General features: G+C 34.8%; 9 protein-coding genes and 2 long non-coding RNA genes across 29 annotated transcripts; 7 read left to right on the top strand and 4 right to left on the bottom strand.

The window, feature by feature from the left end:
* The first annotated feature begins 24,132 nt into the window (after positions 1-24,132).
* Positions 24,133-26,973, top strand: LOC112288875 (putative gamma-glutamylcyclotransferase At3g02910). 3 transcript variants are annotated; one of them, XR_012218611.2, is made up of 4 exons: positions 24,947-25,544; positions 25,699-26,057; positions 26,467-26,517; positions 26,630-26,973. XR_012218611.2 is itself a non-coding variant. In XM_024533566.3 (3 exons), exons 1-2 carry the CDS (start codon positions 25,092-25,094, stop codon positions 26,017-26,019), a joined length of 774 nt encoding a protein of 257 aa, XP_024389334.1. In that variant the 5' UTR covers positions 24,239-25,091; the 3' UTR covers positions 26,020-26,057; positions 26,214-26,420. The 3 variants fall into 3 exon arrangements, 2 of the variants coding, with proteins under 2 accessions (XP_073393541.1, XP_024389334.1); XM_024533566.3 differs by lacking the exons at positions 26,467-26,517; positions 26,630-26,973 and adding an exon at positions 26,214-26,420 and having other exon boundaries at positions 24,239-25,544; XM_073537440.2 differs by lacking the exons at positions 26,467-26,517; positions 26,630-26,973 and having other exon boundaries at positions 24,133-25,544; positions 25,699-26,420.
* Positions 26,974-35,339: 8,366 nt separating this feature from the next.
* Positions 35,340-38,664, top strand: LOC112288596 (leucine-rich repeat protein 1). Of its 6 annotated transcripts, none has more exons than XM_024532926.3 (8): positions 35,340-35,372; positions 36,681-36,907; positions 37,064-37,135; positions 37,394-37,451; positions 37,580-37,665; positions 37,853-37,924; positions 38,138-38,209; positions 38,388-38,664. In XM_024532926.3, exons 2-8 carry the CDS (start codon positions 36,693-36,695, stop codon positions 38,458-38,460), a joined length of 648 nt encoding a protein of 215 aa, XP_024388694.1. In that variant the 5' UTR covers positions 35,340-35,372; positions 36,681-36,692; the 3' UTR covers positions 38,461-38,664. The 6 variants fall into 6 exon arrangements, with proteins under 6 accessions (XP_024388694.1, XP_073393370.1, XP_024388691.1 ...); XM_073537269.2 differs by having other exon boundaries at positions 36,606-36,907; XM_024532923.3 differs by lacking the exon at positions 35,340-35,372 and adding an exon at positions 35,518-35,558.
* A 316-nt stretch (positions 38,665-38,980) lies between these two features.
* On the bottom strand, positions 38,981-42,499 carry LOC112288595 (uncharacterized). Its single transcript, XM_024532922.3, has 7 exons — positions 41,887-42,499; positions 41,636-41,737; positions 41,161-41,272; positions 40,901-41,016; positions 40,467-40,664; positions 39,910-40,061; positions 38,981-39,675 (listed from the first exon to the last, which is right to left on the bottom strand). Exons 1-7 carry the CDS (start codon positions 42,138-42,140, stop codon positions 39,473-39,475), a joined length of 1,137 nt encoding a protein of 378 aa, XP_024388690.1. The 5' UTR covers positions 42,141-42,499; the 3' UTR covers positions 38,981-39,472.
* Positions 42,500-42,899: 400 nt separating this feature from the next.
* Positions 42,900-46,170, top strand: LOC112288986 (F-box only protein 6). 5 transcript variants are annotated; one of them, XM_024533812.3, is made up of 4 exons: positions 42,935-43,085; positions 43,299-43,345; positions 43,965-44,481; positions 44,609-46,170. In XM_024533812.3, the coding sequence occupies exons 3-4, from the start codon at positions 44,017-44,019 to the stop codon at positions 45,923-45,925; spliced, it is 1,782 nt and encodes a 593-aa protein (XP_024389580.1). In that variant the 5' UTR covers positions 42,935-43,085; positions 43,299-43,345; positions 43,965-44,016; the 3' UTR covers positions 45,926-46,170. The 5 variants fall into 5 exon arrangements, with proteins under 5 accessions (XP_024389575.1, XP_024389577.1, XP_024389579.1 ...); XM_024533810.3 differs by having other exon boundaries at positions 42,945-43,085; positions 43,909-44,481; XM_024533807.3 differs by lacking the exon at positions 43,299-43,345 and having other exon boundaries at positions 42,900-43,085; positions 43,909-44,481.
* Positions 46,171-51,777: 5,607 nt separating this feature from the next.
* Positions 51,778-54,902, top strand: LOC112288531 (caffeoylshikimate esterase). 6 transcript variants are annotated; one of them, XM_090254111.1, is made up of 8 exons: positions 51,778-52,492; positions 52,642-52,715; positions 52,990-53,031; positions 53,210-53,300; positions 53,443-53,622; positions 53,744-54,012; positions 54,115-54,213; positions 54,333-54,902. In XM_090254111.1, the coding sequence occupies exons 2-8, from the start codon at positions 52,689-52,691 to the stop codon at positions 54,669-54,671; spliced, it is 1,047 nt and encodes a 348-aa protein (XP_090110237.1). In that variant the 5' UTR covers positions 51,778-52,492; positions 52,642-52,688; the 3' UTR covers positions 54,672-54,902. The 6 variants fall into 6 exon arrangements, with proteins under 6 accessions (XP_090110237.1, XP_024388551.1, XP_090110236.1 ...); XM_024532783.3 differs by having other exon boundaries at positions 51,838-52,486; positions 53,741-54,012; XM_090254110.1 differs by having other exon boundaries at positions 51,838-52,486; positions 52,642-52,848.
* Positions 54,903-59,099: 4,197 nt separating this feature from the next.
* Positions 59,100-64,059, bottom strand: LOC112288530 (nematode resistance protein-like HSPRO2). Its single transcript, XM_024532781.3, has 6 exons — positions 63,180-64,059; positions 62,389-62,606; positions 61,504-62,174; positions 60,609-60,915; positions 59,917-60,500; positions 59,100-59,759 (listed from the first exon to the last, which is right to left on the bottom strand). The coding sequence occupies exons 3-6, from the start codon at positions 62,170-62,172 to the stop codon at positions 59,667-59,669; spliced, it is 1,653 nt and encodes a 550-aa protein (XP_024388549.1). The 5' UTR covers positions 62,173-62,174; positions 62,389-62,606; positions 63,180-64,059; the 3' UTR covers positions 59,100-59,666.
* A 5,134-nt stretch (positions 64,060-69,193) lies between these two features.
* Positions 69,194-72,300, top strand: LOC141045960 (uncharacterized). Its single transcript, XR_012218590.2, has 2 exons — positions 69,194-70,334; positions 70,778-72,300. It is a non-coding gene; the product is annotated as an uncharacterized LOC141045960 (long non-coding RNA).
* A 5,641-nt stretch (positions 72,301-77,941) lies between these two features.
* On the top strand, positions 77,942-79,379 carry LOC149988113 (uncharacterized). The gene is made up of 2 exons (XM_090253985.1): positions 77,942-78,853; positions 79,094-79,379. Exon 1 carries the CDS (start codon positions 78,191-78,193, stop codon positions 78,509-78,511), a length of 321 nt encoding a protein of 106 aa, XP_090110111.1. The 5' UTR covers positions 77,942-78,190; the 3' UTR covers positions 78,512-78,853; positions 79,094-79,379.
* Positions 79,380-91,516: 12,137 nt separating this feature from the next.
* Positions 91,517-93,992, bottom strand: LOC149988112 (uncharacterized). 3 transcript variants are annotated; one of them, XR_016505391.1, is made up of 2 exons: positions 92,354-93,992; positions 91,517-92,232 (listed from the first exon to the last, which is right to left on the bottom strand). It is a non-coding gene; the product is annotated as an uncharacterized LOC149988112 (long non-coding RNA). The 3 variants fall into 3 exon arrangements; XR_016505392.1 differs by having other exon boundaries at positions 91,517-92,222; XR_016505393.1 differs by having other exon boundaries at positions 92,417-93,992.
* Positions 93,993-101,062: 7,070 nt separating this feature from the next.
* Positions 101,063-103,334, top strand: LOC112288298 (myb-related protein Pp1). Its single transcript, XM_024532361.3, is given in 3 exon segments — positions 101,063-101,461; positions 101,690-102,854; positions 102,856-103,334. Coding segments are annotated over 3 exon segments (1,614 nt in total). The 5' UTR covers positions 101,063-101,192; the 3' UTR covers positions 103,036-103,334.
* Positions 103,335-106,190: 2,856 nt separating this feature from the next.
* LOC112288299 (uncharacterized) lies at positions 106,191-108,009 on the bottom strand. The gene is made up of 3 exons (XM_024532362.3): positions 107,742-108,009; positions 107,485-107,614; positions 106,191-107,371 (listed from the first exon to the last, which is right to left on the bottom strand). The coding sequence occupies exons 1-3, from the start codon at positions 107,881-107,883 to the stop codon at positions 106,384-106,386; spliced, it is 1,260 nt and encodes a 419-aa protein (XP_024388130.1). The 5' UTR covers positions 107,884-108,009; the 3' UTR covers positions 106,191-106,383.
* Between the last annotated feature and the right edge of the window lie 21,184 nt (positions 108,010-129,193).

The raw sequence follows: 129,193 nt of genomic DNA, 5'->3' as shown, positions 1-129,193 counted from the left end.
AATGTTGCCAATATATTGTTGTAAATAAGCTTGTCAAGATTGTACCTCTTCCTGGGTAAAGTAATGTCATCTTGCTATACTTGTAGAAAGACTCCTCAACCCTTATTACAATATAAAGGAGCTAATCTAGTAGTAAATCATCCATTATACACTACTCTAATTTTTACATGTGTTATTTAAGCTGATACAAAGACAAAAAGATTAAACTTACAAATGTAAGAATAACACTTAATTTATAAATACTATATCAATAACATCCTCTAAGATTTGATATTAAATTTAATTTGGGTTCATCATACTATAATTCAAGTACTCAATTCCAAATCTTATACTAAAAAAAATTTATCTGATTGATGAGAGATTATCTTGAATAATTACCTCATGAAAAGGCTAGTATGAAGTAGTCTAACAAAACTGGACTTGGTTCTATTGTTTGAGCCGTGGAGTCTCAACCAAATATCATTGTTGGCTGAGTCTTAAATAATTGAAGTTGTGCTTGTTAGAATAGAATGAACAGTGGATTTATGTCAAGGACATACATAAATATTCTAGTAAATACTTATATGATTACGTAAGAATAAGTAAAAATAAATAAAAGTAAGTTAATTTCATAAGACCTTTTAGAAAAGCTTCATAAAAGCTTCATAGACTTTGCTTGATTTTACATGTGTTTGTATTTGATTAGTAGATTAGAAACTTAATGAAGAAGTTAATTACATGTTAATAGCTTGTGGAATGAGCTAACTATGTAGCGTACATATAAAAAACTTGTCTTGCAAGTTAAGATATGTATCTTGCACAGTCAACACATTTTGGAGGTCCTATAAGACATTACCACATAGCTCCTAATTAAAAGTATATATAGAGGCAAGAGTGAAACCTTTTTTACTCTTGTCAATGCTTTTTTAGTTGTTACTCTTATTTCAAGACTTCTAGTCTTCTTATTTTTGGCAATAGCCATTTTAGTTTAATATTACATCACCTTTGAGTGTCTTTTTAGTTTTCTTCAATTTTTTGGTTTCCTAAAAATTATTATCAAATCTTTATCAAGAACTTTTCTTAAGTTGTGGCTCCTTTTATACATTTGACTTATAAAGACAAATTTGAGTGGAATAAAGAAGCCAAAGTATTGTTTGTTGCTTTGAAGAAGAAATTTATTCTTACACCAATTTTGTGTCCCATTGACTTTTTTAAGATATTCTTTATGGAAATAGATGCATCAGACTTTGTTTTGAGTGCAGTATTGTCATAAATGGAAACAGATGATAAATTCCATTTAATAGATTTCCATTCCAAGAAATTTTTAGCAACCAAGATTAACTATGAAATCCACAATAAAGAACTTTTTGCAATTACTGATTCATTTTAAGAATGACATCATTATCTAAAAAGTACTTAAATTCCAGTCACAGTATATACAGATCATAAGAATCTCAAGTATTTCATGTCGATACTTGTTTTGAATTGTTGTCAAGGCTGTTGTCAAGGACATGAATCTCGAAGAAAGGGAATCCACAATACATTCTTATATCACTGAAGAGAACTAGAAAGTCACTCAAAAGATGATGTAATATTAACTGGAATGGCTATTACCAAAAACAAGAAGACTAGAAAGTCTTGAAACAACACTAAGATTAGAAAGGCATTGACAAGAGTGAAGAAGGCTTCATTCTTTCTTCCATATATACTATCTAACTAAAAGCCATGTGGGGATGTCCTATAGGACCTCCAACATGTGTTGACTTTGCTAGCCACATGTCTTATCTTGCAAGGCAAGTTATCTATATACATGCCATGTAATTGGCTTATTCTACAAGCTACTACATGGAGGGAACTTGTTCCATAAGCTACCAATACATGGTTAGCTTTTTAGCCAAGTTTCTAACCTACGAACACATCTAAAGTCAAAACCGCATCTATGAAGCTTCTATGAAGCTACTTTAAAAGACTTTATGAAATTATTCTATTTTACCTACCTCTACTTAATCATATAAGTAACTATTGAGATAAATATATATGTCCATGACATTACCCCTCTTTCTAGGGACGAGTTCTATGAGGAGCGGTCTTCATATGTTGAGGAAGTCCAAGATGCTGCAAATTATATTTGTTACATACTCCAATCTTTGCTCTTTTCAAAGATGGTTGATAGGTCCTATCAACCATGTATAGTATCTCATACCAAGGTGAGAAGACCACCTTGTTATTTGGTCATTATTAAGGCCTTCATAACTTCTTTCAAATAAAATATTTCGAACACCTTTAGGAGTAGTTTCTACTTCTAATAAAATCACTAAACATCAAGATTTCCTTCCAAGGTCATGATACCAAATACGTTGTATCTTGCCATCTATTTGAGTAAGGACATATCATTTTTAAGGATCTTCATTTCGATTTCGTTGTCTTGAAAGTTGTGACAATCGCAATGTCTCGTTTAATAAATCTGCAAATGAAAGCTCTTGAGTTGAATCTGTTGGTTGTTGGTATTCCATCATATTACAAATACATAGAAGCTATAATGAAAGATAGAAGGTAGAATGTTATTTTTCTTTGATCTTGTTTCTTTTATAGCAAAGGTTTGCTATTCTTCATCTTAGTTTTGATGGATGTCATTGATAAAAGACTTCAACTTTCTTTGTTGCATTTATAAGATTCTTTGATGGCTCCCATGTGCATTCACTAATATCATATCCATGCCAATGAACAAGATATTCCAACCTATTTCGGTGCCACTTTAAGTCTAAGACTTCTTCCACCTGAAATTCTTGGTTATTATCTACTTCTATAGGAGGAGGTGGCATTTGTCTTCTTCCCAAGATATTCACTGTCTTATATGGCTCTAAAAGAGACATGTGAAATACAAGGTGGATCTTCATAGACTCCAGTAGATTTAATCGATAGGCAATAGAATTGATTTGTTCACAAATAGGAAAAGGTTCGAGCCTACGATAATCTAATTTATCGCAAGGATAAAGTAATCTTGATATTACGACAAAGTAACCATACCTTGTCGCCCTTATTATATTATGGTTGTTCCTTACGATAGGTATCTGCATTGGTCTTTTGTCGTTCTTGAGCTTCCTTTAATTGTATCTTCATTGTTGTATGTAGCTTTGATAAGTGATTTGCTAAATCTTCTGGCACAGGATTATCAACTTTTGAAAAGTCAAAAGTATCAAGACGTAGATGATGACCATAATTGACAAAGAAAGGTGTTTGTTGAGTGGAAGAATGTACCAAATTATTATATGCAAACTCTGCCAATGGTAAAAGGGTTGTCCAATCACCTTCATGATAGTTGATGGTACATCTCAAATACTACTTCAAAACTTGATTTATGGATAAATATTTGTCCATCAGTTATTTATGGATAAATATTTGTCCATCAGTTTGAGGATGAAAGCTGAAGAAAGCTTTATATCTACTTTTAGAATCTTGAATAGGATTCTTTAAAATCTTGATACAAATTGAGTCTCCCCTATCCAATATAATATCCTTTGGCAATCCATGATAGCGATAGATATTGTTAATGAAAAGCTTAGCTGTTTCTTCACATGTGATAGATTTTGTATATAGTACAAAATGTGCCATCTTGGTAAAATAATCTACTATCATGAATATAGAATCATAAGAACCTGAGATTAGAAGATCCGTGATGAAATCCATAGAAACAAAAGACCATGGTTGTTATAGAATAGATAACAGCTGAAGAAGTCTGTAAGGACAATGACAAGGAGTTTTTGATCTTAAGCAAATATTTTAAGATTGTACAAAATCTTTGACTGCCTTCTACATTTGTGGCTACCAAAAATCTCTGGATATTAGTTCTAAAGTTTTATTGTACCCAAAGTGTCATGCTGTTGGAAAGTCATGACGAGTTTGAAGAACACGTAATCAGACTTCACCTTCTGGAACATATAGGCGTCCTTCAAAATATAATAGATTATTCTTGAATTCAAACTTGGAAGTATCATGGGACTTAGAAGAAGTATCTTTGATATCTCGAACAAGAGGATCAGAGGGCATGCTTGATTGAATTTTCCTCACAAATATTGAATCAATAGTCAATATTGATTTTATAGCTCAAAGATGAAAATGATTAGGCTTCAAGATAATTCATCTTTGTTGATCAAAAGATCCATCTCCTTCTTTTGGTGGAAGATAAGAATGTCTAAAAAGAACGTTCAATAGACCTTATTGTTTTCTGAGTCGATAAGTGATCTTAAAATTGATTCTAGATAAAGACATGCTCCAACGAGCTTGACGACAATTCAAGACACGTATTGACATGAAATACTCGAGGTTCTTATGGTTTGTATATATGATAACTGGACTTGATGTGCCTTCTAGATAATGATACTATTCTTGAAATGAATCTATGATTGCAAGGAGCTCTTTATCATGGATCCCATAATTAATCTTGGCTATTAAAAATTTCCTTGAATAGAAAGCTATTGAATGGAGTTTGACATCTGTTCCCATTTGTGACAACATGGTACCTATAGCAAAATCTAACACGTCTGTTCCCAAGAAAAATATTTTTGAGAAGTCAATGCAATGTAAGATTGGTGTAGAAATAAACTCCTTCTTTAAAGCATCAAATGATGCTTGTACTTCTTTATACACTGAAGTTTGTCTTTACAAGTCAAAAGTGTAAGTAGAACTACAACTTGAGAAAAATTCTTGATGAAGATTTGATAGTAATTAGCAAAGCTCAAAAAGCATTGCACATCTTATATTGTTCTTTGAATCTTTCAATCTATAATAGTTTAAACCTTCTTGGGATCCATCATAAGGCCTTTCGTTGAAAATAATGTATTCTAAAAATTCCACTTGAGTAGTATAGAATATACACTTTTTCAACTTAGCATATAATCTTGCATGTCTAAATTTCTATAACACTTGACAAAAATGAAGTTCATGTTCTTCTGTGTTCTTAGAGTAGATTAGAATGTTGTCTAAATAACAAACAACAAAATCATCTAAAAATTCACAAAAAACATCATTCATAAGATGTTAAAAAGTGGCCGGTGCATTCGTGAGTCCAAAAGGCATGACATTATATTCAAAATATCCATACTTAGTTCGAAAAGCAGTCTTCTATTCATCTCCTTCTTTAATACGAACTAAGTTGTATCCTCTTCGTAGATCTATTTTGTTATAGATCTTTGCTTGATTGAGTTGGTCAAGAAGTCCTGAAATCAAAAACAAAGGACATCTATTTTTGATGGTGATCTTATTGAGCCTTCAATAATCTATACACATTCGTAGAGATCCGTCTTTCTTCTTCACAAATAAGATAGGAGCCTCGGTTGGAGATTTAGAATGGCGTATGAAGTTCTTTGCCAAATTCTCATCAATGTATTCCTTTAATGCAGCCAACTCATTCTGCGATAAGCTATAGATTGATCTGAATGGTCGTTGAGCTCTTTCTTGCAGATCAATTGAAAAATCATAAGGTCGATGCTCAAGAAGAATATTTGTATTTTTCTTTTCAAAAACATCTTGGAATTTTTGATATTGCTTAGAAATATCACTCAACGTTGTTTCACCATTAGAAATGGGTGTAGCATATATAGCAAAAGATGATCATCCTTTTGCATTATGCATGAAAGCTTTTGCACCTACTAGTAAAGGTTTAGACGTACTGGACTTACATACTTCTACTTTGCTAACATGATCTTGGATTATACTATCAGGAAAGTTAAAGTTACAAGAAATTCAATCTATTCGAGGGTTATATTTTTCTAGCCATGATAATCCTAAAATAATCGAATTAGAGGGAGATTTTATTATATTAAATACTACTACGCTATTATGATCTTTAATTGCTATATCTAAAGGAATTGTTTCATGGATAATATTTCCAAAAGACAACAAACGACCATCTATGACTTCTACATGTACGGATTTAACTTTCTTCACTAAAGGTATTTTTTGATTTTGATAAAATCTTCGCCTATAGAACATGATGAGGCTCCTAAATCTAACAAGGCAAAGACTTTGTGATTATTAGGTCCTAAATATACTTCTATTATAAAACAAGGTAAAGGGTCTGAGGAGAGGATAGGACCTTTACTAGGTACTGCATATGATTCCAGTCGCACAGTTCCTATTGTAGCTAGAAAAACTTGATTTCTGACACATCATCTTCTTTGATAATTGTGCTCCTCATTTTGTAATTGTGTTACTTCTTTGGACAATATTGAGCAGTGTGCTTATCTTTTCTATAATATAAATACAATCCCTCTTGGCGATGTCAAGTCTTTTCCTGCTTTGTGAGAGGTTTAAAATGTATAATATAAATTTGCATTGGTTCCGGCTTTGACGAATATGTTTCAGAAAACTTGGGAGTTGCCGCCATTACTTGACTTGTTTCTCTCCAACTAAATCTTTGTTCTTGATGCCTTTCAAATAAATAATTGTCGCATGTAATGGCTTGAGTAATAAATTATTTCAAAGATTCTATTTTTGGTATTGTTAATAATAAATCTTTGACGCTATCTTTCAGTCCATATCAAAATTGGTTGATAAGTGCTTTGTCATTTTAGTCCAGGTCACAAGCAAGATTTTGGAATTTGACAGCATATGTAATGGTTGATCATGATCTTTACTGTAAGGATAGAAGCTTGATCTCTACTACTTATTCTCAATCACTTTCTACAAATGTGGCCGTAAATACTTCTAGAAATGAATTCATATCATAAAAGAGTCGTGAATCTTTTTCCATTAAAGGTGCAAATCAAGAGAGAACACTTCCTCATAGTAGTGCGCCTATAAATCCGACTTGGGTAAATCCATCAGGATATTGGAAAGGGTGCAACCTTAGATAGAACTTGACTTGTTGCAAAAATCCTCCAAATTTTGATCTTGTTCCATCAAACTTCTCATGCATACTAATCCTTGTCCTTGTCATACTTGTAAAAGTAAAACTCTCTGGATTTGGTTGTGACGTTGATCTACTTGCTTCTTTCAAGTACACAACTTCTTGTCGCAGACTCTAAACTTCTTCCATAGGCGTAGGCATAGTGCTTCCATGATTCACATTGGAAATACGTGAGATTTATACTCTTAGAGTGTTGATAAGTTCATGAAGATCTGCTGTAGTTGTAAATCTATTCTCACTTCTATTAAGAGTAGCATCTATAATCTTTCCTTCTATAGACAACTCAAATGAATTCAAAAGTTAAATTAGAGGAGGGTAATCTGCAATCTCTAAAAACAAATTCTACAAAGAGGGATAATCCACTCTCTTTAAGAAAAAGATCAGTGTTAAAAAATAAAAAATTTTGTTTAAAGATAGATAGTTTGCAACCTTCAAAACACAATAGTTGAAGTGATGTAACCCACTCACTTCTAGAACAAGACACAAATAATATGTTAGCACTCTTGTCAAATTGTCAAGGACATGAATCTCGAAGAAAGAGAATCCTCAATATACTCTTCTATCATTGAAGAGAACTAAAAAGTCACTCAAAAGGTGATGTAATATTAACTAGAATGGCTATTGCCAAAAACAAGAAGACTAGAAAGTCTTGAAACAAAACTAAGACTAGAAAGATGTTGACAAGAGTGAAAAAGGCTTCACTCTTACCTCCATATATACTCATATATACTATCTAACTAAAAGCCATGCAGTAATGTCCTATAGGACCTCCAACATGTGTTTACTTTGCTAGCCACATGTCTTATCTTCTAAGGCAAGTTATCTATGTATGTGCCACGTAGTTGGCTTGTCCTACTAGCTATTACACGGAGGTAACTTGTCCCACAAGCTACGAATACATGGTTAGCTTTTCGGCCAAGTTTCTAATCTACGAACACATCTAAAGTCAAAACCGCATCTATGAAGCTTCTAGGAAGCCTCTCTAGAAGACTTTATGAAATTATTCTATTTTACCTACTTCTACTTAATCAAATAAGTAACTATTGAGGTAAATATATATGTCCGTGAGAATTGTTGGAGCATGTCATTATCAAGATTTGATTTCAAGATCACATATCAACTTCAAAAAAAACAAGGTTTATTAAATGCTCTATTTAGACACTCTTTTCTTGCACCAAAAGAATGAGATGTATCTTTTGATCAATAAAGAACAATCCTCTTGAAGCTAGAGCATTTTTATCTTTAAGTAATGAAATCAATACTGACTATTGATTTAACATTTGTCAAATAAATTCAATTAAGTATGTCCTATGATCCTCTTATTCATGATATAAAGAATCTTTCTTCTAAGTCTGATAATGTTTCAAAGTTTGAATTCAAGAACAACCTTCTCTACTTTGAAGGATGCTTATATGTTCAAGAAGGAAAAGTACATTTATATATTCTTCAAGTACATCATGACTTTCTAGTAGCGAGATATTTTGGATACAACAAGACTTTAAAGCGTATATTTAGAGATTTTTGATGGCCACAAATATGGAAGGCGATAAAAGACTTTGTCCAATCATGTGACATTTGTTCAAGATTAGAAACTCATTGTCATTGACCCTATAGACTTCTTCAACCATGGTCTTCTATTTCTATGGATTTAATTATAGATCTTCCAAGTTTAAGTTCATGTGACTCTATATTTGTAATTGTAGATTGCTTCACTAAAATAGCACATTTTGTACTATGTACAAAATTTATGTTAGGTGAAGAAACAACTAATTTTTTATTGATAATATCTATCGCTATCATGGATTGCCAAAGAATATTATATGAAATAAGCGGATTCAATTTGTATCAAGATTTTGAAGAAACCTATTTGAGATTCTAAAAGTGGATATAAGGCTTTCTTCAATTTTTTATCATCAAACTGATGGGCAAATAGAACAAGTGAATCAAATTGTAGAGCAGTATTTGAGGTGTACTATCAATTATCATCAAGATGATTAGACAACTCTTTTTCCATTGATAGAGTTTATATACAATAATTTGGTATATTCTTCTATTCAATAAATATCTTTTTTTATTAATTATGATTATCATCTACAACTTGATACTTTTGACTTTTCAAAAGTTAATAATCTCATGGCAAAAGATTTAACAAATTATTTGTTAGAGCTACATGAAATAATGAAGATACAATTAAAGGAAGCTCTTGAACAACAAAAAACCAACATGGATGCCTATTGCAAGAAGAAACCACAATTCAATATAAATAATAAGATATGGTTATTTTATGGCAATATCAAGACTACTAGTCTTTATGATAAGTTGGACTATTGGAGGCTGAGACTTTTTTCTATTTGTAAACAAATCAATCTTATTGCTTATCGATTATATCTACCGAAGTCCATGAAGATCCACCATGTATTTCATGTATTCTTTCTTGAGCCATATAAAATAGTGAATATCTTGGGAAGAAGACAAATGCCACTTTTTCCTTTAGAAGTGGATAATAATCAAGAGTTTGAGGTGGAAGAAGTCTTAGACTCAAGGCAGCATTGAAATAGGTTGGAATATCTTATTTATTGGCGCGGATTTCATACTAGTGAATGTACATGGAAGCCATCAAAGAATTTTGCAAATGTAGCAAAGAGAGTTGAAGCCTTTTATTAATGTCATCCATCAAAACTAAGATGCTTGACTTGCAAAACTTTGCTATAAAAGAAATAAGATCAAAGGAAGATAACATTCTATCTTTTGTCCTTTTTTATAGCTTTTCTATATTTGTGATACTAAGGAGATGGAGAACCAACAACCAACAGATTTACCTCAAGAGCTTTTATTTGTAAATTAACTTGAAAAGACATTGTGATTGTCACAACATTCAAAATGATGAAATCAAGATGAAGATCCTCAAAAACGACATGTCTTTCTTCAAATAGATGGTAAGATACAACGTGTTTGATATTATGACCTTTGAAGTGACTCCCAATGTTTGGTAATTTTATTACATGTAGGAACAACTCTTAATAGTGTTCCAAATGTTTTATTTGAAGGAAGTTATGAAGGCTTTAACAACAATCAAATAATAGGGTGGTCTTCTCGCTTTAGTATGGAATACTATTGATAGCTAAGAGGGCCTATCAACCATCTTTGAAGAGAACAAAGATTAGATTATGTAGAAAATATAATTCACCGCATCTTGGATTTCTTCAACATATAAAGACTACGCTTCATAGAACTCATTTCTAGAAAGGGAGATAATTTCAAAAACATACATAGGTATTCTAGTAAATACCTATATGATTAGATAGGAATAAGTAAAAGTAGATAAAAATAAGTTAATTTCATAAGATCTTTTAGAAAAGCTTTCTAAAAGCTTTACAGAAGTTGCTTGACTTTACATGTATTTATAGTTGATTGATAGATTAGAAACTTGGTTAACAAGTTAATTATATATTGGTAGCTTGTGGAACAAGTTAACAATGTGGCGCTGTCATAATATGTAAAGTCTTGCTTGAAAATGCTCCGAGCACCTAGCTGTGGAAGAAAGAATGGAAATTACAACAACAAAATCTTAATTCTAATAAAATACTAACAATGCTAAACAAGCTTTAATAAAATTCAAAGAAACCTCAAAGAAATTCCAAAGAAACAATAAGAAATCTTAAACAAATATTAGAATGATTACAAACATATCTCAAATACATCTCAATTCAATCTTAAGTTAAACCTAGTTGAAATCTTATTGGACTTCATTCAAACTTTAGGCCAAAAATTAACTAAATCTTAAATCCTAAACAAACTCAAATAAAATCCTAAATCCTAAATCAAATCCTGATCAAATTCTAATCAAATCTTAAATCCTAAACCAAATTTTAAACCCTAAATCAAAACCTAATCAAACCCTAATCCTAAATCAAATCCTAATTAAATCCTAAACTAAATCTTAACCAAATCCTAAATCCTAAATCAAATCCTAATCCTAAATCAAACCCTAATCAAATCCTAAAACCTAAATCAAATCCTAATCTTAAATCAAATCCTAATCAAATCCTAACTTTAAATCAATGTCACAGACATATTCATGTAAGCCAGCAAAAACATATATAAATAGGTAGAAGTAAGTAAAAGTAGATAAAAGAAAGATAATTCTATAGTATTTGATATGGAAGCTTCCTAGAAGCTTCATAGACATTACTTTGACTTTATAGGTATCTTTAATTGACTTTTTGGATTAGAAACGTGGTCAACAAGTTGGCCATGTGCCACACATGTTGTTAGCTTGAGACCAAGTTAACAATGTGGCCCACACGTAGAAAAACTTGCCTTGTAAGTCAAGGCATATGTCCTACAAAGTCAACACATATTAGAGGTCCTATAGAACGTCACCACATAGCCTCTAGTTAGATAGTATATATAGAGATAAGAGTGAAGCCTTATTCATTCTTATCAACTCTTTTCTTGTTTTTAGTCTAGTTTCAAGAGTCTTCATATTTTTTAGTCTTTGGCAATAGCCATTCCAATTTCTCTTTCAATATACATACTTGTTTATTTATATTTTGTTTCCTTTCTTTGAGTGAAGGCTCTCTTGTCTGAATTGCTTTTTCATCGAGTTCTTGTCCTTGACAGACTGATAAGAGTACACTTACAATATCAGAGTTTTGTCTTATCTTGATTAAGAGTGGATTATCCCTTTTTCTTGATAAGACACAAGCATATTAGAAGTTGCAAATTACCCTCTTCTAAACTGATATTGTCCTTAGTATTTTCTTTTTTCTCAAGTCCTCTCTTCTATTTGTCTTGAGTGATATTAGACAACTTCTCTTTTTTAAGTATTATCATGGTAGAACTTGCTGAAATGAAGAGTACAATGGCACAAATGGAAGAGCAATTGAAGGAGTTAATGCTTGCGATGCATAAACTCAATTTACTACCTTAAAGAGCAACAAGATTTGTAAGAAGTGAACATATAGAAATGATTGGAGCTGCTTCAACATTTGCACTAAATCATGTCCCTTCTCCTATGGTGGAACGCCCTTCCAGTGTTAGAGAATCAAGAATTACCCTATCCGAGAAGTTTGATGGCACCGGATCCAATTTTTGAGGATTTATAAATCAAGTGCAATTTGTGATTGAACTTCAATCCCAAAGCTATCCAACTCCAAGATCGCAAGTTAGATTCATTGATATGCTTCTTTCAGATTCAGTACTATCGTGGTTTTTATCTTTTCTTGAACAACGAGATCCAATATTGGATAATCTAGAGATTTTTCTGATGAAGTTTCGATCCATGTATGGAGAACATGATGCAATTCGTGTTGCAACTAATAAGATCCACTTTTACGACAACGCAATCGATCAATAACATTGTATGCTTCACAATTTTGACAACTTACAACTGATATCAAGTAGGATGATGCTGCACTTATTAGCCAATTTCTCTACGGATTACAATATGAGGTAAAAAAATTAATGCTCAACTTACCTGATCCTGAAATACTTAGTCAAGCAATTGACTTTGCTGTGAAGTACGACAATCACCTTTTTGAATTCCGATCTGAGAACCGTACAAGTGGACCTCAACGTAACTATAATTCAATAACAATACCAACATCTCTTCATTACATACATTCGAAAGTAGAGGATATGCAAATTGATGCAGTATGTTTCAAACCTCTTACTAAGCAAGAAAAGACTCGTCGTCGTCAAGAAGGATTATGTTTATATTGTAGAGAACCAAAACACACTACTCAATATTATCCAAAGAAACGACTCAACCACAAAATGAAGAGTATGGGTGTCAAAGAAGACAATATGTCAAAAAACGAGTTTGTCCAGCTACAATAGGGACCTTGCAGCTGAAACCTTACACAACATCTAATAAAGGTCATATTCTCTCCTCAGAACTCTTTCTTTGTTTTACATTAAATGTTATTTTAGGACCTAAATATTACAAAGCCTGTGCCTTGTTAGATTCAGGAGCCTCAGCGTGTTTCTTAGATGAAGAATTTACTAGAAGACATAGTATATCTTCAGTAAAGAAAACTAAACATGTTCATGTAGAAGTCATAGATGGTCGTCCATTGTCTTTTGGAGATATTACTCATGAAACCCTTCCTATAGAGGTAATAATCAATGATCATAACAGCTTTGTAGTATTTAATATCATTAGATCTCCCTTTAATCCATTCATTTTAGGTTTATCGTGATTAGAAAAATACAACCCTCAAATAGATTGGATTTTTCAAATTCTTACTTTCTCTAAAAGTGTAACTACCAATGTAGTTGATGAAGTAGAGAGTCATAAGTCTAGTTCAATTAAATCCGTGTTTATAGGTACAAAAGCTTTTTTGCATGCTGCTATGAAAGAATCACCATATTTTATTTATGCAACACCCATTTCTAATGATGCAAAGACTTCATGTGGCATTCCAAGCCAATATCAAGAATTTCAAGATGTATTTGAAAAAAAGAATGTAGATACACTCCCAAAACATCGATCCTTTGATTGCTCAATTGACCTTTAAGAAAGAGTACAACCGCCATTCGGACCAATCTACAGCTTCTCACAAAATGAGTTGACTAAACTCAAGGAGTATATTGAAGAAAATCTAGCCAAGAATTTCATACGCCATTCTAAACCTCCGACATGAGCTCCAATTCTATTTGTGAAGAAAAAAGATCCATTATTGTGCATGTGTGTTGATTATCGAGGACTCAACAAGATTACCATCAAGAACATGTATCCACTATCTTTAATATCTGGACTTCTTGATTAGTTGAATCAAGCTAAGATCTATACAAAAATAGATCTCCGATGAGCATACAATCTAGTACGCTTCAAAGAAGGAGATGAATGGAAGACTGCGTTTTAAACTAGGTATGGATATTTTGAATATAATGTCATGCCTTTTGGACTTACAAATGCACCAGTAGCTTTTCAACATCTAATGAATGATATTTTTTGAGAGTTTTTGGACGATTTTGTAGTCTGTTATCTAGACAACATCTTGATCTATTCTAAGAATTCAGAAGAACATGAACTTCATGTTCATCATGTGTTACAAAAATTAAGAGATGTGTGACTCTATACCAAAATAGAAAAGTGTGTATTCCATACTACTCAAGTCGATTTCTTAGGTTACATCATTTCAAATGATGGACTTATGATGGATCCTAAGAAAATTCAAACTATTATAGATTAGAAGATCCCAAAAACGATAAGAGATGTCCAATGCTTTTTGGGATTTGCCAACTACTATCGGATCTTCATCAAAGACTTCTCTCAAGTTGCAGCTCCACTTACACGTTTGACTTGTAAAGACAAACTCTAATGGAATCAAGAAGCGGAAGTTACTTTTGAATCTTTGAAGATAGGATTTGTTTCTGCACCAATCTTATATCGTGTTGATTTTTCCAAAGCGTTCTTTATGGAAACAGATGCATCAGACTTTGCTCTAGGTGTAATTTTGTCACAAATGGAAACAGATGATAAACTTCATCCAGTAGCCTTTTATATAAGAAAATTCTCAACAGCTAAAATCAATTATGAGATCCATGACAAAGAACTTCTTGTAATTGTGGATTTTTTTCAAGAATAGCATCATTATCTAGAAGGCGCTTCCAATCCAGTCACCGTATATATGGATCATAAGAACTTCAAGTATTTTATGTCAGCATGCATATTAAATCGTCGTCAAGCTCGTTGGAGTATGTCTTTATCAAGTTTCGAGTTCATCATCACTTATTAGCTAGGAAAACAACAAGGTTTGTCTGATACCTTGTCTAGATGTTCTTATCTTGCACCAAAAGAAGGAGATGCAGTTTTTGAGCAACAAAGAATGGTTCTCTTGAAGCCGAAGTAATTTCATCTTTGAGTAATAAAATCAATATTGACTGTTGATTTAATTTTTCTCAAGCAAGTTTAGTTAAGTATATCTTCCGACCTTCTTGTTCATGATATCAAGAATAATTCTTCTAGATCTCATGATCCCTCTAAGTTCGAGTTTAAGATCAACCTACTCTATTTTGAAGGATGCCTATTTATTCCAAAAGGACAAGCACATTTACGTGTTCTTCAAGCTCGTCACGACTTCTGAGCAGCATGACATTTTGGATACGATAAGACTTTGGAACTGATATCTAGGGATTTTTGGTGGCCTCAAATGTAAAAGGTAGTCAAAGATTTTGTACAATCATGTGATGTTTGCTCAAGATCAAAAACTCCTCGTCATCGATCTTTTGGACTTCTTCAGCCATTATCCATTCCAGAACAACCATGGTCTTGTGTTTCTATGGACTTCATCATGGATCTTCCAATCTCAAGTTCATATGACTCTATATTTGTGATAAAAGATCGTTTTATGAAGATGGCATATTTTGTACCATGTACAAAATCTATCACAGGTGAAGAAACAGCTAAGCTCTTTCTTGACAATATCTATCGCTATGATGGATTACCTAAGGATATTATATCAGATAGCGGAACTCAATTTGTATCAAGATTTTGGTGGACTCTTTTCAAGTTTCTAAAAGTACTTATAAAACTATCTTTAGTATTCCATCTTCAATTGATGGACAAACAGAGCATGTTAATCAAATTTTGGAGTAATATTTAAGATATATCATTAACTACCAACAAGATAATTGGACAATTCTTTTGTCATTGGCAGACTTTGCGTACAATAACATGGTACATTCTTCTACAAAACAAATATCTTTCTTTCTCAATTATGGTTATCATTCGTAACTTGATACTTTTGACTTTTCAAAAGTTGATAATCTTTCTACAAAAGATTTTGCAATTCATTTGTCAGAGCTACATGCAACGATGAAGGCACAATTAAAAGAAGCTCAAGAACAACAAAAGGTCAATGCGGATGTCTATCGCAAAGAACAACCACCATTCTACTTAGGTGATAAGGTATGCTACTTCATCGCAATATCAAGACCACTCGTCCTTGTGATAAATTAGACTGTCGAAGGTTTGGACCATTTTCTATTTCTGCACAAATCGATCCAGTTGCATATCATTTACATCTACCAGAGTCAATGAAAATCCATCCAGTATTCCACATGTCTCTTCTTGAACCATACAAGATAGTAGACATACCAAGAAGATGACAAGCTCTACCTCCTCCTATAGAAGTGGACAATAATGAAGAGTTTAAAGTAGAAGAAGTCTTAGATTCAAGGTGGCACCAAAATAAATTAGAATATCTTATCTATTGGCATGGATATGATATTAGTTAACGCACATGAAAGCCAGTTAAAAATCTTGCAAATGCAGCAAAGACGGTGGAGGCTTTTCATCGATAAAATCCATCAAAATCAAGATGAAAACTTTTTTTATAAAAGAAACAACATCTAAGCAAGTTAACATTCTACTTTTAATCCTTGTTTGTAGTTTCTTTGTAGTTGTGACGCTCAGGAGATGGAAAACCAACAACCAGCAGATTCGACTCAAGAGCCTTCATTTGTTGACCTATCGGACGAGACATTATGATTATCACAACCTTTAAGACGACACAATCGAGATGAAGATCTTCAAGAACGACATGTTCTTCCTCGAATAGATGGCGAGATACAATAAGTTTGGTATCACGACTTGGAAAGGGACTCCCGATATTTGGTGATTTTACAAGAGGTAGGAACAACTCCTGATGGTATTCCAAATGTTCTATTTGAAGGAAGTTATGAAGGCCTCAACAACGATAAAATAATTGGGTGGTCTTCCCGCCCTAGTATGGGACACTACCAATGGTTGAGAGGCCCTATGAATTATCTTCGAAGAGAACAAAGATCAGAATATGTGACAAATATAATTTGTCGCATCATAGATTTCTTCAACATATGATGACCGCTCCTCATAGAACTCGTCCCTAGAAAGAGGGGTAATGTCACGGATATACTCATGTAAGCCAATAATTACATATATAAATAGGTAGAAGTAAGTAAAAGTAGATAAAAAAAGATAATTCTATAGTATTTGATATAGAAGCTTCTTAAAAGCTTCATAGATATTGCTTTGACTTTATAGGTGTCTTTAATTGACTTTTTGGATTAGAAACGTGGTCAACAAGTTGGCCATGTGCCACACATATTGTTAGCTTGAGACCAAGTTAACAATGTGGCCCACACGTAGAAAAACTTGCCTTGTAAGTCAAAGCATGTGTCCTACAAAGTCAACACATATTGGAGGACCTATAGAACTTTGCCTCGTAGCCCCTAGTTAGATAGTATGTATAGAGACAAGAGTGAGGCCTTCTTCACTCTTGTCAACTCCTTTCTTGTTTCTAGTCTAGTTTCAAGAGTCTTCATATTTTTTAGACTTTTGCAATAGCCATTCCAGTTTCTCTTTCAATATACATACTTGTTTATTTATATTTTGTTATCTTTCTTTGAATGAAGGCTCACTTGTCTGAATTGCTTTTTCATCGAGTTCTTGTCCTTGACAATCAAATCCTAACCAAACCCTAATAATTTCTACAACAGATTTAAACCTCAAAAACTAATAAATGAACCATTGATCTTAGCTCAAATTTTGTACAATTCTTAAAAACTAAGTTGAAAACAAGTACAAAAAATTTGAAAATGATTGGAATTACCAAATAGACGATAACCTCAAAAACGTGCTTGGGTATTAGCCGGCCTCCTTCTCCAACCTTGATGACAATCTCCTAGAGCTAATATCTCTTCTTTTCATCATTTGATTGATCTCAAAATTCTCATACACATAGATAAATAAGTCTAATATCCTCTCACATAAATTTTACTTCAATCCAATTTGTAGATTGCAAGAAAACTTAAGAATCTTTATTAGACCTAAAATTCTACTTTTTGAGACCTTGACTCACTTAAACCTCAAGAATCCTCAATTCAACCATTAGATCAAGCTAATATTTACAATACATATTAAGCACAACTATGATCAATAACCCAAAAAATTTCACTTGTAGATTGAATACAAAAATCTTGAAAATTTCCTAGAAACATCAATCCTATTTTATTCCACAAAATCCAAGTCATCCAAAAACAATCTTAACTTTGTAAAGCTCTTACAAAGTCATAACAACTCCAAATCACTCAAATCCAATGCTCATAGAAACCTTATCCAATCTGCTATCAAATCCCACTCTTCGATTTGCAAAAGAACTCCGGAGTCATCGTCGAGACTCGGTTTTGTGCCTCAGGGTCTGATTTCGACCCTAATTCATAACTAGCCCTCTCTGGGTATCAATATCTAGTTTTTCTTAGTTAATTTTGCTAAAATTTACTCTTAAATTCCTTCTAAAGATGCCTATATTATTTATTTTTCTAATCTACTTTGTTTTGCTTTATTTATGGTCCTACAAAGTAAGTAGAAGTCACCTTTCTAAAAAGGCAGCATTGGTACCTTTTAGTTTTACTACCCTTTTCACTATTTACTATATTTCTAAGATAATTTGCTCTAATACTTTGAACTAATATCTCCTACATTATAATAATTTCCACACTCTTTCATCTATTAGTTATATTACATCATGACAATACACATATAAAAAACTTACCTTCCAAGTTAGGATACATGGCTTGCAAAGTCAACACGTTTTGGAGGTCTATAGGACATCACCACATAGCTCCTAGTTAAGAATATATATGGATGCAAGAGTAAAGCCTTCTTTACTCTTGTCAATGCCTTTCTAGTCCTTAGTCTTATTTTAAGACTTTCTAGTCTTTTTATCTTTGGCAATAGCCATTCTAGTTTAATATTACGTCAATTATGAATAATTTTTTAGTTCTTTTTAGTGACACAAGAGTATATTGAGGACTTTCTTTCTTCGAAATTCATGTCCTTGACAATTTTTTACCTTGCACATCATCTATTCTTATGGCTTCAAGTTCCTACAAAAATAAACAAATTAATGCTTAGAAAGTTGTAGTCATTATGTATATAGAATTTCTTCAAAAAGAAGGTAATTAGCAAGTAAAGTGAAATAGAATCACAATTAATAAACATGAGGTATAATGCCAAGCTTGTTTATTTATATTATCTTTAGAAAATCAATCAATCAATTAACAAATACATTAAACATAATCATAGTTGTATTGCAATAAGAGCTCTAAGAAGAGCAATCATGAGGTAATAACTTGCTTGAAGAAAGTAATTGGGACAAGAATGGGAGACAAAAAAAATAGAAGATAAGTGGTGGAAATGGAAACAAGAGAAGAAGGCTAGGAACAAGATAAACTAGAATGGAAGATGGAAGTGGAGGGTGTAATGATGGTTTTGATAGGTGGATTGATTTAATAAAAGTATAAGTCAATTTAATATTTTCCTATATATATTAAATTCATGATATAAGCATAAATATTAAATAATATATTTTTAAAATATCTATTTATATTTTTAAATAGAATTTAATAGTAATTTAGATTTGATTATTTATATAATTTATTTTAATTTTAAAGTAGATATTTTTATTATTTTTTAAAATTAAAAATTAAAAAATATATAAATGTGAATATTTATATTTCTTATTGAATAAATAAAAGATGTGTTTATTTTTATAATAAAACTTTAGTGGGTAAAAATTTTAAATAACTTTAAAAGCTAATCTTTTAAGTCACATATTATAGTATTTTATAATTAATCCTATCAAAAAAGAAGATTAATGCTAAATTTCTATTACAATGATTATTATTATTGTTATTATTATTATATATCTATACATATATAGATCCTATTATATTATTGTACTTTAATATACTTATAATCTTTTCAATATAAAGATTTAACTTATCTTTTAACAACTTTTGATACTTATATTTATAAAAAGAATATAATTCTCAGATAGAGGGTTTTTTTATTTCATATATGATATTTTTATAGTTGGCTTTCGTATTCACAATAGGTAGTATCTATTTATTTGAATTTGAATTAAACATGTAGTTAATTATTCTATTCACAATAAAATTAATTTTAAAGTCTTTAGTATATGATTTTTTGATTTAAAAATTATTTATTTTTATTATTTTATTATTATTTTGTGAATATAATTGATACATTATTATTATTTATTTAAGCTAATCTTTGTATAAAAAATTAAATTTCAAAAAATATATTTCTTTTTCTTTTTTGTTGTATATTTTGTTTCATTAACAACTTTAGTAATAATATATAAATAGTAATCCAAAAACCTTGTGGAACAAAGTAATTCAAAACATAATATGACTTTTTTCTTAATTACCTTTATCTTTTTCTAGAACACTAGTATTTTATGGCAATAGTTTTAAATATCTTTTCCATGTACAAAATAAGATACAGGACAACATCCACACAACATAACAAGAAAAGTTTTATATCCAAAACAAATAAAATAATCATAATATAGAAAAGAAATCAAGTAAAATAATCATAATAACTAAATAAATAAAAACCCTTGTTGTGACCAACTTTTTAGTTTTTTTCTTCTCATAATACTGAAACTCTAAATGGCGTTGAGGATGGAAAATCCTAATGGGCAGTTCCTGCCTGGATATGAGTTTCGATATGAGTGGCTTCTTCTGTAAGGATCCCCTTCTCTCCCACCCACTCTGAATCTGTACTAATTGCGCCAATTGATGCACCTTTGACTTCGTTAGGGTTAGTATCTTGAGTGTATTAGGCAGAGGTTATTGATACTGTATTGTTGGAATTCCACACTTCGACTCTGTATCCCACCCAAGTTGAAGAAATGCACCAGGATAGCCAGAATCGGCATCAGAGACTGGATTACATGATGCCCTATGTCAAGGATTGAAGCTCCGAGGTTGATGAGCTCCTCCTTCTGTGTCTCTCAGCATCCCAACTCCCCATCACCTTTCGATGCATTCGAAGGTGTATCAGTTTGTGCTTGGATTGCTTCTTTTTGTAAATGTTGGTGATGTTCCTGTTCATATTGTGCATAAGTCCACAATTACCAACCTTTGTTCGGTGTTGACGCCCTGTATGTGTTGCATAGTTTCCTGCATTCGACCCCTAACCATCAGTGGAAGTCGGATTGTAAGCTAATTGCTGGAAGTGCAAAATTTACTCATGCTTTTCTTGCGGTGGAGCAAATTCATTTTCATTGTGGGACGATCCGTTTGGTGACAGACTCCTGTGCATGTGTTGCATGTCTTTCCGTTAAATCCCTTCTTTTTAATCTTCCACTTTTCTTTGTTTTCTTTGTTTTCTTTTTTCTTTTTCTTTTTTTGTTCCGCCTTTGCTGATTACCGAAAGTGAGTTTAGGTTTTGTTGCCGCCGTGTCTTGTTTCTCTGATCACTTTAACAGCCGCTCTATCTCTCCACCGCATCTCTGCTGTATTTTTTTTCTTTTTCTTTTTGTTGGTCACGTACATTTCGTTCTTTGTATTTGCAACAGTGTCACGAGAATCCAGCTTCTTGGGTATTATCTAGAGCACAAGATGTATGGTTGGGCTGTCGATGAAGTACACAATTGAATTTATCTTTCAAGAATGTAACAAAATCAAAGAACAAAAACAAAGATTAAACTTGTGACTCTTGAATACTGACATGGCTCAACCTACTAAACGAAGAAAGCACAACTTGCGCATTCTACAGTGCTTACTTGCCTCAAGTTCAACAGATAATGAAGAGTCTGCTTTCAGACTGGAGCCCACACTCGCGACACACGACATCCTCAAGCGGTGAGGGAAAGGTAGGAGCTGCGACGTTGCAAGATGCCCAGATGCCACAATGGCAGTTCGACAAACTTGGCGGGTCTCATGAAAACTAGTTTAGTCTCACCAAATTGTGAAGGAACATTACTGATTAAAGCAGCTGAATGAAGTAATGAATGAAGCTACTATACATTAAAAAAAAAAAAAAAAAAAAAAATCTACACACATTGGACTGAAGGTATCTTTCGTAATTTGGAACTTGAAAGCCCTTACAGATTAGTAACCACTGCAGCGTTGGAATTTGATCACGCGAACCCTTCTACCGCGAGAAGGGTCACGCACCTGCATGGCCTTGCCAAATCTAGTGAAATCCCCTGAGTGAACCAAAGGAGAGCAAGACTTCTCGTGAGACGGATTGAAGAACCGAAATATTAATATACATCATGTCGGTGTAGGCTCCACAGACGGATGCATCAGTGACCAGAGATTGACGACAAAAAACTTGAAAGGCGGTGATTGTATACACACTTGGCCAAGGTCTTTGATCGCGAAGGATTGGCCTGTAATTTGCAGAGAATCACACTGTGCTAGACGGCTTCTCAATGAAGCAACAAATAGGCAACAGTCAACTTTCCCCCTCCAAAGAAACTCACAACTGCCAGAATTGACTACTCTTTCCGCCCACACCATGGCCAGCAGCTCAAATCAACCATAATCAGTCGGGCCACTGGCCAAACCTCATGTGTGTGGCGAGCCGATGGGGCAAACGAGGTGGGTCCTGAAATTGCAGGTGCCATAGTTGCGACGCTGGGATCGATGACCTCCATTGGGATCGCCGAAGTCACCCCCCAAGGAATGGGAGCGCCTGACAACGCAGACGCCAATCCTCGAGATCTGTCGTTTCCCTCGAATCCCCCATCTATATCCCCAATGCACACCATCCAACAAACGAATCCAACCGCACGGGAGGGATCCGCGATTGTTTGGACCCACGGATCCAACGTTGCCTGTAGGATGTGGGGCCGCGGGCAGATAGACGTCATTGACTGGGAAAAGAATAACCACCCTCTCTAGAAGGTTCGCTGTAGCAAATCAACGCTCATGCCGTAACACAGTTGCAAGGAAACTCGTTGGGTGCGAAAGTAGCCAAACTACACTTTAACCCAAATTAACCCAATCTTCGAAGCGAAGCACAACCTTCCAGCCGCAGAGATCGTTGCGGCAGCTGAACGGTGGAGCGAAACGTACCAATCGAAAACCAGCTGGCTTCCTTCTTCTACTGAGTCAACCCCCACTAACCCATCCCAAGCAAACGACCGCATGAAAACGAATAGCAGCGTCGCATCGCAACTTAAATTGCAGGTTGTACCACTCCAATGCATGCGGAAAGGCTGATTCATTTCGCAGCGGCCATTGCAATCTCGACCAGTTACGCGAAAGCACGAAACGGGTACTTCTGAGAGCTCGATCAGGATTAGGGTTTGTGTTTTCTGTGCTTTAATCAGATTTTTGAATGGATTAATGAATATTATGGATGATGGTGGAGATGGTAGATGGATGAAAGGAGCGGAATTAGGGCTCCGTCATGGCGTGTGGTGTTAAATCAGTTTTAGAGGTATTGGAGGGACGGCCACAGGTCTCCCTTCTGCTGCGGCTGCGGCGTGGCGTGCAACGTATGGCCAAGCTACGTTTTAATTTAATTTAATTTACTTGGGTATTGCTTGCTTGGACCCATTTGAATCTTCCAGCACGTTTTTGGGTGAGGAGCGGAGATGGTCCCCACTTTGGGCTTTTGTGGCAAATTGCTGCAGGGTGAAGCCAACATGTGGATTTGGATTGTGAGAATATGTGCTTTTGTTTGTTCGTTTGTCTGCTTTGTTTGTTTTGTTGTGGAAATGATATAAATTGTGTGGAATGACTTTTTGTGATGCTCTAGAGTTCTGTCTCTTCAGAACTGGGATGTTGCATCCTGGGATATTTAGAAAACCTGTTACCATCGCTCGTGTCATATAGAAATTTTGAATGGTTTTCTTTTTTTCTTTTTTTTCTTGCATGTGTTTGTGCATATGAGCATTTCGCATGCCTTTTTTTATTTATTTTTAATTTTTTTGTGAAGTTGAATTGAGAACGATGTAATATAGTGCCACTCAAACCTCAAACCGAGCCTGTGAGGGTAAGATGTCTAGAAGTTATGGTGCTATAATATGCTTTTTATAGCTGTTTAATTTGTCAAACTCGAACTGGCTTCTTTGCCACATTTAATTTTTTTTGAATATTTTCAATATATATATATATATATACTTAATTTGTCTTTGTACATACATGCATATATGCACACTCATGGTGTTAAAGATTACAAAGAACCAATCATTCCAACCTCATGAAACGAACCGCAATTGTGCACCAAAGAGTGTGAGACTCATACAAACCTCCACTGAAGACCCACCCACAAAATAACCAAAATCCATAAAAAAAAAAAAAAACACGGTTTTATTTCCAATGGAACACGGGAACGGGCGTTCCGAAAGTGGGTTCTCGGAAGAATCTCACCAAGTTCACGAAGTTACCCATATCCACGGGTCCCCCGCTTGGGCAAAGAAATAAGGGGCCAGGTCGGAGGTCCACCCAGGCAGCCCATAAAGGAAAACCCAGCCCGGCCCAGCCCGTCCCTTCTTCACGTCTTCTGCTCTTCTTCACTACTTTGCAGCCTTCACTTCGCGTACTTCTCGTCCATTGCGCGCGGCTGATTCTTGACCCCCACACGCGCCTCAGATTTGCACACACATGCTCTGGAATCCTCACAGTGCGTCTCCGCTCGGTGAACTCTCTGTGGGTTGCTGCATTGTCGTTTCCGGTGCAGGATTTGGTGCGGAACTTGGGGTGGGTGAGACGGTGGTTGCGAGGTGGCTGGTTTTTTTTTCTCGTATATCTTCTCGGGTCAGCAACGTTGCGGCCGTGAGTGAGTGAGTGGCAAGCTAGCCGGTGCATGAGTGGAGTGTGCTCCCGTAGCGCAGCGTGGTTGCTTTTTTAATGGAGTCTTGTTGAGGAGGCCTGCTTCTGCGGAGTTTTCGTGTTAGTGCTCGCCCTGGTTGGTGTTTGATTTCTGGGTGCCGCCGCAATCTGTCTTGGGAATTTCGTCTCGCGGGTATGGTTCTACGAGGAGCCTTCACGCAGTAGTTTAGTGGGTTTTGTGGTTTTGTGAGAGTTTCATCTTTGAAGTGGTTCGCGTGCAATGTAGGTGCGGGCATCGTTCTATGAACTTGCTTTTTTTCTGAGAGTTAGCATCGTCAGGTAGCTTGCGGTAGTAATCTACTCATCCTCTTTTTTCTTTCGTGTCACGTTCTATTGTCCGTCACGCAGCTCTTCGACCTCTGATTCAATGATCGTGGTGCACCATCGTGGTTTGTGCTCAAGATTTTCATTATCAGTTTTTTGTGAATGAACAAAAAATTTGATCGGTGGATATAGATTTTCTAGTCGGAGTTACCAGGGAAGGTGATATCTGTAGGAAGTAGTGCTCGGACACATTGTTGGCGTTGTGAAATAAAAAAAAATAAAGGCTATAGTCATGGTGGTCGTAGGTCCTCGCCCAATTGTTGCCTCCTCTGCTCTTCCTTCCAAAACCAAGCCCCTGCAGCAGCAATCGCAGGAGAAACATCAGCATTCCGATAGTTGTGTTGCTCACGAGTATAGCGTTGACATGCGGAAATTTAGAACTTCGAATGCAGTTGACCGCTGCTTAGCGACGGAGTTGAAGGAAGTGAAAGAGTGTGTTGGAGTGAATACTAATTCGACATCGTTGAAATGCCCTCCCATGACCTACGCTTTCGTCTATGGGACCTTGAAGAAGGGCTTTTCGAACTACTGGCTCATGGAGGATGTGTGTTCCAAAGGCCATGCCCGGTTCTTGGGCTTTGCCAGAACGAAAGAAATGTTTCCCATGGTTTGTGGACCCTATCAAGTGCCGTTCTTGATCGACATTCCGTCCTTGGGCCATCATGTCCGAGGGGAGCTTTACGAGGTTCGTTTTACAAGCCTGAAACATTTATTCCCTCCAATCGAGACCTATCTCTTTCTCAATGTTTCTCAATCCTGTGGGAGTCTGAAAGCTGATTTACTTTCTTACCTGAATGTAGAGTTTTGCTCCCATTCTGACATGTGCAGCGGGTTTTCAGGTTGATCGAATTGCAATTGAGCGCCTCGACGAGCTAGAAGGAGTCTCCAAGGGGAACTATGTCCGGCGTCCAATTGTGCTGTCGGCTCTTCAACTGCAATCTTCTGTTGAGCAGGAATCCCTATCTTCGGAGATAATTGCACAGGCGTATTTTGCAGCCCCGTCGTACGCTTCAAAGATTGCGAAGGCACCTCATATTGAGGCCTTCACTGAGAAGGAATACGCCACCTACGTGCGTAGGAAGGATAGACCCCAGAATCGCACGTTTTTGCAGCACATCGAGCACTGGATCAAGACACAGGAGATGGCCAGAAAAAATTGAAGCTTCCTCTAAAATTTTGATGTCGTGGTCTGCATCAGGTTAATCTCTGATGTTCAATGGCTAGTGTTTGGAGGAGCTTTCTTCTTCCTCTTTTCTTGTTTTTCCCTACAATTCTTACCAATCGTTTGGATAGAATAGTGGTCAGACGTTTTGCATTCTCCTTTCTCAATTGAGTATCCTTGCAACTATTACAGTAGTCATCGGTATCATCCTACTCAAAGAGGATGAAGGGGAAGAGAGATCACATGATGGGAACTCACAGGCGGGTTCACAGCAAACATGTGAAGCTTCGAAGCAGGCAAGAGCAAGTGTAAATTAATATACTGGTAGGCAATTTGGAGAACGATCCATTGGTGCAGTAACTACCGGAAACCGTAAGAAATGACAAAGAGCTTCTGAAATCTCTGTATAGTCATGGCTTGACTGAGTCAATGTTCCTGGTTTCAGATTCTACATTTGGTGTGTTCCGTGTGTAACTGCTTCATGAGCTTGGTGGTTGTAAGCTACTCAACCCCCTGACTTTCTACTGTTGCTGATAAATTTTTGAGATTGCATTACTTTGAGTCTGTTAGTAAATAACCACCATTCTGTAATTCAATCTTCTGGTCAGGTTTTCGTGCCTCACAACCTCAGATTATGCATCATTTACAGGAGCAGCATGACACTCTGGTGAGTAGGAAGAAATAGCTTTGATAAATTGTTGTACCTTTCATTTGTAGCCATCCAATTTCATAAGAATTGTACACCATGTCATGCCCTACAAGGTCATGTTCAAGGTCCACGGCTCTGCAGAACTGCCCCTGTAATGCTCTATCTTGTACCTTACAAGGGGTACAGTTCTACAGAATTGGTCCTGATGGAGCTGGACTATTCATTTATCAAAAAAAGGTGGACTGTACCATGTGATGTTTCCCCACAGCGTGCTAAATCCATTTTGATTTTTTGTGTTGAATATGTTATTCTCGTAATGTGTGCTATGTGTCTGTTTGATCTGCATTCTTAGTCAATGTTGTGAAATCCAAGTGGGTGTGCTGTCAAGGTGGTTGGAGAAGGAAGGAGGGCTTTATCTTTAAGAAACCTCAGCATTATACCCAAATTATCGTTAATATTAATAATTTCATTAGAATATGATGGGTGTTACTCTTAGCATTTTGTGTGTACTTGTGATCTTGGTTTGTTTTTTCCTTGTTAGTTTGTTTTACATCAATTCTAAGGTGATAGGTTGGTCATGTTTGGCTTCATCAGTTTCGCATGTCAACTCTGTTTTGCTTCGATGCCTCACAAACATCTAGTATCACCTGTGGAAGTTTCATTTTGTTTTGGAGGTATTTTTGTTTGATTGCTTTGTAAGATTTAATTTAACTTTGTTTTGCTCTGCTGCCTCATGAAATTCATTGTTGACTTTATTTTGTTTCACTTTGCTGTGTTGACAAGATAATGGAACAGTGATTTGAGTCTGATCAGCTTCTTGAAAATCCAAACTTGATCAATCATAGTTAGCCTTGTTAATTTAACCTTCACCTTGACCTAGGACTCCATTTTATTGCTAATATAATGGAACTTTGTTCCATCTTTGTGGTCCTTGGTACATTTCCTAACTCCAAGAGTGCTTTGTGATTCTTGAATCAACCTCAATTTACTATCATTCAACTTCTTGACTTGATCTTGACTGGCACTTGGGAATTGAAATTGCAATGTATCCAATGTTGCAACTTGTGGTATTATAATGTGGTTACTTGCATGTGTTTATTTCTAAGTATGTAATCATATGAAAAACCTTCAAATGTATTATTAAGTAATACCATTCTTTAAATATATGTAGTTCAAAAAACAAATACCAAAATTTTATTACAAAAAACATTTTTGTTTAATGTTGTTTATAAATGATTTTTGATTATTTAAATAAATAAATATTTATATATTTATATAACCAAAATTTGCAAAATTTATGGTTTTTATAAATTACAATAAATAACATTTGTGTTTTGGTATTATGTGTATTTGCATATGTATATTATGTAATAATTACAAAAAATATCCCTATATTCTTCTATTATTTCAAAAATATCACTATTGTTAAGATGAATATGGGAACAAATATTTTCATTTGTTATTGTTCCAAGTTTAACTCTCACACTCCTTGATCTCTCCTACACCATCTTTCCTACATCATGGTTTCCCACTTAGTCTCTCAACTTCAAATAGGCTCTTTACAAGTTAAGTGGTTATGCCCACGTCAGTCACACTGACTACACTTACACATGTTCACACTCACTCACACTTGTCTTTATATAACACACTTTTCTTGTAGAAAATTTTAGTAATAACGTTTTCGTATGGCATGATTTGCAATCTGGGAATACACTAGGTATCTAGCTGTAGAGAGTGTAGCTTAAACCTTTATATGAATCTTGTCTTAGCTTCCAAAACTCTTTTATTTTGCATAAAACTCAAAATATAACAAAATCCCTTTAAAACATATTTTTCTTGCAAAATGTTTTCTTTTTTTAAACTTTAGAAATTCATAATTCTTGATCTAACCGTTCAATTTGTCTAAAATTTATAGGATAGGTAGAATTCACCCTTAAGTTTTATCACAAAAAAACCCAACTATAAATTAATTTCCGAACTTTTGAAATCTAAGAAACCCTAGTAGACGCTCTAAACCCTAATTTACAAGCACCTGAACACTATTTTCTTAATATCTCAAGAATCCAATACTCAAATGTCATAAAACTTATGTAAAAAGTTTACTAACATGAATTTACACATTTCCTCAAATTCTAAGCCAATACCTTGTCAAATTGCTCAAGATATAGTTCAAGACACAACCATTAGTAAATTGGGTCACTTACTACTCTTAGATTGCATGTGCTGACTTCAAAATCCAATAACTCCTTTATTCCAACTTAGAATCTAGCAAGCAATATATGAAAAGTATAGCTGCAAAAGTGCTCTCTCCAATCGCGGATGCCGATCCTCAATTGTTGTATGTACGTGTGCGTTATGCCAAAAAGAATGACAATAGCTCCCAATTCAACACCTTAACTTTGAGTGCTTGTATCTCCTTTATATAAACTCCAAACCATACAAAATTTGCACCAAAACCATAGCCAAAAACCTAAACTTGCTAACCTTAGCCTTCAAAAGTCGAATGGCCCTGAAAAACTAACCTTAATCTCTAATATGGCCTCAGGCAGCCTCCTCAAAGCCTGTTGGTCATGATTTTTGACCAATAGGAATGGAGATTTTCATCATTCATCTCCATTCATCTATATTGGTGCCCTAATTACTCTCTTTGCTACCAAAACCCTTCTTCAATCCTTCTTCTTATAAGATTTACACAATTTATGCTCTAAACACCAAATAAAAGAACCAAAATAAGTTTTTAAATGTCACCAATGTCTAACAAAGGTGACTCTAAATATTTAGAAGTTACTATCAACGAAAACAAATCTTAAAAGCCACTATCAAAAGGAAATTAAAGTTTTACAAATTCTATAGTAATCTTTTTAAACAACCTCTCCTCAAGGTAATAATCAAATTATATTCTACAACCAACTAAAATCTATTAACATGGCTCTCACCATGTTACTTAATAAATTATATATTAAGTACATAATTACATTATTTTCATATAATAGCAGAACCACAACATGACAACGTCATCTCTAATCTCTCTATAGACTTGAAGCTTATCATATTGACCACTAATTAGACTAACTTAACAAATTTAGAGGTAGGCAATCAAAGTGTTACACGTGTGAATCAATATGGTCACTACTCATTAATGTAGATATATTTGATATTTTCAAAATATATTAGTATTTTTGATATTGTAAAAGAATATTGGAATATTTTAAATATTTCTTCAAATAATAAATTATGTCTCTTATGATCATGTAATAGTTAATTATATATTTACTTATTTATTTATGTGTAGAATATATAATAGTATAAAATACAAAGGTTTAGAAATTATATTATTAGACTCAATTCTAGATAATACTAGTGATTTTGAAGATGCTACACATAGAGATAAGAATTTTATTAAAGGTCAAAAAGTTGAAAAAATATATATTAACAAAATAATCAAAAGATAATTTATTTTAAAAATTAACATTTAATATATTATAAAAAAATAATTATATTTCTAAGAATAGTTATTAAAGTTAAAAGATTGAATAATTCTTCATAATATGATTTTTTGTAACAATTAAAAAAAATCTTGAATAAACCAAAAATTACTAAAATTTATAAATATTATCTAAAATATTAATTTTAATATGAGTTTTGAATTAAAGGTGGATAATGTAAATACTTATATTAATGCAAAAGACATAAAATTATTCTTTAAGCTATACAAGAATAAAACTATTACTATAAAATAATATGCTATATATATATATATATTTAAGTTTACTCCAAAATAAATTATATAATTTTATAATTATTATTTATGAAAAATAATTTTGAAATTATTTTTTTTAAAAATTATATATTGATTTTATAATTATAATATCTAATTTTAATCAAGATGACATGTATGGATTAAATTGTCATTGATGTATAATATTATAGATATGTTTTTAAATATCAACTTTCCTTGTTTATAATTGTCCTTGCCATAGTTTCTTAATAATGTTTAAAGAGCATCCATTCTATTACTTTGGCAAGATGTAATATATTTAAAGCAAGTATTATTTATTCATGGATTAGATAGTTGGATGGAGTCTATTCAAGGAATACCCAACTTTAAAAAAATCAAGAAATAGGTGGCTAGATAGACTCTATCTAACTTTAAAAAAAATTATTACACCTCAAATCCTATCATATCAATAATGCTTGATATAGTTATTAGACCAAACTTTTAAAAGACCATAAGCAATTAAAGTAAGGGCCACAACTAAATTGTGCAAAAATGAATTATTGTTAGTTATCAACATAGATAAGATAGGAAGTAATTCAATCAGATAATTTTTGTACTATTTTTTTGTTAAATATAAATAAAAATATTTATCTATTTATTATTTACAAGTTTTCTATTTAGAACACTAACTAAAGTGCTATATTTTTAAGGCTATTAAAATAAATTTTAAAATTTCTATGTAATTATAATATAATTTCTAGATTAAAATATCTCAAGAAAAAAAATGTTATATTCTTTTAATTTAGTTTACAAAGTTAGCGATAAAGTACTAAATTTATATAAATATTGTATAATAAATAGTTAATAAATTTTATATTCTGATTAATGTAAATTAATATTTTAATAAAATATTAAATTTAAATCTCTCAACTATCTTATTTAATTTAATAAAAAATTACATATATATTTATACACACAAAAATAATATATGTATTATTATGATTTATTTATTCTAAGTATTGTGTTTTATTAGCATCTTAAAAATCTTTTTTTGTAACTTATAAGTTATAATAATAAATTTTAAAATATAGTAATTAAAGTTTTATATTCTAAAACATGCATATTTGATATTTACCATTGAGTTATTTACTTTCATTAATTTTTAAATTATCAAATTTTGAATTTGAATATAAAAAATATAGATATTAGATAATTTGTGTTTTGAAGAATGAAAATTGATAATGCTACACCCCTAATTGGTACTGCTACGCCCCATGTGACCTCTACACAACTTAAATTAACTGATAAAACATGTTTATACCCTTAGAGTGCATTTGAAAACTCAATATTTATACTAGTAATCACTTCAAAAAAGAATAATTTTAGATATAAGAATTATGTGTTTTTAGCAGCCAAAGTTAAATATTAAAAAACAAAACAAAATATTCATATATATATATATATATATATATATATAGAAACAAATTGATTTTTTTTTTTTTTTAATATTCACTCTCTTATTCTCAACCACCATCCTTTCTTGAAGCAAAGAAATGAAAAATTGAGCAAAATAAAGAGGTATATTATTAGCTAGTTATGTACACAAAGATTACATAAGATGTAGCTAAATCAATTGGATATATAATGTTAATTATTCTCTAAAGAATCATTGCACTATTTTAAACCATTTTTTTGTTTTTATTGAAATTTTAGTCGATGTTTTAGAAATGATATGATCCAAATATTATTTTGTTGTACTATTATGTACATTTCTTAATATAAATATAAACTTATTTAAATTAAAAATATATATGTTCTACAAATATATTACTATGAAAATTTATTTTAACTGTTCTATCTCTCTCTCTCTCTCTCTCTATATATATATATATATATATACATACATATTGAGAATGTATATTTAAGAATAAATATATAAATTTAAAAATTTATAATAGAGAAATATTTTTCCAATTTATAAATAAATTATTTAAATTCTCCATTAATTATCTTATATATTTGTTTTATTATTTTATAACTCTAAAACACCATGAATTAAGAAAATTGTAAGTTACAAAATTATTAGTATTGTATTATAAAGTTGAATATTTTAAGATTTTTTATGTGATTATATTTTTTATTTTTAAAAATATAATAAATTTCTAAAAAATAAAAATAAAATATTTTTAAAATTTTATTATATAATTATATTTATATTATAAGAAATTAGTAAAATTAATTTTTTAAAAATATATTCCTAATAATATATATATATAATTTTTTTCTTAAACCTTATTGTTTATTGTAATTAATAAAGTAAAATTTGAAATATTTATACATTAATCTTCAACATAATTACTTAAATCATAACATAAAATATAAAAATAAATCTTAATTTGATAAAAATTATGATTTTTAATAATTTGTGATTATATATATATATATATATATATATATATATATATATATTAGTTAAATTATTTATAGAATAAACCTAAGTAGGTTTAAAATATGCCTTTTATATTTTCTATTAATATCTGATTATTTAGAATATATTATTTAGTTTAAAAAATATCTAAAAATTATACAATGAAGAAACAAAATATGTCGGTGATCTAATATTAATTAATATATTTTTGTTTTGATAAATGTTTTTAAGAATTAATATAACTAGCATACTTAAATAAAATCTAAGTAAATGTATCTTCAATAACAGTAATTTTTTTATAAATAGAAATTTGGATTTAACTTTTTACTGTTAACAAGTTTTTAACATATAATAATTTATTTTTTAAAATCCCTAAATTGTACTCGAATTAGATAAGATATATATATATATATATATATATATAGAGAGAGAGAGAGAGAGAGAGAGAGAGAGATAAGCATATTTTGCAACCAACCATATTGAAATTTTTTATTGTTTCCAATTACTTTGTTAAAAGTATTAAAAAAAAGAATATATTAAACATCTTTTAATCTAAATTTGTTATAAGCTCATAAATAATAATAGTGTTTTGTAGCAGTCTAGTCATATAATTCTAAATACCATTTGATTATTCACTATTTGAATTCTAGACTTTACATTTCTTGGGTTCAACTAAGAGTACTAAAACTTGAATTAATTTTAATCTTATTCTAATTTTATTATAAAAGTACTTTAGTTTTATATGCAATTTTTTTTTATTGATATCATTAATTTTTTAAATATTTTATAGATTTATTAATTTATTAGAATCAATTATGATTTATGTTGCTAACAAAAAAAATCATACTAATCCTTAATCTTCAAATCTTAATATTATTTAATCTTAAAATAATATAATTATTAAATAATACTTAAAAATAAAAAGATGCAAAAGGAAGTAGGTTATTTATTAATTTGTAATAAAACCAAAGTCAATCCTTATTCACAAAACAACACATAAATTAATGATTTTGTTTTATTAACATTTTAGAAAATTGTTGAATAAGAGCAATTGTAATATATAGGCCATTAATTCTAATATAGGATGTTATCTTACTTATACTCTATCAAGTAAAATAGGATACATATTTGTACTAATAAAAATAGGGAAATGATAAAGCCATCAAAAGTTTTAATAAATTGATCCACATGCCCCGTGCCCAGTCATTCCCCTATTCCTTTGTTTCCAACCATTGCCCCTGTTCTCAAAATTTCCAAGCTCCCACCCTTGTCCTTAGCAATGATTGGGAATGGAGAATAGCTGGGATTAGGGATGGGGGCTTCAAGGGTGTAATGATGCTTAAGATAGAGTGGATCACTTTAGTAAAAATTTATGTTACTTTATCATTTTCTTAAAGATATATAAGGATATTATTAGACTTTAATAAATTTAAGTCTTGTACATTAAAATAAAATAGAATAAAATTTATTTTCTCTTTTGATGAAGGTGTGCATATGCTACTTGAAGCACAATTAATATATGACAAGTAAGACAATATCCTCCACAAGAAGGGCCAACAATGTGTGTGCATCCAATTTACAAATCTTTTATTCTTAAGATATAGAATAAATACATTATAACTTTTTGTCGTAACTTTTTGTGGTAAATTTTTGTTGTCCTTGTTACCAACGAATACATTATATGTATATATATATATATATATATATATATATCTTTTCTTTTATATCTTCCAATAATTATAAAAAAAATTCAAAAAAACTTAGGTTAAACAATATATTATCAAATATAAACCTCATGTTATGTAAAGCTCCGCCTCCTTGCTTGTCCTTCAATCTTTCTTCAAGCTGTTATTTTAATTTGACATTGGATGATTTATCATTAAAATTTACACCAATTTTTATTTTAACAATTCATAGTACATATTCACTTGATTTGTCATTTACAAAAAAAAATGCATAGTCATTGCACAAATCCACAAGGCCAAAGGGGACATACAAGAGGTGGACCCACACTTGACAATATGTCACTCTACTCCAAGTGTATAATCCCCTCCTTTCATTCAAAATCTTCGACATCTTTCCTCCCAATCACTTCATTTGCTACCCCATATTTCATTTCATTCGTCATCAGCAGATGAATGAAACACAATCCATCCAAAACTCCTTCCGTCCGTCGGACGACGCCGAAGCCGCTGCGAATAGACGCCGAAGGCCGCGAGAGGCCATTCAAAGCGGCGGAGGAAGCATTCAACGGCGACACATGCCGTTCTGACAACGAGGCATGGAGCGTCTCTGACTCCTGACAATTCCGCCACAAGCTTCAAGAGATCGCCCGCGATTCTCCCTGTCAATCGCTCTCTCTTTCAGTTGCCTTTTTGTCTAATTCGGGCAGCCTGCAGGTGGGATCGCAATTCCATGACACTGGGTTAGGTGGGGGCCATGCAATTCCGAGGCCCTCTGATTGTGGTGGTGGTGCTGTACATTTGAGCGCGAGCCTTGACTGGGAATGACGCAAAATTTGATGGCGATTATTGCCACCTTAATGGCGAGATCAAGGTCGTGGTTAAGTCTTTCACACTCCTCTTCCTCCTCCTCCTGCTACGCTACGCCGTACCTTACCCCAGCGCTGTAGGTGTACTGTGCTCACGCTTGTGTGTTAGAAAAACCAGAGTCTCGCATTCACTGCAGAGTTCGGAAACCTCGCCGGACTGCTTTTGCTGCTCGCCGATGGCTAATGTGGTTGTAAGCTTCGATACCCATGTCTCTCGTTCCTGTACAGCTATGTTGGTGCTGTAGCTCCCGGAGCCAACCCTGTGCTTCTGTGTTTGTGCCTGGGAGTCAGCCTTCTCTGGCCCCTTGTTGGTGTTTCTGAGCGGTGAGAAGCTTGTTGATGTTCTGATCGATCTTGGACAATGTCCCTTGAGTATCTGTGATTTGGGTATGGCGTTTGAAGCGGTGTTTTTGTGGTCGTTGTTTTGGGGTTTCTTGGAGAGTTTTCGGTAGTGGGTAGAAGTTGTTTCTGAAATTGTTGCCGTTCTTATTCTGTGATGCTCATTGTCTCATCGCATTGCTGCTGATGTCTTCGAACCTGCAAAAATACACTCAATTTCGTTCAGATTTGAGGGTAGGCTCTCTCCGCGACCTTGGATCCGGAAAGCCACACCCGGCTTCATCTAGGTCGTGGGCTTGGGTCTACGGGTTGGTTGCCCTCTTTAGAACCCTCCCGGTTCCTCTAAATCCTGAAAGCTTTCTTTTCAAATACTTTGAATTAATGTGATTTTCTCTGGGCACCATTGGGAGCAGTAAAGAAGTGTTCGACCCGAAGCCTCTCTTTCTGTTGGTTTACTGCCTTAAAGCTTGGGTGGTCTCGCTCTCAGACACTAGTGTGTAATGCCCTTGTCACAGTCGTAGTAAAGTTCCAAGGTTTCTGAATATTTGTTTGAGGAACCTCATTTTGAGATGTCTGAGTATATGACCATCTGTATGTTGGCCATACGTTCTTGGTGCTTGTTAGCATGTATGCACACGCTTCTCACAGTCGGCTTTCTACCTTGTGTACATAGTTAGAGGAGTGATGTAGTTTGGATGAATCACTGGGATCTGGTCGAATGGCAACAAATGGCTCTAGGGTCACATACGACGGATGGCTGTTGCTCATGTCTTTCACCTGCCATCCCAGTAATGTGAAGAGTAATATAAATAGCAGAAGGAACAGAAAAAGATCTGAATCCAAACATTATGCAAGTTTGATCAACTTCTTGTGAACTGCTTGTTTGACTGATCCTACAGATTTAAAGCATTGGATACTTGATTTTTCGGGGTGCTCCTGCTGAGGATCACTAACAGCTCATTCGAATGTCTTAGGCTGCACGAAGGATGGAGAAATCAAAGGAAGGATCGGTTTTATTTGCACTGTTGGTAGCTGCGCTTCTACCGACAGCACTTTCAAACTCGGAAGGTGATTCGCTGTACGCATTGCGCCGGAGCTTGACTGATCCGTCGAATGTATTACAAAGCTGGGATCCCACCTTGGTCAATCCTTGTACCTGGTTCCATGTTACATGTGACAGCCAGAATCGAGTCATCCGAGTGTAATTACCCCACATTCAACTGTCGTTGATATGTCTTCAAGAAAGCAACCACTTCGTTGCGTTTGCAGTATTGAATAATGTTTAGAATTTTATGATTTCATAAATCAAATTTAATCGTATTGTTTTGACTTTGTTGGTCTTTATTTGCTTGTACAGGGATCTTGGAAATGCTCGCCTGTCTGGGTCGTTGGTTCCTGAACTTGGAGACCTCCAGCACCTGCAGTACCTGTAAGAGTTTAAACATTGTTGCATAATTTACTTGTAAGATTGGTTATTTTCGACTTATTCCACACTCCCGCAAATTGAAAGTCCGTTCGAGCATGAGTGAGTTTCATGCTCAAATTTGGCATAGACTTGGACTCCATCTGAAGAGAGCTCGTCGCAACTCTTTTTCCCCTTAGCCAATCGGAATGTCAGAAGAGATAACAGTAATGGGAAAACCAGTGGTAGGTGCTGATACTTCCTGAAATCTCATGCCGTGGTCAGGGAATTGTACAAGAACAACCTCACTGGTCACATTCCTTCGGAATTTGGAAAGTTGAAGGTGAGTGCTATTTTGACTTTCAGGATCATTTTTTCAATTAATTCTCGATCTTTACTTCAGTCAACGTTAATAATAATAATGTGAAAAGAGCGACTGACCATTTTGGATGGATTCTTGATATTTTGAAGTCACTTGTGAGCTTAGACTTGTACCACAACAATTTCACTGGCTCCATCCCTCGATCTCTCGGAAAGATCTCTAATCTGGCATTTCTGTGAGTTGATTACTCTCATCTTTAGTGTAGGAAGTCGTGGTTTGTGAATCTTTTTGAGAGGGTGAGCTCGATAACAAGTACTAATTGATTGAAAAGATGGATTACTTTTGTTGCTGAATATTGAAATCCTGGTGCTAGTATATCTCCATAAGTTCCTAACTAGATGTTAAATTTTCTCTGGCTACAGACGTCTAAACAGCAACCATCTGACAGGACGTATTCCACGTGAATTGACGTCAATTACTACACTCAAAGCTGTGTAAGCCTATCGGACGATCCTGTAGTCAGCGCTAAGGTCAAGGTCTAAGGTTTCTAGTTTAGCCAGCCTAAAATAGCGCTAGAAAGCTTCGTTGCTTAAGTGAGAGCTTTGGCATGATAATGGACATGTTTGTTGCACAGAATATTTTCTCGTGGTGCTTTGTAAAATGAAGATTTGAGCTGATCGACTCTTTGTGTGGAATACGGGTTACAGTGATATGTCAAACAATGACTTATGCGGCACCATTCCAGTTACGGGCTCTTTCAGTCACCTTCAAGCCAAAAGGTGAGTTCTCAATTTAAACAAAAGTTAATCTCCGCTTGGCTCTTGAAACCCTATTCGGTGCCACTTCCCTTGAATCTGTGAAAATTCATGTACGTTCTCTCGAAATAGTTTAGTTTAGAGGTGTATCAAGTCAGTTCTTTCTGACTGAAGAAATGCTTTCGAATGGTTGTGGATGCAGCTTTGAAAACAATCCTCGTCTCAATGGACCTGAACTTGAAGGCTTCGTTCCTTACGAAATGTCTTGTCACTGAAAACCTCGTTTCAATTGTCTACGATGTGAGGGAGCTTTTTGGTTCAGTTGATGGATCGCTTTTCTTAAAGGGTGGATCGCTTTAGTGAGGAAAGAGTACTATTTTTAGCTTGATAACAAGACTGCAGTAGCCAACCTAGAGCAGTCCCAATATTGCATCTGGAGCACTTGGAAGAAACAAAGAAAATTCTGATCCTTCGCAAAATATCCAGTCTCAATGCTTGATTAAGACAACTTGAATGAGTAATAAGTAGGACGTCTACTACTTTGAGTTAAATTTCAATGAACTGTTACAGATAAGTGTAAAAGTGTTTATGTCAATTGTAAGTTTCATACATGCGAAAAGTGTTTTACCTCAACACATAAGTTCATTTGTCTTAAAATTGTCCCAATTCTGAGTCCAAATTTTCAAAACTAACATCAGAACTTGACTAATCCCTAATATCCCGCATTAACAGTTTGAACTTGATAAGAAGTCTTTGACTGTATATGTCACAAGACTAATGCAGGTTTCAACTATATTGTGTTCATCATGTATCATGTTATGGTCAAGTTGGAAGGGGAAAAGCACAGAGTGCCACAATGAGATATGTCTATACTTGGCATACATCGCCAATGGGCCAAAGGTAAAGCTAGGGCTAGACAAATTCTGTCACACCATGTTAACCACGCCACTTCTGTCATACTAAGTAAGATTGTTGAGAGGAGGCTGTAAACCCCGTCCACAAAACCATCTTCACAAACCACACTCTATCTTGTCTTCACACTCCCATCTAGAAACGATCATCCTACGGCACCTCAGATACAGTATCCACTGTTTGGTGCATCGGTATTTACAACGCCGTGAGATCAGTGGGCCGCAGAATATCACTGCAGAAGTCTGCATGTCCCCACTGTAAGCCGAAGGACTTCCAGGTCCTGAAGCTTGCAGAGGTTGTACTTGTTTAGCTGATTCAAAGCATGACCACGTTCAAGCTCTTAACCAAGTTGCTTCGTCACCTAAAAACCGTAGACTAAGAGCTGAGTGATAAAGAACGTACTTCACTCACACTGAAGAACTCAGGTTTTGAAGTCCCAACTACTTGGAATATAAGCCGAGTCTCTGATCTAACTGTAGTTTGCATGCAAGAATCCTGTAATGACTTCCTATTTGGGAAGTTGAAATTCACAGCTCGGTAATCACGAAGAGTAACCAGAATCTGAACCTTCGGTGTTCCTGTCAGAATTTGAGTTTTCGGTTAGATAGTGGATGATATATCAATGTCCTAAACCGTAGAGAGTTGGATACCAAAAGTCTTCAGCAGTAAAGCATCAGAATGGAAAATTTTAAAAAACCTCTCAATGAAATCAAGGATGATGGATTTGTTAATTTTAAGACTAACACTAATCGAAAATCTTTACAAGCCAAGTTTGAATGAGCCATGAAATTAAACAAAATGCCAAGACGCACCGAATAGTTGGTTGATCCAGCCTTGTCGATGGGTCATGTCCATTCGGCTGACAGCCGAACGCTTAACAGATGATAAAATTCTAGTGTCACATGACCGACCCTTGAATCCCTGGAACTCCCCAACAACAATCTTCCCATCTTCAAGCTCCAGCCTGTACGGTTAAAATAGTGTACTGTTTTACTTCTCATCCTTCAAGAAATGCAGGGCTCAACGAATAAACATCATGCACAATAGACCTTGAAGTACAGAAGGAATTGAAGACAGAAAACCAATAAACTGCCTTTCTCTTGAAAATAGAAGAATCTAAGTATCCACACATAATTCAGTGTGCAATAGCTACAACAGACAGTAAGTTTGCAACAAAATTAATGCTCAAACCTGGTGATCCATCCAAACTTAGTAGCAGAAGCACATTTAGGTTGATGTATCTTGATATTTTGGTAGTTGAGTTGAGTAGCAATTGAAATGACATCAATAAACGTTTAAGGTAAGCGAAACATGAAACACATGATTCATACCAGATCAAACGCATGTGTGAATCAGGGAAAATGCGTACCTATCCCATGTGGGAGCAGTACTCAATATATAATGAAGCTGCTTTCTCTCTTGTTCCGACAATGTCTCCTCCACCTTTTCGCTGCTGAGTGCATTCCTCAGCCATCCTGAATCTTTCTGAACTAAATTAATATTATAAAAATGTTCCCATTGATCTGCCGAAATCACTTCGCGCTGCATGATTATGGCTTGCTCCGGCCTATTAATGCAACACACCACGCAAAAAATCAGTCTTTCATTCCACAAACCTACTCATTTTCAGGAACTAAGCTCAACTAAAGATTATTCAAACTTGGACCTCCGCTGACGATCAATAAAGCTCCCTGCGTATACATTGGTCTGACCTAAAATGCAGGGAGAATACTATTGCTTCTGATGCCAGTGTACGTGATCAATTGACAGCTCTAGCACATTAAGGTACAGACTGTTCCATACCTGCATTGCCGATTCAAAAGAAACACTTTTGGCTGCAGAAATCCATGAGGTAAAGCGACTCCTCTTCTTTCAAGATAAGTCTCCAGCAGATCAACGCGGTACTTCAAATCCTCCATCTGCAAGGGATGCCTCAGAGAGATTGCGCTTGGCATAATAGAACAGACACAAAAAATTATCTATACATTATGTTGAATAAAAAGCCGGCTTCCATTAAAAATATTTCATATCTAAACGCAAAGGATTGAGAATGTCAATCATACCAAATTTGAATGCACTACAGTTGAACCATCACTACGAATCTGCACCCAGCTCCCGTCACCATTAAGATGAATAGACCCTGACCAATTCTTCACCTCAAGAACGAACAGGTCCCTGTTGCACAAAATGCAAGTTTGATATGACTTTTCATTCTAAAAATCAGTCCTACAAGAAAGCAAAGCAAGGAGTATACCTATAAAAAAAGCATAAAGAAGCATTCAAGTAAAATCTCATGCGGTACATAAAACTGTTACACAGATAACACATATTGCATATCTGGTAGAAATGAAATATGGCTCAAAAGTAAGTGCCAAGTTAAGTAATTTAGATACCAAACCCACAGAATCGGCAATGAATATATCATCAATGTTGTACACGTTACAGTAGCAACCTCATGCTGCTGGAATTGTCGGTCGAGTATTTAGGGTTACTTTCTTTGCATTCAGTGCGATTCTCATTGCGTTGTTGCATACTGACCTTTTCGTCAAAAGAACTATATCAACCTCACGACGTCCCCGGTGTCCAGGATCTGGAATACGCAGTGACTGGTAAACCTCAACGCCAGGAATCCCTTGAAATCTGCTCAGAAACATGACAAGGATCTATTTCAGCAACTTATAAGCATCAGGATCATCTGCATCTTTACAAATTATATACAGCATTCTCTGTACGAATCGCAAACACAAGCGCCTCTATGATCATCAAAGGATTTGGAAAAGAAGACGTACAACTCCGCAACCCTGAGCTCGGCAAGTCGGCCAGCGCGATTGGTTTCACTATTTTCGCCATTGTCCAGCTCACGAATATAAGCTGGGGCGAAGTTGTGCACAATGGACCGGAATTGGCGATACAAAGCAAGAACAGCAGCCGTTGCAGCGCTGAAGAGGCCCACCCGCACCGCTACTACTACGGTGCTACATGATCTTGAGCGCCCATGGTGACGATGATGATGCTGACTACGATCATGACACCGTCCAGACATTCTTCTCGACCTTCTTGCCTCACACTCCTTAAATCCAACCTCGTACTTATATTCCTCTCGCTATGGGTGTACTACATCTAATATGATCCTTTTCAGCAGAATTCATTCATGTTCTTACAGCTCAATCTCCTATCAAAATTCATATCCGTGGAATAAACACGGTGTGCCCAACTTCTTCAACCCAAATTCCACTCCAGAAATTGACTTCAATCCACCTCAACTCCACCCAAATCCATCTCCCCGTCCCGCAATAAACTTTGTTGATTCCCGTTCCCCACCTCCCACATCCCACGCTGACAGTACCAAAAGACGTCTGAAATTTAATCAATCTCACCAGCGAATTCTCCTCCACTCCGAAAGACCACTCTGCAATTGCATGACGCAAAATTTCTCGCTTATCTTAAGCCTAGAAATCGGCAGCAACCGCGATTCTGCCCTCGGAACCACGCCGCAACTTGCCACCCAAGTCGACGAGCAAGCTAAGCTCTCTTTCCATGAAAGCCTGCTTCACCGCCGGATCACCCCCCCCTCGGGAACACGTTTTCGCCCGGTGTTTCCACGGTGCGGTCATAGGGCCGCCATTGGTTCCGCCCGTCTGCGGCCACCGGTTTTTTCCAAACCAGAGGTTGATATCCATACACGTATTGATATATATATATATATATATATATGTGCATGTGTGAAACAGGCATAAAGCGGATATTAACGAGGGTATCAAGAGAATATGGGAGGGCATAGGACAACCTTGGAATGAGAAGGGTGCTGGAGTTGCGGGATTTGGTAAGACCTTGTGCAGCGGGATCGCGAGCAAGGATCGTATTCAGCCAATTTTTCTGGTGCGGAATTGCTGTGCAACGGTGTCGATTTCTTCTGGAGATATGAAGTTTTGAGGTTGCTGCTGTGCGGAAGACGCTCGCAGTTCGGAGTGCGGATATGCAGACCTCGGTATGGTCTCGAATGCCGAGATAATTTCATTCGGCAATGTTTCGGGGACTTGCTAGATATGTAGAGTGGTCGATAAATCCTGTCAGGATTTGATGCTTTATTAATCTGTGGCCATTTTAAAGTAGCGTCATCTTGCAACTCCATTTGGTCGTTTGTTTTGTAATAAATGTCTCCTAGTTGAGTGAGTGTTGATTCAAATTGGTCGTAAAACAGGTGTGTGAGATTAGAAGCACGTCTATTTTGAATCTTGGCGATTGCTGGTGAGAACTATTGCACGTTCTGTGTGATGGCCTTGGTATGAGGTCGCAATTTCTTTGCAGAGCGTCATGTATCTGAGCTATGCCTGTAATGTTTTTGGTAGTTTTTGTGTCATGCGGAGTATTTAGAGCAGTCCACATTAGCACTGGATGGGCAGATTTGTAGAATTCTTCGCTGACGGATTATGATATCCCTGTGTTGCTGTTGTATTTCAATTATTAAGGATTGAGCTTTCTTTTCCAGTAACTTTGCACTTTCTCCAAGATTTGATGCTGGTGGTCTTGTTAGGTATTACAGCGATTCCTTAGCGTTGAATAGGTTGCGCATTTGTTGACCCGCTTTGAGTTGTGAAGGACGAAGTAGAAAATTCATACTTGTGAAGCAGGTTGATGACATTGTTTTCATTGACTTGTGGTAACTTTAAAATCATCAAATATAGTCAAACTCTTTAAGCTCACGAGATTTGTAGTATATATTGATGAATGAAACATTTCTTGCAGCCGAATGGTATTGTTCTGACAAGATCGCATCAGGTTTTTCATTTTTCATGTTGCTCTGGAAATAGGTCTGATTGTCTTAGCAAGGCGTGATATTGACTCCATAAAACCCTCCGGCATGTAGAAGCTTTTATCTCCAAAAAAATCCTCTGAAGGACGTCGGAGAGGTCTTAGTGATGGATGGAGCAGATTCACAGGCGATTGGAAGCAGCTCACAGCTTCCATGTAAACCTGAGGCGATTTTGATAGACAAGGACGTTGGCAGAGAAGATTTTGAAAATTCTGAATTCCAACGGGATAATTGTGAGGATGGAGACAACAAAGTGGAGACTAAAACTGAGAGTGAAGACTATGAGTATAGAGTTGTAGCCGGTGTTACTTGCCTCGTCAAACGTGTTCGGACAAGCAGAATCTTGGAAGGGGGACCGTTAAGTTGTCAAGTCTCAAGAAACAATTCCAGTGACGTCACCACAGGAGAATGTTCAACAAGCTTAAGAGTTGATACTTTGACAAGTGATGTACGGACTGACGAAGACACCTCACGGCTTCCACACGATAGAAGGCTTTTTCGACTTGAGAGAAATGAAGACGGTGTAGAAAGTGTTGAAACTTTTGAAGATGCAAGTGTCGTGGTCAGACAGGTATTTGTATATCAGAAATGGACATCTATTTGTTTTATGAAGGGATAACTAGCTGTTGTTGCTTTTATAAATTGTGGAGGACCTCATTTGTATAGAAAGTTGATGAATTTCTGTTACTTCATTTCAGAATGTGATATCAAAGGCGCCTGGCTATGGGTTACTGTCAGAAGATTTTGTCTGTGAAATCAGCAATGAGAAAGTTGGACCATGTTCTCAAGACTCTTCGGCTCGGCCAACTTCTCAATCACAACTTGGAGCTGCAGAAGTTTTCGAAGAAGACAAAGACGGTCAAGTAGTTTTCGAGAGGAACTTGAGCTTTGGAAATCGAGAGAGCGACCCAGAGATGGATGAAAATATATGGCAATCTCTTCCTGAAGATGTAGCGGATAAAATTTTGCTGTGGCTTCCCGTGGCAAGTTGTGCACGCTTCCGGCCTGTCTGTAAAAGGTGGCTTAATTTGATGAAATCTGAAGGGTTCTTTCAGATGCATTCCCAGAATGCTGCGCATGAGACCTGGATTCTCTCCTTTGCAGATCGATCGCCAGATCTAAAACATGAAGACAAGTACGAGGGACAAATTTTTGACCCCGTTAGCAACAGAACATTCAAACTTGAGTTCCCAAGTCTTCCTGAAGGCAGTGTACCTGTTGCCGCAGCTGGAGGTCTTGTATGTTTCTGTCGTGACTTAAACGACAGCGGGGAAGATGGCGTGTGTTTCTATGTTTGTAACCCTATAACAAAAGCGTGGAAGATAATACCAAGTCCATGCTCACGAGTTTCTATTGTAACTCTGGTTGTTGATACTGAAGCGAGTTTTATGAGCTACAAGCTTTACGTGGTTTGTGAGGCTTCAGAAGTTCGATGGCTTTGGATGGGAGTGCTTGACCACTCGACGAAGGAGTACGACTCCAAGTTGAACCGCTGGATAGATGTAGGAGATGTTCACAGCAGTGAACAGTTCAGAGGTCAGAGTGTTTTTAATCACGGAAAGGTCCACCTTCTATCCTCGGAATTCGTGCATGCTCTTGATGTACAAGAAGGCAACTGGATGATGATGAGTGTACCTGCGTATGCTTCGTGTGCAAGCCTTCTTGAGCGAGAAGGTCGACTTTTGGTGGTGGGTGACATAGTAAATCATAACGTATTTCATCTTCCGGGCATGAAAAGTTATGTAGGAATTGCGATTTGGGAGTATGATCCGGTTTACAAAGACTGGAACGAAGTAACACGAATGCCTGAGGCCATGGTGGAAAATTTCTCCTATTCTTCGTTTTCTTGTGTTATCGTAGGGGATCTTGTATACCTTTTTTCTAGGCGTTATATCACACCGCAAATTGTTGTATATTCCTTTTCTCAGCAATTGTGGTCTCAGGTAGCTGACTGGTGTGAGGGGATTCCATTCAAGGTGTTCACTTTCAATCCAAGACTGGATAGTTGCGCATGAGTAATTAGTCAGCTGTGAGGTCGTTTGGAGATGCGGGGCATTTATGGAAAAATTGTAAGATTGAGATTCAATGAGCATATTTTTCTGCAGGCTCCAATTGGCATGTCTTTCTTTTGAGGTGGTAGAAGCCCTTTGGTTCTTCGTCTGGGCTAGGAATGCCAGCCGGTGGTCACCCGCGTGGATGGTTGTCTTCCTTTGTATTATCTGTAAATTCAATATTGAGCAACTGCCTTGCTGTTTAAGGATTTTGGAGTATCGTAGGAAGCTTTAAAGATTGGGGTTTCTAAGCCATTGTTTGTTTGATTTTTTTTAATACTTTACATTGTAAAGATATTTGGATTGTGTAGTAAAGATATTTCGGAAGGCCTTGCCTCGTGCGGCGATGTCAATCTGTAAAGGCTATTGTCATATCGCCCTGCCACATTACTGCAGTAAACGTCGTTGACAACTACAATCAGATCTCTGGCTTTATAAACCCGTGTTACCCAGCAGAGTAGCTAGTTACGAGCATAGTTTCATGTTTTTCTATCTTGTGTTTATCTCCCCATAGTAACTTTCAAACCATGAGTGCTTTGGTAGTGTATTTGTTTGGAATAATTGAAATTTCAGAGGGTTTGAGAGTGGACCATAGTAACTTTCAAACCATGAGTGCTTTGGTAGTGTATTTGTTTGGAATAGTTGAAATCCCAGAGGGTTTGAGAGTAGACCATGCCAACCTCTTGTTTAAGGCAACAATCTTCATTGTGCCAAAGGCTTTCCCAAATTTACCATTGGTTGAATAATTTGTTGGGAAGGCCCATTTTCTTCTTAGAATTGAATTGAGCAACATTGGCCTTGGATTGATGGAAACCTAGAGCTATGATGAATCACCTTTTGTTATTTGTTATTAGAGTTGTACTTTTATTGGATCAATTCAATTATTTAATCCATTAGTTTGATTCTTAGATTCCAAAATATTAAACCTGTACAATTTGATCATCATTCTAGTTAGAAATTTCCTTATAGCAAGATTAAAACTTGTATTGGGATTTCTTTAGGACATTAAGATTAAAATTTGAATAAAATGATTGAATTTCCTTGTAATAATTATTTGAACGAAATGACACAAATGACTTCAATTGATCTTATTAAAAATAGCACAAATCTATTTTCAATGCCAACAACAACAATTTTACATGTTCCACTTGATATTCTATGAAGAAACACAAATGATTGCCTAATTGTATTTCTAATAGACAAGGTTATGAATATGAAGATGTAAGATTGTAGGATAATGATGTATACAATGTCAATCAAGAAGAAGGCTTGCTTTTAGAATATTCTTGCAACATTTGATGTTTGTTTATTCATAACCTAAATTTCTTTTTCAAAGTTGGTGCCAACATTTTAAAATGAGATACAGATCACCTCAACAAGTTTGTTATAAATGTTATCCATATGGGGACAAATCCTCACAACTTATATTTAAACAATGACTAGATTATCTTTAAAAGAAAGTAGGTCATATTCTTACTTCTAGAAGAGCCCTTATTATGAAACTTAAATCACATATGTCTTGCTTACACATCCAAACAACTACAAAAATTAAATTGTAGATCAAACACAAAGTAATAAAAATAAATCAATGCTTTGTATTTTCTTTTATTGATGTAAAATCAAAGAATTGTTAACTCTGCATCCTCAATTGATATTACTATATTTCATGTGACATCTTTATAGACAATTAGCTATTAATATGTCTCTTTCTTTTGTGAATTTCTTTCTTTCTTTTCTTTAAGAAAGAGTGGTGGTTGAGAGGGAGACATTAAATACTTTATAAAAAAAATAAGTTATAAGTTGTTTTTTTATCACAAGATAGACCTTCTATGATTAAAAAATATATATATCCTCAAAAACAAATTCTATAAGCTTTAAGATATGGAGAAGAATTATAATGTTGTAAGAATTATTGCTAAAGACCTTAAGTATAAATGTCCAAATAACTATTATTGGATACCAAATTATTTTTTATGATTGAAAAATTATGTCTTTTATTCTTTTTCTCAACCAAGCTTATTAAACTATAAAAAAATTTAGCATTATGCAAGTTAAACAATTATAGCGCCTTATTTCTTAATTATGAATATAATAAATAATAATAAAAATATATAATTATATCATACATAATGAATAGATATGGTATTATATTACTTAATGCATTTTTTTTATAATGACTTTAGATCATCCAAGCATGTTTTATTAAATTTTGAAGTGAATAATTGGGTTGTTATTTTTTGCCAAATTGATCTATTATGGCACTCTTTCTCATTTAAGATTTTATGAGGTAATAGGGACTCATTTAGCATTCAAAACCAACCACTACAAGAGATTTATAAAATTAATAGAAAAACATTGATTCTAAGATGAGACATCCAAATAGAAACCTTACAATTAGATAAAATATTGCTAGATATTCAACTATTTTATCATCCAATTCTTCTAAACTATAATATTGTAAAATAGCGAGGCTCACATTTTAATATAAAATATAATAGAAAAACTCGTAGGATAAAACTAAAGTTCTTATTTATTTTTATGCAATAAAAAACCTTAAATTACACAAAAAGATAGATATTAGTATATAACAAATAAAATTAAGAAGAAAAATTTATAAGAATTTTTTTTTCTATTACAAAACAATTGAAATAATAATTTATTGCTTTAAAAATATCCTATAGCTATAAAAAAAGAAAATCAATTAATTATACTGATTAATTAAAAATAAACAAAAAAGCTCTTAATTTGCTTCAATCCAATATTAAGATATCTTTAGAAAAACTTTCTTTTAGGTTGAAGATGCAGAGAGATATTAGGAATACATTTTTAGAGCTATTTTTCGACCAAATCAAAATAATAAAATGGTAAGATCTTTAAAGACAAATCAAAGTAGAAATAAAAATCTAATATCACCTTGTAGCTTATAATAAAACTAACTAGCATACAACATTGCAAAAAATGTAATAACATCCTTTTAAATATTCTGATTTTTTTTTTTTAAATCAGAAAAGTATGGATTAGAGTTACATGACAAAGAATAGTTGTTTTAGACAGTATCATTAAGTAGAACAAATTTCTATATTTTCTATTCTACCTCCAATCTTTGAAAACATTTAGATTGTATTATGCAATATCTATTAAAATGAATATTTAAAGCATTTATATTCTTAGTCGGAAAAAAAAATATGTTGGTGGTTTTAGACTATAAAGTCAAGAATGTGAATTGTCAAGAGTATTAATGGTTTTAGAATAAAATATAATATTGGTATTTCAAACAAAATAACATTCTTAAAATTCTTGTTATAAATTTGCATTTATAATTTTATTTTGTATCCATTGTAGTAATTAATGAAAAAATAAACTTATGTTGGCATGTGTGGCTTTTAAATCACAAAAATAAAATTACATCAAATTTTTGGTTTTCATCTTTTAAAAATTTAATTGTAAAAGTTTGAACAAAAAAAATGTTGTAATTTATATTGTATATTGATACATAAAAAAAATTGACATAATTATAATAGTGATTTTTTTAGTAATAAATTGGTCTATCAAAACATATTTTGCTATTATATTTAAAATTAATTTTCTAATTGGTTTATATTCTTTTACAACATTAATTATAAAAATAAAGTATTATGAGATATTTGGTTTTAAAAACATAAAAATATAAAATAATAATAATATAAAATATCAAATTAAATAAAGTGTTTTGAAATGTGATCTATTTTGAATGATTTATATAAAATTTTAATAGATAGTTTCATTCTACTTTTATTAGACAAAGAATAATTTTAATTTTCATATTATTAATTTAATTAATAAATTATTTATTTATTTATTTTAATTTATAGTATATGTTGATATATATAAAAAATGACATAATTATCAAAGTGATATGTTTAGTAATAATCTGGTTTATCAAAATATCTATTGCTACTATATTTTTAAAAATATATTTTATTATATTATTTTATAATACTAATTATTTAAATAAGGTATTGAGATTATTAATTTAATATTTAAAATAATAAAATATCTTATTTTTTAATCTTAAAAATATATTATATATTTACATATACTTATAATATTAAATTATAATCCAATAATTGTCATTATGCATATATATTACCAATGTTAAAAACATATTTCTTTCAAGATATAAATATTTATTTCAAATTATATACAACTAATTTATTTAAGATTATGTCTTAAAATAGCATCAAATTATAGTAAAATTTTATTTTTTGAACAATATTCTTATTTCAATTGCATCCACTATCATGATATTACTACCAAGTGACTTCTATTGAAAATTTTAATTTTAGGTGATTTACTTCGAAATCATATTTTAAATGTTTTAAAATATTTTTTACTACACAAAAAAAACTCATGCTACTTCTTTGATTTATTTTATATCTCTTATATGTTTTAATACTTATAAGTCTAATTTATTTTTAACAATGTAATGTTAATTTTTTTTCTTCAAAAAATAATTAAATCAAATTTAGCTTTAAATATATTTTCATTACTAATTCGTCTAAAAATCTCCATTATTTAAAAAATTTAAAATAAATTATATTTTTTTGTCTTTAATCTTTTAATTGACATTGCTAATTGATATCTCTAGCTTGATGAATATATGTGTATATATATATATATATATATACACATGTACTAATTGAAACTTGTGTTGTTGGACACTATGATCTCTTGTACATTCATCCATTTTCTTATTCATCTATACTCCCTTGTTCCCATGTTTCAATGTTCCCTTATTCTCATGTTCCTTGCATTTTCTAAGTTTCCTTCTCCACAACCAATCAAGTGACTTCTTTGTCTCTTTGTATTATATCCAAACTGTCTTATATAATGAATAGATTTACATATACATTAATTTTTTGATTATTATAAAGATTATTTATTTATGAATATTTAGATTTCATGATGTGTAAATTGACACATGTTAGTTTTTTAATAAGTTTATTATGGTAATTTGCCAAAATAATTAACAAATTAAGCAATAAATTAACAAGTGATACATTAATATAGTTAAAATATATTAATTAATTAATTAATATATTTTATTCACATATCAATTGATACAATGATCTGTTTAATATTGCATAAAATAATGTATACAATCATTTGTGTGTATGTATGTATCTGTATATATTTATATATATATATATATATATATATATATATAGTCTTATTTTTAAAATTATATTAAAAAATAACCTGAATAGACTTTTCAAAAAACAAAACAAAATGACACTACCCTTAATTCCAATCTAACAAACATTTTTTAAACAACAAGAACTCTCAGGTATTATTTAACTCACAACATGTGTCCATTTCAATAGCATTCTTTTACAAGATGGACAAAAAGACATGATACACTACACTAATTTTGAGAAACGTTCTATTTCTGCTCCTAAAAGCAAAACAAGTAACAATATATCATTTTGATATGTCCTTCAAAGGCATCCACTTTTCAATCTAGATATACACCGCTCTCTCATCCTCTCTCTTTCCTTTCTTCATTCATTCATTCATATGTATATATATATATATATATATATATATGTCTTTGTTAATTTATGGAGTTTATGTGTGAAAAGGGAGTAAAATACCGAGCGATGGGAGAGCATCCAAAAGGTGCGAGGGAGTCGGAGAGCGACATGAGGCGAGGCTCACTGCGCCGACTTGAATGCGCGGAGACGACGAAGCCCCACGACGAAGTTGACATGGTCGAATCTTGCATGACGACGCCCTCTTTACCCCCTCCCCACGACGACGCTGATGCCGATGACGATGGCGATGGCAACGAAGACGACGACGACGATCGTGTGCCAGTCAGTCACCACGCCCCCACAATGTTCGATTGAGCACGGCGCTGTGGAGATGGTGGTCGTGATGGTGGTGGTGGTGGTGGTGAAGGATCGGAGGGGTGGGTGATGCGATTCGGGTGCCCGTGAAGGCTGAGCTGGGCTTTGCATCGTCGTCGTCGTAGGTGTCGTTATCGTAGTCGTTTCGTTGCAGTGGTGCAGTGGGGGTTGGGAAGATGCCGTCGCGGGCTAGAGCAGTAGCTCTCATGAGCCCCTACGCGCGACTGCGCCTGCGCCAGCGCTTGCTCCGTATAAAGTGGCCTTGACGCGTGACTTGATGTGTCGCGCTTGACTGGAGCTTCGTCCCTCTTGGATCAGTTGGTGTTCTGGGATCGTCGGCGAAGTGCTGGGTGTCGAAGTCGGGACTTGCATGTGGGTGCGTGACTGTCTTGTGCTACTATCAAAGGTTTGGGTCCGCTGCAGTTTTCGGGTGACCTTGGGAGAAGGCATTTACTCGAGGCCCACGAGCATTGCGCAGCTGTGGCGCTGCTCTAGACTTGCGGTTTTTTTTATGTCGAGAAGAGGGTTATGTAGTCCAGGGAACGTTACGAAGGAAGTTGACTTTTCTCGCGGGTGTACAACACTTGATTGAACCCTGCAAGACTGCTACGGCGTTTTTGGCGTTCCGGTTGCCATGGTAAGGGTAAGACTGAGATCTTCCCGCAGAAGCACTGCAATTATTGCAGAAACTTTCGTTGAGTGACTGGATGATTTAGTCTCTTTGGTCTGGTTCCATGAAATACACGCTCGACGTTATCTTCTAACGTTCATTGGCTTTCCATTGAACATCAGATTCTTGAATTACGGAGGTGAAGCTACAATTGATCGACACATTGACCATGGGTTCAGTGGAATTTCATCGTCAGGTTTGAGATTCTGCAGCTTACTGAACGAATCTAGAGTCCAATGCTTCACCCAGGATTGAATCTGAATTATTTCAGAAACTCCCTGTTGTTTTGGAAGTGCCTCGAAGCTCGCAAAACCTTCACACTTGCTGCGGTGACCGTACTCTTCTTCTATCTAATCTCCCCCTTCCTTCTTCAGCAACACAAATGCTTTATACTCCAGTCGCCGGCAGAATCGATTCCAGTTGTTGTTGTGATTTTCAGCATTAATAGTTGGATTGTTCTCTCGATGCAGGGTAATCAAGATCTGGCGGAAAAGGATGTCCACTACGAAGAGGTAGAGCTACTGAACAATGACACGTAACATAAGTGCTGGTCGAAAGCTCTGCAACCATATATGATCATGCCGTTCGTCTGAGCAACTTTGAGTGATCGAGTGATTAAATTCACATACCTCAAGTTCCTCCTTCTAGAGATTGATGGGCTGAACTTGATTCCTTCTGCGTATTGTTCAGGAGTACATTGAGTGCTGGGAGACAAAGCGTTTCACGTGCCGGTGGCTGCCTGTGCATCAGGAGATCAAGGCACTCGTCTTCTTGTGTCATGGTAAATTGTGAATTTTTCATTATTTTCTGTCTGTTACTTGTGAATGCCACCTCTCAACTCTGATCGATCCGCAGACTTTCGGTCAATTTTATGAGGGTGCGATCATCTTGGTATAACAAGCAAGTGGTCAATTATGTATCAGGATACGCCATGGAGTGCAGCGTTTTTATGAGAGAGACTGGAATTCGCTTTGCACAAGCGGGATACGCCGTGTTCGGCATCGACTATGAAGGGCACGGCAAATCGGACGGTCGGCGATGTTACGTGGAGAGCTTTACAGCCCTTGTGAACGATACCATCGCCTTCTTCAAAAGTATACGAGGTATCTAGTGCACTGTCTCTCTAGCGACAATCTGAGAAACTTTTACGACTAAAATGTAGACTATTGAGATGGCTTGCTTAATCTGGGGCATTGTCCATCCTTTATTTGTTTCTTCTAGCAGAGATGGAAATTTACGGGAACAAGGCGAGGTTTCTGTATGGTGAGTCAATGGGTGGTGCTGTAGTTCTCTACATCCATCGCAAAGAACCTCAAGAATGGAGTGGTGCAATTTTGCAAGCTCCCATGTGCAAAATCTCTGAGAAAGTGAAGCCGCCAGCAATCTTTACCTCAATTCTACTCAAGCTCGCAGAGTATATTCCATCCTGGAAGATTGTGCCGTCTGCGAATATCATTGACAACGCCTTCAAGGACCCGATCAAGCGCCAAGAGGTGGATCCACTAGTTTCTCTCGTGTACTAATTCTTTCTTCTATGCACATGGTTGAATTCGCTGGGTTTGTCGATGGTAACGATTAAATTTTCCTTCTAGCAGATTCGGGCTAACCCACTCATCTACCAACAACTGCCGCGAGTGAAGACCGCCGTTGAATGCCTCAAGGCGAGCGAGGACCTTGCGAAGCATTTGGATGAGGTACGAATGGATCGCATTGTAGGTTGCTGACGCCAACTTAGAAAATTCTCTAAATTCTCGAATGATGTTGATCCTTGTGTTTTCTGACTGCCTAACCCATTCTTTGGCTTCAATCACAGGTGACGCTACCCTTCTTGGTGCTTCATGGAGAGGAGGACCGCGTGACAGACCCTAACATTAGCCGAGAGCTTTTCCAAACATCCAAGAGCTGCGACAAAGAGTTCAAGCTCTACCCCGGCATGTGGCACGGTTTGACAGCAGGCGAGTCAGATGACAACATCGAGCTTGTGTTCAACGACATCATCCGTTGGTTGAACAATCGCAGCCCAACCAACGCCAGGGACAGTCCTCTTCGACACGCAGACGTTGAATCTGCCATGGAATTCACAACACCATCGAAACTGCAAGATAAGGAATTACCCAAAGCCTGCAGAGTTGCAGCTCAAGCATGCGGTTGATTTTCCTCCGCATTTATTCTCTTCTTACAATCATTGTGTAAATTAAGCTCTAAAAAACCATAGCATCACACCATAATGCAGAGGGTTAATAAAAGGTCCTCACAAGGAATAGGTTAGTTTAAGGTCTCAGGACCTGGTAGAACAATGACATTCACAAAACTGATCATGTACAATACAATTCCACGACTTGAATTCGTTGCGTGGCGTCCCGCCGATAACTTTCGCCCTCCATATACGGTGACTAACTAGAAACAAAATCCAACTCACATCTAAAACCTAATCAAAGACACGGTGACCTCTTAAATCAGCGATTAAGGTTCTAGTTCCGTTTCGGCACCTACCATGAGTGATGTACTATCAATCGACGTGTAAATTGGGGGCGTTGTACATGAAGTAGATACGAAATCCTGTTGAGTGGGATAACCAACTGACCACGTGCAGTCAGTTTGTTGGCTTGTCAACTCTCCTCTTGTTTTTTTGTGCAACACTGTACTGCAGATTCTTTGTCACGTTCACCTTCTTGCACACGTTGACAAGCGCTCCACACTGAATGTACTGCAATGGACTACGTGGTGATACCTGTTGCAAGCCGACTATGTCACCGACTATTGCTGCCAAAAGGGATCACTCGTGAGTCTCATCTCTTCGGTGCCCACGTCTAGATTAGGGTTGGAGATGCATCGCCATAACCTGTCTGTGTGCTCGTGGGCGGAATCGGTTCCAGACCTTGAGTTGGGTGCCCATATTACACTGGAAAGATGGGAATTCATCGTCGATTGAGCTGGTTGAGACAATTTGTAGCAAGGGTGTGTACCGGCAATATCATATACAACAGCGTCACCAACCATACCTACTTCACATCACACTATTTGGTTAATCCCCATCATCGGCGGTTCTTCAAAAAATATGCAAAAAGCACTGACAGTATGAATAAACAAATAAATAAACGAGGCATGTGTTCTAATGCTCCAAGTTGCCTAATGTAGACATGAAGAATGAAAGTAGGTGAATTTGTGTCTGAGTATTTTTCATACTGTCATGAGTTTAGGCTAACAAGCAAAATGCTTAGTTAGTTATGAAGTTATTTATTCATACCAGTTCTATTCCTCAAAAAATTGTGTTGCTTAAGCAATACAATTTGAGATCCTTTTTATACATGACAATATATGTTTTGATATTTTCCACATGGGATTGTGTCAAAACTTCTTTAATTTAGACTAATTAAATAATAACATTCAACTTAAAGTAGTCTAAATCCAACATGAACACTTCAATTATTTAAGTTCAAGTCTTGAATATGTTTTCTAAAGAGAAGTGTAACCACATTGTGCTCTTGTTTATGTAGTTTTTAATAGCTTGAGGGTCTCATAAAGGGTGTTGTTAATGTTACCACAATTTTTGCTATTGCTACTATAACTTGCTATCCACCACATGCAATCATGGTTTGTTCTAATGCCATTGTTCTAATGACAAGTTGTTGTACACTTGCATTACACACCACAATGTACTTTATAAAATACTAAAATATACATCTATAAAGAATGTGTGTTTTATCCATTATAGTATACATTAATAACATTTTTAAAGTTATATTAAGGTATACAATGTAAGTTTATAATAGCTTGTAGTGGCATTAGTAAAAACTGTAATGGCATATTCTAGATGGCAAGTTGTGGTAGCAATAGCAAAAATTGTGGTTGTATTAACAACACTTTAAAAAAATCATTTTTACTTTTTAGAATTTTTATCTTTAAAAAAAATTTAAAAAGGCATAAATAATTGCTAAGAATTTATATGTAAATTTCAATATATATATATATATATATATATTGAATTAAAAATATATTTTTTATTTTTTATTTACAATATAATTGTAATAGCAGTAGGATAATCTTTTCTTTATTTTTAGAACCATGACTTATATTATGCAAAGAGACCATACAACATTATTAATATCATTGCTACATTGAAAAGTATTTTTACTAGTTTAAAGTTTATCATCTCTTCCATTATAACTATTCACAATCTTTAATGCACTATTTGAGCCTCTTTTGCTAAAAAATTAATATTTTTTATTATTAAATTTTAAAAATAAATTATTCAATATAAAATGGAATTATCACTTCTTAATACATGATACTATCTTCAATCTTCAAATATAAAAAACTTTAATATCCAATAATACCAATTCTAAACTATACATGTATATAATATGCTAAATATAATAACTAATGATTGAAATAAGAATAAGTTATACTTATATTTTATTATATGAAAAAGCACATGGAATTTTCATTTTATCAAATGCATCTAAATAAATTTTGCAAATTTTAAAGATTAAAAAATCAAAAAATTGAAATTTTATAAAATCTGTTCAATGAATAGTAATCTTAATTCTTTTTGGTAAAATTTTATTATTTAAATTAATTATCAATTAAGGCCTTTTTTCTATCTAAATTGAATAGAAATACTTTCACCTGAAGTATGGAATTGTTTTCATCGTTGGTAGAGCCTACTGAAAATGGACGATACCCGAACGAATTCTCGGGCTCCGTCGCACACCGTCGTTACCGACAACGAAGTCCATGACACAATCCACGGCGCCGACATTGCTCACTCCACACGTCTCATCTCCGAGGACAGTGAAGTCAATCTTATTCTCGTGATTCCATACTCATTCGGAGAGATCCAACGTTTCCACATGCTTGACGACTACCAGACCCACATTTATATTCACGTCTTGCTTCGTTGAGGCGAGTGTTGGCTTCGGCCGACAAGTAGAGACGCGGACAGGGAGAATCTCACGGTGTGCCCCATCTGATCTTCCTCCAGCGGCAACGATGGGTCGATTCTAGGCACCGCATTGCTTGTGTAAGGCCACCGAAAGGAACGGTTACTCTGACGCATCAGTCGTAACAGCGATGCCCTCATGGATTAGGGGCCCTCAGCTGGGGTGATGGATATGCGGGAGCTCATGAGCTGGTTGCGCAGCATTGGACTTCGAGTTTAACAAAGGCTGGGCAGATGAGTACATGTTGAGCCGTCTTGCCTCAGACCGCTAGCTAAAGCAGTCAGTTGTGGTACTACCTGGGTAGAATGTTGTGGATCGTGGGGCAAACCTACATGGAGAGTGTGACAACAATAGATGTGTCTCCGCCGGAGGAAGAACTGGCAGCTGCTGAGCGCGTGAGGTGCCAGCGGCATGGCTCCCTGTCGCAGCAAGGCAGGCAGATCGCAACGTGCTGCAAATCTATAGGGGCTTTCCCTACAAGTAATCCAATCTCTAGCATTGTGATGGGGTTGATAGGTGGCACCGACCAGAGCTATATTACCTATAACTTCAGCAGCGACTAGAAACAAAGGAAGCCGCACGTAACGTCAGTGTCCGTATCGTCAGCATGTTGAGCGAACTTGCCACCGGTCGTCAGTACTGATACAGGTGATCTTTCAAACTGTCAAAAAAACAAACTGAAAAGACTATATCAACCTCAATGGATTTTTTATGTTGCAATGCATGACGGAGAATTCAATACAAGAATCCAGCATTTAATCACTTCGAACGAAAAATTCTAAACCTGCATCTGAAGAGTCTCTGCCCACGCAAAAATACTTGATGCACGTGCTGCTGAATCGGTGACGTCACTCAAATTCCACGCAGTTGAACCTCCTGGTCTGAATACGCGTCATGAGGATTATCAACGACCTGTGCTCAGAAATTGCTGCTGCTTCATCAACAAATACTCGTGCGCCTTTGACAGAATCTGTTCAAGAGAATCGAGGTGCATAACATGGGAGTTAGAGACTCATATGCAAGACGTTCGCGTCGTGAAATCAGATGATAATTTCTTGGACGACACACAAATTTTGAGAGCACGACATAACGTGCTGACCACGAAGATGTGTTACTCATTGCAAGCAAAGCGAAGTAGTTTGTCATTGTGGAAATGGTCTCTTTAATACATACTATTGAGAGAAAGCCTGTGAGACTGAGCAATTACAAGGTAAAGGGATCACATGATGACATGAGATTGACAAACAAAGGTCTACTGATGAGAGTAGCCATGACGTCAGAACTGCTTACGACCCCGGGAGCCCATTTTTCTCTCGGTACACATGATCGTGCTCGCAGCGAGTCGACACAGCGGAACATCAAGGGATTAACGAAACTCTGCCAATGTGAGGTTTCACTTCACTTAAATGAATTTTGTCAGTACTGAAGAGTTGAAACGTTGTGCATAGAGAATTCTCAAGAAATCTGTGAACACACCTTACACGAATCAAAAATTCAAATCTGACGCCACTTGGGGTTTACTTCCAACGCAGAAGCTTGTCCAGATCTTCAACAAATATCACACATCGAGACTATAGAGCGATAAAAGATACAATGTCAGCTGAACAGATCAAAGTCTGAGAGTACAATAAAAAATATACTGCAAAAAGCATTGTGCTTTTACTGGCAGTGATAATAGTAGGTTTAGTGTCTGTAATTTGCACTACAATCTCGTAGCTCGACGGTTGGCTGAAGGACCAATGTACACAAAAATGTCCACCCCATAATAATGTAATGTACACCTCTACCACAGTGATGAGCAAACAAATGGGAAGCTACGTCTTCTTACTCACGAGAGGAAAACTTCACACATAAATCCCGCGACAATCTTCTTACACCTCCAGTACAGATCATCCGTCTTCCTTACTGGACAAGAACTATCGAAGTCATCCCCTATATTCCCTTTCAATCTCATAGGATTCCTTGACATTTATCACCCACATTACCGAGGGGGAAGTGAACATTATCGGCACTATCGCCCTTCACACAGGTCTGTGGGCATGTATCTGCGGAAGGATGGGTTGAAGATGACATCCACCTTCCAAATGACGAGGCACCAACCCAAGGGTGAGAATTATTACCATCCCATGTATGGCTAAAATTTAAACATCCTCCGTCTTTGAAGGACAGCTAACAATTTCATGCTGCTAACGATGTCGACACTGTCAAGCCCCCATGGCTCCTTGATACATGTGATGTTTGTTGTAAGAAAAAGCAGCGTTCACGTATTGCTTTCTCTCTGAAGATCCTAGGCTTTTCTGCAAGAGAAACCATCAAGATAAGGTCTTCAGCACGCGTCCTAGACGATCGACAATACACACAGATAATGAAAATAAATGAGTCATGTATCACAAATTTGCAGATGAAATTCTCGTTCTATTAAGTAATTAAGAGGAAAGAGGAAAGTGAAAGCACCTTTTGTGTTCGCTCTTCGTCTTCATCATTCTTAGTACTGTCACTGCTGTCACTGTTAGCAACACTAGACGCTTTGCTAGAGTTTCCTGTACGCGATGTTTTCTCAACCATGAGCTGTCTCATAATAGCACCTTCTTCAAGTTCCGGATTGTTATGCCAGTAACTACCTAGAAACGTCTTTGCACCGTCCAGGCTTGGAAAATAAGGTGGTTCGAAATAAATTTGAGCTAGAGCGTCTGCAGCGGATATTTCTGTCTGCGCTGTGGCCTTATACTCACCACTTCCCATTACAGCAATCACTAACTGCTGGTATGAGAAATAGAACTGACGAACTGCTGCCTCAACCGCCTGGAAAGCTTGCAGCAGGTGGATTGTGGATGAATGGTATCCCGAGGGGCGCTTGTACAGCGGTGCTGCATGAGTCCGCAACCCATGGGAGTGAAGCAAATCCATCACAGCCTCTTGGAGCCTTGGACCGCCTTTAGGATCAGCTTCAACCCCGACGACCTTAGGAACCAAATGCCGAAGCTCCTTGCAATCCTTCGTAACATGCCGTAGCCTCGAAGATCGCAAACAGTACGCACCTAAAGAGTTGACCACAGCCCATCAGAACTCAAATTTGCAACTCATCGGGGAAGTAGACGTCAATTGAACAGATGTCACATATGTTGACATCAAGATTATTGTCTCACCTCCACCAATATGTTCAGTACTGATGGCTGTTCCGCCCTGAGAAATTGCAAGCTCCTCCTTCAAGCGCATAAAATCGTCTGGGTCCATAATTTGAAGCAAATCCATCGTGGAGATGAGAAGCTTCCACACCCGCTCGACAATTCTGCAGCTCTTGGCAGCTGATTCAAAATTTCCTTCTTTAACCGTCTTTTCCACATTTTGCAACAAACCAGAAGCAACCTCCAACCATGCCTCCATGATTTGATGCACAGTCGAAAGAGTGTGATCCTCAGGATGCCCAGGCATGGATTGTCTGCAGCCATACACCTGTGATGAAAACCCTCCGTAAGATTTCCTTCAATGTACTCAACAACATTAAATGTTCTATGGGTGATTGAGGCAGCACACGTATGGCTGCTGCCACCCATTCTCGACCGACCTCACACATTCCAAAGCCGACTGTGTACACAAAACGGGTGTAGAAGTTGCATCCTAATCCCCATTCACTAGTACTGGTCGCAAACGTCTGAACAATATATTGTTATCGAGCAGAATAAGGTTCCGACAATGATGAGCAAAATATGAACAAATATGATGCATTTTCTACCAAGTGTATCAATCTCGTAGAAAGTGATTCATATCAAACATCAGAGGTATATTTAAATCAAAACAATCTAAATGCAGTGTCGACTAAGAATTTGCTTGTCCGAAATCATCTTGAACAGGTTGGAATGACACAATGCAACCCTACGGAATGTCAAGCATACAGGTGCGACGGTCTCCCGCTGCAATCCAAACTCGATCCCGAAAGAGGCTGACCGAGTAACAGATTGCGAACAAACTTAATGCAAATCACGTACACGATATAAAGAGAACAAGTCTACTGTAAGTGTAGGGAAACCCTCGGTAGTATACCTCAAGAGGCGTGCAAACTTTGTCGTACTCCAAAACTGGCTTGCCAGAGAGATTGGGCTCGCCAAGGCCCAGCGTGAAAGGTGCACGTGCCATGTGACCTTCAATGGCGAAATGCAACAATATGCTTACATTGTGCGCCGTCCTCCAGGCCGCAAGACGAGGCAATAAGCTCTCTTTGCTCAACCTGCTCACGAGAGGCCGTGATCCAGACTTGTGCCAAACCACTGACTCCGTTCCAACGTAGCTGCAACTATTAGAAAGCTTCGATGTAGGAGCCTCCTCGTCTCCTTCTACGATGCAAGATATAATTTCCAGTTGCAAGTTTGCCAACGATTCCAATCTCCGAAGCCACTCATCGCGGTCTATGTATGGTCTCGTGTCGCACAAGACAGCTGAAATCACGCGGAAGACGAGTTCAAGGCTGTGAAGAGCAGGTCTCACAATGATCTCATTTTCCCAACGCGGATAGAGCTTTGTCCGCCATAGCCGAGTGAGCTCAGGGAGATGCAAGTACAGCTCATAGGCTTCAACCTGCTCAGGAGACGGTTGCACAAGGGCCTCAATGTCGCAGTTTGACAAGGACACAGACACGGGCGTTCCGGGGAAAAGAGAGCAGTGGACCCCTCCGCAGCCTTCGCAGCTCCTGAATCTCAAGTCCCGTGCGTCCATAGCTGTATGACAATCCACGGTTGAAGTAATGAGGATCACTTTGATAGGTGGTCAAACACCTAAGTCGCGATGCAGCAGATTAGAGACAATACTCTCTCGACGGGGACAAACTCCAAAACGTAAACATCTCCCGTTCAAAATTAGACGAGTCTTTGCAGTGTCGACGACCAAATTCTTTCGTGTGTAAGATTTAGACTTTGAGATTTTGGTAATCACCTGAGTGCAGATTAAAGAAGGTAAACGTTGCAAACAGCTGAAGAGCCTTCAATGAAAAGGAGACTGCAGAATCTCCTGAACCAGACTGGATCGCTCTTGCAGCTTTTGACTGTACAGATCTTAAGAGCTCCTAATTTGGTGTATGTGGCTACAAGCCAACGAACACGCCTTTCTTCCCCAAAATTCCAAGAACAATTCCTTCCTAAAACTCGATAAGCCTGTTAAAGATTGAAAAAAATAAAAAATGAAAGATCAGAAACAGATGAGTATCCGCACTGGACACAAAAACTCCGTCGTTAAAACATGTGTGCACGCATGATACAAAATCATACTTACAAAAAAACTCAAAAATCAGCCCGAAACTAAATGAAGCAACTCAGTGCTGCCAATACTCAATACCCTCGAAAACTACGAAACACCCGACGGTGGCAAAACCATAAATCTCTATTTTGAACGTACTTCTGCCAACTTGCACTTCACTCGGCTGCAAAATCTATGCTGAATCAGAATAAGGACGAAAAAAACTTGTACTCGTCCCATACCAAACTGATTCCCATCCTTAAGGCATGATCATACACAAACATACACGGCAATCAAAGATCCTAACGACAGAAAGGGTGATGAAATCAACCAAGGCGTCAACGCAAACAACATGTTGACCAACTTCTCCCAAAGATTTGCTTGTACAAATTTCAAGCATGCGATAAACTTCGTATCCAATACAAATGGTTCAAAAAACTTCTATTCGAATTAACTCTTCGTCGAACAATCCCACGAACGCGCAATTGTACCTGCTCAAGCTCTGTCTAGCTCCCGAAACTCGCCTTCCAAGCAAACGATCGCATCCCCTTCGAGCATCTATATATCTTCCCCAACCTTGGTCCCTTGATCCCTCTATCTGTGACCTCTCAAAGTAATCTCAGAGTCAGAAACGAATATCCAGATCCTACCAAAAGTCTCTCTCGCTTGTCACTTGGCCTAACCGCCTACTCAGCTCTGTCTCCCCTCTCTTTCTCTCTCTCTCTCTCTCTCTCTCTCCCCACACCTCCCTCTCTCGCGCTCCTCCTCGCTGGCTATTCCCCTTCACAATGCTCTTTGTCTGCAAAATCTCTCGAGATCGAGCTTGAGATTGAATCAAGAGGTACGCACGCAACTCTAGGTATACCTTCACCCCCAGCCACCTCAGCATCGACCGAAATCCACTGCGCCCTCCGGAATTTCTTCCCCAGCCCGACTACGTTCATTCTAACGACTCGACAAATGAAACCCCCTGGATGCGCGCTTCCTGCTGCAGCAGATTCCTCATCTGCAAATGATACAACCAACTAACCACCTCGTTATTTCGTGTTGTTATCTCTTCCTTTTTCTTTCTTTCTTTTTTTTTTTTTTTTTTTTGGGGGGGGGGGGGGGGGTGTGTTTCGGCCTGTGAGTGCACCACAATGCCACTAGTCTCTCCACGTCAATCCGGTTCGTTACGAGCCCTCCCTCCCAGCTCCCCGCCTCCAGGATTGACCGCTTTCCCAATCTATAACAGTGCCAGTTGCAGAAGTGCGGATAAACATGACCACCGCCTCGCTCTTACGCAGCAGCCTGCGCATCCCTCGTCGCGGTGGCAGTGGCGAGCCATGGCGCCGCGATTTCCACCCCCCGTCTAGCTAGCAGTTCGGAGCGGGGGGCCGTCGGATGCCCCTTTCACCACGTCCAGTTACAACAACGGCATCGGCGCAGCGCGTAAAAAAAACAAACCAAATCTCCCGCCATTACCCGCGGGCTCACAATCTTCTCGGGGGGTGTGCGCCCGGCCTCTGCTTCTGTACACACCCGCCACGGGTCTGCTAGGATATTTTCGGTGCTGAGCTGGACAGGGCCCCTATACCCGCGCTTTCAGGGGTCCTACCAAGCGGTGCTAGTCCACACACAGCAGCAAAATTCCCTTCAGGAAGATGTCTCCTATTCTAGAACCAACGTTTCATTCACCCCCTTTACACTTATCACGAGATCCTCAAGCTTCATCTCCTCTTCCACATATTTCAATATAAAAAATTAGAACATTTTGTAGCTTTTGGTGGACTTTTATGGAACGGGAAAAGGGAAAAAGTTTTTGAGGAAGTGGAGCTCACATTAGATGGTGCACTACATACATTGGAGCAATTGAAGCCAATTTGGTGGTCAATGAGTTGTGTGGGATAGAATGCAGCCGCTTTCACAAATCTCCCTCCACACTGTTCCCTCCATTATCATTTTTCATTTTTTATATTTATATTTTTAGTATTGCAGGTGAAGGTTTGGACTTGTACAGGAAAATGTAACAGACAGCTCTTCTCTGCTGAATGATGGTGTGATTATGCAGCTGGGCCTGCAAACGGTATGAATTATTGAAGAGCTTGCTTGCAAGGCTGACAGGTAACAGTCAAAACCAAGCAAAAGCAATGGCAATCAGGTCAGAGTAAACCAAATATACTATGGAGGAATTTCAGGGAAAAAATTGCCATAATTCAGAAGCATCGTCTGTTTATTTATTAATATCTTTATAATCATACTGTGGGGGATGAGGGGAACAGGGGAGTAGTTAATCATTAGTGAGTGTGATAAAACATCAAAGTAAAACCTTGGTGTAAATGAAATTTTGAAAGGTGAGCCATACTACTGCATAAAAGTTGTGTAAACTAGAAAAATAAATAAATAAATAAGGAGAAAGAAAAAAGTCAAATTAATAAGGAAAAACTCATGTGTATTTTTACATGTGGTTGATTTTAAACATTCATATATATATATATATATATATATATTGTTGCTTAAGCATGATCAAGTTCAAATCAACTTCAAGTCTTATTCAAATTGTTAGGTCACGAAATTTGATGGGGGAATCACTCTTAATTTTACTTTAATTTTTCTTGTCACTTGTAACTCTATTCTTTTTGGAGTACATGTGTTCATTCTTTTTGGAGTACATGCCTTGTATGCTTCAAGTTTGCCTTGTATCCAAAATCCAACTTGAACTTATGTGCTTCTTTTCATGGTTTTTATTTTGTAATTGCTTCATGAAGGTTGACATGTATACACATCAATGTCCTCTGAGGGTTGAGAAACTCTCAAATAGTTAATAATTCAAACAGGATTGAAACCATAATCCCTTGCAACCACTAAACCTCCTTGCAAGGCATTATCTTTTTACAGAGAGAAACAATTTCTCTTGGATTTTCGTACTTAAACAGCCACATCAGCCTTATTCCTATTCACAGGTCACAACTTCTTCTGAAAATGGAATAATGTGATATTAGATCATAAACACACAAAATGATCACCTTTGAATAACATCTAACAACAGACACACGTGCCTCAACATCTAATAACAACAAGACCTAAAATTCAAACATCCCACACACAAGCACTCGGCGTGCCTTAATTATTATTATTTTTCAAAACTCCCAATTTGATGCACCACGTGCATCCCAAAAACCCATGATCCAAATGGCACAAAGCATTTTTGCTTTTTGCATTCCTGTGCTGATGTGGCAAATACAGGAGAATACAAGGCAAACTTGAAGCATGAACAAATCCACCCCTCACCTCCGATGAAGAAGATGGGTCTATGTGGAATCAATCCAACAGCCCAGCTATTCAGATCAGGATAGCCCTAGAGATTGGAGGATGAGAGGACAGGGAGCAGATTCCAAAGCTCGGAATCTGCGTGTGGTATACGTGTGGGGTTTCCCTTCAATCATAAAGGAGGGGGGGGGAGCCAATGAGTGCTTCTGGCATTGATCCACACGGATTCTGTGTTCCAGATGTTGAGACTCGGCCACGTTCATGGCCTCCACATGGCACCACAGAGCTGCCCTAAACTGTTCAACCCTTCACAGCAGCTTCTTCTCTCTGTGTGCCTTGCTTTTGCAATTTTGCAATATGAATGCAGGCAGCATCCTCTTTCCCCAAAGGAGGACCCATAACCAAAAGATTCAACCCACAATTGACTTGTGATTGAAGCACCACCTGACTGGGTTATTGCTCTGCCAACTTGACAGGTACCCATCTTTGGAATTTTATGACTGTGTGTAAACATGAATAAATATACAGAGAATATGATGGGAACAAGAGAGCAGTAATAACTGATTTGTAGTAGCAGTAGGATGAGGAGAAGTACATGTCCATTGAACCAGTCCGAACAGCCAACTAGCCAACAACAAGGAGTTGAAGTGGTACTTGAGGGAAAAGGGGTTATCCACATTATCCTCTTCAGGTTGACTCAACTTGTACAATTCTCATACAAAATAAACAAATAGAACATACTAGAATATGAAAAGGGAAAAATGACAATAAAATAAAAAAAATACAGTTGTTTCCAATGTCCCCTGTGCTGACTCCGTGGGGGCCAAGGTACACCCTCATTATCAAAACTTTTGGGAACACAAGGGTTGTGGAAAGACTCCAACCAGCTCTCGTGGAATTGACTGAATGAGTGAGCAATGAGAGGGAAAATATGAAACTTTAGAAACTGCATGTTAACTTTCATTCTATATATATATATATATATATATATACACACACACACACACACACACATATATATATATATATATATATGTGCTTAGTTTCTAACAAAGGGTATCAATTTTATAAGCTTGGCCAGACACAATGGATAGTGTAAATTTACATTTGGATTTGCTTGGCATGGAACTTCATCTGAATTGTACTTGTTGTAATAGATAGCGGGGAAAAGGTTGCTATTTCAATTATAGTGAATACATATATTTATACCCATATATATGAATATGTTTTCACAAAAATAGCCATGAAATCAAGTTCTAAGTAATTCTGGAATAACTTCCAAACCCTTGACAGCTACACGCTTCACACTTTAACAATTGGTTTTTTATTTTTATTTTGAATGATACTTGTTACAAGAATATAAACCTGCAATAATTTTCTCTTTCTCTGTATATAATTCTGTCAATTTTCTAAAAAATCGACAAAAACTATTGGTACTGTTTACTCTCTTTTTGTGCTTCCAATTAAGCTCATCTGTTTTGCACTATTGAGCTCAACAATTAAGCTCATCTGTTTTGCACTATTATAGATCTACATAACTACCTCAATAACTCATTAGTGCTGTGCATGTGGGTAATGACTTGTGCCACTTCAGCTGCTTCATCTGCTTCTTAGTCCAACACAAGATGAAGAAAAAAACGGGAAAAAATAGAGGAAAAAAAAAAAAAAAAAAAAAAAAAAAAACACACACACACACACAATCCAACAACTGCTGACTGGACAAGTGGATAATGTGAGTTACTCCACCTTCTTTCTTAAAAAATAAACCATTATTTGCTCCTCCCCATCTGCCTGACTCATCATGTCATGGGCTCACCGCCTCAAACCTTCCCAAATAAACATATATATATATATCTATATATCTATCTATATATCTATACATGTAGGGCACAATTATAACAAGCTAGACTGAGTCTTTGCCCCTCCAACAACAACCCTAGATACACCAATTTGGTATTGGTTTTAAATTAATCGCCAAGATCTAAACTGCCCAAATTTAGGGCTCCCCCCTCATTGGTTTCCAATCGGGTTTCCAGCACACAGCAATTAGGGAGGAACCCAGTAAGGGAAGCCTGGCTCTGCTTAAGTTGAAGAACACTCCTTTTTATCTCATATGCCAAGCCAAACCATTTTTCATATCTGTTTTTGTGGTGAGGAGATAAAAAGTGAAAGGAAGCCAGAGGGTTGGATAGACAAATCAATAGTGTTTATTTATTTGTTTATTTATTGATTATGTTAGTTTGTTGTGGTAGGAAGACATTGGTGTCAGAAAATGGATTAGGAAAGGATATGTGAGACATGTGGTGACCACACTTTGCAAAGGCTATATATAGGACTAGACCTGCCCCACTTTCAGCGTTGGTTCCCAGCAGGACAAATCTAAATGACTTTGTTATTATAATCTAGGGTTTGTGAGTGGAGCCTATAGCCGTGTGAATTAGGGACCTCTGTCTCCCTCCATCAATTCTTTGCACTTTTGTGTCCATGGGCTTGTATTTGCTTGGACACCCCCTTTGCCTTCTTCTTTTATACATATATACATATATATATATATATATATATATACTAGCCAAAACCCTTAATATCTTGCACTGCCATCCATCCATTCCCTTGTTCATCCATTGTTTCATTTGCTCCCATGTTCATTAACAAATGAGAATGCTTCTTTGTCTTATACCCAAGCTGTTTTATATAATAGATATATCTACACTTAATGGTGGTCCTAGAGACAGGTCCCTCTTTTATATGTATATATATATATACATACAAATGAGGACCAAGACGAATGAAGGAGATAAACAAGTCCCATGAGTGGCTACATGTGTTTCAGCAAAGTTCTTGTGACGATGAATTTGATAATTCATGCATTTCATGTTGACTTTGCAAACACACAGAGACGAGGTGTTTTCAAAGCAAAGTAGAACAAACTCACTTGATGTTTTATAGAGTCTATTGGAATGGGATTTTGGAAGTAGAGCTTGAGGTTGTATTAAGTTCCATGTTCCATCTGCATGACTACCACAAAAGCCCTCTCAAGAAATTTTAAATAATTTATGATTTGAATATTGCAGTTGGGGCAAATTTTGGTACTTGCAGGAATTGGTGAAAGGGATACTATCCATTGTGTAGAGTCAAGCAAATTTGGTTGGTGTTATTTCCACAAGCAATAATTTATGCAATAATAAACATAAGCATTGTTTTTGCATTTGCATGACTTAGGGGTTTGAGATGTGGAGTAGGTTACCTAGAGCATCAAACAAAACAAATTCATTTGATCAACAAAACCACTTGTACATTCTCATTCTGAAATCCTACCTATATATATATATATATATATACACACACACATAAATTTACAAGGAAATTCAGTCAAACATCTCAAAAATATAACATGAGGAGAATTTCAAACCATATTGTTTGCTAACAAGAGAAAAAGGGAAAGAAAATAACAATCAAACAAGCATGGTTAACTCTTTTTGAAATCAAGAAGTGAACATGAACACAATAGAGGGTTTATTTTTTTATTTCATTTTAATTTTAATTTTCTTTTCCCCTCATCCAACCAAAGTGCCAAGTCATCAATTTAGGGTAGAAGACACCAGCTCTGTGCAGGCATGATTATTCATCCATGTGCCAACCCTAAAACCTGGATTCTTGTGTTGAAGGGTTAGTTGGCTATGAAGCAAAATCCAAAACCCTAAATGTGGCTCCAGTGCATGTGCTACGGTGATGGCTGCTTTGGTCGAGCCTTTCCTCTAGAAAGTGCATACAAAAGGAAGTGTAATGCCAAATTTGCAAAAGCATGTCAGCTTGTTAAAACAAGCACCCCCCCCCCCTCATCCATTTAGTTTGATGATGTGAGTGCATGGGGCTTTAGCAAACAAGAGATACTTGTTCATGTGTTTGGCTTCTTGTCTGGGGAGCAGTAGCAGTAGCAACTTTTAAAGGTTTCAGAAGTCATGGAGATCATGGTCACTTTGAAGTAGTGTGTATGTGTTAGTTTTCTGTATTGAAGTCAAAGTCATTGGATAATCTAAGTTTAAGTTTGCCAAGTATTTGTAGAGTACTCAGCATGTGCATTTGCTTGTGGGTCACTACTGAGAAAATGAATTTGGGTGTAGCAATGCCTTGAGTTCTATATATCCATAACTTGAACCTGGCCACTACACATATGATATAAAACTACATATGTATATATATATATAGAGAGAGAGAGAGAGAGAGATATGCCATTTAGGTAAAGTGCTTGGTATATGAAATGAAATCTACTGTGCAATGAACAAATTTTGTTATTGTTTGTTTGTTTGTTTGTTTATTTATTTTTAAAATGTTGATAGATTTGTGCAGAAGCAGAAAGATTTGGAGTTTGTGCATAAGAATATTTGCTAACTGTTCAGGTGTGTTTTTATATTGTTGGTTGAGAGAGAATAATTAATAAATGAATAAATAAATAAAAACATCTCATTTTGAGACCAAGAAAAAACTGTACAAGAATTATCTGAATGTTTTGTTTTGTTTTTGTTTTTTTTTTCTATCACACTATCTTGTAAATTTAAATCTATAATTTGCACACACACATGCACACACACACACACACACACACACATATATATATATATATATATATATATAGGGTTAAATTTAAGGTAGTTTCAGCTGCTTAATCATAATCTTACAATCTCTGAGATGCATGAAAATAAATAAATAAATAAATTTAAAAAAAATTATAAGGAGAAAAAGATAAAAATCCACAAAATAATTTCTAACACTTTTTTTAAAAAATAAATAAATAAAAGGGTTATATCAAGTAACATCCTTGTTCTATGCTAGATATTAACAGATGCATAAATAAAGGCTTTGCAAAAAAATCACATTGATAAGAGCCTATTACAAATTCTATTATAAATATATATTTAGGATATAGTGTTATGTTGATGACATATTTATTAATTCACTTTTATGATTAATCTAAGATTTTACTGCAACATTCTCATTCATATATATATATATATATAATGTTCAACACATGTGTGGATTATCTAGAATCAAATAATCAACATTATGTTGATATTATAACAATTTTTATACCAAAAAATACAAAACAAAACAAAAAAAAACTGATTTTCATTCTCAAGTTGGATATTTGAAATTTTATTTCATGCAACAATTGCCATTTGCAATGTTATTTAAGTTTTAAACAGGCTTTAGGATGATAACAAAGATGGAGACATGTTAGGAGAAAATAAAAACAAATGATCATACAAGATTTAGGTTTGTGTACAATAGGTCAAATTCAAGCCATATTTTGACTCATTCTTTAATTTGTGTTTGGATAGGACCAAGAACTCTTGTGTGTGAGATGGTTGGCAATGAATTTCTTTTTGCATTGCAAGTGAATTGCCACAAATTTTTAATCACAATTGGTTAAGAAAGGGTAAGGGTTGGTTGCATTCTTAGCTCAACCACCATCATGCATTTGACTTGTTGGGTGCAAGTAATCTTCACAATAAGAATTTTGTTAAGAAAAGCTTTCCAACAATATTAACATACTTACATCATCACCATCATTCATTACTCTACTTTTGCTGATGGTATTATGCAATTCCTCCTCATAATCACAACCACACCAGTACTTGTTATGTAATGTTAAATACTGTGTTCTTTAAAGGAAAAAAATCTTCAAAAAATTACAACTAAAACAAAAAAAGGCTTTTGTATCATAAACATGTGTACTAATTGAAATTGATAATATATATGTTTTTTTGTTTGAATCACTAGTGTCCAAAGAGTGATTGAAGTTTACATCCAAATGCTTAACAAACAGCATAGATTTTTATTTTTTATTTTTTATTTTTATTTTTATCATGAATAGAAGATTGAGAAATTAAATTTCTTTGAATCAAAAAATGACTACACCAAATACTCTTTGCAATCTTGTAATTAAACTCAGGAGCAACCTTCGAATGGATTTTTTCAAAGCTTGATGTTTCACTAACCATGATTCTGATAGCAACTAAAAATGACAATCCCTGAGCTTGTATGACTTAAAAGTATATTATTAATAATGCAAGATTTACTTCCCTATTTTAAAAGGATCTTTACGCACCAAATAAAAATTCAATAAAGTTTATAAAAAAGGTCGACTGTCCATTCTCCTTTAAATCCAACAACTTTTTTCTTTCCAACCAAAGCTTGACTCATTATCAACATCATCAATATCCAATCAAAGCAATGGGCTCCTTCAATCAAGGATCCACTGTCCCACTGTTTCTCTTTTTTCAATGATTTTCTCAACAATGTTGTTTTGTTTTGTTTTTGTTTTTTGTTTTTTTTTTTCATTTTTTGAAAAACAAAATATGCAGATATTTTTCAAAGCATTAAATGCCCCATACTCCACAGTTATAAATTCAACATTCTGTACAGCATCATGGCAATGGTGCTTACCATCAAAATTGATAAGTACAATGGTTCTTATCCACATGTCGGAAAATGTAGCACCCCACCCCCTCTATTCATTTAAAAAAGGTTACATTATTAATTAATAACGTGCAACTTCCCTTGTGTCTATTTGTTCACTAATTGCTCGTTAGATGAACAGGACCCATGCATCCAAACTGGGTCCAATACATACTTATCAAATGAATTGCTCATTTGATCCCACTTTTCTTTTTTTAAGGGAAGCTTGTTTGTTTGATGATGTCCACTCACAACTGCCCCATATTTTTTAGGGTTTCAACTCACAATGTATCCATATATTTTTCCAGCTCATATCAGGATGGAAAAGGAGTTAGATATGTCTTGAAATTGTGTGAGGCTCTGCATGCAGAAGAAGCCCTTTTGTCCACCAATCTTTGTTTCAAAGATTCATAAAACCTTTTGGGGCATGGGACTATGAGTAATAGCTCTTTTGTAAAAGTAATATCAATAATTGTTGATAATGGTGCAATTTGTTGAATTTTGGTATGTTGAAGTATTTTGCCAATTTCAGTGTTGCATGGACATGAACTTGTTTTGAAACTATTGATTAGTTTTAAATTATTTTTATTTGGGGGGGGGGGTTTGCCATTGTAATAGCTACAAAGTTATTTTTAATTCTTGTAGGTTTAGTTATCAAATTCTTGTTGCTTTGTGAACAACAAATGTGAAATATATTGCTGATTGGGTTTACCACTTTAAGTATTTGTTGATTCTAAATTCCTGGAAAATAATTAAATGATGTACTAACACATATTTTTAAAATTGTTATTTTTTCTTCACAAAAAGAAATGGAAAAAATTGAACAAATGATTTGAATATCAAGATTATGTGTGTGTATATATATATATATATATATATATATATATATACTAATTTAATTGCAAAGTGTCTACAAAATATTTTTTAGCAAACAAGAAGTCAAATATTACTAGAATTTATTAACTTTTTTTATAGAATATTTAAGATATTTTACTTTGTATAAGTATTGTATTATAAAATGAGAAATTTTAAAAGTTTTTTTTTTTTTTTTTTTTTTTCTCTTAATACAAAAAGAATAAATCGTTTGTAATGCTGAAAATTATTATCGAAGTAAATCTTACTTCTCAAAACTAACTTTGTCTTCAAAATGCATAATACCTAAATCATACTTATTTGCACTACTTTACTTAAAAAGTTGGTTTGTAAAAGCATATATAAACCCCTCGTTCACATGTAAACACTTCTTAGAAAAATTTAGATCCCTTTAAATGTCATAAAGCTTGCCATAACTTTTTCCAATAAAATCATTATTTTTCTTCTTTATTTTTTTAATTTCTACTACAAAATAGATGTTTAAGGTCCAAAAGATAGTGGATGTATACACGATTATTTCACAAAAAAAAACACGTCAAATTTTACATGTAATTTTCTTAAGTACACATTTCATAAACTGTATACAAAATTTTCATTAAAAAATTGTCAACAAACGTAACACATAAAATGTACACTAATAAGAGTTTAAGCCTGCAACTATTGACAATAATTCTTTGTTGCCACATATGCCAAATTGGTATAGGTCTTTTGGTTACTTTAACCTTTTTTTTAGGTATTTTTATGATTATATTAAATTGATAATCTAGCAGAAAATAATAGTCCTGCCACTTATTTTCTTCTAGATTCTAATACAATTATTTTTTTAATTGATTTTTTTATCCTAGTTTTCTTGAATGGTTAAAAGTGCCACATCCTTACATTATTGATATTAAAGGATGCTAAATCATAATTCTTCAATTATATTATAGAAGAGGTAAACACAACATGTAAATATGTAAATATGTAACATGGTAGGATATCTTTGTGGATTGCCACAATTTAAGGATATCTATGTCAAAACAAATAACAGAATTAGAGCCACATGATATTATGTAATTAAATGATATTTATAATCATAATAATAATAATAAAATTATATCTCTATTTAAATCTATTCCCAATTTTAAAAAATAACATTTTCTGTTATATTTGCCAGTTATTTCTTGCTATTTAACTTTTGGTTCTACCCCAAAAGGTAAATCTGCATTCTAAAACAAACCTATTTGCGGTAAAAAACATTAATTGAGAATGAATTTGAAAACTAATATCAAAACATGTAAAATTTATCCTCATAAAACATTTATGAAGAATATTTATCAAGTTTAAATTTTCCAAATCATAAGCCTTACTAAACCGTCAATTTTTAAAATTTTTAAAATTTCTAATCAGATTTTGCTTGTACTCTCAATATTTTTACATACAATGAACTTTATTTTTGGTATTTTTCTAAGTTTTAGTTTTTATGTAAAGATCAAAATAATAAAATTACAATGATACTAAAAACAATGTTAAAAGTTACCATGTATTCAACCATAACAAACAAAGAAGAACATCGAAACTTTTGTTTTGTGTCATTTTCTTAATACGAAACTTTCTTATATCTTTTGTGTCCAAATAAAATCCAAAGAAGATGCCCAATTACTTTTTTACACTCCCATTAGTTGTTTAAGTCTACCCAATTTTGATTTATCCATGTTGGCTTTATAATCCTTACATGCAAGTAAATTATAAACTTTGTTTAGTTTGTTTTTAGAATACATGTAGGAAAAATTAGCAAATGAGTTTTAATCAATTATAGCATTATGTAAATTGTTGACTTGAAAATGTAATTTTCAAAAAATGGTTTTTTTTTTTTACAGAATATTCAAAATTATATTGAATGTCTTGAATTTGATTCATCAGAAATATGCCAAATAAAGGATATTTTCGTAGCTTATTAAAAAAATGAAAATGATATAGTTATTTTTATCTTTGTAAATACACCAAGCTTAGTTATTTCAATAATTCGTAAAAGCCTTGGAATAATTTTATTTTTTACTTCTTCCTAAAAAAACAAAATTTCCGACATTACTAGATGTATAGGCTTTTTCATTTTTATAATTTCTATTATATTATCTTGTAAAATAATCCATAGTTTTTGGTTTTTATCACGTATTGTGTAAGTTCAGATAAATACAACATTACAATTCAATTTGAGCATTGTTAGATGTTATTTGAATATAGTCTAAGTTTCAAGCCAATTGAGGCCCTATATGTTATTGAGGAGAAGTAAAGATCAAATTTAAACATGATTTTTAAAATTCAGTTTTTTTTAAAAAAAAATAAAAAAATCAGTAGATTTCAACTTATATTTGAATTGATAATAATGTGTCCTTCAAATGAAAAAATAACCATTGTCGAATAAGAAAAATTTAGAAATGAAAGAGTTGAGTGATAGAACCACTATCTTTTTTAGATGAGTTGTTCTACCAATTCTAATTAAAAGAAACTTAAATGTGATTAAACATATCTAAATTGGTTTAAATATGATTATTTATATATTTGTTATCATATTGGTGCATCAATTCTTTTGTACTTAGAACGTACATTAAGTTTTTTAATCAATCAAAACCAAGTATTTTTTTTCATTGCTTGTTTTACAAAAAAAAAAAAAAAAAAAAAAAAAAAATCATTTTACAACATTTTAATATATAAATAATTGAAAATACCCTCTCCCCCCACATACAAACACCTTCCTCTGTCTAATAATATCAAAAATGAATTGTAGTATATAATCATTTTCGTTCTCTTGTTTTTTCAATTAGAACTTATTTAATTATTTATTACATATAGAGATAACACACCAAAACTACCAACAACACATATATTGTTTTTCTTCAACGTTTCCGGAATGCAAAGTAAAGCAAAGTAAAGTATTATTAATGGAGTTATGTGCAACTGAAATATATTGATAATATTGAACATCTTATTCACTGACTGTGAATACTGTTGTTCCAAGTTTAACGTCTATAATAGGAATAGAAAAAAGTAAATAGAAAAATGAACAGAAGAATGAATGGGCGGCAATGGCACGACAGGGCGGGTGCCACGTTGGATGAGCCAGACCCATCCAGCTCGACATCCTCGGGGCGGCGCCGTCCTGCTTTCTGACTTTAGCTCCTGCCACGTCGGATTTCATCCGTGTCCAGCTATGAATAGCCCGACATGCCACGGTGGCCAATGCCATGTCATCATGCCAGCTAGGCAGCTCGGCGATTCCGTCCTTGGTTTCGCCCTCCTTTTTCTCAAGACCAGCGTTTGTTGGGGTGTGTTTTTGAATCTTAAAACGAGGGGAGGACGCCTTTTACTTTTTGGAACAAAATAATAATAATAATAATAAAAAAAATAAGAAAGAGTTGCACACACTGCCATGAGACTTTGTGTGTCGTAGGTTTGACAAAATTGGAGAAACAATTCTTCGTATTTAAAAATTTAAGGACGTCAATGTGGAACTCATTGAAATGAGATTTTCCTTGATAATATTATTAAATTATAGGTATGCATTATATATATATATATATATATATATATATATATATATATATTTCTTTTACACGTACACATACATTTTTTCAATATAACATATACAAGTTAAGAGTTTTTGATTCTTACAAAACCTTACATTGGATTTGTAAGACTGGGTTGGTTGTAGATTAATATTGAACTTTGCTATTTACAATAATTATTTGGAAAAACAAATCCATGCGTCAACGGCCAGGGATTGTAATTCTCCTTTAAACTTGGGGCAGAAAAAAATCCTTCGAGTAAAGCCTATTTCATAAGGAAGACGTATATATATATATATATATATATATATATATTAACTCTTTTAATAATAAAAGAAAACTACATTCACTTCTATTGCCTGAGATTAAATGCCCCATTACGGCAACCTTCCAATTTGTAATGTGGTCCAAATGAAGATGAAATTGATTTCACAAATCCTAAAATTTACATAAGCGTTTCAAGAAACTAGTGTGCATATATATATATATATATATATCTACACACACATATATATTCCAATTCTCAACACGTGGGTAGTAAATTTGACACAAGAAATTTCTGTCACGCTGGAACACATTTTCACATTTTTGTATAACTACTGAATTAATACAACGACTGAATGTTATACTATAATTTTTGTATAACATTCAGTCGTTATGTTAATTTCCAAAAATGTGAAATTTTGGAAATTAGCAAACTAGTGATATTACGTCCACGACAACACGAACAGTTTAAAACAGAAACATGTACAATTTATGATTCGCTGTGCTGATTAAATTCAGTTGAATTGTCCATCATGCCAGATTTGATTTTCCATTCAATTCTGTCCCCGCCTCCGGTCTCACCCACTCCCCATTTTAAAACATTAAATAAAGGAGCTTTATGTGGCGCTACATGAGTGTTGGTGTGTTGGTATGTGTGTGTGTGTGTCGTGGCTTTTTGTTGTCTAGTTTTTGGAAATAGATCGCCATTATTAAGACATTGACAGAGTTGCCTGTCCCACTGCCTCCTCAGAATTGCTAAATCTGAAGCTTGTGATGGTGTACCCGCAGTTGTACTACAACTTGGCCTTATCTGCTTATTTAAAAATTGCTTACGCTTTGCACTGCCCTATCAAGATGTATATATATATATATATATATACACACTCACGCATACAATCGAAGGAGTTGCAGGAAATGATCTGTGACATTCATATTTATTCGAAGTCGACGAAGTTGATCAGTACATTTTCACACGCACACACACACACAGATCTATAACTATCTGTGAAATCGATGAAGGAAATGACCAGTAGCAATGTGTGATCAGCGGCGCCGTTTCAGACCCCGGGGAGAGCAAGCCGGGAGTTGAACAGTACACATAGATCGATATTGAGATGACTAGCAGGACCCGGTGTATCCGTCCGACACATGTGTGCATCAATACCAGCGGTACTGATGAATCCTGCATGCTGGAGTTAGAAATCCGTATACCCCCTCCTCCATTGACCATTCGCCGTGGACAATCCCCACTTTGCAATCAGTGGACCGCGCCTTCTGTCAGACGCCGATCCTTTGGTGGCGTCGTGGATGAGGTGGGACTGCACCGTGACGGCGTGCTATCGTTTTCAGGGTCGTCTAACTCTGCTGGGTGCACCATCATCTCGTCACAACCACGCCTATGCGTCGAATGCTGCAACTTCAGTGAAAATGGTTAATAAGCACGTTGGAAGCTTCTGAAAGTTGTGCAGTTTGTGATACAACCTTCGTAAATGGTTTCGGAGTCATCGGTCGTGGGATCAGGAAGCACCCCGACATCCACACACGATCACATCGAAACCTAATCATGAATCGTCAGAAGCAATGTCTGCTTGTTGTCGACCGATTTGCCTCATTCGTCGCTGGCGGCAGGGCAGCGGATCAGGCTTCGTGGAGATGAGGATATGGAGAACAGCGTGCGTGGATTTTGTAGCACGAACGTGATTGCAGTGAAAACTGATACGTCTAATCCAGAAACATTACGTGGATTCACGACGACGTCGTGGGTTCGTGTTTCCTAGGTCAGGTGCCACACGTTACGACTTGTGTGTTGTTTTTTTAGTTAAGAGTTGGGCTCTGGTTCCAATCAGTGCGACAGAGTCAAGCATGCGTGGACTCTGCAAGTTTATGTATCCCATCTGATTGTTCGATGTGTCTGGGAAAATCTAATGGGTCTTGCAAAGCAACAACCTTTGTTTCACGAAAGATCCCAAAATGGTGTTATTTGCAGAGATCCTCAACACAGTTCGGTGGATCTGCAGGACTTCGCATTCGCATTAGTCCACTACTCTGCAAACTTGAGTTTGAACGGCATCGTCGTGACATACACCCTGAAGATTCATGAAAGATGGGTGGTTTGCTTTGAAAGGGTGAATGTGTTGCTTATGTTTCGAGAATGAAGGCGGCTCAACGAAGAAAAGCTCACTCTAGACCCTCTTTTTGTGTTGCAGAACTGTAAGTTTTCTGAAAAGTCGGTATCACAATTCGGTGAACCTTATTATTCTGTAACTATTAAGTTCTTTAATGTTAATTTTGGTTCTTTGACTATGATTTTCTTCTTTTGCTTTTCTAGTTTACCGTATCTGGAGAAATATATTTTTTTTAGGTGTTGTCGGTTTCATTGCTAAATACTGCATAGCTAATCGGAACAACCTTTTCGGAATATTCCAAGCCTTTCAAATTCTTAAATGTATGCAACTTGTCACTTAAAGTTTTGCTGCTTTTCAAACATGTGTTACAAAATTTGATTAGTTTATTGTGCTTGAGTTTTAAGGTAAGATTTGAGCTTTTCTTTGAAAGTTGTATTGGTTGTTTTTATGAATTCAATTCTAAACACAGAACATTCAGGCTTTCAAATTGATTTCACAAAATTAACTTTAACTATAAAACATTCAAGTTTTAATTCTTTCAGTTCCTTTTCCTTGTTATTTTATTTTGACTTTGCAAATAGTAAGTTTGAATTATTCTTCATTTCAATTTCTTCACACATCATAAGAAAATTCTCACAATCTATACATCATTTACAAAAGTTTTAGGATTTTATTTTTTATTTTTTTTATTTTTTATTTTTTATGTAAGCAATAAGAAAGATCATTAAATGTCTATAAAAATAATAAATATAACATATAAAAGACTCAATATATATATAATATTGAAATATATCATTTTTTCTTGATAGTTTAATATTGAACTATAAAATATAAAACTATCAAGAAAAAATATAAGATTGTATATATCTATATATAGAAATAGAGAGAAAAAATTATTAAATTAATCCAAATATTTACTAAATCAACCTACCCATCTTAACAATCATCAAAAAATTCTCCATTGCTTGATTTGTATTGGTTGAAAACTAGTGAAAAAATAGTTGGATCTTCAACTACTAATGATGGGTGGCTCAATTCAGTAAATGTCTTAGTCAATTTAATAATCTCCTATATGTATATATATATATATATATATATGTGATACAAAATTAGATATTTTATTGACTTGTTATTTTATAATATTGAATAAATAAATAAATAATATTTATAAATGTATGGATTGCAAACAAATCTTGTACTTGATTTTAATAGAATTGTAGTAATAGGTTATCTAATGTAATATATAATATTTTAACATACTTTACAAATCTAGTATGATGATACATATATATATATATATATATATATATAAATGAGGCATGCTATTCTATTAAATCCATTCTTAACTTTTTACAGGCCATCTTCAAACATATTATTACAGTATCCACCAACTTTTATAAAAGTCTTTAATTGATGTATGTCTTTTGTTAAATAAATCCAGTACATCATAAAAACAAATAAAATTATAAAATAATTCTTAAAAATTGTGATAAATTATGAATATGTATATATATATATTTATATATATATCACTTAAAATAAAAATATCTTGTTTAAAGCTATTAGAGAATACATTTTTATTATAAATTTAATGTTTTATATCTTATAGAATTAATTTTTATTTTTTAATTTTTTTATAATTTAGTTTAAAAAATATATCTGAATTAAAATTTTAACTTTTGATATTTTTTTAAAACTACATTATAATATATATATATATATATATATATATATATAAGTTGATATTGATAATTTGTCAAATATCAAATATCAAAAATATCAGAATATCAAATATCAGAATATCAAAAATAATTTTTCATTTAAAAAATATTAACAGGGTAAATGTAAATATTTATAGGTATTAGTTTTAGTTAGACATATTTTTAAAATGAAAAGTTAAAAAAAAATCCATTTTTTTATAAGATATATTTATGATGTATAGATTTTAATGCAATAATCTTTTAAATAATTTAAAATTATAAACCTAAAATATAAAAGTTTTAAATCTTTTAATATTAGATTTAAATCAAATAACAGGTCAATAGTATTAACAGTGAAAACTTAATTATAAAGGTAATATTACATACAATTCAAAATTATAAATTTATTTATGATTTAAAATAATTAATTTGAGTCATTCATGCCCAAAAGTATTTTAAGAATAATAAACACACAAAAATAATATAATATTTTTTAAAAATATGTTTATTATTTAGAAAATAATCATCTTTAAAATCCAATTGTTCTTAGTTTCTAATTCACGTTAATAAAGATTCAATGATGAAGAATTGATATTTTTTTTACTTAGCACATACCACTGCACATTGTAAATAATCATATAATATTGACGTCATTAGACATTATTTTGTACTTTTTGTTTTTAATAGAACAATCATTTTGAGGTATGATTTACAAAGACATATGCTTATAAAGGTTTTACTTAATTTAATTACTTGGTTATTGAGTGGAAAATCTTGCTGTTTGAGAGATTTTGTTTTCATTTAAAACAATTAACATAATATATTGCATTTGTCGCAAACCACGTATGGATAGTACTTTGATATATTTCTTGTGTTCATTAAATCATAGTAGTATGCAAATATGGTAAAGGCTTCTTCAACAATTTTAGGATTCTAATCAGATTCATTTAAAGAAAAAATAATCGACTTATAAAATTTGAAAAATGTGTTGTGAGTGCTTTAAAAAAACGTAAGCCAAAAAATGGTATCTTAATTTGAAACAATAATTTCCAAATCCATTATATGAATTAATTACATTGTTAGCAATGTGCGCACAAACAGTTTTTTGAAATGTTTATCAAGTATTTTTTGATACAAGTCTAATTAGCACTTATTAATTATCACAAAGAACTCTTAAGTAATTCATTTTAGATAATATTATTTAAAACCTCGTGCAACAGTTGTATTTGAGTCAAAGTTTTACCTTGAGCAAAGTCAGAACAAGATACTTGTCAAAAAAAGTAGAACATATGCTTTAAACAAATGTATCTATAACAATATTAAAAAAATGGTAATATTAAGACAACCTAGCATTGTTTAAGGATTTAGCATATAAAAACAACAATAATAATAATAATATACAAAATTTTACATACTTATTAAAAATATCATTTTCAAATTTTATTACAAAGATTTTATGGTTGAAATTGCTTCTTTTTATTACATACACATGGTTTAGAGAGAGATACTTTTCAGTGATAGATAGAAATGCGTGTGGTTTGTTACACTGCTAAAGCATGAAGCTGAGTAAAAGTGTGTGTCTTTGTACTTATCTGGGGTGCTTGCTTCGCTTCTCAATGACAATTACTTGGCTGTGAAGATAGAAGAGGGAATGTCAGGTAGCGTCCACTGGGTTTTGTGTAATCCTAAAGGTTTACAGAATATTGGGGCTTTGTCGCGTGAAATCAACTCCCTCCACATCACTGACATATCGTCATAAAACCTTTCGATATGAAAACTCTAAGCTAGTTGATGAACACGAGCGCTGTGCACCAAATCCATCATAATCCATATGACAACTCTCGAACAATCATATTGTCTACAATTCACGTCCAGTATCATTCTACTGCACTTTCGCAAGCGTGAAAAACAGCCCCACGAAGAGATAATCAGTTGAAGCCTCTGGTTTCATTTGCTCTCCTGTATTCCTACCACGTATTGAAGTCATGTTATTCTCGTTGTCCGTCATATAATAGTAGGTTTCGAAGATTGAGACTGGAATTCAACCCTGGATGTGGTGGATTCTCTTCAGATTTGAATCAACTAGAACTCCGTCTCGTCTACGTTTCGTAAATTTGTCCAACGACAATTGGATCTGTTTCTCCGCCCGTGACGTCACTCTTGGCTGCTCCGATTGGTGTCAAACTAGCCTACCAACTTGGCGAAACTGGGTAGTGACGTTTTTAGGGTAAATTCGGTTGAGTTCTTAAGTGTCTCACAATGTGATTAAGGCAATGTCGAGCACTTTATGGTTTGCAAGTTTTGCTTTTTGCAGTTCAAACCCATTGCTTACCATGATTTCTGATGGAGACTCCTCTAGTGGCTGTGTCTGGGCTGCTCTATCGTATCGCAAGTTTAGCATTTAGTAATTATGCGAAGAAGAAATCGTATAATTTAGCATTTCATAAACTGTACAATTTTACTTTTCAATGAATTGTTGTTTGATGCAAAGATCGGGTCCATGGAAAATATAGATAGAGCACGACAGTTCATGAAGCAAATTCCTATGGAAAGAGCTTTGCACACTAATAACGGACTTGCGTCACAATCTGCTCCTAAGCAAGCCCGAAGTAGAAGATGTCAGAATTCTACTGTAGCTTCCATATGCGGTTCAGGCTCTGAATCTCCTAGTCAGTTTACCTTTGGCCCTGGAAAACAACATCATTTATCTGATGTTTATCCGCAAATCAAATTATCATGGACTTCCAAAGTTGATGACAGTAATTCTGCAGCCCTTTGAAATCACGTGAGTTATAAATCTGTTTGCAGATTTGTATAACAGATCTGATTCATCTCCAATGGTGAAAACAGTTGGGGTTGATGGTATTATCAAAGTGCATTAAGCGGTTGATGTGCAGTGCAGTACAAATCAGGAAATTCACAAGACTAAGAAGCTTATTTTGGAGATCAGGGACTATACCGAACTCAGCTATTTGTACTTGTTTCTCTTCACAAAGAGGTTCTTAATGCAATAGACTATTCTAGCTTGTATTGCATCAATTGTATATTTGGTACATGTAATCTCCTAACCAACCACTTCGAATCGCCTGCTGTGATGTTCGGAGCCTTCAAGAGCTGAATTGGTCTTTACTCGGCATGGCTACTTCAAACAATCCCCAACCTTCTGGGCATTTTTCAATTTACACTGACGAAGATTTATTATTGCCAACGACTGGTTTCATGTGAATATGCAATAACTCTGAAACACTTTACAAATATAGCTGCTGCAAATTTCTGGTGATAAATGAATTTCCAGCAATTCTCTTTTCTGGCACTTCAAGTTACCGTATTCGAAAACTCGAAGTGACCAAGCATTAATATCTTCATGTGCGTCTCCCCGTTTGTTCCTGTTTGGAAGATAGATTTTATGTGGTAGAGTTTCATGCAGGATGATCTAAAGTTTAAGGTGGAGTACGTGCATTCTTATGGAGACGGTAGCAATTACCCTTGGTGGTCAGAAGTTCGTGCTAGCTGCTTCAACTGCTCATAACAGAGCTCTTTCACGAGGTGTCCAGGTATGAAGGATGTCCCCTCAGTATGGGTAGACTGAGCTGGGTTTAAAATCCAACCATACCGAGGTAAGTAACTGAATTCCAGCGTACTATTCTGTTTCTCATTTAAAGGCCTCCTTGATTTGGATTCACAACATCAACAACGTTACTAGCCTAGAAAACATTCGCAACCGATTTCCTGAGCAAAAAGTTATATGGGTTGCTTACAGCTGATAAGACACCAATTGGGCTCAGGCTCCTTCTCAAAGAATGATATTTGTGTTTGTCTTCTTAATTGAACAAACCTCCTCGCAGCATAAGAGGTTCACACATGGGCTGGTTGTTAAAGAAGAATATTTACTGGATCAAACTGGTCCATACTACTTTGCTTGCACAGAGCATGCAATTTGCCAAGTGGTGCACTTTTGCTGTTTAGGTCCTTCCACTACAGGCTGTGATATTGGCATTGACTACGCAGCATTTTTGATATCTAATCTTACAGATGATAACATTTGCTTTGTAAAAAAACAGTCTTACTGGGAACAATCGCATAATCTAGGTTAGTTTCCCTTTTGCTTCTATTAGTTGGCTTCATTGTGATGCATCATTGTAAATTTACTTATTAATTTATCATCTATATTATTCAACAAGGTTCAAATGGAATGTGGGATATCTCACAAAACTGGTTAACAGCAGGCATGCGAGGTAGGGACCCACCTTGGACTCATCTTACGCTACCACCTATTTAGATCCATCACTTCATAAGATTGGTTGTAATAGATGTGAAGTTTTAACATATTTTAACATGTTTAACATACTAGTGTGTATATATATACACACACTCATATACACATCTGCAAAGTGTATGTTAAATTAAATTAAAATAAAATTCTTTATACAAAAGGGAGTAAGTCTCTTCACAAATTATTAGAATTTTTGAAGTAGAGGCCAATTTCTTTAAATCTTTAGGTAGTCTTGAAAAGATTTAAATTCTTAAGGTAGTTTTTATTGAAAAAAATAAATTAAACTGATTTTTAAGATTTTATTAAAATAATAAAAATTAGTGTTTATATATATATATATATATATATATATCAAAGTACAATACAATTTTTTCTAATCATAAAAAATAAAATCTTTTATGTTTTAAGAATTTATTTATAAGAACTAGATATATAATTTAGTAGAGTGATTAATATATAAAGAAAGAAATTGGATGTACATGGATATATAAAAATAAAAATAAAAATCTTAAAATGAGTAAATTAAGATATAAGGCTAAATTGGTGGAAAACTGATATGGTAAAAAATATAGTATTCTTTTTAGAATTTTTTTTTTGTCTTGTAATAAAAAATACTTTACTTTTTAAGTTATTGCATTTTTTAATGAAGAATGAAAGTGCCTAATTATTAACATTTATTTTTAATGTAATTTTTCAAAAAGACATGTACAAGCACTAGAAAGGATGCTTTAGAAGGCTTTTATAGGAATATATTATACTTGTTATATTTTAATTAAAAAAATAAATCTAACATCAAAAAAATTAATTAATTAATATAGTTAATAATTTGATATGAAGTATCTAAAATTTAATAAAAAATTATTAATATTTATGTCTATAAAGATTGTAAAGAACTTAGATTTTAGATAATAATCAAAATGTGAAATAAAAAAAAGTACTTCAGAAAAAAAAAAATCAATAAATACTCCTTTAACATCTTATTTTAAATTATCTTCAATATAATGTTCCAGCACCAAAGCCAAAGAATGAACATATCTAATATTTTATATGCAAGTGTGATAGAGAATTTTTTATAGGCAATGATATGTCTTAGCCCACATATCACATATATTGTAAGAATAGTTTGTAAATCAAGAAATTATTTTTTAAAAAATTAAAAAATTAAAATTACTAAAAAATATTAAAATAAATATTTTTTTATTTTTTTTAAAAATTACGATTTTTTTCATCATGTTTGATGCAAAATATTTTATAATTTTTTTATCATAACTTTGCTCAAGATTTGGATATATTAAGATTTATTATAAGTCATATCTTTAAGATGGTTGATAAACTTATAAGTTTAAAGTCTACTTTAAAGTTTGCCATAGTACTTTCAACCACAAAAGAAAAATATATGTTTTTCATAAAGAAGTAATATAATTAATAAGATATAGTATTCAATATCTTAAATAGTATGATTAAATTAAATAGAGTTACCTCTTTGGCCACACTTTATGTATGTGAATGTAGAAACTTGACTTCTTTTTAAAATAGATTTGATAATCTTCTATCTTTTAGTTATTTAATATCTTTAAGTACTTAAATTAGACCATTTTTCTAGATAGATGGAACAATCTTATGCCTTTTAAAAAAATAGACATATTAAAATGTCTATATTTAAGATGTTTATAGGCAATTTATTTTTACTCATATGAATAGAATTATATAGAAATAAGAAAATATATGTCATATAGATAATATTTTCTTTAAAAACCATCTAAAAAGTTTTTTTTATTGCAAATTAAATATGTAGATGCTTCTATATATAATATGTGGTTTTAAAAGCTTCTTACAGAAGTTTATTACTACTATGAGACTAATATAGAAGCTTTGTTTTAAAGAAGATTCATTTTGGGCAAATACAAGATTTTTAGTCACAATTGAAATACTTTGTGAAAATAAGTAAAATTAATACATCTAGATATATAATTACTTGCAAATAATCAAATATTAAGTTACAAGATAGTTGCAAAACCATATTCAAAATCATAAATTTAATGCACAAAATTTCTTATTCAATTTATTTTGCAACATCTTTAATTTTTTCACATCCACTCTATATACATATAAGGTTGCATTTGTCACATTATTATTTTTTTTTCAACATTTCTTCTTTAAAAAAATTCTATTAGCTATTCTAATCTATCTTTTTTTAGTTCATAAACTTTATATAGTATTTAATATCTTAAAAATAGTATGTAAATCACTTCACCTTAACTCACTTTTTGAAATTGTATTATAATGTGTCTTTATTATAAGATTAAAAAACACCTCTTAACCAAAATTATAAGATAGAGTCAATTTAAAATTTCTTGTAATTGTTGGTGTAAAATGAGAAGCACAATTAATAAAAAATAAGAAAAGAAGAAAGAAAAAAACAAGTAAAAGATAAACAATTAAATAAATATACACTCAAAAAGTCATCAAAATTTGTTTAATAGATTTTCTTTTGGTATAAAGTTATAAAAAAATGTAATTCCAAGTTATTTAGAATAAATAATGAAGATTTAAAGATTTAAAGATAAAAAATAAAAAAACATAAAAATTAAATAAATGGATATTACTTGAAGGTCAACTTGCTTAAGTAATCGAGGATTATAACCTCACCAAGCCTCATTAGTAGTGTATAAGGAGTTTTAAAGAGGTTACAAGATTTTATTGTAATTTTAGTTTTTGTGACATTTTTTAAAATTTGAAATTTTAATTTTTTTTGACTACCTCATGGTGTTAAATAATATTCTAATTTAATAATATTCTAATAAATAATTTTTTATGTTATAATTTAATATAGTATAATTTAATATAGTATAATTTTTTTTAATATGATAGTATTTTTAAAGAGATATTTAATTAATAATTGAAATTTTATACTTATCTTTTTATTTAATTTAATATACTTGAATAATTAACTCTTTTAAAATATTATAAAAATTAAATGCAATTATGATTGAAGGTTTATTACATACATATGGTATTATCTGAAACAAGTGGTATATATTTTTGAAAGTAAGAATCTTACTAATAAACACCTGTATTTTTAAAATGAAATTTTATTATTAATTTATTAATTAGAAATATAAAATAAAAAAAGAAAAATATAATTAAGATTTTATTATTAAATTTTTGGTGTATTTATATTTTAGAATAAATTAATCAATTAAAAATTGATAGTAAATTATAAAAATATAAAATTATTTTTAATAATTATTAATCAGAAGCTGCTAATTAAGTTTTTATAAAAGAATTTTCTGTTTTAAAACTTAAAGTATAATTTAAAATTTGTATTAACATAATAAAAATATCTATTTTTATCTTTACTTAAGTCATCTTCGAAATTGTAGAAATAATATTTTAGCACCAAATCACATATCCATTTTATGTTCAATCCTATTTTATTTACTAAATTATTTTTGATGCTTCCTTTTTTAATTTAGCTACTTAGCTTAAGCCTAGAAACATAATTTTTTTTTCCAAGAATTCACTATAGCACTATTTCATTGTGTTTTAACAATCCATAGTAGTTTGTCATATTTTTTGTGACATTTTTTGTCGTATTTGATAAATAATAAAATTTTCATATTTTTTTAATAGTTTATAAAATATTTTTTAATTTAATTTATAAGTGCTAGATACAATAAAAATTACTTGTTATTTTACTTGCTAAATATAACGATAAAATTTATCTTAATTTCTATTTCAACTCATTGCATATAGAAGTGTTATTATTATTATTATTATTATTATTATTGTTGTTGTTGTTATTTAATCTTATCTTTGTTTTGAGATAACATAGAACTTTCATGATATATACATTTGTATGTGTTTTATGTCATTCATGTCAATTAAATTTTAAAATTTTATTTAATTAATAAATTATTATAAATTAAATTAAAAATTATCACACATATTTAGAATAAAACATATTTTAATGTAATTCATTTTTAATTCAAAAATATTTATAGTCTATCAAGATTTATGTTTTGAAATTTCTATTAATTTTTTATTTTATTGATTTAAATTTATTTAATTTATGTATGTCAAGTTAAATTGTGCTCATACTCTATATCAAATTCAATAATAATTGGCATATACACATGAATGTATACATGTGGGTCACATCTCTTTTCGCACAAAACAAGAAGCGGAAAAGAGAGGGAAAGAAAGAAAGAGGCATAAAAGAAATACATTCTAAAACACTGCGCCGAAAGGAATGGAGACGTGAAAAAACGCGGGGCAGGACATAATCCACAGCTGCCGCTGCTGCTGCTTCATGGTCTTGGCATTGCATTTTGTGGGTCTTTGTGGGTTTAGTTCCTGAGCTTCAGCCATGGCATTTGCTGCTGTACCCACCTCCATGGCAGCGCGATTCGCCTCCATGTCGGTCTCCTCAACCAGCACCCCCATCTCTGCTGACAAGTTCTCTCGTCCTCCTTCACCGGGACCAGCGCAACGCTCTTGTCTCTACGGACACGCGTCACCGTGCCCCTTGTTCGCACTCGCAACTTGCATTGCAAGTGCATGATGCCAAGGGTGGTTTCATTCCCGCCGAGCAGTGGTGGTTGTACGAAGGCAGTGAGAAGATGGGCCCTGTAAGTAGGCGATTCTTGACCACTTCATCGTTTAAGTCCTTCGCGTTTTGAATTCTTTTATAAGTGTGGGTTCGTTGTTGAATTTTGGCTGGGTTTGTGTTCTTGCGAAGTCTCCAAAGAATGTACCTCTTTGATTCTTTTGTCTTGTAAAACTAGTATACAACTCTGGCAAATTCCAACTACATCATATACAGATAGCATTAATCCTAACAAAGTTTTAATGAACACAAGTTCTTTATAAAGTAGTACTAGACACAATCTAATATAATTTCTAGATATCATATTTTAATAAGTATTCTCCAAACTATTTTAAGTCTAAACCATAAAACTTCTTTTGTTGAAAATAGACATTGGAATAAAAAATAACTACAAATAAATAAATGAATTTTCTTCCAATAGAAACTCAAATATTTAATGTAATTTTTAATGAAGATAGTAATGATTTAAATCAAATTGATTCAATCCATTTACATCAAATTAATTTAGCAAAAAATAATTAATCACTTTAATTTAAATTGATTCAAATCAATTTAATTTGATGTTATTTAAATTCTTAATTATACACCTCAATATTGAAATTGTGAACCTCTAGATCAACATTATATTGTATTGACAATAACTTTGATAATTTTTAGAGATTTTATTACTAATTTAAACTTTTTAAAAGATTTCAACTTATAGATTATTTAAACAACATTGTTATTAAGTTAAACTTAGGAACCACCAATAATTGATATTAATTGCAAAAATGCACACTTACTTAGCATTTGATATGGTTGTAATATTAATAAAATTGTAAGCCATCACTTGTGTCTTTGGATTTATTATCATACTTATCTTAAATCATTAGCAAACATATGGTTGTTTTATTGCAATTGTATAGATGTATATATCATCTATTATATTGATTTTTTTTAAAATGAAAAGTTGAACAAGCCTATGCAATTGTGATTTTAGTTAAAAGATTCAAAAAGAAATTACAAGAAGTTATCTTATCTTTGGTGGAGAAATGAGATAACTTAAACAATACCACATAAATAGATTCTAATCATTGAAAATAGCCATTTACTATATGAAATGAAAAAACTGATTGGAATCTTTGGCCAATACAATTCTTTACTATTTTTTTATATTTGATAATGTTTTAGGAGTATGTTAGAAAAAAACAACTAAGACAGTTTAAATTCATAAAATCAAATAAATCAAGTATTTCATATAATAATTAGATAAATGCATATATTAACTAAAGCAAAATAAGAATCTACTTTGATCTAAATATTTTTTTATGGATATGTTGGAATTAATATTTGAAAAACCAAATTGATAAGTAGGATGCACAATAATTTTGTCTTATATAGTTCTAAAACTATTAAAAATACAATGATATTTTACTTTTAAATATATTAAATGGCTCAAAGAACATAAAATATGATATTAACTTCATATGCCAACTAAATAATATATATCCTTGCAAAAGACCATAATTTATCCTCTCTTAAGTCGTTTTGGAGGACATTATGTGTATATTAAGTAATATAAAGACATTGTTGCCATTAAATATTGGTGTTTACTTAAAAATACAACAACCAATTTAAAACAAACTTTTTGCCAATGAAAAAGTTAATTGTCATAATAATAATAATAATAATAATAATAACAAAAAACATTAAAAAAACATAAAAAGCATGTAAAAAATCATAAGATTTAAAAATAAAAATAATAATAGTAATAATCTAAAGACTAAATATGTAATACAAAACCAGATATAATAATTACAAATTGTATTGTGAGATAGGAAAAAGTTCCACTCTCTAAAGTTTATGTTACTTATGCTATTCTTGAATTTAGAACAAGGCCTTGGACAATGTGACATCTAAGAACAAGGGGGTTTACTCTTCCATGTGTCAATAAAAACAAAATAAAGCAAATCAATCAATCAATCAATCATTGACATGACTGCAATTGCAGCGCAGCCGATCAATTGTTCCTATATCTAACAATTGTCGAATTCCAAGTGGATTTAGGTTAGTAAGCGCCGTGTCTTTAATCCGCATCAACTTACTGCAATTTGATACATTCAGTTGCAACCAAAGATAAGGTGAAACGTTGAGAAGCCTTACCCAGTTGCAACCCTTCAACGCAAGATATGCAGAATGTGTAGGGGACTCAGCAAGTTGCGACGCTTTCATATTGAGCGGCCCACGCTCTATTCCAGGTTATACGATATGGGGTGAAACTCAGAACCCACTTTTATGTAAAAAAACATCCAAATTGAGTCTATTCTGTGGCGTTTGAAACTGCGCATGTGGCTGTTCCAACCCACTTGTTGCATCTTCCATGGGTGGTGTTGTATATGCTTCGCATCTTCTTGACTGCCCTCAGTTTTGCACAACCGGAAATTGCGACAGGTTTAAGATCTGCACCCAGCTGAGCGAAGCCGTAAACTTAGATGTTTCAATAATACATTGTGATAGGCCAGCTTGCCATGGAAATGCGGGTGCCAGTGAAGACAACCCAAGCATACGTTTTTGTTGAGCATGGGACTGACCTTGGAAGATCCTTGACTCTGCGTAAACGAACGCAAGTGAGTAGTGCTGTCAAATTATCAGACCTTAAGACTCTTGGAAACACATCTGATTTCTTCAATCCAGCTGAGATTGGAAGCGTTCTCCCACGCTCTGGAAACCAACGCTTGAGAATCGCAGTTGTTGGCAGCAATGGGACATTGTGATTGCTTTTGTGGCTATAAATTTCTTCGTCCACCACCGCTAGGACACTGTAAGCGCCCATTGGGCATCAGTCCCGGCTGTTAATAGGTACAGAGGACCAATTCGATAAGAATGTGGTTGTAATATTACATTCAATGTTGTGAACTAGATACACTCTACAGGATGAATCTCATAGTTTCAAGTGTCGGGGTTCTTCTCTGTAATCAACTCATATTCAACCGATGTGGTGCATGCGCAACCATTTCTTCTTTCTGAAATTCTGTCTAAAGACATGCCTTCTAACCTTCCTCAAAAAAATCAATTTTACTTTTTCTTTGTTGATGTGATAAGGAGATTTCTTCCGTGGCTCACATTTTTTTGTTCTCGGTGCTGTCTGACGTATTAATTTATCTGTTGTCGCGAAGTAGTGATGAACTCAAGACTCTTAGCTCCCAGGAATCTTAATTATGAGCATCTAACTCCACATTTACGTCTTCTATGTCACCTGTTTTAGACAAACACCAAATAGGGGGAGAGGAGTTTCTTTTTTGTTCCGTGGCATTGAAAAAAGAGTCGGAACTGGAAAGAGGAAGATTCGTGCGGCAGTGACTGGTAGCCATGGAAGTGGCCATCGCAACCTGTCCCCAACCACGAAGCAAAACAGAAAAACCACCATTGATAAGTCTTCTGCTAACTTGAAATTCGGTTAACAACCTTCACAACACATGAATTTGCTGCTATTCGATGAAGCCAAAACGATGGGGTTAAATGCCTCCACTCAAGGAAATTTCGGTGGCTCAGCACCGCAACCAATGTGGAAGAATCTCTGCGGTCATGGAGACTTGGCAACGCCACCAATCTTCAGCTTCAGAGGTAGAATTTGAAGCTAAAATCACCGATCATTGTGAGCTCAAAGTGAAAATAAAGCAATCATCTGCGTCGACACAAAAACTACGCCATATCTGCTGCAAAGTCGCAGAATGTGTTGAATGATGCAATCATGTAATGACGCCACTATAATAAATAGCCGACGTGAAAAGAATCAAAAATAAAATAAACTAAAAAAAGAAGTCAGAACCCAGTGCATTGCATGTGAGTTTTTACTAATACTTTGTGTGGATGCTTTTCGAACTTTCGCTCCTTGTACTGTCCATGCTGCTGCCACTGCTAATTTTTATTTATGAAAATATAGTTCGAAAGATTTAAAAAGGAACAGAAAATTTTTAAACAGTTGCTGTGGTTTTACGCCTTCTCAGATGGAATATGAGACCAGCTTCCAGAACATTTCTACTAAAGATGTGAGTGTCTTGAACAAAAGGTGGGTTTCAAAAACTTGATGGAAACTTTTTACGGAAGGTTCTGATCAAAGGTTACATTTAAAAACAAGCTGTTGGGTGTAATTTTAATCAATCTTGAAAGGGTCATTTATGTGGTGTTATTTAAGGCCTGTTTACACTGTGAATCAATGGCCACACTCAATTATTGCTCTGGTTGGGACCTTTGGTCAAAGAACCATGTCAAACAGAAAAGAAAGCAACTTGAATGAGTTTGTGGATGTTTGTGAGGAGAGACAAACAAAAAAAAAAAGCAAATTGTATGAGTTTGTGGATGTTATTGAGGAGAACAAACAATGAGGAACATCAAATTTGAGAAGGAGCCAAGCATGGATGTCACATTGCGGATAGCTTTGAACAGTATAAATAGAATGGGCAAAGCATGTAAAGCATTACATTCTTTTCAATAAATGAATGAATAGTTAAATAATCAAACAATGGATTTAGGGTTTAGAGTTTATTTTCTTTATTGCATGGGCTGAAGCATGAGTTCTTTATCATGAGAACTTTTGGATGGATCCAAATCAGCCAATTTGTATCAAATACATCCACAAATTTATGAGACCTAACACTACATAAGGTGCCAACACTTTTGCCAACAAGGCTTGTGCAACATCTTTGTCTTCAATACACAAAATATACAACTATAAGTTGACTTCATAGTATTAAAAACTGAAACTTCAATGTTAGGAAATTGAGGAAGATGGCCAATAATGTACAAAAATTATATATATATATATATATATATATATATATATGGATTTGTTTGGGTCCGTTTATTTGTTTTCTTTTCCTTTTTTGTAATCAATTAAATAACAGAAATTGAGCTTCATTATTATATATTTTATTTGTTGATGGAGTGTTTTTTATAAGGAAACCTCCACCTTCCTAGGGGGTGTTATGTGAAGGAATCTGATTTTTCTATGAAAAGTTTTCAGGGTTTGGGAGTAGTTTAATACTTAGAAAGGAAGCAAAGGCATTGATGAATAAGTAACCCACAGGAAAATCATTCCTTCTTCACTCTTAGTTCCATGCAATGCATCCACTCTCAAAAGGTCATGATCTCAAAAGTTCTTTTACTGTATCTGTACCCAGAAATCTTCAAAAACTTATTTAAAAATTCACAACATTAAACAAACACTGTTGGTGAATAGTTCATACTTTTCAAAAGAAATAATTTTGATGCTGAAAGACTAGCTGGAGAAGCCAAATTAAGAACAAGCAATAATATGTCTAAAATTAAACCCTACTTTTTAAAGTTTTACTTAGAGAATAATTATCTCTAATGAGTAAACTGATGTTTGGTTTGTGGTCAGTTGGCAACTTGCTATACAGAACATCCATGTAGAACGTCCAGTTGGAACCCATGGACGCAAAGATCCTCGGCATCTTTTGAGTTTGTTGCATTACTTTTAGTGGGCACAGGTTCAATCACCACAAGATTGCTTACCTCAAAGAAGTGAATGAGCAGGCAACTGGGATGGTGAGAAAAGATCCAAATTAACATATAATTGTAAGTCAACCTTGTCATGGGTTTCAAAAGTGCTTTAAATTGATACAAAAATAGACAAGGATGAAGCACAATAAAGTGTGAAAAAAGCATACACACTTAGGGTTTGGAGGGTTTGGAGTGTTAGAGAGGCACTCCCTTGTGGTGGATTTTGGAAAAAAAATGACACCAACTTAAATTCTTGGACACATTTAAAGGATGTGAGTTGTGGATGGGGGGAAAATTCTGTGTTGTTGAAATTATTAGACCTTTTTGTAAAGGAACTGGCTTCTATGTGTGGTCCAATAATTTGGTGGTCAAATAGACATAAAAGAGCTTCAAAGCTTAAAAGTGTGTATGTGTGTTTGTGTACACACACATGCAAACATATACAAACAAAAAATAAAATAAATTGGAAAAGAAGAAAGAATAAGACATGAATTCCAAACCCCAACACCTTTCAAACTAAACTTTTTCCAATCAAATTGATCTTATTCTAGAAGATTGAGCATCTTAACATCTTTGTACTGTGGAACTTCGTTTATGATAATGATAAGGTAAGTTCAATGCTGAATGAATGTGGAATTCCATTATTTGCTTCAACATCCATTGTCAAAGCTTCAACCTAAATTGAATCTTGAATGTAAAATCCCAACATTATTTGACATAAACTCACAAATTTTTGCTACTGCCACCACAACTTGTCGTTTGTCATGTTGTTATAGTTTTTATGGAATATTGCTAATGTACACTGGAATGGGTGAAGTGCACATTCTATATGGATGTGTATTTTAGTGTTCCATAGAATATATTGTGATGCACAACACAAATTTAGGACAACATATGGTGGCAATAACAAAATCTATATTTACATTAGAAACACCCTCTATCCATCTATATATATATATATACATACACAATCAACCTTTGGACTCTTGGTCCTTAATGACCTAAAAGAAGCTTGTTGTTGCTGTTGTTGTTTTTTGTTTTTTGTTTTTTTTGCCTTTGTATGTGTCACATATCAACCTTGATTTGAACTAAACCCATAACACTCCAACATCATATTATTATCAAATCTTGAGATAACATCACAACCAATCATAAATATTCAAAGTTACATCCCATGATCAGAGGTAACATCTCATGAAATTACTGTTGTTATTTATTAGTGTTTATACTTAACACAAAATTCAAATGTTTGCCTCTCAATTGGACCTCATGGTGTGCACCCTCTCTTCTGTTTTTTCATGTGGTCTCTTCAGAGTCCTTGCAAGCCAGATTCCAGCCATGAACCCCCCTCCATTCCTCCTCCAATAATACTATCTCCTACTATTTGCAGCACGTCACAAAAAAGCCTAACATACACAACATAGGGGGTGTAGATTTTTCATGCCTTTCGAAAACTTTGAATTCCTTTTAGCATTGGGAGTCGTGAAACCTGGAGAATACCGAGGAAGCCTTACGTTTTGTGAAAAAAAACGACTTGTGTCAGGGTTGGAGTTGGTGCTTGGGCTATGGGCTCCAGAGTCAAAAGAACTCCGTAGAATATCTATTTCACAGTAGAAATGTGTTTAAGGAGGGAAACAAATAAAAATAAAAATAAATCCTATGAAATATATGGATCTTTCAATTGAGATCTCATGTTGGGAACGTTGTGCACCACACTGACAACTGGAGGGCGTGGTTGGACAATAGCTCTCATTTGTGTCAGGAAATGTCTTCTGCTGTGTCTCAAAAAGACAAGCTGCTTCATCACTGAAAGATCTATTTTTGTTTAGAATTTTATTCTTGAGAAGTGAGAGGTCCCCATTGTCACAAGGTTTAGAACATGCATTCAAACTGCATTGATTTCACAAAAAACATAGTTACTTGTATAAACCAAAAAGAAAGAGAGTAAAACCTCAATTACATATGTATGTACTTGCTCTATATCAAATCCTATACATTTTAGCAAATATGGGTTAATTTAAGTAAAATTAGTAAAACTGTTGCTAATGCCACCGTAGTATTTGCTATTGCCATTACAACTTATTTCGAATAATAAATTAATTATTTAAAAATAAATAAATAAAATTTTATATACTTTAAAAAATAAAAAAAACATATTAAAAAGTATTAGCAATTTTTTTGTTTGGAATAAATAAACATATAAATAAATAAATAAATATATCAAGTGGGTGGCAAGTTGTGGATTCTATTGAAAAAAATGTTGTGACAATAGCAACATCCTAAATATAAAAATAAATATGCCATGTAAACATTATATCTATCATAGACAATCTAAAATAAATCCAAGATTTTGATGTTATTTATTAACCAAATCTTTCAAAATTAAATATTTTAATAAATTTTAAATTTTAAATTTAAACAAATAATAATATATATAAAATTAATTATATTTATAATTATATAAAATTACATATTTATATAATTTTTTATAAAGAAAAAGATTGATTCTATAAATATACATATATATATATATATATATATATCAACACTTTATAATCAAGCAAACAACAAGCATTTAAATAAGATTTACATACTTATAAATTATTTCTTTATATAATAAGAAACTCTAAAGTACTACTATATTTAAAGAAATTATAATATCTTGTCCAATCGACATATTTTTTTCTTATTCTAATAATACCAATAGCCATCTACATTATGTTATAGTATTAAGAAGATTTAAATATGCATTCAATTATTTAATGATTTTTTTGAGATATAATCTTATATAATTTTATCATTATAAAATCAAAGTTACTAAAATGTAAGAATTTTCATGTATTTTTATAAATCTATATTTTTCTATTAATGGCATTTATATTGCACTGTATTAAAATGATTAGCAAAAAAATAAATATATCAAATTAGAACCAAATTATTTTAAATTTTTTAATAAATAAAACAATATGTTTATTTTATTATATATATATATATATATATCCTTAATTTTCAATAAGCATGATTAATTTATTATAAATTAAATAATAAATAATATTTATCTCAAAATTATTTTAATATAGCTACACTTTTAAACCAAATGCTTGACTAATTAAAATTATAATTAGAAATAAAAATACCATAAAAAATTTATCCTTTATATGTTAAGTTGATTGGCTTTTTTTGCAAAGTTTTGCAATATAAGACAATTAAGTTTTTACTATTTTTTTATACTTTAGTTGATAAGATTACAGATATTTTACAAGCCTATAAACATGTTTATAAGTATCTTTTTTATCTTGTTTAAATTTTGTTAAAGAAAACACACAAACAAAACCTCCAAAAAAAAAAAGAGTTAAAATTTAAGATATAAATATTTTGTCTTTAGTCTAATTAATATTATTTATTTATTTATTTATTCTAATGTACAAAATATTATTTATAACCAATCTAATAAGAATCTATAACTATTATTTTAAGAACATCATTATAGAATCTACTACTAGTAGAAGAGACCAATTTCAAATTTAAAAGACACATGATGGAGTTGTATCTGTAATAGAATTAAAAATACTTCTATACTTATAATATTATAGGGGTTGAAATCTAGCATCTACAACTTTGTACCAACATAGTAAAAGGATGTCTTTGATGCTAGTGACTTCTATTCTATTTAATTTATAACTAAGTTTAAAAATCACATCTCAAATCACTTTAGAAAGAATCCATCATGTATAAAACATAAAACTAGTATATAATTAATATCTAATTATCTTAGAGATTCATTTCTCAAAACAATTAGTGTTTTTAAGTTGTTTCAAAAATGATAAAATCTGACAAATTTTGACTGAAAATAATCTCACTGTGAGTTAAATATTTTAAATAAATATTTTATAGTACTATACTTAAAATATTTACAAAAATATTATTAAAATTGTAAAAAATATTTATAGATATTAACATAATATTTATTTTCCTTTGATTCATTATATATTTCATATTTTATAATTTTCATATTTCCAAACCTCATCATTTTGTATATTCCTCATTTCTTTGTCAATTATAACATCTATCCATCTTTCTATAAAGCATGCTTCACAATTTTGAAGACAATAAAATAAAAAATCAAAAATTTCTGTAATGACTTTCTTCCTTAAGGTTAAAACAATACGTCGATCTTTTATTGCTATTCTAAAATAAAATAAAATATATCTTGAAAAGGAGAGGGTATAAAATAAACACATAGATTGATGTTTCTTTTCAACTTATTAAATCACTGATACTTTATGTTCCTTTTTGGTTTAAAAAAAACATCTATTCACTCTATGTTGATCTTTTCTCTAAATCAATGCATTAGTTCTCCACATTTCTCTAAAAAAAACTTACAAAACATTTCCTCGGCAAGAGTAAAGACACATAGGCAAGTTTCTCATACTTCAGTCATCACAACACTCCATTTCACAAATGACCTTGTGTGAGCCACTCGCTAAACCTAAGATAACACAACCCAGTGATCTATGCTCAAAGATTTGGAATATGCTCGTCACATGAAGACAATGAAGAGTTCAAGACAAGCTCATCCCGTCACCAGAATGTGCAATTTTTGTGTTTATGTGAGAGCTTTGATCCATTCGGTGATATTCTCAGCTGCCACGTTGATAGTGTGTAGGGCCTAATCAGCGGTGGACAAGTGGGACTAACACATGGAGAGAGAGAGAGTGAGTGAAGTCAGAGGGGCTGAGAATGTGGGTGAAACTGCAGTAAAAGCAAGCAGCACAGGAACTGCAGGATAGGAAAAGATATGTTAGGGGGGGAGGTGGGGTGGGGGTTTAGCTGTTGTGGATACCGCGTGAAGGACCCCGCAAAGTCTCGGAGACCACCCGAAACTTCGAAGCTCTCGCAGCGGGATATCGTACGACTGACGCGATGACTCAACTTGTAGCGTTGTGCCAGGGATCTGCTGGGATGTACTTTTCGCAGCATTGAATGCAGCTCAATCCTGATGGGCTTAGTTAACGCTGCCATGTAACGGATCGGCACCTGGGAGCCGAAGTCGTTTGGAGTTTTGCTGGCGAACAGCAGAGTAGCAGCATGTGCAGCCCTCACGAAAACTGCGGTGGTTTGCAGGATGCAAACAATGGGGCTGCATAAAGGTCGTCGCGGCATTCCGGATTCTGGCCGAGATAAGTTACTGGGATGATGCACTAGGAACCAGTAGAATGCGAGGGAGCTGAGGTCTCCCTACAATGCGCGCGCACTTGATGAGAGTGTCAGATCATCCACGGCCCCGATTGACTCTCGCTGTTGCATGGCCTCGTGCTCCAGGAGTTGACCTCGGATCGCGTTAATGCATCGTAAGCACCGGAGGCTCGTTGGATTCTTGGAGCTCTTGGCCCCTGAATTGCTGTCGACACACTTATCTTGGGGTGGGCTTCACTTCGTCCCTCGATTTCTACCCACTCCACACTTCTCTTGCAGAATCTGTTTGTAAGCTTCTAGCCGACCAAACTAATACGCGCACTAGACAGATCAGCACCAGAGTGCACACCTCACCAGAGTGCACTACCTATCTCCACTTTGTGCGTCACTGCTACACTAGTGTGAGCTAACCATTTTAATAAGTTGACCTGGCCGGAGCTAGAGTGGATAGGTAAGTTTACGTGTCTAGTTCTTTGTGAGCACTTTCTGATTCCATTTCGGTCTTCAGCTGTCATCATTCGAAAGGAACTCAACGTGATCACGTACAAGTAGATATACAACTTTGCAGTCGAAAATCTGCATCTCTTTGGTATCCAACATTGCATATAGTGCACTTAGCACTACCAAGTATAATTCGCGATCTCCCTCTGGGGAGGGGCGAGGGAGAAGTCTAGTGCTTGGTGTACTAGCAGGAACGGATCATCTATAACAATGACCAGGGCTCCACTCGGCGACATCGAGAAAGAGGTGTTGAAGAAAGGACCGTGGACACCCGATGAAGATCAAAAGCTTGTGGCTTATATTCAACAGCACGGTCATGGCAGCTGGCGCTCTCTCCCGATCAATGCAGGTCTCCAACGTTGTGGCAAGAGCTGCAGGTTGAGGTGGACGAACTACCTTAGGCCTGATATCAAGAGGGGCAGATTCTCGCATGAGGAAGATCAGATGATTGTCCATCTCCATGCAATTCTAGGCAACAGGTACCGTTGCTCTCGCTGCTCTCCTATCGTCATCTTATTATGCTTCTACAGCCTCGGGCAGCATTACACGCCTCTTTGAACACAGGATTCTCCTGAGGATTCAGATCTTAGAATTCAACATTGTGTGTTTTGTTTTGTTTTGTTTTTTTGTGTTTTTTTGTGTGTGTGTGCGAGTGCGTGGAGCACAGAAAAATTGATTTTTTGGAATGTGTTGTTGTTGATTCGCAGATGGTCTGCCATAGCTAGCCATCTTCCTCGCCGCACTGACAACGAGATCAAGAACTACTGGAACACACACTTGAAGAAGCGTCTCATGCAAATGGGAATTGACCCTGTAACACACAAGTCCACGGCAGCGGAGGAGCTCGTGCATTACAGCATCATCCCCGGGCTGCGGCCCGTGGTTTCAACAAATCTCACCCACATGTCGCAATGGGACAGTGCCCGCGCAGAAGCGGAAGCCAGGCTTTCACGGCAATCATCTCTTACATCTCCTGCTTCAGACTTAGCACAGACTTCTCTAGAGCACCAGAAATCTAACCTGAGCACCAAGAATGATGTCAACAATCAAGTCGCATCCTCCAACTTCATGAGCTCCTGGAAGGCTCAGGTCACTGAGACACTGAGACCTAACTTTGGCGTTGTGGAGCTCGACAAACCACCCGCTAGCCCAGTCAATCTTCAAAAGTTTTTACAAGAGTGGGAATCCTCACTAAAAGCCCCCCAGCCAGAAATGGAAGGTCCTTCAATTCACGACTCTATCACTAATATCCCTTCACTGAGTTCCGGCACCGCGTCTGAATTAGTATCCACTCAATACAGCCCCGACGTCTCCTCGGCCTCCTACCGCATGCCAGTTTCTTCCATGATATTGCCATCACCAGCTCAAATTTCCGAGCGGCTTATGGCTTCTCGACATTGTGACTCGCTTCTACCGCTCCCCCGAATCGACCTTGCAGGTTCAAACATTTTTCCTGCCCAATCCCCGTCCGCGACAGAATCCAGCTTTAGTTTTTCGGGCCTGTGCAAGGTGGATAACGAACACCAGTATTCCCCAACGAGTATTCTTCACGGCCCCAGCGGCCACGATTCTTCTTACTCCAGTCCTTGTGGCAGCAGTAGCAGTGCTTATGACAGTGTCGACATTCTGGCGCAGAGCTTCTCTTTGGTCCACAATGACAACCACCAACACTCCAGAGCAACCCTGGCAATGAACTTTTCTCAGGAACCGTCTTTTTGGACTCAGCAGCAAGTGGCTTTGGTGGACGCACTTCAGCCCGAGTCTTACTTCACGCACGAGCTTGGAGTGAACATCGCTCAGAAACCCCCATCCCACAGTTTCAACCTGAGCGTGAACTCCATGGTGAACCAAGTTGGAGTGCCGAACAACATCCCCATTCCACAGTTTGATTATTTGTGTTGAGAGCATCTTTGTTGCATATTTTCGTCGGTCTCGATGTACTAGTATAGCGAATTTGCACATGTTTTTCGTTTTTCGTTTTTATTTTTATTTATTTTATTTTTCCTTTGATTTCTACCGCGTCCCCTTGAGGAGACGGAAATCACAATGGTGAATGACGGAGGCGACATTGGCCATGCCAATTCGGTCTATGCGTTTGGAACTTGAAGGACCCTCTGTTTATAGAGGGAGTTCGAGAGCTGCGTCAGGCGAGTGCGCCGCATGTGCCCAAGTTTTGTAGATAGTTGAGATAATATCACTAGATGGCAGAATTGTTGTTGTTGTTGTTGTTGTTGTTTTGTGTTTTGTGTGTTTTTTATTTTTTTTTATTTTTTTATTTTTTGTATTTTTTGTGTTTTTTTACCAATTTTTTGATCGACACTCCCGCATCCGGAGTGCCTGGCATTTGTATCATTCATGACCATTTTTTTTGAAGAATCTTCACCTCTTTTTAAAACAAACTAATCTCTCCTGTGTCTCTGTCTCATGTAAAGGAGTACTGAAACTAATCTTTATGGTGATATTTTCCCAACTCTGCAATATCTCTCTATTTTGCACAGCAAAGGGACGTATCAGTCATACACCACAATGCATATTTAGTGCACATTCAACAATCTTCTTGTCAGCTCCCTGCAACTCTACACTTCCATGTGACTGTTGCTTTTCCGTCAGTTTTGTTTAGGCTCTTTCCTTCGCCGCACAATACTCTCGCCTGCCACTTGTTACTCTCTACAAGCGCGAATTCAGAAGCAGATTTGGAAAGGGACGACAAAATCGTCTCTGATCATGTCAGACAATTACGGTCGACCTCATTCTGCAACTGACGTTATGATTAATGATCAATTCCTTCGCAATAGAACACCTATGCCCGGATTTTCGCGGGGCGCTGTGAAGGATTTCAATCGATATCTGAAATAAGATTCGAATGAATTACACTCCTCATCAAGAAGTCAAACGCAGTTCTATCTTCTGGTAGTTGTTGCTTTATCCAATCATTTAGAGTAGAGAATTGCCCACAGATGCAGTTTGTGAATTAGCTCGTATAACATTCATCAGTACAGGATCAGAAGAATCTGTCCTCTGCAAATGTACTCATTTCTCCTTCCCTGTCGACTGCATAATGCAACACATGATAATCTTCGTTAAGTGCTAGGTTGAATTAAAACTCCAGGGATATTTAAACTTTGCGAAGAGTCGCGCTGTCATTTCCATTGTAAGGCTCCAGATGAGTAGCGGCAGATGGAAATAGTTCATTGTTGACATTCAAAACCAGTTCAGTGGCGTAGGTTCTCCGCCATGTCGAGCAAGGCAGGATTAATTTGTTTCTTGTTAGATTATGTGAACATGACGTGTCTTCTCTCTGTAGATATTGCGCCTACGGTCCGAGCATTCGGTATTATGCCCACTGGTTAAGGGGATAAAGTTTCTCACTTTTAGGCCTAATTCATGGATTTTGCTCGTACGTTCCAGATGCTTCTCTGTACACTCTTGGGGTGCTGATAGTAGTCATCGGAATGATGTGCTTACAGCCAAGCAGAAGCCATTCGGTGCCCCCGCGGATCACTATTCTTATAATGGTAAACTTCCAGCAGTATACTGGGGTCCACTCTTCCCCTAATCAATTCGAAACTAATAAAGAAATCTAAAAGTGCGTTTTCGACTCAATCTAACTATGTAAGCGGTGCATACCCTAGGATAGGCAGGATATTAAAGGGGTATCGAGGTTCACCTTACACCAAAGATCACTTAGTCAAAGCAACCTAATGATTCCTGATTATGCACAGCAACGAAGACCAGTTCTGAAGGAAAGTTATAATTTCACTAGAATCACCGTGATAAGTTCTAGGCATTGTCATGAAATGACCAGATGCTTTGTCCCAAGGCTAGCCTCCCAATTGAAGCTTCTGACATTAGGTCGGTTTACTGCGGCTGGAATCAGCTCTGTCTCACTGACACCGATGCAGCACTTCAGGGTCAAAATTAAAATTCTTCCCCCTCGTGCAGGAACACTGCTGATATAGTGCGCATGAGTGCAGTCACCATCGATATTTTGAAGCTCTGGCCAAAGACAGGCTGTGCTGCCTGGCGATAGGTAGAGCTGCAGTTCATACCTCAGGTTCTCTGAGAAATGCGTTACGAATGAATCTATCCGCAGTTACCAATTCGTCTGAACTCCTCATTGAGATTATCATTTGTGACTTTTTTTTGTCTCCACTGTTCGGTTCCCTGCTGGAGTTACTGCCAGCATTTGAACAATTTGTCCTCTCTCAAGCAATTCAATACTACCTAGTTCATTCTAGACTTGCCGTTTGGCAAGAGTCAAGACTGGTACACTATTATTAACTATGCATCATAAATTGGGGACTAATAGAACGGCACGCAGGACTGAAAAATTGGAATTACATGCTGCGAGTAGCATTTCTCTAGTTATTGGTCATCCCATTCCCGCAGATCTAATGAACTGTAAGTATCTCCCTTGAGCAAGCTCGCTTTTCCCGCTTTCACTATTTCTTCTGGTATTAACATGAGCTAAGCCTGAATTATTCTCATTCTGCCTTCACGGTGCAGGACCTCAGAAACCTGTCTTAAAATGTCCATGTTCATGCGGTCTGCAAGGCTATCCTGAAAGCGCTCCAGGCTGTTGTTCATTTGATACCCATGACATTCAATGGATGCCGTCTCAAGCTCTTGTCATTTCGCAGTTTGTCTTTCACATTCCACATTACTGTTGCCTTAATGAGCTTGGGGAGCGGGTTAATTGTTCCAAGGAAACATGTGACTGCTCTTGAAGAAGGTGTTGCTCCCTGTTCTTGGTCTTGATGTCAACCCAGGAAAAGCACTGCGGAGGAAAGAGATATTAAATCATTACCAATCTCTAATTTGTCTGGACATGTTTAGCTCCAAATTTTGCAGACCTTGTCACAAAATTTTCATCGTGCACGTTCTGTTATCTACTTCAAACGGCTAAGTTCCCTGATCAATAGACTCTCGAAGCTATATGATGCCTCTGCTTATGATCTCATTCATTGAAATGCTCTCTATTTAACATCTGAAATCTGTGTGAAACAGAACCAAGTGTTGGTTAATCAAGACCTAGATGAAGTCCGGTGATAACTGGTAGTCATCAGAAATCCCTATTACCATCGCAGGAACGTTACAGGTACATGTCACAAAACGTTTAGCCCTGATATAAAATGGCAGCTTGATAATTACAGCTCATTTTACGGATTCAAAAACAATGATACACAGTGCAGTAAAGAAGCACGAAAGTTCATCAAATTCTCACAAACATCCGAGCTACACGAGACTCGATGGCATGAATACACACAATCTTTTAATAAAAGTGTGTTCTTACACGATCTACTACCCATACTAATGTGACTTAATGTCCATCTTGAAGGTTGTAGAGCGTAGAAATTTCAATATCCTCAACTTCTCTAGTTCTGGAGACTGTTATGATTGATTAATTACTATCTAAAACATGGACATCAATGTATTGTGGCGCCGCTCTTAGATTACAAACTGCAGAAGGTTTACAGCTGGTTTGTGATGAAGAATGTGCAAAGTCTACGAGATTATTGAAGTTGTGAGAATTTTCCAGAAGAAGATATCTCAAAGTCGATTCAAGTTCTGATGAATCGTCATAGCCGACCTCAAGATGTGGCTCATGAAGTAGCTGACCTTGTTCATAATTACTGGATGTCTCCCGAAATGACTGAGCGTCGGCTTTCATGGGCAGCTGTGCGGCCTGCGTCTGCCAGAAAGACGAACACAGGTTGATATCCCAGAGAACACCGGCAGAGTTCGACCTAGGACACAGCACGGAAGTGGGCGACATGGGATTGAGAAACTTGGAGCTGATAATTGTGCTGGAGACGGAGCTGTGGTAGTTGTCAAGGCTACTTCCATGATTCGATGTTGACCTCGACTTAGCGGGTATATCTTCGCAGGTGCCATAAAGATTCCCAGGGGATGCAGAGGAATGGGAGGAAGACTCCTTCCCTCGGAACACGTTCTGAAGATCTGAATACGCAGCTTCATTTGAATCGCCTAAAGCTGGCCTTGCGCTGTGTGTAGCGACTGAAGATTTCCATGAGCTCGATGTTGCATGCCTTGGGGGGGCCTGTTGCAGGGCCTCTCCGGGATCATAGAGCGATGATGGTGGGCGGTCTATATCACCCACTGCAGTTTGATTGTTAAGGGAGGTGGTGCTAAACAGTCTGGTCTCGGTCTCCATGCGGACAACATCCCATTGCGATATGTGGCAAAGATTTGATGAGACCGATCGCTTCATGTCTGCGCCTTCATGCACAAGATCTGTTGCGATGCGGGCTGTGTGTGTCAAGGGATCGATTCCCAATTGCAGAAGACGCTTCTTCACGTGTGTATTCCAGTAGTTTTTAATCTCGTTGTCAGTCCGTCCGGGCAGATGCGCTGCTATGGTCGACCATCTGCATGGCAGGACAGAAAACAGAAACGCTGAGACAGTGTCCTTGAGTCACTTTCTCACACAGTTAAAGCAGCAGTATGCGCTTGCGATGCACTGGAATGGGACCGTGCGAACCTATTTCCAAGCACCGAGTGAAGGTGGACAATCGTCTGGTCTTCGGCTTCGGAGAATCGGCCACGCTTGATATCTGGCCGCAAATAGTTCGTCCATCTCAATCTACAGCTCTTGCCGCATCTTGTCAGACCTACAAGTATACCAAACACGGACGCACATTCAGTTTGAGCCATCCAACCATCATCAACTAAAATTTCCGAATCCAGTAGTTTTTTTGCAATTAATGGAAGGGAGGTCCATAGGCGGTCCAGGACGACCTGCATTTTTGGGAAGAACACGCCAACTGCCGTGTCCATGCTCTTGAATATACGCCACTAATTTTCGGTCTTCATCTGTAGTCCATGGTCCTTTCCGAAGCGTCCCCTCCTTCTCATCACCGTTACCTGGTGCTCTCCCCATGACTGCAACTCCTTCCTTATCCGGAAACAAACCCCTCGATCACTCCGTGTGATCAATGCAACACTCCCACATACCAGTCGTTACAACCAAAAGTTTCAAGTTAAGTAGCAAAGTTGCCTTTCTCCTTCAACCATCTATTTTACTGACCCTTACAAAGTGAAGTCCCGATTCCGACACGCACCGCCCAATTCCTTGAAGTAAAAAAAAAAGGAAAAAAAAAAAGAAAAAAAGGAGAGAAGATGGAGCGTTTCAGTAGCATTCAAAATCAGAAGAACTCGATAGCAACTCGTTCTTCAGAGTCTGCAACTTCCAAGCACAAGACTCCACATACTGCACTGTCACTATGACAATCACCTCAACTCTGATTGAATTGATTATCTGATCTGCGAACACATGCACATATGCGTAGGTCTGACAAGTCACGAGGACCTCTCGCCAGAGGCTAGACAGACAGGTCCACACCACCCCTGACAAGCTGAACAGCACCAATCCATCGATCGATCGCCGGAACGAGAGATCAATAAATTGGCGTGCATGTCGATCTACTTCTTCGAGGTCGAAGGCCACACAGTCTCGGTTCCGTGCAGGAATGCTGCTGCAGGTGAGGAGGGGTTGGAGGTCGCGCATGTCTCGTGTTGGGAGCAGCTCATTAATGAGCCGCAAATATAAAAAACTGACTGACAGATCCGGCTGCGAAAGGCTGCTGCGGCAAGCTGCGAATGGGAAGAAGCACATGGCAGTGGGAACACGACACGATGAGATTGCCATTGTGGGGCCTGAAATCTCGTTGACTCATGCGCCGCCATCGAAGCACACACACTCGTCTGCATAATCCGACGCTCATCTCTTCCCATTCTTCTCTCTATCTCTCGCTGCCTGCGGCGCCTGCCCTCCGTCGCTCGGAGCTTCCACTCTGGCTAATCCTCCCCTTATTAATCCTCCTCTCAGCTTAATCCCACCTCTAAACTCACTCCCTTTGCTTTCGCTAATCCAGTCTGGTCAGTTACTAATCATACTGTAACCACCGGAGAAATGGAACTTGTGTCAGAAATAGTACAAACCAAAGTACCCAGAGTAGATAATCAGGGCTTCTGAGGTAATTTACAATTATTTGATTTTATTCATTTGGTTATTTTGAAGCAATTGCACTAGAAACTGATGAACTTAGAAGAAATGATCATTGGAATGATATTTAGGGGAATGATAAAGTGATCCAAATTTTTACTAAAGCAACTTACTTCTATAGTAACCATCATTACAATCATCCATATCATCCTTGTTCCTAGCCCCACTTCCTTCATTTCCAACTTTCATTCTAAACTTGTTTGTTTTCAACCTTGCTCCCTCTATTTCTAATCTCTATCCCAACTCTAGTAATAGACAACAACTTACAATTAATGTAAGTTATTATTTTAATAATGGAAGGAAAAAAAAATAAATTTTGGAGCTTTGGATGAGGTACTATCACTGACATATATATGTAAATCAATAATTACCTATATGTTTTAGATAAAAATAAGTAAAAATAGGTTAATTCCATAATATCTTCTATAGCAGCTTCCTAGAAGCTTCATAGATATTGCTTTGATTTTATAGGTGTCTTTAATTGATTTTTTAGGTTAGAAACATGATCAACAAGTTGATTATGAGTCACACATGGTAGCTTGAAGAACAAGTTAACTATATGGCCTACACATAGAAACTTTGTCTTGTAAGCTAAAGCATGTGTCTCACAAAGTCAATACATATTAGAGATCCTATAGGACATTGTCACGTAGCTCTTAGTTAGATAATATATATGAAGGCAAGAGTGAAGTCCTCTTTATTCTTATCAACTCCTTTTTTGCTTCTAGTTTAGATTCAAGAGTCTCTAGTTTTCTTGTCTTTTGGCAATAGCTATTCCAATTTCTTTTTCTAATATATTTATATTTTATTATCATTTTGTCACTTTTCTTTTAACACATATTTTTCAGGTTTATGCATCTTATTCCAATTCATGTTCTTAACAGATATACAATAGTATACTTATAATATTAGAATTTTGTCTTCTCTTGATTAAGAGTAGATTATTTTTTTTATAAGACATAAGCGTATTAGAAGTTACACATTACCCTCTTCTAAACTAATATTGTTTTTAGTATCTTCTTTGTTCTCAAGTTCTCTCTTCTGCTTATCTTGAGCAATATTAGATATTTATTTTGTAAGTATTATTATAGTAGAGCTTGTTGAAAAGAAAAGTGCAATGATACAAATGTAAGAATAATTGAGGGAGTTAATGCTTACAATGCATCAACTCAGTTTATAACTATAAGAAGCAAAAAGAATAGCAGAAAGTGATGATATAGATATGATTGGAGCTACTTCAATATTTGTACCCAATCATGTCTCTTCTCTTATAATGGAACATCCTTCCGATAGTAGAGAACCAAGAATTATCTTGTTTGAGAAGTTTGATAGTACAAGATCCAAGTTTTAAAGATTTATCAATCAAGTACAACTTGTAATTGAACTTTAATCCCAAAGCTATCCAACTCTAGGATCACAAGTTAGATTCATTGATAGACTTCTTTCAGGTTTAGCATTATTGTGATTTTCATCTTTTTTTAAATGACGAGATCCAATATTGGATAATTTGGAGGCTTTTTTAGTAGAGTTTTGATTCATATAAGGAGAACATGATACAACTTATGTTTCAACCAAGAAGATTCATATTTTACAACAAGGCAATGGATCCATAATATTATATGCTTTATAATTTTAACAAATTTTTATCAAGGACATGAATTAAAAGATGATACATGAATCAATGAAATCCATGTCAAAGAAAGAGTAACAAAATAGAAATAAGGAAGTACGTTGTCGGGGTAGAGAGGTTTTGCCTCAAGAAAGCGCTGGGCTTCTGGCTGTCACTAATTGCTCAATCAAGCTTAAAATAAGGAAATCCTAATTTTATATATATAAGTTCTCCTTTTGGGACAATTACACCAAATACTTAAGTCTTAAATAACCAACAACATCCAAAATATGGTAGAAGTACTCTAAAACCTTGTATATCCTTGTGTAGAAATTCTCTCGAACCTCAACACCTCATAACTCTTGATCCAACCGTCCAAACAAGATCAAAATTTACATGAAGTACTGATATGTTGTTATTAAACTCTACAACAAATTTCAACTGCAAATTCGTTGCAGATCTTGAGATATCTTCAAAACCCTAACAGTCGCTTCAAACCCTAATCTTTATATACCCACGCGCAATTTTCTTCATATCTCACAAACCATAAGTCCAAATGCCACGAAACTTGTATAGATAGCTTTTTAACACAAATTTTTACATTCTCCCAAAGTTTGAGCCAAAATTTCGTTCGAAAACTCAAGTTATGGCTCCTAACACTACTTTGAATAAAACCACTCACTTACTGCCTTTGATTTGAATGCATTGTCTTTAACTCCCTATAACTCCTTCACATAAACTCCAAATGCAAAATTTCCTTTAAAAAAGATGTATGTCTTGAAGTTGCCCTTCCAGCCGCACCTTCTGATCTCCAAAAACTTCCGTAAGACTCCTCTTAAACTCAAAAGAGTAACAGTAGGTCTCAAATTGACACCTTAACTTCAAACGGCTATAACTTATTCACCCTAACTCCAAACCCTATAAAATTTGTACAAAAATTGTAGCCAAAACCCTAAAATTTACAATCCTTGCCTCTGATTTTCTAATGGCCTCTTTGAAGTCGCCGAAACCCTTATCAAGGTCGCGGGCAGCCTCCTAAAAGCCCATTGGGCATGGATTTCGACCAATGGGGATGAAGATCCTTATTTCTACCTTCATCCAACCATGCCTTGGTTTCATCCCTCCCAATTAACCTCCTATTAGTTTAAATCTTCATCTTTAGGCTTCTACCTTCTCCCAAGGCTTCATACTAAACATTTAGGTCCTATATATATATATATATATATATATAATGTGAAAATCAAAAGAAATAAAGAAACAAGTAAAGTTTCTTATACCAACTCTTTTTAATTTAATCTACTAGCCACTCTAATACACATCTAGATTTGTCAACATATAATATGTTTTAACTAATTTTTACATACTGTAAGTATTTACAGTACGACAACGTATATTAAAAAAAAAATGAAAAGGCTTATTACCAAATGACAAGAAAACTTGAGATTCTTGAAATTAGACTAAAAGCAAAAAAAAGAGTTGACAAGAGTGAAGATGACTTCATTCTTATCTCTATATATACTATCTAACTAGGGGCTATGTGGTGATGTTCTATAGGACCTCCAATATGTGTTGACTTTGTAGGACACATGCCTTGAATTACAAGGCAAGTTTTTCTACGTGTAGGTTACATAATTAGCTTGATCTTCAAGCTAATAACATGTGTAGTACATGGCCAACTTCTTGACCATGTTTCTAACCCGAAAAGTCAATTAAAGACACCTGTAAAGTCAAAGCAATGCCTATGAAGCCTCTAAAAAACTTCTATAGAAGTTATTATAGAATTAACTTACTTTTACTTACTTCTACTTACGTCTACTTATTTATATAGATAATTATTAGCTTATATGCATATATTTGTAATATTACCTCTCCTTCTAGGAACAAGTTCTATGAAGAGCGGTGTCTTATTACGTGCTATCTAGCTTGAGAATCCATCAGAGGTCTGGCTGTGGAAGATAAAACGATGTTTTACAAGTATCCAAGTAGTCTAGTAGATTTTAACCATCTAAACATAAACTATTTTGGATTTCAATGTAAAAGCTTAATCCCAATATAAAGTGCTTAGAACACTATTTTTAATAGCTTTTGGATATTCTAAGCACAAATTCTTTTGTTATTTTTTATTTGTTATTTATTTTATTTTTATTTATTTATTTTTTTAAACCCTAATCCTAGACAACGAGCCTTGGCAAGCTGTAATTCTCAATCTGACCATCCAATTGTTGTGAGACTTCTACCACTAGTGTCTTTACAAGTCTTTTAAATGCTTAAAAAGTGTCACGGACACAGAAATACAGATTCGAGATCTAACAAGAAGTTCAAGAAGAATTGACAAGAACTAGATTAATCAGATGAGAACAACACCAGAGAGGTGAGCTAGAGCTCCAAGAGATGTGTTGTCGAGACTGAAGAACTCTTTAGCCTCGATCCCAATATATACTTCTATTTAAGAAGCTTCTCAAGCAACTTCTACCAATTAGGAAGCTTCTAGAAGGTTCCAGAGACTTGCTTCTAGAAGGTTCTAGAAACTTATCTCTAGAAGGTTCTAAGGACTATGTCCCTAACATCTTCTATGAACTAAGAAGCTTCTAGAAGGTTCCAAAGACTTGCTTCTAGAAGGTTCTAGAAGCTTGTCTCTAGAAAGTTCTAGAAACTTGTCTCTAGAAGGTTCTAAGGACTATGTCCCTAACATCACCCCCTTTTTTATCTTCGAGGTCTCTGAGAAGCAATGTTGTTGTCAATCAGTACCAACGCAAGAAAATGAAGATTTGTCGCATAACGTCTGCTATGAACTCCAACTGTTATTCGCGAGGTAAGTGGTTCATCGGCCCTTGAAGCCAACGGTAGTCGCCCACTCCTTCAACTTCTGACCAAGCATGAACTTCCGTGTCTTTATTGTGAAATTGTCCTACAAATATGCCTTCTGGTTGACCATCGTAAGCAGAGTCCGACTCAAATACAATCACCAGTGATCAGTTACTTGGTATCCTCCGTCGTCGTCGTGGTGCAGGTGGTTCTTCATCTCGGGGTCGCCTTCGTGAACTAGTTGGTTGAGATAATCTGACTGGCATAGTATCTATCTTTTGGCTATCCATATCAGAAGACCAAACTATGGCTACTGAAAAAAATTCTATTTTATCTTGGAGAAAATAACTACATCAACTACGAATTTTGGTGGTGCTCTCTCCCTATCTTATATTCTTGGGTGAGCAAGCTTCAAAAAGAAACTATTGTCGAACCGGCTTAGGTTTATGAGGATGTTGTTGATGAAACTCCTGTACCTTTTGCGGCGCATTGGTGAGATTTTTAGCTGGCTCCCACGTTCTCTCATTAATGTCGTAGCCGCACCAATGAACAAGATATTCCAACTTGTCCCACCTTCGTGGAGAATCCAGCACCTTTTCAACGTCGTATTCCTCGTGGTTCTCGATCTCAATACTAGGTGGCGGACATTGCACTCTTCCAGGAAAAGATGACTCTCGATAAGGCTCCAACAAAGAGACATGAAAGACTGGATGTACCTTCATAGAAGCCGGTAATTCCAGACGGTACGCCACTGGATTGATTTGCTTTTGGATGATAAATGGTCCCAATCTTCGATAGTCCAATTTATCACATGGTCGCTTGGTTTTGATATTCCGTCGAAGAAGCCATGCTTTATCTCCAATTTTGAAAATAGGTGCTTGATTCCGAAATCTATCTGCAGACACCTTGTAGGATTCTTGAGCAGATTGTAATTGAAGCTTCAATGTATTTTGAAGCTCTGATAGTTGTTTCGTAAATCGTTCAGCTGCTGGATTGTTATTTGTTGATGGACTCAATAAATCAAGCTTTGGATGATACCCATAGTTGGAAAAGAATGGTGTGTATTCAGTCGACGCATGGAGGGTGTTGTTATATGCAAACTCGGTTAGCGGCAGATATGTGGTCCAATCGTCTTGCTGATAGTTGATGCTGCATCGTAAGTATTGTTCCAAGACTTGGTTCACCCGTTCCGTTTGACCGTCAGTTTGAGGATGAAAAGCCGAAGAAAGCTTGATATCCACCTTTAGTATCTCAAAGAGAGATCTCCAAAACTTCGATACGAATTGGGTTCCTCAATTTGATACGATATCATCTAGTAGTCCATGATATCGATACACATTATCGAGAAAGAGTCTTGCTGTGACTTCACTGGACGATGCCTTCTTGCAAGGGACAAAGTGTGCCATTTTTGTAAGCCGATCTACTATGACAAAGATGCTGTCAAATGAGTTCGATGATGGCAGGTCCGTGATGAAGTCCATGGAAATTGAAGACCATGGTCGACGTGGAATCGGCAATGGCTGTAGGAGTCCATAAGGGCGATGTCGAGGATTCTTGGATCTTGAACAGATGTCACAGGAGAGGACAAAATCTTTTACATCCTTCCTCATTTGGAGCCACCAAAAATCTCGAGAAATAAGCTCCAAAGTCTTGTTGAATCCAAAATGTCCCGCAGCTGGAAAATCGTGGCGAGATTGAAGAACTCGGAGTCGTGCTGGTCCTTTTAGGATATATAACCACTCTTCAAAGTATAAAAGATCTCCCTCCACCTTGAACTTGTCGTCATTGGCACGCTGCTTAATATCAATGGCTACTGAAGCTTCAATGGTTATGGCATGTACTTGATTGAGGAAGTCAGCATCAATTGGCATAATAGTAGCGCAAAGCTGAAATTGCTCTGGCTTCAACAATGTCGTACATTGTTGATCAAACGCTGCTTCTCCAGCCTTTGATACAAGATACGATCTCCTCGATAAGGTATCAGATAGTCCTTGCTGCTTTCCAGGTCGATAAGTGATAATAAAATCGAACCTAGATAGCAACATACTCCATCGAGCTTGACGTTGATTTAGAACTTGAGCCGACATGAAATACTCCAAATTCTTGTGATCTGTGTATACGGTCACTGGATGTGCAGCTCCTTCAAGAAAGTGACGCCATTCTTGGAAAGAATCCACTATAGCAAGAAGTTCCTTATCGTGGATCTCATAATTGATTTCAGCAGAAGAGAACTTTCGAGAATAGAATGCAACTAGATGGAGCTTCTTGTCTTCTCCCATTTGTGAAAGTACAGCTCCCAAATCAAAATCCGAAGCATCAGTTTCTAAATAAAAGGCCTTTGTAAAGTCTGGATGTACCAAGATTGGAGCCGTAGTAAATGCGGTCTTCAGGTTTTGAAATGCCTTCTCTACTAGAGGTCCCCATTCCAAGTTATCCTTGCATGTCAACCGAGTGAGAGGAGCAGCAACTTGAGAGTAATTCTTGATAAAGATCCGATAGAAGTTGGCAAAACCAAGAAAGCATTGTACATCTCTAACCATCTTCGGAACCTCCCAGGACATGATTGCTTCCACTTTCTTGGGGTCCATCTTCAAGCCTTCCATAGTCGCAAAGAACCCCAGAAACTCCATCTCTATTTGGTGAAATAAACACTTCTCCAACTTGGCATATAGTCCTCGCTCATGTAGTTTCTCCAATACCAAACGAACGTATTTTTCATACTCTTCCTCATTTTTGGAGAATATCAAAATATCATCTAAATAGAAGACAACAAAATCGTCAAGGTACTCTCGGAAAATGTCATTCATCATATGTTGAAAGACCGCTGGAGCATTGGTAAGACCAAAGGGCATGACATTATATTCAAAATGGCCATACCTTGTACGGAATGCTGTCTTCTACTCATCTCCTTCCTTGATTCGTATGAGGTTGTAAGCTCCCCTTAGATCAATTTTTGTAAAGATCCTTGTACGTCCAAGTTGTTCTAAGAGACCAAAAATCAAGGGTAACGGGTAACGATTCTTCTTTGTTACCTTGTTGAGGCCTCGATAGTCCATGCACATCCGCAACGAGCCATCTTTTTTCTTCACAAATAAGATGGATGCTCCAGCTGACGATTTTGAATGACGGATGAAGTTCTTGGCTAGATTCTCGTCGATGTACTTCCGCAACTCCGCCAACTCCATCTGCGATAGATTGTAGATTGGACCAAAAGGCGGTTGTGCTCCCTCCTGTAAGTCTATGGCGCAATCATATGGTCTGTGTTCTGGTAGCATGTTGGCATTTTTCTTTTGAAACATGTCTTTAAAATCCTTATATTGCTCCGATATACTTGCTGTCGAGATCTTCTCCCCAATAGTTGGAGCCGCATAAATGACAAATGGTGTGCCTCCCTTGGACAATCTTATAAACGCTCTTGCTCCAATAAATAAGGATTTCTCTATTCGGAGTTTTCTACTAGGCTTGCTCTTTGGTGGTTTTGTGGGAAAGGTCATCTTCCGCAACTTCCAATCTATGGATGGATTATGCTTTTCCAACCTGGAAAGACCAAGAATAACAGGATTTGATGGAGTTCTAATAATATTGAAAATAATATGATTACTATGGTCCTTAAACATCACTTCTATAGGTTCTGATTCATGGGTGATACTACTAGACAATAAAGGTCGTCCATCTATGACCTCAACGTGAACAGGTTTGGATTTTTATACTAAAGGGATCTTATGATGCTTTGCAAATTCTTCGCCTAAGAAACAAGGAGATGCTCCTTAATCTAATAATGCTAAGGTTCTCAGTTTCTGAGGGCCAATAAACAAAGGGATTGTAAAACAAAGGGCAGGTTGAGTAGAAAGAAAGGAACCTGGTTGTTGTTGCGATATTTCACTGTCCAGTCGCACGGTTCCTATTGTGGCTGGGCATCCTCGTTTTCCTGAATAAACGCGCCCCTAGTCTTGATAATATATCGATTTTGCTTCTTGGGGCAGTTTCCAACTTTGTGGCCTTCTTCACCGCAATACAAGCATAGACCTTCCTCCATACGCCGCTTTTTTTCTTCTAGAGTAAGAGATTTGACATGTACTGCATCAATTTGCATGTCTTGTACCTCTGAATGTGAATTCACGCTGCTTGTCGACATAGTTGGGGTGTGGCGAACCATATGTTGTCTTGAATGTTGGTCTTGGCGACGTTGAAATAGGCGGTTATCGCACTTCACAGCTTGGCTAATAGCTTCGTTGAGTGTTTGCCGATCAGGAAGAGTTAACAGCAAATCCTTTACATCGTCCCTTAAACTCCAATAGAATTGACTCATCAACGCTTCTTCGTCCCAATTGATGTCGCATGCTAATTGCCTGAAGTCCGATGCATAGACTGATGTAGAACGCATCCCTTGTCGTAGTGAGCGGATCTTTGTTGTAGCCCATCAAACCTTGTCGTATTCACCAAATGCTTCCGCAAATGCCTCCAAAAAGGTTTCAAAGTTGTTTAGTATGGACGATCATTTCTCAAACAAAGGAGCAAACCATGATAGAGCTTGTCCTGTAAGTAAGGTTCCAACAAGCCCAACATGTGACTCCTTTGTTGGATAGCGTTCGGATTGTAAAACTGTTATCAACCTGATTTGGTTGACGAATCCTCGAAACTTGGATCGTGTACCATCGAACTTGTCCAGAAGGCTAACTCGGGGTTCCTTATGTTGTAGAACCAGCGGTGCTTGTCGAACTTGAGGCAAAGTTGCTTCTCTAAGTGTAGAAGTTTGAGGCTGGTGCAACCTAGATTGTGCCATCCCAGATGCTCCATCATTATGAAGCCTTGCCACGACTCCTTCAATCTCTGCAGTTCTTTGTGATAACGTAGCGAGGGCATTCATGATAGCATCTAACTTGGACTCTGAACTTTCCGTCATACTAATGTCTTGGCCCCCGACCATTCTAAGAGAAGGATAGAAATGACTCTACAAGAAGACAATATTGGTTTAGAGGAGGATACTCCGCAACCTCTAAAATGCCTTAAGAGCTTCAAGAAAAAGAGTAATCCACTCTCTCCAAGAAGAATAAGACTCCAATATTGTAACAAAAGAAGTATCAGTTTAGAGGAGGGTAATCCGCAACCTCTAAAGTGCTAGTATACTTCGAAGCAGAGGGGTAATCCACACTCTAAGAAAGAAGAAACTAGCTTTGATATCTGAGGTGAGTGCAGTCTCGACAAACTGTCACGGACACAGAAATACAGACTCGAGATCTAACAAGAAGTTCAAGAAGAACTGACAAGAACTAGATTAATCAGATGAGAACAACACTAGAGAGGTGATCTAGAGCTCCAAGAGATGTGTTGTCGAGATTGAAGAACTCTTCAGCCTCGATCCCAATATATACTTCTATTTAGGAAGCTTCTCAAGCAACTTCTACTAACTAAGAAGCTTCTAGAAGGTTCCAGAGACTTGCTTCTAGAAGGTTTTAGAAACTTATCTCTAGAAGGTTCTAAGGACTATGTCCCTAACATCTTCTATCAACTAAGAAGCTTCTAGAAGGTTCCAAAGACTTGCTTCTAGAAGATTCTAAAAGCTTGTCTCTAGAAAGTTCTAGAAACTTGTCTCTAGAGGGTTCTAAGGACTATGTCCCTAACAAGAAGTTTAATCCAATTCAACTTACAGATTACAAGAAAACATCGTAAATCCATGCTGAAGTCCCTTAACCGCCACCTAGAAAGTTGATGACGAACTTTAACTTGTAATTTCTCTTTCTCTGACTGTTAATTCTTATTCAAATTTTGTATACAACTCCGCCTTTAAGTCCTCAACTTACCGTGTCAAAATTCACCTTATTCCAATTGATAGATCTCAGATATTACAAAAACCCTAAACAACTCCAATATACCAACTTTTGATATCTCTTTACACTAATGATCAAATATCCTCTATCCGTACCGTAAGATTAGCACAAATTTTTGCATGCACTTAGTATACTCAACCAACTATAGATGTCTCTCTAATTTCATAAAACAGTCAAGAGTACTAGTCTTTACTTTATTGCAAAAATCCAATTCACCAATACAAACACTGACTTTGAGCAACGATTGCAAAGTCCTCCCAAATCCTATGAAATCCAATTCTACACCTTTTGAAGGAGCTTGAAGCTAGCTCTCCGACCCCAAAATCTCGATCTCTGAATGCCTCCTTCTTTTTCTTCTCATTTCTTTTTAACTCCATGAGGTCCCCTATTCTTCTGCCTTGGACTCCGAATTGGAATAACAAACGCACCTCCATGGAATTTTGGCATCTAAGAGGATCTTTCGATGGAAGGATATTTCTCCAAAATGGCATAGAGAACAAAACAACTTGAAATGGAACCGAAGCCTCTGTATTCGGAACTTCATTGGGTTGCTCAACCGAGTCAGGTCTCATATTGGGTAAGAGGCCCATACCAAGATCTGGATTGGATGTCTCTGTAATTGGGTCAAATTGGCCCTTCACATTAGACTCACTTGAATATTGAATTGGTCATTTTTTCTTTTGCTGACTCTTGCTAAGAATGGCTTGGACTTATTCCACCCGATTTATTAGAGAATCTTGAGGACCTCAATTTATCCCCTCAATTTTTTTTTGGCTTTGGATCTGCTGATCCCGATTATTGAAATTAAACGGAGCATTACATTGCTGATAAGTATGCCCTGATTGCTTGCTATTCTCACACATTGGCGCATAATTATCACTGACTTTGGGATTGGGACATTCACTAACATAATGATCAATCTATCTGCAATGGAAACAATAAAGTGGTCTTCTTGCACCCCTATCAGGCATATTGGGTGTCTCCATCGGTATATATCTAAAACATATCATTCTTGAGGATCTTTATCTTGATTGCGTTGTCTTGAAGGTTGTGACAATTGTAATGTCTCATCCGATAGGTCAGTAAATGAAGGCTCTTCAATCAAATTCAGTAGTTGTTGGTTCTCTATCTTCTTAGCGTCACAACTATAAAGAAGCTATAAACAAGGATTGAAAGTAGAATGTTATCTTCTCTAGATTCTGTTTCTTTTATAAGGAAGATTGTCATCTTGATTTTGATAGATATTGTTGATATAAAGCCTCTACTTTCTTTGTTGCATTTACAAGATTCTTTATTGGCTCCCATGTGCATTCACTAATATCATATTGGCATCAATAGACAAGATATTCGAATTTATTTTGATGCCGTTGATGGGGTAGAGAGAATTTGCCTCAAGAAAGCGTTGGGCTTCTGGTTGCCACTAAATGGTTAATCAAGTCCAAGATATAAAAATACCAAGTTTATATATATATATATATAATATTCTCTTTTAAAAAAATTACATCAAAATATAAGCCGAAGTACTAAGAAAATATCCAAATGTATGATAAAATATCTTAAAACCTTATATATCCTTATGAGAAATGTTTCCAAAACTTCAACAGATCATATCTCATGATCAATCCATCCAAATAATCCTAAATTTTATATAAAGTAATGATATACTTTCAAAAACTACTAAAAAAAAATTCAACTGCAAATTTATTACAAATCTTGAGATATCACCAAAATCCTAATAGTAGCTTTAAACCTAGCTTACATACACCTACATGCTAATTTCTTCATATCTCACAAAATAAGTACTCAAATACTATGAAATTTCGATTTATAACTTTTGATCTTAATAACACACACTTATGGAAATTTTAAGCTAAAAATTCGTCTGAAAACTCAAGATATGGCTCCAACCATTACTATCAACAAAATGACTCACTTATTGCCTTTGAATTACATGTTCTATCTTCAATACCCTATAACTTCTTCATCTAGACTTGGAATTCATCAAATAGTATATGTAAAATATAGCCAAGAAAGTTTTCTCTTCAATTCCAATTACCAATCTTTCATTACTCTTAGTACGCATATGTTATGCTTCAAAGAGTGACAGTAGGTACAAATTTGACACCTTAACTTTGAATACCTATATCTCCTTCTTAAAAACTTGAAATCACACAAGCTCTTCATCAAAATTATATCCAAAATCCTGAAATTATTGACTTTAGCCTCCAAAGCTCGAATGACTTCGAAAGACAAACCCTAATCCCTAATAAGGCCTTAGGCAACCTACTTGAAGTCCATTGGGCATAGCATTCGACCAATAAGAATGAAGATCTCCATTCCTTACCTTCATCCAACCATGCCTTACTTTCATCCTTTCCAATAAGCCTCCTAATAGTTTAGACTTTCATCTTTAAACTCTAACCTTTCCTTAAGTTTTATACTAAATATCTAAATCCTACATAATACAAATACTATAATCGAAATAGGTAAATCTCTAAATAAATTTTCCTATATCAATTCTCTTTAAATTTATTTACTAACCACTGTAATCTACATCAAGTCTTATAAACATATTACATATCTTAATTAATTTTTACATACTATAAGCAATTACAGTAGGACACTGCCTTGAATCTAGGACTTCTTCTACTTTGAACTCTTCATTATTGTCCACTTGTATAGGAGGATGTGAAACTTATCTTCTTCTTGATATGTCCACTATTTTGTATAGTTTAAGAAGAGACAAGTGGAATACTAGATGGATTTTTATTGACTCCAGTAGGTATAAACGATATGCAACTGGATTGATTTGTACAGAAATAGGAAATGGTCCAAGTCTACAATAGTCCAACTTGTCACAAGGACAAGTGGTTTTGATACTGTGAAAAAGTAACCATATCTTGTCATCGGTGTAAAATGGTGGTTGTTCCTTTTGATAGACATCTGCATTGATCTTTTATTGTTCTTGAGCTTCTTTTAATTATGCCTTCATTGTTGCATGTAGCTTTGATAAATGATTTGCCAAATCTTTCGCCGTAAGATTATCAACTTTTGAAAAGTCATAAGTATCAAGTCATGGATGATAACCATAATTGGCAAAGAAAGGTCTTTATTTTATAAAAGAATGTATCATGTTATTATAAGCAAACTCTGCCAATGGCAAAAGAGTTGTCCAATCATCTTGTTGGTAGTTGATGGTACATCTTAAATATTGCTCCAAAACTTGATTAAGATGCTCAATTTGTCCATCAGTTTGAGGATGGAATGCCAAAGATAGTTTTATATCTACTTTTAGAATCTTGAAAAGAGTTTGCTAAAATCTTGATACAAAGTGAGTTCTCTTATCCAATATAATATCTTTGGATAATCTATGATAGTAATAGATGTTGTTAAGAAAGAGCTTTGCTGTTTCTTCACCTGTGATAGATTTTGTACATAGTACAAAATATGCCATCTTCATAAAACAATCTATTATCATGAATATAAAATCATAAGAACTTGAGATTGGAAGATCCATGATGAAATCCATAGAAACAGAAGACCATGGTTGTTTTGGAATAGGTAATGATTGAAAAAGTCCGCAAGGTCGATAACAAGGAGGTTTTGATCCTGAACAAATATTGCATGATTGAACAAAGTCTTTTGTATCCTTCTACATTTGTGGTCACCAAAAATCTCTAGATATAAGCTCCAAAGTCTTGTTGTATCCAAAATGTCCTGATGCTGAAAAGTCATGACGTGCTTAAAGAACACGTAATTGTGCTTCTCCTTTTAGAACATATAATCGACCTTTGAAATAGAGTAGTTTGTTTTTGAACTCAAACTTAGAAGTATCTTAAGACTTAGAAGAAGGATTCTTGATATTGTGAATAAGAGGATCAAAAGACATACTTGATTGGATTTTTTTTACAAGGATCAAATCAATAGACAACATTGTTTCTATTATTTAAAGATGAAAATACTTTGGCTTCAAGAAAATTATTCTTTACTAATCAAAAGATGCATTTCTTTCTTTTGGTGTAAGATAAAAATATGTAGAAAGGATGTTTGATAAACCTTGTTGTTTTTTGGATCAACATGTGATCTTAAAATCAAATCTTGATAAAGACATGCTCCAACAAGCTTGATGATGATTTAAAGCATGTACTGACATGAAGTACTGAAGATTCTTGTGATCCATGTATACGGTGAGTGGATTCAAAGCGCCTTGTAGATGATGATGCCATTCTTGAAATGAATCAATAATTGCAAGAAGCTCTTTGTTACAGATTTTATAGTTAATCTTGGCTGCTAAAAATTTTCTAGAATGAAAAGCTACTAAGAGAAGTTTATCATCTGCTCCTATTTGTGATAGTACAACACCCAAAGTAAAGTTTGATGCATCTACTTCCATAAAATATACCTTAAAAAAATTGATGCAATACAAGATTGGTGCAGAAATAAAAGCTGACTTTAAAGTTTCAAAAGATGCTTCAACTTCTTTACTCCACTCAAGTTTGTCTTTGTAAGTCAAATGTGTAAGTGGAGGTGTAACTCGAGAGAATTCTTTGATGAAGATCCAATAATAGTTGACAAAGTTCAAAAAGTATTGGATATCTCTTATTATTTTTAGAATCTTTTAATCCATAATTGTTTGAATTTTCTTAAGATCGATCATAAGTCTATCATTTGAAATAATATATCCTAAGAAGTCAAATTGAGTAGTATGGAATCCATACTTTTTTTATCTTGGCATAAAGTCTCACATCTCTTAATTTTTGTAAGACATGATGAACATGAAGTTCATGTTAATTTGTGTTCTTAAAATAGATCAAGATGTTGTCTAGATAATAGATAATAAAATTGTCTAAAAACTCTCAAAAAATATCATTCATTAGATGTTGAAAATTTACTGGTGTATTTGTAAGTCCAAAAGGCATGACGTTGTATTCAAAATGCCTATACCTAGTTTGAAATATAGTCTTCTACTCATCTCCTTTTTTAATATGTACTAGATTATATGCTCTCCATAGATCTATTTTTGTGTAGATCTTAGCTTGATTCAATTGATCAAAAATCTGGATATTAAAAATACAGGGTACCTATTCTTGATAGTGATCTTATTGAATCCTTGGTAATCAATATACTTTTGTAATGATCCATCTTTCTTCTTTACAAATAAGATTGGAGTTCTTACTAGTGATTTGAAATGGCATATGAAATTCTTGGCCAGATTCTCTTTAATAATTTCCTTGAGCTCAGCGAATTTATTTTGTAATAAATTATAGATTGGTCCAAATGGCAGTTGTGCTCTTTCTTGAATGTCAATTGAACAATCATAAGGACAATGTTTTGGAAGAGTATTTATATTCTTCTTCTCAAATATATCTTAAAATTCTTGATATTGGCTGAGAATACGACTTAAAGTCTTTGCATCATTAGAATCAGGTGTGGCATTAATGATACAAGTTGTTCCTTTTTTTGTAGCATGTAAGAAAGCTCTTGCACCTACAAACATAGGTTTAATTGCACTAGACTTATGACTTTGTATTGGATCAATTTCACTCTTAATTATGCTTTTAAAAAAGTCAAGGATACAAAAAATCTAATCTATATAAGGATTATATTTTTCTAACCATGATAAACTTAAAATGATCGGATTAGAGAGAGATCTAATTATATTAAAGATTACGCAACTATTATGACCATTTATTGCTATATCTATAAGAAGTGTTCATGAGTAATATTTTTAGAAGAAAATGAACGACTATCTATGACTTCTATATGAACATGTTTGATTTTTTGTATTAATGATATTTTATGACTTTTAACAAATTCTATATATAAAAAACAAGCTAAGGCTCTAGAATCTATCAAGGTAGAGGCTTTATAATTATTAGGTCCTAAACACACATCTATTATAAAATAAGGAGAGGATTTTGAGGAGAAGATAGGACCTATATTAGAAATTGTATAAGATTCTAGCTGCACGATCCCTATTGTAGCTGAACAAATTCATTTTCTGACACATTGTCTTCTTTGATAGATGTGCTCTTCATTTTGTATTTTTGTCACTTCTTTGGATAATGTTGAGTAATGTGTTTAGGTTCTCTATAATATAAGCACAATCCTTCTTGACGACGATAAGTCTTTTCTTGCTCAATAAGAGGATTAAAACGTATCACATCAATTTGTATATCCTCTACTTCTAAATGTATGTGTTGAGGAGATGTTGGTATTGCCATCAAATTGTAATAACGTTGAGGCGTATTTATATGACTCTTAGATCAAAATTCAAAAAATCGATTGTCACATTTCACAATAAAGTCAATTGCTTGACTCAATATTTGAGGATCTGATAAGTTAAGCATCAATTTCTTTACTTCATATTGTAATCTATAGAAAAATTAGCTAATAAGTGTAGCATCATCTCACTTGATATCAATTATAAGTTGTCAAAACTATGAAGCATATAACGTTACAAATCGATTGCCTTGTTACAAAATACGAATCTTATTGGTTGCAACACGAATTACATCATGTTCTCCATACATAGACCAAAATTTTGCCAAAAATACTTCTAGATTATCCAATATTGGATCTCATCATTTAAGAAAAGATGAAAACCATGATAGTGTTGAACCTGAAACTTGAGGATAAAGAAAATACTAAGAACAATAACGGTTTAGAAGAGGGTAATCTTCAACTTCTAATATGCTTATGTTTTATCATGAGAAAAGAATAATCCACTCTTAATCAAGACAAGACAAAACTCTGATATTGTAAGTGTACTCTTGTCAATCTATCACAAACATGAACTAAAAGATAATGCATAAATCAATAAAATCCGTATCAAAGAAAGAGTAAAAAAATAGAAATAAGGAAGTACATATATTAAAAGAAACTGAAAAGGCTTATTGTCAAAAGACAAGAAAACTTAAGACTCTTGAAAGTAGATTAGAAGCAAGAAAGGAATTGACAAGAGTGAAGATGAATTCACTCTTCTTTCTATATATATTACCTAACTAGGGACTACATGGCAATATTCTATAGGACCTCCAATATGTGTTGATTTTGTAGGATACATGCCTTGACTTACAAGGCAAGTTTGTCTACGTGTGGACCACATAGTTAGCTTGATCTTCGAACTAATAACATGTGTGACACATGGCCAATTTATTGACCACATTTTTAACCAAAAAAATCAATTAAAGACTCTTATAAAGTCAAAGCAGCATCTATGAAGCTTTTAGGAAGCTTCTATAGAAGATATTATAGAATTAATTTACTTTCACTTACTACTTATTTCTACTTATTTATATAGGTAATTATTGGCTTACATGTGTATATCTATGATACTTACAACTGATATTATGTGAGATGATGCTACACTTTTTAGCCAATTTTTCCATGGATTATAATATAAAATAAAGAAATTGATGCTCAACTTACCTAATCCTCAAACATTAAGTCAAGTAATTGATTTTGCTATGAAGTGTGATAATTAATTTTTTGAATTTTGATTTGAGAGTCGGATAAGTGAGCCTCAATATTACTATAATTCAATGGTAATATCAATGCCTCCTCAAGACATACATTTAAAAATAGAGGATATGCAAATTGATGTAGTGTGTTTCAAACATCTTATTGAGCAAAAAAAAACTTGTCACTTCGAAGAAGGATTATACTTATATTATGGAGAATCTAAGCACATTGCTCAACATTGTCCAATGAAGAAATGTAATTATAAAATGAAGAGTAAAAATTTCAAAGAAGACAATATATAGAAAAATAAGTTTATCCAAGTACAATAGGGACCATGTAATTGGAACCTTGTATAATACCTAATGAAGGTTCTATTTTCTCTTCAGAACCCTCTCCTTGTTTTACATTAAATATTATTTTAGGACTTATACATTACAAAGCCTTTGCCTTGTTAGATTCAAGAGACTCAGCATATTTCTTCGATGAAAAATTTGCTAAAAGACTTAACATATCATTAATAAGGAAAACTAAACCTATTCATGTAGAAGTCATAAATGGTTGCCTATTATCTTCTGGAGATGTTATTTATAAAATTCTTCCCATAGAAGTAATAACTAATGGTTATAATAGCTTTGTGATATTTAATATTATTAGATCTTCTTCTAATCTAATTATTTTAGTTTTATCGTGATTAAAATAATACAATCCTTGAGTATATTGGATTTCTTATACTCTTGACTTTTTTAAAAGTATTACTAAGAGTGTAGTTAATCAAGTAAAAAATCACAAGTATAGTACAATTAAACCTATGTTTATAGGTGCGAGAGCTTTTTTGCATACTACAAAAGAAGGATCACCTTATATCATTTATGCCACATCCATTTTTAATAGTACAAAGACTTCAAGTGATATTCCAAGCCAATATCAAGATTTTCAAGATGTATTTGAGAAAAAGAATGTGAATTCTCTTCTCAAACATTATCTCTATGAGTGCTCAATTGACCTTCTAGGAGGAATACAACCGCCATTTGGACCAATCTATAATTTATTACAAAAAAAAATTGACAGAATTTAAGAAGTATATTGAAGAAAATCTAATCAAGAATTTCATATATCATTCCAAATCTCCAATAGAAGCCTCAATTTTATTTGTGAAGAAAAAAGATGGATCATCATGGATGTATATTGATTATCAAGGACTCAACAAGATCACCATGACAAACAGGTACCCACTATCTTTAGACTTTTTGATCAATTATATCAAGCTAAGATCTATACAAAAATAGATCTATAAAGAACATAAAATCTAGTATGCATCAAAGAAGGAGATGAATGGAAGATTATATTTTGAATCAAGTATCGACATTTTGAATATAATGTCATATCTTTTGGACTTACAAATGCACCAACAGCTTTTCAACATCTTATGAATGATATTTTTTGAGAATTTTTAGACAATTTTATTATCTGTTATTTAGACAACATCTTAATCTATTTTAAGAATATAGAAGAATATAAACTTTATATTTTTTATGTATTACAAAAATTAAGAAATGTGGGATTCTATGCCAAGATAAAAAAGTATATATTCTACACTACTCAAGTCGACTTCTTAGGTTACATCATTTCAAATAATAGACTTATGATAGATCTTCAAAAAGTTCAAACTATTTTGAATTAGAAGATCTCAAAAATAGTCAGAGATGTCTAATGTTTTTTGAGATTTGCTAATTACTATCAAATCTTTACTAAGGACTTCTTTCTAACTGTAGCTCCATTTACATATTTGACTTATAAAGTTAAACTTCAATAGAATCAAGAAGTGGTGTCATGTTGTAACATGACTATATGGTGAATGATGATAATATGGATCTTATTATAGAAGAGCCAAGTTAAAAGAAAAGATAGAAAAATATGGATAAAAGATAGGAAGGTAGTAAAACTTTTAGTAGTAATGCTGCTCTTTTAGAAAAAATAGCTTCTACTTACTTTGTAGGGCCAAAAATAAGGTAAAATAAGGTAGATTGGAAAAATAAATGATATAGACATCTTTAAGAGGAAATTAAGAGTAAATTCTAATAAAAATTACTTAAAAAGAACTAGATGTTGATACCCGGAGAGGGCCGGTTATGAACAAGGGTCGAAATTAAACCTTGAGGCACAAAACCAAGTCTCGACGACAACTCCGAGACTCTTTGGCAAATCCGAGAGTGGGATTTAATAGCTGATTGAATAAGATTTCTATAAGTGTTTATTTTGGGTGATTTAGAGTTGTTATGACTTTGTAAGAGCTTTGCAAAGTTAAGGTCTATTTCAGATAACTGGGGTTTTATGAAATAAAATAGGATTTATATTTTGGGTGATTTCGAGAGTTTTGTAGCAGATCTGTGGATGAAATTTTGTGGATTTATGATTATAGTTGTGTTCAATATGTATTGTGAATTTGAGCTCGATCTAACGGTTGAATTGAAGGATATTG

Source organism: Physcomitrium patens, chromosome 11 (genome assembly GCF_059467195.1).
Source record: "Physcomitrium patens ecotype Gransden chromosome 11, ASM5946719v1, whole genome shotgun sequence".
In the NCBI taxonomy this organism is placed as follows: domain Eukaryota; kingdom Viridiplantae; phylum Streptophyta; class Bryopsida; order Funariales; family Funariaceae; genus Physcomitrium; species Physcomitrium patens.
The sequence above is the reverse complement of the archived record's forward strand: the minus strand, read 5'-3'. Positions and strand labels throughout refer to the sequence as shown.

Bases quoted from the DNA above. Each gene is read 5' to 3' on its own strand.
- LOC112288986 (XM_024533807.3), top strand. From the start codon at position 44,017: ATGGATGGAGCAGATTCACAGGCGATTGGAAGCAGCTCACAGCTTCCA. The intron at 44,482-44,608 runs GTATTTGTATAT...ACTTCATTTCAG, and splicing joins CAAGTGTCGTGGTCAGACAG to AATGTGATATCAAAGGCGCC.
- LOC112288531 (XM_073537302.2), top strand. From the start codon at position 52,756: ATGCTTCACCCAGGATTGAATCTGAATTATTTCAGAAACTCCCTGTTG. The intron at 53,032-53,209 runs GTAGAGCTACTG...CGTATTGTTCAG, and splicing joins AGGATGTCCACTACGAAGAG to GAGTACATTGAGTGCTGGGA. The intron at 54,013-54,114 runs GTGGATCCACTA...TCCTTCTAGCAG, and splicing joins ACCCGATCAAGCGCCAAGAG to ATTCGGGCTAACCCACTCAT.
- LOC149988113 (XM_090253985.1), top strand. From the start codon at position 78,191: ATGACTAGCAGGACCCGGTGTATCCGTCCGACACATGTGTGCATCAAT.
- LOC112288595 (XM_024532922.3), bottom strand. From the start codon at position 42,140: ATGTCTGGACGGTGTCATGATCGTAGTCAGCATCATCATCGTCACCAT. The intron at 40,665-40,900 runs GTATGGAACAGT...TTGCATTAATAG, and splicing joins CTTTTGAATCGGCAATGCAG to GCCGGAGCAAGCCATAATCA. The intron at 40,062-40,466 runs GTACGCATTTTC...TTAACCGTACAG, and splicing joins ACTGCTCCCACATGGGATAG to GCTGGAGCTTGAAGATGGGA.
- LOC112288530 (XM_024532781.3), bottom strand. From the start codon at position 62,172: ATGGACGCACGGGACTTGAGATTCAGGAGCTGCGAAGGCTGCGGAGGG. The intron at 60,501-60,608 runs GTGAGACAATAA...TCAACTCTTTAG, and splicing joins TACTGAACATATTGGTGGAG to GTGCGTACTGTTTGCGATCT. The intron at 59,760-59,916 runs GTGCTTTCACTT...TTTCTCTTGCAG, and splicing joins ACGAAGAGCGAACACAAAAG to AAAAGCCTAGGATCTTCAGA.
- LOC112288299 (XM_024532362.3), bottom strand. From the start codon at position 107,883: ATGGGGAGAGCACCAGGTAACGGTGATGAGAAGGAGGGGACGCTTCGG. The intron at 107,615-107,741 runs GTCGTCCTGGAC...GTATACTTGTAG, and splicing joins TGTTCTTCCCAAAAATGCAG to GTCTGACAAGATGCGGCAAG. The intron at 107,372-107,484 runs GTTCGCACGGTC...CCTGCCATGCAG, and splicing joins CACTCGGTGCTTGGAAATAG to ATGGTCGACCATAGCAGCGC.
- LOC112288596 (XM_024532923.3), top strand. The intron at 36,908-37,063 runs GTAATTACCCCA...TTGCTTGTACAG, and splicing joins CAGAATCGAGTCATCCGAGT to GGATCTTGGAAATGCTCGCC. The intron at 37,925-38,137 runs GTAAGCCTATCG...TACGGGTTACAG, and splicing joins ATTACTACACTCAAAGCTGT to TGATATGTCAAACAATGACT.
- LOC112288875 (XM_073537440.2), top strand. From the start codon at position 25,092: ATGGTGGTCGTAGGTCCTCGCCCAATTGTTGCCTCCTCTGCTCTTCCT. The intron at 25,545-25,698 runs GTTCGTTTTACA...GCGGGTTTTCAG, and splicing joins TCCGAGGGGAGCTTTACGAG to GTTGATCGAATTGCAATTGA.